General features: G+C 41.6%; 1 protein-coding gene across 2 annotated transcripts; it reads right to left on the reverse strand.

Moving 5' to 3' along the window:
• Positions 1–47,678: 47,678 nt before the first annotated feature.
• TMEM260 (transmembrane protein 260) lies at positions 47,679–120,976 on the reverse strand. Of its 2 annotated transcripts, XM_066275162.1 has the most exons (16): positions 120,689–120,976; positions 115,157–115,188; positions 114,284–114,435; positions 94,849–95,026; positions 93,348–93,461; positions 85,213–85,392; positions 83,277–83,317; positions 79,742–79,825; positions 78,164–78,278; positions 76,951–77,120; positions 74,099–74,270; positions 71,131–71,279; positions 58,062–58,238; positions 56,367–56,420; positions 54,155–54,245; positions 47,679–49,938 (listed from the first exon to the last, which is right to left on the reverse strand). In XM_066275162.1, the coding sequence occupies exons 1-16, from the start codon at positions 120,846–120,848 to the stop codon at positions 49,678–49,680; spliced, it is 2,130 nt and encodes a 709-aa protein (XP_066131259.1). In that variant the 5' UTR covers positions 120,849–120,976; the 3' UTR covers positions 47,679–49,677. The 2 variants fall into 2 exon arrangements, with proteins under 2 accessions (XP_066131259.1, XP_066131260.1); XM_066275163.1 differs by lacking the exon at positions 114,284–114,435 and having other exon boundaries at positions 120,689–120,805.
• Between the last annotated feature and the right edge of the window lie 23,203 nt (positions 120,977–144,179).

The raw sequence follows: 144,179 nt of genomic DNA on the forward strand, positions 1-144,179 counted from the left end.
CTCACAAAGCTACTGACTTATCCGAGTTTCCTAGAATCAAAGGTTTCTAGCTCACCAGACTATTCACCTCTGTTCCCCATCTTCTTCCTTCTCCAGCGTCAAACTGCACAAATTGGCCTCTCACTCAATACTCCGCCATCTTGGCTGCTTCTCCTGGCCACATGGCCTCTTTCTGCTCTCCTTTCTGCTCTCTCCTCTAATGATAATCTCAGGAACCAAGAGCAAACTCTCGTTCTGCCCCCATTTTATATTGTAGCTTCACAACCTCTAATCCAATATACAAAATAGGGAAGTCTCTAATACAAAGTCACTTCTCTGAGGCATGATTGGATTGTACCACCCCACATCAAAAAGGGTGGGAAAGGCTTAATCTCAAAACCAAGCCCCAGGCTACAAGGATTCTGCCTGCCCACAGAGACACACATTAATATCACCTGGGTGACGGCCTCCTCGTGGGCAGCGCCGTCTTTAACAAAGTGAGCATAATATATTTTATCTGCCCAACATTGGGCAGTGGTGGGGAGAGAAAGAAAAATTAAGCCAGGTGAGGGGATGGAGATTGGAAGCATGGAGGTGGCCGCCACTCTCAAAGTCAGGCATCGCTAGCAGGTGCACTGTGTTACCAATCTCTCGGGTGAGAAGACAATGTGTGGGAGTGTTCATGGACATGCGTCTGGGCACCTGCACTGCATGGAAGGCTGTGTGAAACCTGAGAAGAAACATTTAGTCAAAATAGACTTCTCGTGATTAAATGTGCCAAAATTCATAACAGAGTCCAGCAGCTGTTGCTGACAGAGGCCCCTTCATTTTGGAAAAAGCCTCAGACTAAGCTTCCAACCTCCTGTACTATGTGTGCTTCTACCATCACAGTCCACCACTCGAAGGGAGTTCCTGGTTTCATGTTTTGACCAATGGACTAAGACCGGCCCCTCCAATCAGAACTGCATAACTATGCCTTCAACTGCACCTCTACTGACTAATCAGAACCCACGATGCCGGCCAATGGGGACTGCATGACTTGGATCAATGGGAAACATTTGCGTTAAATGGACCTAATTGGGAACCTGGGCAGGAACTTCCTCTATAAAAGCCAGCGCCTGCCCCACCCCACCCGCAACCCCTTCTGGTGGCCTGTACTTTGTTTCTGCCAGAAGTGCTGCTTTCTCTGTTTTGCAATCTCTTTCATCTGAAAAAAGTCTCTCTGTTTTCTAATATTCTTTTTGGGAATTTTTGTTGACAACTGGGATGGAGGGCAGTGACGAGTAGGGAGGAACAAGGGGATTAAGCAAAGTTTGCAAAGGGTGGCTGTTCCTTGGCCTTTTCTGTTTTCTCTCAACTCTAAGAATCTCTCGCCCTGGTGGACAGCTCGGTTGGTTAGAGCATCGTCCCGATGCACAGAGGTTGCCAGTTTGATCCCCGGTCAGGGCACATACAGGAAGAGACTCTCTCTCTCTCTTTCTCTCTCTCTCAAAAATCAATAATAAAAAAAAATCTCTCAAGGCCACCCGGTCTTCCTCATCCATACCTATGCTATATCTTCTGCTTCCTGGGCACTTCTGCTCTGAAAATGACTGTCATCCACCTCCTCTCCCTTCCAACCCCTTAGATATCACCATTTCCTGGTGACCTTGCCTTATCTCCTTTACAATGTACACATCCTGTGTTTCAATGCTCCAGGGCCATTAAGTGACCAGATCGCTGATTTCTTTCCGTACCGGCTTAGCCGACTCTGCACTTGTGTTACATTTTGATGGGCAGCAGATAGTGCTCATGTTGCAGTGCCCCAGGACCTCTCCTTATCTTTGCACTCACATCCTTGGTGTTCTCATCTAGTCTCAAGGCGTTACATACATCTACAGATTGATGACTCCCGAATTTATATTCCATGCAGACCTCTGTCTCTGCCTGTCTGACTTTTCCTCTAGGAAGTCAACCATATATCTCAAAACGAACACCGTGTGTCCAAATCCTGGCTTCTGTCTCTAGCCTGCTCCATCTAAGTAAACGGCAACTCTTATTTTTCCAGCTGCTCCAGATAACACATTTGGGGACATCCTTTCCTCTTTCTCTATTCTCACACCCTGAAATGACTGGTTCACCTTCAAGTAAATCCTGAATTCAGGCTTTTCTTATACCTCCGTGTTGGGCAGATAAAATATATTATGCTCACTTTGTTAAAGATAGTGCTGAAGCCCACCGCCCAGGTGATATTAGTTGCCCTTCCTGCTTGGAATGGGCGTGATTATATTAATGTGTGTTGGGGGTAGCCTGGGGCTTGGTTTTAGGACTAAGGCTTTCCCACCCTTTTTGATGTAGGGTGGTGCACTCTCATGAGGAATCCCATTATGCCTCAGATAAGTGACTTTGTATCAGAGATTTCCTTGTTTGTATATTGGATTAAAAGTTTGGGTTTCTACACTATAAAGTGGTGCAGACCGGGAACTTGCTCTCTAGGTTCCTGAGATTAGCATTAGAGAGGAGAGCAGAGAAAGGCCACATGGAGGAGGCCAGGAGAAGCAGCCAAGATGATGGAGTGCTGAAAGAGAAGCCAGTTAGTGCAGAGTTTGTGCAGGGAGTAGGAAGGAGATGGGGAACAGAGGTGAATTAAGTCTGGTGAGCTAGAAACCTTTGATTCTAGGAAACTCGGATAAGTCAGTAGCTTTGTGAGCACTGAATGTGAGTGGGTTTTGGAGCCCAGTGTGTGTTTTTACTTGCCTGCCGGGTGCAAGGTAGGATTAAAGGTGATGGCCCACCAATTCTTGGCTCTGTTGTTTCATTACTGTTGGGCAGATAAAATGTATTATGCTCACTTTGTTAAAGTGGCACTGCCCACGTGGAGGCCGTTGCCCAGGTGATATTAATGTGTGTCTCTGTGGGCAGGCAGAATCCCTGTAGCCTGGGGTTTGGTTTTGGGATTAAGCCTTTCCCACCCGTTTTGATGTGGGGTGGTACAATCCAATCATGCCTCAGAGAAGTGACTTTGTATTAGAGACTTCCCTATTTTGTATATTGGATTAAGGGTTTGGATTTCTACACTATAAAATGGGGACGGAGCGGGAGCTTGCGCTCTTCGTTCCTGGGATGACTAGCATGAGAGAGCAGAGGGAGCAGAGCAGAGAGCAGAAAGAGGCCATGTGGCCAGGAGAAGCAGCCAAGATGGCGGAGTGCTGAGTGAGAGGCCAGTTTGTGCAGTTTGACGCTGGAGAAGGAAGGAGATGGGGAACTGAGGAGAATAAGTCTGGTGAGCTAGAAACCTTTGATTCTAGGAAACTTGGATAAATCAGTAGCTTTGTGAGCACTGAATGTGATTGGGTTTTGGAGCCCAGTGTGTGTTTTTACTTGCCCGCCGGGTGCAAGCTAGGATTAAAGATGAAGGCCCATCAGTTCTTGGCTCCGTTGTTTCTTTACGGACTGTCCGAATCCAATGCGAACCTGCATGGGCCAGGTGGCTGCTGTGATGGTGGCCCTGGCAGCCCTGGATACTGGCTTTACAATTACCGACTGTCCGAATCCAATGCGAACCTGCATGAACCAGGCGGCTGTGATGATGGCCATAGCTGCTGGCCATACAGTCAGCTACCACTTTGGTCTGAACCACCATCGTGTCTTGCTTTAGCTATTCCAGCAGCCTCCTGACCCTCTCTTCTTTTGGTCAGGCTTGGCTTTCAGCAGCCAGATTGATCTTGTTAAAAAGCAAATCAGGTCACCTGGTTCCTCACTGACACCTTCCAGTGGCTCTCACCTTACTGAGGAGTGAACTGAAAGCTCTGGTCTGTTTACCTCCTGCCAGCTCTAAGCCCTTTCTTTTATTCCCCCTCCTTCTCCAGCAGAGAGAGGGTCAGGGCTGCTGCTGTTTCCGGGGCCACGCCTTGGCTGCTGACTTATCCTCACGTGCTAATCAGTCATTTAAAATTTCCTCAAGGTTAGATTTGCTAAGAAATATCTTCCCCAGATCTGAAAACTCTCAAAATGGCCTTCAAGTGCCTTTATCTAAGAAGAGATTGTCCCTTTTGTCCCCACCCACCCTGGAATCACCATTCTGTCTCCAGCCGGCAACTCAGAGCCCCACACCTACGGGGAAACGCCTGTTTGTTCCAAGTAACATGTAACCCAGCAGCTTGCTTCGCCTTGGGCCTTCAACTTACGTTTTCTTTTTCTCCCCTTTAAGAAAACGAAGTCTGTTTTTAATTTTATGGGCTTGACAGAACTAGGACAATAGGACAATGTTTGCTCGGATCAATTTTATTTTGTGTGCGAATTTTTCTGGCAGAATCAGTGTTTGCAAGAAGCAGATAAAACTTGACTGTTGGAGAACCTCGCTGTAGCAAGCAGCTGCCTGCTAGCAAATCTCCAGTTAGCAACAGAGCTGGAGTCATTGTTAGCCAGGTAGGAGAGATGGGGGGTGGGGGGGGTGGGGAGAAAAAACCCTAGAGCTTCCTTGTTAGGCTCTAAATGAAACGAATCGTTGTTTAGCAATTACTGTAAGACAGCAGACCTGGGTACATGAGCTCTCTAAAGATAACATCTCAGCCTGGTTGGCCCTCCTCACACAACACAGGTGCATCTGCATCAGGGAAGCCCCACGGCCCCGAGATGTTTTATTCACCTCACACTCGAAGGAGTTCACTGACTGGAATTCAATAGAAACGGTTCTCTGTGTGAAAGTAATTTCAGAAAGTAATCTAGTTTATGGAAATGAAAGGCATCAAAACACAAAAAAACACTGTTTTCTCTACAAGTGCTTTGCCTCAAATATTTGACATGGAAATTTGTATAATCCCTCTGGGGGCACGTGGGTTTCACCAGTGTTAACATCTTTTGAAATGAATTTCACAAATGTTTATTTGCCGTGCCAGGCTGACAAATAATTTAGCATATCGAGGCGGCTTACTGGAATCAAAACTTAATGATAGGGATCTCAGAAGATTGTGGAGGTTAAAAGTGTGAATTTTAATTGGGGGTCAGGGTGACTTCATTTTCAAATACTTCCCCCCCGGGGAACAAAAGTGTCACTTAGCTGCTCTGGGCCCCCAAATCTCCTTGCTATGTAATACACTTCAGAGATGTCCATGGATGTCCACGGGCACATTCTACTTTCGCTTCTTACATTGGAAACAAGTCTAAGGCACCTGTCTGGAGGAGGCGGGGCAGGGGGAGGCAGTGAAGCCATAAGCACGCTCAGGTGTGATGTGGGCACCTAGTAAGATGGGGTGGCTGTCTCTCACCAGTCCTGAAGAAAAGAGTAGGCATGATAGAAGCCCCTAAGGCACGCTTGGCCCTGGCTGGTTAGCTGTGGGTTAAGAGTATCGTCCTGAAACAAGTTTGTTGGGTTAGATCCCGGTCAGGGCACACATGGGAAGCAGCCAGTAAGTGCATGACTGAGTGGAACAACAAATGACTGCTTCCCTTCCCTGTCCCCCTCTCCCTTCCTTTCTGTCTCTTTGGGGCGGGGTGGGGGGGAGGAGAAAGAAATTAAGCCCTGGCCAGATAGCTCTGTTGGTTGGCGCGTTGTACTGGAGCATGAAGGTTTGATTCTCCAGTCAAGGAATATACAGGAGCAGCTCAATGATTCAGTGTCTCTTTCCCTGCCTCTCTCTCTCTCTCTAAAACAAACAAACAAACAAACAAACAAAAAACAGGCTTTGGGTTAGGATAGAATCAAGGAAGAGCAAGAGTGGGAAGATGGTTTTCCATCATCTGAACCTGAGTGTCCATGAAACCACTCTTTTCTTTGGGATGAGTGCTTTGGAGGACCTCTGTGATGAGGGTCCATCCCTGGGGCCATGGTCCTCCATCAGTTAGGGTTGGCACAACCCTCACGGCTCAGGCAGTCATTCCAATGCCCCGTGTTACAAAGGTCCGCAGGTTGACTGGGTCTGCATGGGAAGTGAGGAGCAGAGTCATTTGCAGACCCGGGTTTGCTGCTTGTTGGTCCACACTTTCCCTCCCCTTCAATCACCCTTCCCAGCCTTGATAATCACTGAATGCCTCCTACCCAGGCCAGAAGGAGGTTTGCTGGAGCTGGGAGCCATGGATTTTAAATAAGACCTAATGTGAGGGTACTCGGGCCCTGCAGAGTTGAAACCACAAGTGGGATAGTGAGCTTCTCAAAACCTCCACCCCATGACCTGTCTTCTGAGTGTGTCCTGCCCTCCACCCTGATGTCTGTGAGACACCTCCATCTGGAAGCCTCATGAGCACCTCAAACTCTTCAGCTTCCACCCAAGCCTGTACCTCCAATTTCCATCTATTCATGGTACCAGTCACCAAATCTACAAATTGTATCTCCCTTTTTACTTTACCTCCCTTCAATCACTTGCTGAGTTCTTGGGGGTGGAGTGTTCTATCTACTAGGATTAGTCAATAGGGTGTAGTGTGTAGGATGATTCTTCACTGTGTGGGGCTGTCTTCCACATTGCAGGCTACTTGATGTTCCTGACCCCTGCCCACCAAATGCCAGCAATGCTGTCCGGTCACTGTGATGATAAATAGCGCTAGTCATTCCCAAGTGCTCCCAGGCTTAATGTCATTCCTGTTGAGAAACACGGGAACTTTTCCTCTGGTTTTCTGCCACTAGCCTGGGTTCTGACAATTTGCTTTTCATCTGAGATGTTGGATTTGGGGGTCATCAAATTGGCTTTCTCTTAATTTCTCCTTTTCCGATTCATTTTGCACAAAGCTGTTAAGTAATGTTTCTACAGCACAGCTCTGACTGCGTTGTTCTCTGTTCCAAAGTTAGTGGCTCTCTGCTGCTTTGGTAACAAAATCTCACTCCTTAGACTTAAACTCAAGATTCTTTACAAGTTGATTTTAAGATGCCTTACTATTGACTGCTTCCTTTTTTAAATTTTTATTTATTTTTTTATTTTTTACATTTTATTCATTTTTTTTTAGAGAGGAGACACAGAGAGAAGAAAGAGATAGAAAGAAGAGAGGGAGGAGCAGGAAGCATCAACTCCCATATGTGCCTTGACCAGGCAAGCCTGGGGTTTCGAACCAGCGACCTCAGTGTTCCGTGTCGATGCTTTTACCCACTGCGCCACCACAAGTCAGGCTTTTCTGCTTCCTTTTTTTATGACCCCAAAGGAATGAGTGATGGAATGAGTGACTATCTGGCCTGAGTGCCGGTGTCCCCCTGCAAATGGAGCCAACAGCAGATGATTTGTAGGTTGTCTGGTTAACTAACACTGTAGCATAAACCATTCAAAGCTTCGTGGATGAAAACATCCACCATTTTCATTTTTATTATGAATCCTTGGGTCAGGCATTTGGGCAGGGTTCTGCTGGGCGATTCTTTTGTTCCACATGGTGCCAAGTGGGGTGCTCGGTGGTATCGGCTGATGGCTGGAATGGTCTGGAGGACCAAGATGACTTTACCTGCATGTCCTGGCACTTTGGCACAAACAGTTTGGCAAGTCAGGCTCAACTGGCCTCCTCCCCTCCCTATGGTTTCTCAGCTTCCCCAGAAAGGGAGTAGAACTTTGTGGGGAAAACAGCTGTGTTAGGCTTGCTCGCTGGCTTACCAGCTGCAAGCAGTTTGCATAATTAGGGCATGAGCATGTACGTGTGGCAGAAAGCCAGTGTGTGTTTCTGAAAAGCTATGGGTGCTTGCCCTCGGTGGTGAATCTCCCAGATTGCTCTCCTGCCATTGCAAGGCGCTGTTCCCTGATTCCCTGAGCCGCCACTGTGAGGGGCGGTTTTCCTGATCCCTGGCCCTCCACTGTGAAAAGTGGTTTTCCTTTATTGCTCACCCATCTCTGCAAGCCTCCAATAAAGGGGTATGGCCTGACGCTTTTTGGCTGCACATTTCCTCTACTGTCTGCCCGCATTCAATGTGACCCTGCCTGGACTCAACTGCCAGCATTACAAACTTCTTTCATGGTGGTTTAAGGCTCTGGAGGGAGGAAGCAGAAACTGCCAGTCCTCCTAAAGTCCAGACCTGGAACTGGCAGGGTAGTCACAGCCTTCCCAGACTCAAGGGAGCGGGGGACACAGACCACTTCCTGATGGCAGGAGCCTCAAGGGCTTGCAGCTGACTCTAATCTCCACAACAGGTGAGATTAAACTGTGTGGGTGATACCACAGTGTGGACTGCTGCTTCTACCTTGGCAATTTTACAAGTTTCTTTCAGACACAGCCCTGAAGTGGAAACAAACCTTTACTTCTGCCCTTAGCTTGCCTCTGTCCTCTCTCTAGTCTCCCTCAGTCTGAGCTACTCTCACCTTCTGCTTTGGAAAAGGTTTATCAAAAAGCCATTATGGTCACCCCCCAGGACCACTGCTGGACAACGGGGTCTAGAGCTGCTCCGTCCAATAGAAACATAACGCTAAGCCACATGGGTTCCTCTAAAGTTCCTTGTTAGCGACATGAAAACGTAAAAAACAGGGGAAATTAATAACACACCTGTTGGTCAAATAAGTTTGCAAATATGATGTATATGTTTGCTCGTTTATAGTTTGCATTCGGTATGGGGGACAGGCTGTAAGCAGGCAGGGTGGTTATAGCCTGAGGCTTAGTTTTAAGGCTAAGCTTTTCCTCACACCCTTGACAGTTGCATGATGTGGGGTGGTGCACTCTCATGAGGAATCCCATTATGCCTCAGATAAGTGACTTTGTATCAGAAACTTCCCTGTTTGTATATTGGATTAAAGGTTTTGATTTCTACACTATAAAATGGGGCAGAGGAGCCCATGCTGGAGGAGAGCAGAGAAAGGCCATGTGGAGGAGAGGAGAAGCAGCCAAGATGGCGGAGTGCTGAAGGAGAAGCCAGTTTGTGCAGAGAGAAGGAGATGGGAACAGAGGTGAATAAGGCTGGTGAGTAGATAGCTTTGATTCTAGGAAACTCAGATAAGTCAGTGGCTTTGGGAGCCCTGAATGGAAAAGGAAGCTTTTTCCCATTGTGTGTATTTCTTGCCCACCAGGTACAAACTAGGATTAAAGCTAATGGCCCACCAGTTCTTGGCTCTGTTGTTTCATTACCGTCTGTCTGAATCAAATTTGAACCTGTACGGGCCAGGCGGCTGTGATGGAGGCCGTGGCTACTGGCCATACAACACCTTATTTAACCCAATGTATGAAATTACTTCACTATGTAATCAGTAAATAATATTGAGGTACTTTATACAGTTTTTTCACATGTCTTCCAAATCCAGTGTATAACTTACACATATAGCCTATCAATCATTCCAGTTCAGTCCAACCAGCTTTTTTGAGTGCTCAGCAACCACACGGGCCTAGTGGCTTCCACACTGGACGGTGCTAGTCTACAGCTGTTACTCTTATTGCCCCCTGCACCACCAGAATGAAAAACAGCTTTATAAGTGGACTAGTGTAGAATAACCACACAGGCATCCTTGAAGGGAACAAGCTACCCGGGGCTGTACAGAAGTCAGGAAACTCTCCCTTGTTATTTAGGTGGGAGTGGGATAGATTGAAGTCCCTGGTACATGTTGTAAAGCTGCAGACCCCTCACCTTCCAACTTGTAGCCCTGTCTCTTCATCTTAAGCAAAGCACTCTATATAAAAATTCAGATTTGCTAAAGGAGCTAAATAACTATTCAACTTCAATAAGGGTATGCTTCAAAACTGCTTAAGCCAGAGCATTCCTTTCATGTATTTCAAATACATCCACTTTTAAAAGATTTAATCACATTTCACCAACATCTATTGATAAGATGCTTGGAGAATGTTAGGATGGTAAGGAAACTTTGAGGTCACAGAATCCAGGGCAGGGATGGCACATGCAGGCACCTGAGCCATCGCTCCCCGGGGCAGGCAGCCTGGGGGCCTGCCGTCACCACAGTCCAGTGTGGCCCCAGACATGTCTACGTTTCCACACAGGTAGCTGCTGCCAACATACCTGCAGTAGCAGTGAGATGAAGTTTGCTGTCTCTGTTCTTACAACATGCAGGGCTTCTGGGGGATTACCTGCTGGGCAGTATTCTGAAACTCACCTTGGCTCCTCCAGCCAGGCTTGGTGGGTTTAGGGTCAGCCATTCAGCCAGGGAGACCCTTCCCAAGCTTTGGCACTTAGAAGACCAGGAGTATGTCCGACTGCCAGTCTCTCTGGAGGCTGAAGCTGTTAGACAGAAAACTCGGAGCTGCCCGGCCCAGTTCCACCATCAGGGCAGGGCTGGGCGAGGAGGGTGAAGCTGCACCGCTGAGGGGAGCGGAGATGAGAGGGCAGAGCCCGGAGGCGTCTCTCGGGCCCCTCAGTTTCTCAGCTCTCCCTTAGTTTCCACGATATGAGAGGACAGAGCCCGGAGGCGTCTCTCGGGCCCCTCAGTTTCTCAGCTCTCCCTTAGTTTCCACGATACCACAGTGGACGTCCACTAAGTGACCTTTCTGTGGAAGGAGTGTGACTTAGCCTCTCTCATTTGTAAACCTAGAGTCTTGAGTAATATACAGGGCAGGATTCACAGGCCTGAGACCTGGCCATTCACATGGACCCTGGGCTTAGGCATTGAGCTTGGGCTAAGGCTCTGCTCTTGTCATCTTGAAATTCTTAAATTCCAGTAAGGGGCCCTTTATGGTCATCTTGTTTTGGGTTCTAAAAACGATGTCATCAATCCTGCAAATATACCTTTACTGAGGAGGTAACTGAGACTGAGATAAAGTCAGTAATTGATTTAGAGTCTCTGAGCTGGGTGCAGAATCCATGTGCAGTTGAGTCCAGGTTGGGCTGGAGAAACTGACATAAACAGGTGTAAAGAAGGAGGGGTCATTTTGTTTCGCTTCCCACTACAAAGAGGCTCCCTAACCCTCAACATGAATGGCCATTGTTTTGCGTCTCAGTTTTTCTATAAATAGGAGAAAGGGCAAGTAGAAAAAGGCTGGCTGGTGTCACAGAGCAATTGTTCTGAGCGAAGGAAACATTTGCCATGCTGCCAAAGTCGACCTCATTTCCCAATTTCCCAAAGACCCAATTTCCCCAGCTGCTTTGTTGACATAGCAACAGTGCCTTCTGAAAGGGTTGTTATAATATTAATATGTATTTCATGGTGGGCTTTCCCTATGTTCTTGCCTAACCTTGTGATCCGAGCCTGAAAAAAAGGTGCTTTTGGCATCTGGCCACTAAAATCAGAAACCCAAGGCCCAGCTCTCTGAGTGGGATGAGAAGTGGGGAGCAGGTTCCTCCATCAGCACATTCAGACAGTTGGTGGGAAGGTGGAGCGCTCCAGCCCCAGGCTCCTCAGCCTTCCCCAGAGTGAAGGGGTTGACACTAAATATTTCAAGTACAAGCTGCACCTTGGGAAACATTTCCATCCTCCTCCTACTCAGGGTGTTAAACGTAGCACCTGTGAGCTATTGCGGAGAAAATCAATTATTCCTTGGGCCCAGTGATAAGAATTCATCCTCCCCTGAGCTCAATTTTCAAAAAAGCTTCAAAAGGCCTCCCACCTCTTTCCCTTTTTCCAATGCAAATGAGCAACACTCAATAAATTTGCATGCCAAATTCCAACAAGGGTTTCAAGTGAGTAAAATGGTCATATTTATTAGTAGTAGCGGTAGTAGATGAGTAAGAGGTATTTAATAAATATATGTTGAATGTGTAGCGTTTCTACAGCACTTAACAGTTTTTGAGGCTCTGTCACCATACATCATTTATTTAATTCTTTTTTTAAAGTGAATTTATTGGGGTGACATTGGGTAATAAAATTACATAGGTCATCAATATTAACTCATTTAATATTTTAATCAAATTTTTAGTTTGAGATAAATGTCTATTCACATGCAATTGCAGAAAATAGTGAGGAGAGAATCTGTATCCTTTACTCAGTTTCTTCCAGTGGCAACACCTTGCAGAAGTATAGAACAATGTCAGAACCAAGATATTGACAGGTTGCTGTCAAGAAACACAATATTTTTGGTTGACCAGTGGTGGCGCAGTGGATACAGCTTCGACCTGGGACACTGAGGACCCAGGTTTGAAACCCAGAGGTCGCTGGCTTGAGCGTGGGCTCACCAGCTTGAGTGCAGGGTTGCTGGCTTGAAGCCCAAGGTCGCTGGCTTGAGCAGGGGGTCACTGGTTTGGCTGGAGCCCCCACTAACTCCCCTGGTCAAGGCACATGTGAGAAGCAATCGATGAACAACTAAAGTGACACAACTACGAGTTGATGCTTCTCATCTCTCTCCCTTCCTGTCTGTCCCTCTCGCTAAAACAAAACAAAACAAAAAACAAAACAAAAACCACAACCTTCCTTCCCTGGATTGCTCATGTTGTCCTTTTATAGACACACCCTTGCCCCTCTTACCCCCACCCCTTCTTAACCTCTGACAACCACTAGTCTGTTTTCCATTTCTATAAACTTGTCATTTTAAGAATGTTATGTAAATGGATTCTAGAGCATGTAATTTGTTTTTTCCCCACTTAGGATAATTGTCTGGAGATTCATTCAGATTGTTTCACGCATCACTAGTTTGTCTTTACTGCTGAGTAGTATTCCGTGGTGTGGAATACCCTGTTGAACCATTCACCTGTTGAAGGACATTTGCTTTGTTTTCAGTTTCGGGCTATTATGACTAGAGCTTCTATAAACATTCATGCATAGGTTTCTGTGTGAACATAAGTTAATTTCTCTGAGGTGAATACCAGGAGTGTAATTATTACGTTGTATGATAGTTGCATGCTTAGTTTCCTAATTGCCAGACTGTTTTACATTGCCACCAGCAATGTAAAAGCAATTCAATTTCTCCATACTCAGCAGCATTTGGTGTCTTTAACTCTTATTTTAGTCTCCCTGATAGGCGTGTACTGATAATTCACCGTAGTTTGGTTTACATTTCCATAATGCTGTTGAACATCTTTCCGTGCTTATTTATCATTTGTATATCCTTTTTGATGTAATATCTCTTTGTGTCTTTTGCTCATTTTTTATTGAATTATTGTTCATTTTTTACTGATTTAATTTTTGGGTTTTGTATACTCTTGATACTAGTTCTTTATTGGATATGACTTGAAATAATTTCTCCTACTCCGTAGTTTTTTAAATATTATCATAGTAGAGTCTTTCGCAGAGCAAATCTTTTAGTTGTTTTTTTTTTTTTTTTTTGTATTTTTCTGAAGCTGGAAACGGGGAGAGACAGTCAGACAGACTCCCGCATGTGGTCGACCAGGATCCACCCGGCACGCCCACCAGGGGGCGACGCTCTGCCCACCAGGGGGAGATGCTCTGCCCCTCCGGGGCATCTCTCTGCCATGACCAGAGCCACTCTAGCGCCTGGGGCAGAGGCCAAGGAGCCATCCCCAGTGCCCGGGCCATCTTTGCTCCAATGGAGCCTTGGCTGTGGGAGGGGAAGAGAGAGACAGAGAGGAAGGAGGGAGTGGGGGAAGGAGAAGCAAATGGGCGCTTCTCCTATGTGCCCTGGCCAGGAATCGAACCCGGGTCCCCCGCATGCCAGGCCGACACTCTACTGCTGAGCCAACCGGCCAGGGCCGCAAATCTTTTAGTTTTGATGCAGCTAAGATTTATCAGTTTTTCTTTTATGGATCATGCTTGTGGTGTCAAGTAACAGAACTCCTTGCCTCACCTTACATCCTAAAAATTTTCTCTTATGGTTATTTCTAAACATTTTATGTTTTTCCATATTCCATTGAAGGCTGAGCCATGTAGAGTTAACTTTGGTATAAGATATGAGACTGAGGTCTTTCCTCCCCCTCAGCGTTCTCTCCACAGATAACCACCTGATCCGGCGCCAACAACCTGGGAAAGGTTATTTTCCTCTATTGAATTGTTTTACACCTTTCTCAGAATTCAGTTGGACATATGTATGGGTCTATTTCTAGGTTCTCTGATCTGTCTCGTTGAATTTTTAACAGCCCTTTGCAAAAGATGCTATTGCTCTCTCCACTTTACAGATGAGTAAACTGAGGTATGGAGGGCAGGCAAGGTTTCTATGATCCGATATTTGCTACTGTAAGAAACAAGCAATGAATGGTAGCAAAAAACTTCTACTTATAACGAGAGAATGATATATGCAAGATGGGTTCAATTACATTAAAATTCTATCGAGTCAAATCAGAAAGAAGTATCTATGCTTCCTTCAGAGACATCCTCATTTAGCTTATCAGAAAAGTATTTTAAAAGTAAAATAATCTTGGACACAATAAAGTGACTATAAAGTAGATTTGTTCTATTAGTCTCAATAAAGGTCACTTTGTTGCCCTAAAGACCTAATGGGAACCATCATTTGTTTAATCATCAGGTGAAGAAAAAAGTGTTAATAGGGGACCCTTTACTTGTTGGCAGAGAGCTGTGAGGTGGAACCTTAGCAGCTCATTCTGATTACCTTGAGAGGCTTTTTTAAAATGCAGATTCCTGAGCCACAGAATACCAAGCGGGATCTCCAGACTTAAGCTACTTCTGTTGATAGTTATTTATTTATCTTTTTTGTTTGTTTGTTTGTGCATGGTTTTAAAATTCTCTGGGGAACTTTGATGCAGTCGGGGGTCACTGGATGGGATAGAAGACTGAAGGAAGCTTGTAAAAATGTAGTAGAGGCCACCTTTCAGAGAAGAGTTTGAGTTCCATTTTGAGTAATTAGGAGGGCATGAAGAACCTTTCACAATATTCTGTGTTTGGTTTTCAGGGAAAGAGCTTCCAGAAGTTGCCCACCACCTTCATCCTCACATGCAGGACTGAGTGTGATTGCTAGAGATTTAATCAAGTTTTAATTTAATAAAGATTGCTCTGTAGGATCAAAAGTATTTTATGGGTCCTCAAATATTACATTGTGATGGTGCAAATGAACCCTGATGTTGTAAAATATATATATATCTCCGAGGTAAAACTCTTTAGGCAGAAGGGACTTTTCAGACAGAGGGTGGTGGGATGCTTACATAAGATTCTAACACAGGTAACTGACATTGTCATTCTCCTCTTTGCTCAGTTGATCAAATACAAGACTGGATAATCAATACATGAGCAATCCAAAGTGAACTGCTCTTTGATTTGTATCATCTTCCAAGAATTTTAAAGGTTTATATTTTTTTAAATTTTCAAACAACCTGGAGAGGTTTTATGGTTTACTCCCCAACATCCACCCCTCCTTAGATTAACCTAATCTATTCCACTGCTCTCCCCACACTGGCCTGGTCAGTGACTGGTCAGGATTGAGCACAGAGGTGGAGATCTACCAGAGGTGGAGATCTACCAGTGTTTTCTATGTCTGGTTCTACTATGCTTCCCTAGGACATAGAAAGATCACACTTCCCCATCCACTTGCAATTGGATAGAGACCGTATGTCTAACGGCCATAAATGAACAGCATCACTATGGGGTTCAGCATCACACTGCTGCACAAGACCCTTGACCACTCTCTTCCTCTGCCACAGTGATTGTGGAAGGATGTTTGGAGCTCCCGATGCCCACGAGAGTTCCCAGCCTACTCCCAAAGAACTCCATCCTAGGAAGTTTCTAGACTCCCTGCAGATTTTGCATAAAGCAAGAATTAGACCTTTGCTGTGTAAAACCACTGAAATTAGGGATTAGCTCTTACTAAAGCAAAATTTATTTTAAGCTATGACACTATTCTAGAATGTGAAGTGAGATAGAGTTTGATGGAAGGCCTTTGGGGAAATATGAATAGTTCTTCTCTAGGGAAACCACAGAAAAAGGTAATGTCTCCTTCTCCTCTAGATTTTGGGTCTGAGTGTGAGGCTGGGACTGGCTGCTACTCCAATCTTGCTCCCAGCCCAAGGGTGAGTGAGGCTAACACTTCATACGGCAGAGTCAAGAGAACTTGGGCCATCTTTGAGCTGCTGAGTCAACCAGCTCTGGAACTCACCGTACCTCTTCCTGTGATGTGAGATAATAAATTGCTCAAATTGGTTTGATTTGAAGTTTCTGTAACTTGCAACCAGAGAAGCATCCTAATGATAAGCCATGGCTAGTAGCAAGGCGAGATTAAACCTCAGTCCTTCTCTGAGCCTACCATGCATGTAGCAGAGACATTGCTAAAAGCTCAGTTTCTCACTTAATTAAATGGGAAACTAAACTTAAACTGATATACAGACTTGCAATTGTTCCAAATGCTTTACAGTAACTAAGTCTTTAAGACTCCGCTTAAGCCAGGAGAGAATCTGTCTTCCAGCTGCGGGGACGACACAGATGTGCTGAGCCTTCATGGTTACATGACGGCGGGGGGTTAGGGGGACTCGGTCACTGCAGCCACATTCTCCCATTGAGGTTCTGCCTCCCAGCCCATTGGGCTCACCATCCCCCCAAATGGAACATGAGGATTTCAGAGAGAAATCTTAGTGATTTTTTGTTTTGTTTGTTTTTAAGTGAGGGAGCAGATAGGAACAGACAGAAAGGGAGAGAGATGAGAAGCATCAGTTCTTTTTAGCAGCACCTTAGTTATTCATTGATTGCTTTCTCATATGTGCTTTGACCGGGGTGGGGGGTTGGCTCCAGCTGAACAAGTGACCCCTTGCTCAGGCCAGTGACCTTGGGCTTCAAGCCAGTGACCATGGGATCAAGCCAGTGACTCTGCACTCAAGCTGGTGAGCCCACACTCAAGTCAGCGATCTCTGGGTTTTGAACCTGGGTCCTCAGCATCCCAGGCCAATGCTCTATCCACTGCACCACCGCCTGGTCAGGCATACACGGTTTTTAGACTGAACATAGGGAATCTGAACAGAGCTTGTTGGCGCCCTGGGATACCTTTTAAAATGAGTTCCTCTTGTTGGTGCCAGTTTCCAAAGATGGCTTGATATCATATTATAGTAGTCCAGGTAAAATATATTACTCCACTCCTGAGTGGTTCTAAACACTATAGGAAGGGCCTGATCCTAGAGCCAACCCTGAAGGAATGTCTAGACAGATCCAAATGGTACCTAAAGGATCAGCCTGGGAAGGCAGAGGAAAGGGAAGCTATTCAGTAGCCAGAGCTAAACTAAAAGGGAGACTAAACGAGAAGGGAGGGGCGCCATTGCAAGGGTGTATGCAACGACAACAGAGGTTTTCGTGTGTGGGAGGCATTAGCCATTAGAGTTTTCTTCTTTATTCCCTTGAACTTAATTTTTAAAATTTCTATATTGTATTTTGGAGGCTGTAGGTGGGCTTCAGGTGGAGTAAATAGTGAACCTAGTATAGGTGATATGGAGCAGCCATGGTTTTCTTGTATGTATTCACTCATTCATTCACCCATCAATAATATACTTAGTCCCTACTGCATGCTAGACACTGGGCTAGGCACACAGACACAGAAAGAGATACTGTCCCCGAGTTTAGTATAAAGGGGAGATGAATAAATAGCAGGTCACGATGACCTAATATGACAAATGCATTGGAGATTATGCCTTGACAGCTATGAGGGCTCAGAGAAAAAGCTCCGCCCTAACACAGCCCACAGCACAGAAACCCCATCTTTGCGAAAGTACTGTCGTAGATTAGGGGAATTTTTTTAACTCCTGTTGGAAAGGATGTCTGTCTGACTTTGGCTTCTCCCCAACAGGGGAGTCTGAGATATGGGCCTATGCACCAGTAGTTTATTTTGAGATGTGAACTCAGGCATCTGGAGTGGAGAAACTGGGGAGAATGAAATGAGGAGGAAGGGAAAGCCAATCCCAGGGTACGTAAGGGAGTTGGTTACCCCATGGGCAAGTGGAATCAGTCCCCAGGGGCAGGTTTTGAGCACCTGTGTGAAAGCCAGGGGTGTGGGGAGTTTTGCCCATTGGCTCTTACCTCCACAGGTCAAAGTTTGCTCCGGGGAGCGCCGAGTCCCTCCCACCTCCAGGGTTGTGTGTGGGTTCGTGAGCGCGTGAGCAGGGCTGAGCTGGCTCCCACAGGTGGTAGAAGAAGAGGACCCCTGGGCAGAAAGCAGGAGAGAGGGTATACGGCCGAGGGAAGTGCTACAGTTCGGTACAGGTGTTGCCACGGTAAAAGCTAGAGCTCAGAGGTGACCTGAATCCATGTGAGAAAAGGCACCAAATGTTATGTTATCTGAGGGAGAATATCACTATTCCATTGGGCCAATGCCAATCACTGAATACATATATACTGAGTTCTAAACAAGCTTTTATTGAGTGCCAGGTTGGTTGCTCCCTCGGGGTCCTTCTGAGGAAACGGAGCAGAGGACAGGTAAATTTTGGTAAGTCAGCGGGAGATGAACGTTTTGGGGCCAGTGAATGGTGGTGGAGAGGCCAGTCCCATGAGGCCCACTCAAGTCACCAACTGTCTGAGGACAGTGTGGAAAGGAGGCTGGGGTCCCCCATGGAAAGGAGGAGAAAGGCACCCAGGCAAATCTCTCTTACCTTGACTCAGGAGGACTCCTTCTAGGAGTTCAAATGAAGGCTCTCAAAGACAGGAGGGCATTAGAAACTCCGGGAGAGGTAGGCTGACAGGTGTTAGAGCGGTCTGAAAAGTCTGCATCCTTAGCATAGTTTCTGAACTAAGTCCACATTGCAAACCCAGGCTATTACACATGCTTGAAACATAAGACATGTTTCCCCAGAGGCGAGGCCGGATCCTATAAAGATCGGTCATTATGAATAGCCTTCTCATTGCTTCACCAAACTTGGGTTTCATTGGAATTGGGTTACACATTGCTGCTTTGAGCATACAATACCCCTCAGCTGGGAGCTAACACGCCACCTTTGTGGCTGTAACTCTGCACAATAATAGAATAACTGTCAGAACCACTAGGCATCAGCTCTGACTCCCCTTTCCTTACTGGTGTTGGAAAATACCTTAGATGTGTTTAAAAATAAATGCCCTGGTGTTCTATTCCAGAAGGCCAAACACGGCCTGGAATTCCTCAAGCAACCTGGGCCCTCACAGACCCCTACTTGCTTTATATTTTGCACGTGCAACCCTAGAGTTACAGAGATCCGTAAGCATGAGCAGCATTTCCCAAACCAGGAGAGGATAATTATCCAGAGTTTCAAATCTCCAAAATCATTGATTTATTAACTAGAGCTGCCATTGCTTGTAGGCTCACCATGTGTGCCCGAGAGCTCACACCTCACACAGCGATCTCATTTGCTGCTTACAGCAACAGAAGTAGGTAGGCTTCAGTTTCCCCATTTTATAAACAAGGACATTTGATTAATTTGCCCAAGATCACATAGCTTAAAGGGTAAGAGCCAGGTCTGATTCTGAAGTTTTGGACACGGATTGGGGGTGAGGGGAGAACATAAACAAAAATAAAAACATTCCTCATGGAAACACCTCTCTAAAAAAAATAAGAGTTCATATGTTTCTGACAATAGGTCAGAACTGCTTCAGGTTCTTGGCTTCAGGAGCAGCGGAGTTCCCCTTTCTTCTCCTAGATTGTTCTTTTGCAAAACCAGGCCACCCCACTCTCCCTGACCCCAAGCACCACTGATCAGTCTTACACACCCTTATTACAATAATTACACCCGGTTGTTTTAGGCCCTGTTGGAGACAGAGGGAGTAGTGGGGCCAGGTGGCCATAAAAATACCTCTCTTGTACAAAGGTTCCTCTCTGAGTCTGAAGAACTCTTCTTGGTTGCCCAGAGCTGGGAACGCAGTAAGTAATGTCCCTGAGCTGGGTAGAGAGACGTTTTCTTCCTATCCAACTCAAAAGGATGTGTGATTGCATCCTGGGGAGCCGAACGGAGAACCGACTGGGTAGATTAGTTGTCAATTTTGACTTGTGTCTCCGGTTAGGCGGTGGAGTGATTGATTTGGCTCTCTGTGTTACGGAGACTTCCTCTTTCACACACATGGATGCCTTCTGAACCCTTCGGAGGCCACTTGTGAAGTAAAATGAGGCAATTTTACTTCAAATGAAAACAACCGAATGAACAAACTCTCCCTCTTTTAAAATTTTTAATCGATTCTTTCATTTTTGCCCTTGCTCTTGGTGAGTGATTTAGCATTTTAAATGCTCACCTTTTCTCCATTCTGCCCTCTTACCTGCTCGCGGTGCCTTTCACCTCCTTTCGCAGAGCCGAATCAATACTCTGTTATTCTCTGTCATTTGGATGTTACTTTGTGTAAACAGTAGTTTTTTTTGTGTGTGTGTGTTTTTTTAAAAAAATAATTTCATCAGGAGCTCTGCTGTCTATACAAATCAACAACAACGGGAAACAAGAAGTGGATTACTACCGAAATCCTTTTTGTTCTAAATTGTAATCAACTATATTGGATGCGCGGTTTGTCCATTTTAAAAATTTAATAATGGGTTTTGGTCCTCTTGGTTCTATAAAAAGGGCATTTATAAATATTAATATGGAATGCCAGGGAAAGAACAATACATAACAATAATGAGAATCACAAAATCCCATCACATTTGACACTGTCCTATCACCAGCTTAAGGATTAGCAGGTTAACCTTAGAGTTAAAAATATTGCTTCATGATTAAAAAAAAACAACTCAGAATAAAAAAAAAAAAGCTCCTTGTTGCATTATCTATTCCTTTTGGCTTTCTTATTTTTCTTCAGGTTATGGGATCACTGCTTCGATTAACATTTTTGGGAAGAAAGGACTGAGGGAAGGTGGTGGGGTTGACTCATCTGCATTCTCTCTTGCCCAGGTCGTGCTGAGCTTGGCTTTTGTCTAATTCTAACCCCTGACACTGCTTGAGTCAAAGGCCTGGCGACTAATACCCCTATTTTAGCTGAGTTTTTTTTTTATTATTCACCCGAAGCTCCATTTGAAATGATAAAGTTACCCAAGGTGTCAGTTTTCACCAGTATTTCTAAATACATCTAGTAAAAATGCAGCAATTTCATAGAAAAATCCAAGCTATTGAGATCTAATCACTGCGTAAGCTGTGGCTTTATTCAAATCTGGATCACCAATATGGCTTAAGATGTAAATGAAGTGCAGAGAGAAATAAAGCAAGAAAATCTCCGATGGCCTTTCTTTCTGCTATTTGATGCCTGGGCCCTTATCAGTCAATTAATGCCGCTAAACTTCAGTGGCAGCATCCGTGTAAAAGCCCCAATAGCTGCTGTCCTCCTCCAGCCTCAGCCAAACAAAACGCACTTTCAGTAGCCTTAATATGAAATGAAAAAAAAAAAAAAAAAAAAAAAAAGAGGCCAAAATAGACAGGCTTTGCCAAATAAATCCCGAAGATCCATTCTAATTTCCACCCATGTATCTTTTAAGTCCTCCTGGATGCTCTTTATGATACGTTGATCCACACTTAGTTTCATTAAAACTTTGTGACTTGGTATTTTTCAACCTGATAGCTTCACTAAACTAGTTCTCAGAGTATTCGCTAAGCCGCTATGCATAAAACTACTTTGCTGTCATGGTGGCTTCTAATATCACCTAAACGCAGGCAGTGGCTGCTCTGGAAATGAACCTGATCTACATGCATTCCATCTGAGCTTGGAATTACTTTGCCTTTGCTTTTACTGGATGTCTTATGAGGAAGAGGTGCTGTCCCTTGCAGCCCCCGTCCTAAGCCCTCCTGAAACTGAATGCTAAATTATCTACCACCTCTATTTGTTCTGGAAGCAATCTACACAGAACAACAAGACTTTTATCTGCTAAGGTTTCCAACTAGGATTAACAGATGCTTAAACTTTTGGGGACGGAGGGAGAGAAGGAGGGTCCCAGAGAAGAGAAAAGAATTAAAATTAAGGTCTCTTCCAACAATGGTACGGCAAATACACAAGAGATTCAAACTAAGCTAAAATAGCAAGAGGTTTCTCAGAGGGGCACACCAAAAACATGGCTTTACCAGCATGAATTTTTAAAATGGTAAAGGGTTTTAAAAAACAACAACAACAGTCTAGGCCCTTGGCTGTCCTGAATATCGCTTCCAGGCTGGCTGGGTCTCCCCTCACAGATAGAGCCCACATGCTTCCTTCTGCCCTGGATCTGACAAAAGCCTCTTTTCTTTATCAATTGCTGTGGTCAGTATACATTACTGCAGTCAACAGAGTGATTGGCAAAGGGTTTCAAAGGAGGTGGAGATCATTTTTCTAGGGGAAAAAGGGATTACACATAAATAAATCAGCAAGGCATAATAACCAATTTCTAGCCCCAGCTGAGTGGTCATGTGTTCAGGTAACATGGTATTCCCAAAAGGTCCACCAAACATGTCAGATGGATAGCCTTGGTCAGCATCCACTTGCTCGGGTGTAGGGCTGGAAACCAGTCCTCACTTAGTTGACCTGGCCTTTCTCCATTAGCTTGGTCTCGGTGTGTGGAAAGGATGGGTTAAGATCTGACACCAGGTCTGCATACACACTGATAAACTGTCAGGCTTTGCAATCAAATTGCCCTGCATTGGAAACCTGATTTTTAGCAACTAGCTGAGACCTTGGGTATCTTTTCTGAGTCTCAGTTCCTTTCTCTATAAATGGAGATGATAGTAATGCTCTCTGGAAGAGTAGATTAGATATACTGTGTGAAATGCCTAGCCTGGTGCCTGGCACATACTCAATGCTCATACATGTTAACATCATGAAACTTGTTATTGTATTAGGACTCTGCAAGTACAGAGAGCTGAACTGAGCATGACTGTTCACTGGGTCTACTGAACACAACAAAATGCATCCTGAAGCACAAACCTCTGCCTTGTTGAAAGCCCTTTGCTGTAGCCAAACTGCACCTGGCTGCCCCCATCAGTTGGGAGTCAAGGATATTTAATTCTACATTCTCCACTCCCTTCCCTCTCCAGATTGTATATTGTAGAAAGATGTGACAACCACAGGCAGGCTTGAGTTCCCAGGAATGTTGGGGAAAAGCACAAAGGGCTTTAGGAGGACTCGGAACAGCACAGTGGGCTCTGCTCAGGGACTGGAACTCCACCTGCTCACACTCCTTGCTCTGCTCTCCCCAGGACATCTGAGCCACCCAACAGCCATGGAGCATGCTCAGTTCTGCTTTCCTGGTTGAGAATTAGTGACCTCTGGGAACCTACTTCAGAAAAGTGAAGCCTTGTGATGAGAAATTGATGGGTGTAAAATAAAGGTCAGAAGGTTGGAGGAAGACTCAACCATAGGGGTGTTTCCTATAATCTGGATGAATCAGGTGTTGGGGTGTGGCTTTTGGCTTCCAAAAAAGTGTGCTGATCATCTTTACTAATGCATGAGAAATGAGTTAGTCACCTCCTTGTCGGTAGCATCAAAGTTTCTGACAATTGGGGTGCTAGGAATGGTCTCCTTCAGAATTGTGGGCGAAGAGGACATTGGGCAGAAAGGTGGGGACCCCCATCCCTGCTCTGCCACAGCAGCTTTGACTTCACTGTTCTGAACCCTAGGATCCTGATAGAGAGGTGGCTGACACCATTAACAGGGGTTACCTTTGAAGGGTGAGATTACAAGGGGAGCTTCCACTCCCCACTAACAACGCAGAGGACTTGTATTATTTTTACTGTATAAACTTGTCATTGAAAATGAAACTAAAGGGCTAGGAGAACATAGTCTATAATCTGAAAAAAAGGGTGAGTCTTGATTATAGAGGTAGCCAGGGAAAGACACAATTTGGGACAGTTGAGGCAATTTCTGAGCTCTTGTCATGACCAAAACAAGATAGGACCTGGAATATTATCAGCAATTATTGATGAAATTGGGCTTATAAAACCCAGATGCTACTGAAACCAGCTTCTCACAAATTGGATAGTTTTAAAACCCACTCATCTCCCTCCCCCAGCCCTGCTCATCCTTTCTAACCTTTCCTGGCACCATGAAACGGGATTCTTGGGGCAGCGGAGCTGCCCTGCAGTCAGTCTCTCTTGGCTTGGAGAACCACCCCTATCGCTCAGGTAAGGTTTAATGATGATGCTTCAAGGTGAAAGTTGGTTTGCACTTTGCAAAGAGTGACCCTGCCTCCTAGCAGCTTTAATCTAGACTTAGGGACCATGGGTCCACTACCTCAAGACCGGCCTTTTCTGGGCCAAGGTGACCCCTGGTGTGCCCAAACCCTTCTTCCTACTTCATGCCTATGTGCCTTCACCAAAAGGTCACCAAACCGCTTAGATCAATAGCTCGGTTTATCAAACCTGCTGCCTATCAGAAGCACCTGGATAGTGAGTTAACACAGATTCCCGAGTCTCATCCTAGGAAGTTCTGGTTCAACAGGTCTGGGTGAGACCCAGAATCCTCATTTATTATGAAGCTCTCCAGGTATTTCTGATGCCATCACGCCAATAGACTGATACCTACTGTGGCACATTACTTTGGGGCTTCCCAAGTACAGTGGTCTGGGCCTGAAACGGTCACCCATGTACAAACCATCCAGACAGGTGGACCTAAACACTAATCCCAACCTGCCCTTGCACCATGCACAGGTGGATCTTAGCATGGGAACTCCACGTGAGGCTGCGGGTGTTCTGACAAGACGGAGAGTACCTCCCATACCCCACCCACAATGCACTGCTCCCCCCCCTCCCTCCGTCCTCTCCCCTCCACCCAATGGCAAGTTAATGCTCAGATTGAACCAACCTCCAAACACAGAAAAGCCCTGCATGCGGCATTGTTGGCTTCCGGAGAACTCAGTCCAATTTGCCACCAATATCCAGGCTGGCTTTTGATTATGTTGATGATTAAGACTGTAAACAAAACAGCCTTTCTCTACTAATTAATTCCCTTCGAAGAACTCTAAAGGTGTTTAATTACCCAGTTTGAAAAGCAGCGGTTACCGATCAGGCTGGTGGGCCTGCGCGCCTCTCCCTGGCCACCTGAACGCAGTATTTTCTTGTTTTCTCTGCTTCGCGCACCTCGGATGGGCCGCAGTAAATCCTGTCAACTAAACGCCTGACAAAAGTGCTCTGATGTCAGGTATAAAGAATACCACCTACAGCTTAACGTCTGAAAAAAAATTCGGAGGGCCGAAAACAATGATGGCTTTTGTCTTCCTAATGCCCAGTATGCAATCGAGTGGAAATGCTACTTCCATCTGTAATCTACAAATGAAATTAAAGTTGTTGAAAGACACAGAGTGAACCAGAAGCCTTTGTTTCTTTGCAGAACAGGAAAAATTTAAACCACTAAATGTTTTAGCAGATTTACTAAATTTCCAATTAAATCATGAAATCTATTATTGCAGAGCTCTGAGAAGGCAGTGTCTTCTCTCTCTCTCTCTCTCTCTCTCCTGTCTCCTCTCTCCTCTCCCTCCTTTCCTCCCACAACACAAATATGAGATCTGCAAACCAAACTCTGCCCCCCCATCTTTAGCCTCGTCCTAGCGGGAAAATCAGGGTGCAGAGAGGGCCACAGCTCGAAGGGGAGTGAGGCCCGCTCAGCACTGGTTTTGCAGCATGACCTAGGCCAGCTTCATGTGTGTGTGTTGGGGGGGGGGGGGGACAGCAGCAGCAATCTGCCCCACGTGAAGAGTCAGGGTCCCCAGCGGGGGGAGGCAGCCTGGCTGCAGCAGGAAAGCTCGGGAGCTCCTGCGTGGGGAGGGAGTCAGATCTGCTATACAAGAGCACCCTCTGTCAGCTGGCACAGAGGGCTGGCTGGAGAGGCCTGTGGCCCTGACAGGGAGAAAGGACCTGGGAGCCTGTGTACGAAACCGGTGTGGCTGGGGGCCAGTCAGGAGAGAGATTCTGTCTTCCAAACTAGACAGAACACTCACCTCTGGAACAATAGCTGGTGCAGGCAGGGGCGATGCTGCTTTTCCAAGGGCTCTCCATGTTAATCCGCCCCACCAAATCCAGCCACTAGGATCCTGAATGGTCCTCCAGACACCCATTCAGTAGAAAATGACGGGTGATTTTTGCCCTTGTCTCCAGAGATCTCCGGTGAGCACCGCTACTCTGGCTGACATGTGTTTGTTAAGATAAAGCACCAGGCCACTTTGGGGGTCCTCCCAGGCTATTACAAAGAGCAAGTGGTGCCAACTTGGGCTCTGCATGGCTTTTTAGAATTGAGCTGTTAATTTTTTTTTTCCTATATATGCACCTCTTTCTGAAAAGGATTTGAAGCAACTTACTATAAAGGCAAACACAGTAAGTTCATTCAGCTAAAATTAGAAAAGCAAAGCCACGGAAAGAGGGAGGAAGCAAGCAGTTTGACTGTGAAGTGTAATGGTTGCTGTGATTTAACATCAGATTAGGTTCTGAGCTTCCTGGCAGCCATGGCAAAAAGGACACCCACTTAGATAATCCACATACCCTACTAGAAAGAAGCAGAATAATTCTCCAAGAGAAAACATTTTTTTTTTTCTTCTGGCATTAAAGTTTCTTTTTAGAGACTTTGTAGAGGAACTCTGAAAACATTATACAGTGTGTTTGACAATCATTTTATATAGCAAATGCAGAAGCTATTTTATATAGCAAATGATATAGCTATTTCTTGCTATAATCTTCAGTACTTGTCAAAAGCATACTTCAATCACAGCTCAGTGGTAAATTTTAATGAAAGAAAAACAGCAAGGGATGAGGAGTAGCTAGACAAATATAATTCAGATTTTAGCTCTTTGGTATTTTACTCATTCATTGGGACGTTAGATAAATGCCTACTAAATGTCAGGTTCTAGGTGTGGGTGTTAGAGCAGTGAACGAGCAGGCACAGTTCTACTCTCGAGGTCTTATCAGAATTTAGCACCTTCAGAGGGGTGGGTAGATAGCAGGCAAGTTTCCTTTAGCTTAGTTGCTGCATAAGAACAGGTGTAACAGATAGGATGCTTTCAGACGTACGTCTCAGAAATCCCACCTCATATTGTCTTAATGAGAAAATGTGGTCCCTTTGATTCAGCAGTTCAACAACACTTTCTCTGCCTACTGTTGCCCCATCCTCAGGCTTTAGCAATAAGCTGCAGTGGTTCTGGGACTCACAAAGACAAGACAACCTCCAGCACAAGGCAGGGGACCATTCCTTCCTGTGGCTTTCACTTGGGATGGAGGAAGTATTTTGCAGCATTCAGCAGACTTGCCCTTTTGTCTCATTGACCAGAATTGGCCCAGATGCCCATTCCTGATCCAGTCCTGGCAAGAAGGATGAGATATCCCTTAGAACATTCAGGCCAACCCTGGAGCTGAGGCTGGACTGTGGTACTTGGGCAAGTGGAGAAAGAGGATACTTGAGCAAAATTGGAGTTATGTGAGGCAGGAAAAAAAGGCTGGGGGGATAAAGGAATGCTGGAGTAGGCTGTTAACACTGCCAGTTAGTCTTTAAATGCCACCCCCTGGATGTCAAGGTTCATGGAGGTGAATAATCACTAAGGCTGTTGGAGCGTCTGTCTGCTTAGCTTCCTCAGAAAAAAAGATCATTCTTACCACTGCTTTATTTTTTAAGTTAGACTTACCATTTCTCATACCTTCTACCACTTCTTCAGTTTAGGTCTTTACTTCCCTTTGTACACATTAAAAATAAATTCTCCTAACTAGCCATACTACCTCTAGTTTTACTCAAATCTAATCCATCCTCTGCATTGTTAGCACGTGCTTCCTAAAAACAGTGACTCAGGATAGTTAAGAATGTCAGTGCTTCCCAACTTGACCTACAGATTCAATGTAATCCAATCAAAATCCCAGAAAGTTATTTTGTGAGTATAAACAAACTGATCAGGAAGTTTATACAGAAAGGCAAAAGACCCGAAAGAGCCAACACAATATTGAAGAAGAATGAAGTTGGAAGACTGACACTACCTGACTTGAAGACTTACCATAAAGCTACAGTACATTGAGATAGTGCAGTATTGGTGAAGAGCAAATAGATCAATGAAACAGAATAGACCACCCCCCCCACTGGAAAAAATCAGATTTATACAAATATAGTTAACTGATCTTTTTTTTTTATTTTTTTATTTTTATTTTTTTTAAAGATTTTATTTATTCATTATATAGAGGAGAGAGAGAGAAAGGGGGAGGAGCAGGAAGCATCAACTCCCATATGTGCCTTGACCAGGCAAGCCCGGAGTTTCGAACCGGCGACCTCAGTGTTCCAGGTCGACGCTTTATCCACTGCGCCACCACAGGTCAGGCAGTTAACTGATCTTTGACAAAGGAGTATAAGTAATTCAATGGAGAATGATCTTTTCAACAAATGGTACTGGAACAACTCGACATCCACCTTATGCCTTCATAAAAATTAACTCAAAATGGATCATTGACCTAAATATAAAATGCAAAACTGAAACTCTTTTAGAAGATACCATAGGAGAAAATCTAGGTGGGCTTGGGTTGGGTGATGAGTTTAGATACAACACCAAAAACACAATCCAGGAAAACATGGTTATGTTGAACTTTTATTAGGATTAAAAAAATTCTGCCCTGGGAAAGATACTATTAAGGAAATGAAGAGACAAGCCACTGAGTGGGAGAACATATTTGCAAAACACACATCTGATAAAGGACTTATTTCCAAAATATACCAAGAGCTCTTAAAATTCAATAAGAAAGAAAGCAGATTAAAAAATAGGTGAAAGATCTGAACAGATAACCCACCAAAGAAGACAGAGGGATGGAACATAAGCATATGAAAAGATGAACAAGTCTTATGTCATTAGGGAAATGCAAATTAAAAGGAGATGCCTCTCCATACCTATCAGGATGGCCCAAATTCAGAACACTGGTAATACCACATATTGGCAAGGATGTGCAGCAACAGGAAATATCATTCATCACTGATAAGAATGCAAAAATGGTACAGCTGCTTTGGAAGACAGTTTGGCAGTTTCTTACAAAGCTGAACAGTCCTATCATATGACCCAGCAATTGAGTGCTATGGTATTTTACTCAAATGATTTAAAACTTTATGTCCATGAAAAACCCTGCCTTAAGCATAATTGCTGAAAACTTGGAAACAATCAAAATATCCTTCAATAGGTGAATAGATAAACAGGGATACAGCCATACAATGGAATATTATTCTGCAATGAAGAAAAATAAGCCTTCAAGCCACTAGAAGGCATGGGGGGAGGGTTCTTAAATACACATTGCTAAGTGAAAGAAGGCAGTCTGAAAAGACTATATACCGTATGGTTCCAACTATGTGACATTCTGGAACAGGCCAAACTATAAAACAGTAAGAAGATCAATGATTGCCCGTGGCTTCAGGGGAGGTGGGGGAGGATGAATAGGCAGAGCAGAGGTGTTTAGGGAAAGTGAAGTTCTTCTTGCTATAATACAGTAATGGTGGGTAGATGACATTGTGCATTTGTCAAAACCCATGCAATGCACAACAGCAAGATGGAACCTAATGTAAACCATGGACTTTAGTTAATATTAATGTATCAATTGAGTTAAGATTAATGTTTCATCAGTTGTAACAAATGCACACATTAAGCAAGATGTTAATAGTAGGGGAACAGTGTGGGTTGGGGGAGAGTGAGGAAAGGAAGCAGTATGAGGAACTCTGTACTGTTTTATCCTGAAAACCTAGAATTGCTCTAAAAAAGTAGTCTATAGCATCACAGGAAAGACCCTGTCAGGGCAGTACCATTCTTTCCAGCTTTTGCTTCACAAACTTTCTTTAAACATCCTTTGCATTTTTGAACTTCTCATTGTTCTTGAATATGCTATGCCATTTTTTTTTTGAGACTACATGTACTATGCACTTTCTTAGAATGCTGTCTTCTCTTTTCATTGACTGGCAAACTCCTATTCTTTAAAGCAGGGGTTGGGCACCTTTTTAGCTGAGAGAGCCATGAATGCCACATATTTTAAAATGTAATTCTATGAGAGCCATACAATATACTTAACACTAAATACAAGTAAATATGTACATTTTATGTAAGACCATCACTTTTAAAGAACAGTAAGTTTCTGAATTCTTTTTAATAACGTTGTTATGTTATTGCTAACCAATGATGAATAAAGTACTTCTTACCATTAATGCAACTTCTGGTGCTGCATGGTTTTGCTGATGGCTTTGTAGTCTGGTTGATACATGGTGAGGTTAAGCTTCATGCAGGAGTTGAGACTTCATTCATTAAATGTGATCATAGGTTGGTCTTAATGTTCCTTAGATGTGAGAAAGACTGCTCACATGCATACGTAGAGCCAAACACTGTCAGTACAGCAATACTCACACACTGCAGTGTGTGGTATGTGATGGGACGTGTTCCAAGTTTTGACAATCAGCTGGTCTGTGGGTTGAAGTTTTTTCATTTCTCCCCATTTGTATTTGCTCACCAACTCTGCTTGCTGTAGTGCAAGTCTTTCAAAATCTTCATTCAGTGACTTGAACTTATTCACCCACATGTCTGAGGCCTTCACGTCAGCAGCTTGTAGCTCAAAATCTCTGACGGAGACACTGGGGATATAACTCAGGTTGGCGCTGTCCACTGCACACTCGTGTGGATGAGTGATGAACTTAAAAAGACGAGTGCACTCACGAAATTCTCCAAAGCGCGCTTTGAATGACTTCAGGAGATTAGATGTGAAGCCTGCTAGCTGCTGGAGATCAAGATGTTGAACAGGGTCACTTGCTGTGCATGCATCTTTAAACTCTCCCAGTTTTTCAAAGTATAGTAAATGACCTGTTTCAGTGTTGGCAATGAAGAGTTCCAGCTTGTTTTTAAATGCAAACAACGCCTTGCATTTTCACATTGAGCTGGTTCAGATGTTCAGTCATGTCCACGAGATAGTAAAACTTCAGGAGCCACTCAGTGTTAGCTAACTCAGGATGCTCGACATTTTTCATTTCAAGAAAAGTCTGAATTTCACTCAGACAAGCTGCGAAATGGCTGAGTACCTTCCCTCTTGACAACCAATGCACATTGCTGTGCAGAAGCAGACCAGGATAATTATTCCCAACTTCATCCAGCAGTGTTTTAAACTGGCAATCATTTAAAGCTCGGGCAACAATAAAGTTGACTACCCAAATGACCAGCGACATCACCTCACCAAGCTGCTCACCACACATCTTAGCGCAAAGCGCCTCCTGATGTAGGATGCAGTGAAAACTTAGGATGGGTCTCTTTTTATGTTCACGAAGAAGTGCTATGAATCCTCTGTTTTTCCCCACCATGCACAGAGCACCATCAGTACACACTAAAATAAGTTTATTCATCAGTAGATTTTTTTTCTTTAGCGAACTCAATAAAAGGCTTGAATAAATCTTCCCCTCTTGTGGTCTCTTTCATAGGCAAAACAGCAAGACTTTCCTCATGGAGTGTGTCACCAACAGCATACCTTGCAATCACGCTGAACTGGGATAAGTGGCTTACGTCTGTTGGCTCATCCAAAGCGAGAGAAAAGAATGGTGCTGCATTTATGTCCTTCACTTGTGTTGCATCAATTTGATTTGCCATCATGATGGTATGATCGTGAACAGTTCTTGCGGACAGAGGCATGTCTTTTATTCATTTGATTATCTTGTTTTTATCTGAAAAGTCATCAAAAAGTTCATTGGCAACATCACGCATGAATGTTTTGGCATACTCCCCATCTGTGAATGGCTTTCCGTTTCTCACAATTGCTAAAGCCCCAGCAAAGCTAGCCGAATTCCAGTCACCTTGTTGGGTCCAAACATGGAATTGCTGCTGACTAGCTTGCATTCTGCACAGTAGCTCTTGACATGCTTTCTTCCTGCTGTCCCCTGCTGAATATTTCCATGCAAATGTAGTATGGTGTGTGTCGAAGTGCCACTTTATATTTGACCATTTCATGATGCAATTTTATCATTGTGTATTAGACACTCTGCAGAACCTCCTCTCTCCACAAAGGTGAATTTCTCTGTCCATTCCTGCTGAAAAGTACTATACTCCTCATCTTTTTTTTCTTTTAGCCGTCTTCTTTGTCAAAAGGGTTTCTGCAATTAGCTAGCTGACTACTTGATTGAAAGGAAGGAAGTGTACTTCCTGACCTCACAACGACCCGTGTACATTATGCATTATCCAATAAAAATTTGGTGTTGTCCCGGAGGACAGCTGTGATCGGCTAGAGCCACCCGCAACCATGAACATGAGTGGTAGGAAGTGAATGTATTGTAATACATAAGAACGTTTTATATTTTTAACATTATTATTTTTTATTAAATATTTGTCTGAAAGCCAGATGCAGCCATCAAAAGAGCCACATCTGGCTTGCGAGCCATAGGTTCCCGACCCCTGCATTAAAGTAAACATTGCTTGCAGGCCTACTATGTGCCACCCCTGTCAGAGTTCCTATCTTAGAGAAGCCAAAAGTCTGTTGGAGAGACAGCAACTCAGAGAACCATTATAAATACATTACTAAAGTATTCAGGCTCACTTGGTATTACTGATTAGTTTTCAATGTCAGAATTATCCTCATAGTTATAAGATGGCTGCTAGAAGCTTCCATGTTTCTTCAGATGGTAATGTCACTACTCAATGGTAGAGAGATAAAATGGATGGTGGAGTATCAACTATCATGTGTGTTACTAATGTATATATTCCCATGTAAGTAGTGTGCCCATTTTTAAGGGTAGCAAGTGAGGCTCAGAGAAGTTCAGGAATTTGGGTAATTTTGCTCAATTAGAAGATGGCAGAGTTGGCATCCACTCAGGGCTTTGGAAGAACAGTGATCTGGTTCTATGACCCTGGGAACAGTTAAGCTGTCGCTAGGGCTCCCGGTGGCATACAACGGAGTCTGAATCAGACCTTGAGCCAGAGGGGAGATGGATCAGCTGAGAAGAAGGGAAGGAAAAAAAAGAAGAGTTAAGAGGAAGACACAGCCAAACCCTGGGATGTATAACAGCCATAGGCACTTAACGATGGGCTAGGTTGCACTTATTATATCATGTAATTCTTCAAACCTCTACGGAATAAATATCATCGCCCACATTTTACAGGTGAAGAAACCTCAGCTCAGAAAGGTGAGGTAACTGATCCAGACCCTCAAGAGGCAAATGAGAAGGGAGGATGGAGTCTCAAGCCCTCTGAGCTCGCAGCTCAGGCCTCTGACCATGTGCCAATGCCAGCTCCTCACCCAGGCTAGGGCTCCTCAGGAGGCTGCCTCAGGCCCCAGTCCATACGGCTGGGGTAGGCAGGCTCAGCTCCATCTGAAGAATCAGGGAAATACACCATCTCAAGAAAGCACCCAGGTGTAACAGTGCAGTGTAAAGGCAGGTTGGGTGACAGACTCAGGAAGCAATGTTTGAAGGCTCAATGTGGTGCACTGACCTCCCCGAGAAATATCTCAGTTTCCAATAAAATTACACATTTTATTCTAAATATATAAGTGGAAAGTTATGTGGGAAGCTTTCTACCAATCTCTGAAGGCAAAGAAATAGGACTGTGGCCAGAAAGCAGTGCTGAAGGAAGTGTTCCTAAGTGGGGACCCAAGGGACTTCGGGAGGCTGGCAGTGTCCCGCTCCTGACCAGCAGAGGAGAGGGAGGAAGGCTGTGTCAGGTGTAGCAAGCACCGGGCCAGGGGGTGAAGGATCTAGGAACAGCCAGGCAACACTGTGACCCTCCAGTTCCCCTGCATTGAGCCAAGAGAGGAAGGGCAACAACATGTGAGCAACGTAGCAAAGAAAACAGTATTGCCATGCCTGAGGTCTCCTTCTCTTTTCTGGTGTTTACTAAGCTCCATCCAGAGCACACACAGTGATGTTGATAGGTGACCCCGTGATGAGGACTGCTAATTGCCGCCAGCCTCAGAGAACACCAAAGTTTCCAGAGGGATCAAGTGGCTTTCTCTTCCAAGTTACCCAAGGCTACTACAGATGGTATCTGGAAATGCTTTGGAAAAGAGGCAGAAAGAGGAAATACCTTTCATGCTTCCAAATTAGGGATAAATTGAAGTTCAAGTTGAAGATCATGCCTAAGTGAACAGGGCCTAAAAGCATAGTTTGCTCCTTGGCTGTTGTGGGCAGGAGTGAAGAGGATCTTGAAGGTGGTGATCCGCTCTCCCCCAGCATGGGGTCACTGTTCAGTATCCTGGGGGTGGTCTGGACAGAGAATCCGGGATACTCTGGGAATGGGAAACTGCTAAGTTAGCTCAAAGACCACACTTCTGGGAAGGCAGGCTGTAGAGTGGCATGGGCCTCTCTCTTTAGGCTTAACAGCACCTGGCTGCCATTGGGAGGGCAAATGCCACTTTACCCCCCTGTGCTGATATCTTTCTGTGTCCTCTTATAAGGACTCCCATCATTGGATTTGGGGCCTGCCTTATTGCCTTATTTCAGTATGACTTTTTTTTTTTTTAATGGAGACAGAGAGAGAGAGTCAGAGAGAGGGATAGACAGGGACAGACAGACAGGAATGGAGAGATGAGAAGCATCAATCATTAGTTTTTCGTTGCGCATTGTTCATTGATTGCTTTCTCATATGTGCCTTGACCGTGGGCCTTCAGCAGACCAAGTAACCCCTTGCTTGAGCCAGCGACCTTGGGTCCAAGCTGGTGAGCTTTTGCTTAAACCAGATGAGCCCGTGCTCAAGCTGGTGACCTCGGGGTCTCAAACCTGGGTCCTCAGCATTCTAGTCCGACGCTCTATCCACTGTGCCACCACCTGGTCAGGCAGTATGACTTCATCTTTTTTTTTTTTTTAAAGATTTTATTTATTCATTATAGAGAGGAGAGAGAGAGAGAGAGAGAGAGAGAGAGAAGGGGGAGGAGCAGGAAGCATCAACTCCCATATGTGCCTTGACTAGGCAAGCCCAGGGTTTTGAACCGGCAACCTCAGTGTTTCCAGGTTGAGGCTTTATCCACTGCGCCACCACAGGTCAGGCCCAGTATGACTTCATCTTAATATTATAAATTATATACATCTACAGACTCTATTTTCAAACAGGGTCACATCTTGGGGTTCTGGGTGTACGTGAGTTTTTGGGAGACACTATTCAACCCAATACAAATGGTGAGTCTCTTTCAGGCTGATGGAGTAGTTTCTGCACAGGCCCTCCAGGTAGGAGAGCTCCGAGTGGGCGGGGCCAGTGTGCCAAGCATGTGGGTTTAAGGAATGGGATAGAACCAGGGGCTCTTGGAGAGAGAAGCTAAGCAGATCATGGAGGAGACAGGGAGAGGAGCGGGACACCAATGACATAGACCCGAAGGAGCAGAGTCCTTGAGAAGGAGGTTGGCACTGGATTTCAGGGTAGGCTTGTGATGGGGACTGGAAGGTTCAGGGGTTCAGGAGTGAGAAGGGGAACATTGGTACAGAAGCAGGTTGGTCTGATGGCAAGAGAGAGAAATCCTTGCTAATGGCTTCCATTTTCTCAACTAAATAGGAGATACCTAAGAGGTGGAGGACCAGGAGCTGGAGTTCGGGTTTGAGAAGAAAGCTGTAACAGCTGCCCTGGAGAGGAGGGATCACGCTTACTGGGACTGCCGGGCAGTGTGAAAGCCCTCTCAGGGTTGAGGTTCACGGGCACATGCCCACTCTTCTTCCTTTCCACTGCCATGTGCCTGACCCAGACCGCGTCATCACACCAACAGACACAGCACACTGACCTTTTCTGATTCCTCTCTTGCTGGGGTGGAGGAAATAAAATAATTCTCATCTCCCCCCTTTCTTGTGCCAACCTCAGGTCCTCTAATTTCTTGAGACAATCCTGCATTACTAATTTATCCATTTCTGAATGCACATTTATTTATTTATTGTATTTTTCTGAAGTGAGAAGCTGGGGGAGGCAGACAGACAGATTCCCTTATGCACCTGACCGGACCGGGATCCACCCGGCATGCCCACCAGGGGGCGATGCTCTGCCCATCTGGGGCGTTGCTCCACTGCAACTGGAGCCATTCCAGCACCTGAGGCAGAGGCCATAGAGCCATCCTCAGCACCCAGGCCAACCTTGCTCCAATGGAGCCTTGGCTGCGGGAGGGAAGAGAGAAATAGAGAGAAAAGAGAGGGAGGAGGGGGGAGAAGCAGATGAGCTCTTCTGTGTGCTCTGGCTGGGAATCAAATGCACATTTATTTTTGATTTAAAAGAAACTGTTGGCTCTTGTGTACAGTTTGTAAATAAGCTTTTTCAAGAAACAAACATGTTTTTAACTCTGTAATTTGAAGTGTAGCAGATAGCGTATTGATATTTAACATTTACTCCAACAGCCTTTGGTGCTGCAGAGCCTGGGAAAGACACTTGCGTTCCCCAGACTGGGGTTCCGGGCGTGAGTGTGGGTCAGCCATTCAAATGCACTCACAGGGCGTTTGGAAGGCGGCAGTGTTACACAGCCCTCATTTCTGTGGGTTTTGCTGGCAAGCACAGTCATGATGTACATTTAATTTTGCTCTGTCTGACCACTAGTTTTGTGTGTGTGGAAAGCAGCAATGGGCCAGCTGTTTGCTGGTATGGATTCTAGTGGGCACTTGGTGGTTCTGGCTGTAGCAGATGCAGGAACCTTGTGACCATAGTGGCTTCCTGGGGGTGCCAGTGGTGTCATGGTTCTGGATTTGGAAGCAGGAACAGTAGCTTTCCATTTTAGCACAGAGCTTCCTGGAGCTCTGCTGGTGACTGGGTTCTTGCAGGGCAGTATTGGGGTCAGCCTGGAAAGGTTCAACTCAGACCTTGTCTCTTCAGCCCTCCCAGCAATCCTGTGAGCTGCTGAAGGCCTTGTAATAAGTCCCTTACTGCTGAAACTAACTGGAATAAATTCTGCTAGTTGCAACAAGACCCTGACTGATATACCATGAGTTGTTATTTGCATTATTAAATATATCTTCTGATTACAAAGATTTTAAGGCAAAAGAATCAGCTATGTAAGACGAGAGGCAAGAATTGTACTTTTTTTTTTTTGTATTTTTCTGAAGCCAGAAACGGGGAGGCAGTCAGACAGACTCCCACATGCGCCCGACCCGGATCCACCCGGCACACCCACCAGGGGGCGATGCTCTGCCCATCCAGGCGTCGCTCTGTTGCGACCAGAGCCACTCTAGCGCCTGAGACAGAGGCCACAGAGCCATCCTCAGTGCCCGGGCCAACTTTGCTCCAATGGAGCCTTGGCTATGGGAGGGGAAGAGAGAGACAGAGAGGAAGGAGAGGGGGAGGGGTGGAGAAGCAGATGGGCGCTTCTCCTGTGTGCCCTGGCCGGGAATCAAACCCAGGACTCCTGCATGCCAGGGTGACACTCTACCACTGAGCCAACCGGCCAGGGCCTAAGAATTGTACTTTTTATTGGCACCTGCCACTCTGTAGGAGCTAAATGACAACTCTCGCCATTTTGGGTGCACATACAACCTTCTGGGACAATCCCACCAATAGGGTTTTTGAAGATTGGGTGGGAGGCTGAGCTTTGGAGCCATTAAATTTCACATGAAAACTTGAACTCATCCTTAAAGTTTATCCCCCAAAATGGAACTCAAATTTACAAGGCCTGTAGGTTGAATTCTTCTGCACCACCCTTCTGATGATGAACTGTCTCTCCCCGCTCTGTTTTCTCTCTCCTTCCCGCCCCCTACTCATCCACCACACACACAAGGGAGGTGCCCATTTGTAAAAAAAAACTCTGCGATATAAACTAAAGTTTCAAAGGAGAAGTGACGACAAGGTCCCCAGGGAGGACCCTGGGAGAAAGGCTCACTATTCCTGTGTGGAAAGCAGCAGAGCGAGAAAGGGTTGCCCGTGATGTGGAGAGAGGCCGACAAGAGCCGGTCTAGGAATGGGCAAACCACTCTTTATCAACTGGCCCAGGTTCCATTTCTCTACGACTTTAAGATTAGGTAATAATGGCTCATGATACAAAATTCAAAGCTGAAAAATGACACAGGGAGTCTCCGGCACCCCTGAGCCCACGTGTCCGGCTCCCCACCCAGAGGCCGGCTCGTTTTCCCAGCGGGTGTTTCTGATCTGGGGATTGTGGGGGAGAGTCTGTGGTGGAGTGCGGGAGGGAACGCCAGGATTTCAGACCCACCTGTCTGCTGCCTGGCTGAGGGTCTGACCACACGGCGTGGACAGGACAGCCCACGGCTGCCCGCTCCTGGCCACTTGGTACTCAGGAAATAGCCGGTTCCCTGGCAGGAGGCAGCCTCTGACTTTCTCTCTAGCACTGTTGTCTGCTAGGCTTTGTTACAGCTTACTCACACAGCCTTCCCTTTGGCGGCCAGTGAGTGCTTATGGATGAGTGTTTGTTTATAGGTCATGTTTCTGTCCTTTAGGATCCGAATATGTGCATCTGAGGCAGGAGGCTGTGTTTGTTTTTAAACTAGGTGAGACTGCCAAACACCCTTCACCTATTGTGCAAAGCTGCCCTATTAGGAGTTTACACAAGAGAAATCTGTGCCAGTTAGAGAGAGAGAGAGAGAGAGAGAGAGAGAGCCTGAATAATCTTTTAGGCAATTCCGAATGTGACACAAGATTCTCTCTTTCTTAGCCTTTCTGTGCCGTGTCCCTGATAATTTTAGGGACTGCTATGTCTCTCGCTAGGAGAATTAACATCAGCAGCTTTCAAAATGACTTACCAGTTAACCCCTCCAGAAATCTTAAGACATTATTCTTTTTCTTCTCCAAATTTCCCATCTCTAAGCCTTCTAATTCTCCTTCAAATTTCCATCTGTAAAGTTAATACAATCCAATAAGAAAATAATGTGCTCTTGAGACGTTGATGTGCTAGAGCCATTTTTATCCTGCCCTAAAGCCTGGAAAGTTTGAATTTTCCTTAGGATAAAAAAAAAAAAAAAGTAAGAAATAATAGAATAATTCACTGTACTGTAACAATTAAATCCAGCAATTTAACATCGTGCATTGGTAAATATAATGCTCACAACCACCAAAAGTCTACCCCGGTATTGACAGACAAAACCAAAGTTATAAATCTAAACCTCCTATTCTGAACCACATTCCTAAATGTAAATAAAGCATCCAAGCATGTTGCTACATATCTTTACAGAAGCAATTACAAACAAGCCTTATCAGTCGCTAAGTCACCAACGCACACAACGCTTATCTGCTGTGCCCTCTACTGGATAGAGTACACAAGGCAAGCCGCATTATTTCCAATTAATTTTTGGCATCTTCACTCTGCATCTGCTTTAGGAATGCGAGGCGTGAAATTTATAGTAGCAGGTTTAATATTCCGTCCGGCCAAAATTATTTTGCTACAAGGACTTACCTTTGGTGGAATATTTCAGATTGGCAGAATTTTTTTTGTTTGTTTTTTGTTTGTTTGTTTTTAATACATAGATTGCTTTTCTCCTCGCAACCCACTGTCCAAACTCTCAAGCTGTCACCAAACTCAGTACGTGGCAGGAATAATTTCACGCTGAGTAAAATGTGTTTAATTTCACATCCTGTAAGAATAATTACTTAGCATAATGCCACTTATAATGTATTTCTATCTGCAAATGCTAATGAAGCTACAAAAAAACATGAATCATCTCTGGAAAGAATTAGGGTATTATGGGTGCTTTGCCTTCACTCCCTCTTCCCCTGTAGCGACTGTCTGAAGAGAAAGACCTGGACCACAAGAAAAGCCCTGATGGAGCGGCTGCCTTCCAGCTGGGGGTGAGTCCAGTGGCTTTGTGGGGAGTTTAATCCCACAGACCTCTCCTGAGCCTTCCCAAGATGCTGGACGGAGAGCTCTGGGCTCCCTGCAGATGCCCGTCCTCACCCAGGTCCCACTGGACAGCCACTAGGAGGGGGCTCGGGCCCACGACCAACAAAGACCACCTCCCCTAACAGCAGCAGCGCTGGAGGTAGGCCTGTGGCCTTTGGCCTTAAGGAACTTGTCTCTTTGATCACTGGTGCGCCCACGTCATAGAGACCACTGTTCTGTCTACTGCTCGTCTTGAGGCTTAAAGCAGTCAACAAGGAATGACAAAGCGTAAGATGGAAAAGGAGTGCTTTGCCCTTAAAAATGTTTTAAGGATGAAACGTTTTCATTTTGAAATAATTTTAGAATCGCAGAGAAGTCTGTAATACTACAGGAGTATTGAGTCCTCATTGCTCTGTGGAAGTGGACCTGCTCTTCCAGCAATGAAGTGAAGCAAGGGTGTGCGCCGAGGGCCGGAATGAATCCGTGCGCCTCCCTCCAGGAACCTGGGTGGCGGGTCTCCGAGAGTGAGGCCCCAAGCCTAAAAGCACTTGACTGCTTCTCTTATGTGTGTCCTCCTTTCTCTGTTACTACGGCTGGCAATGGAAGGAGTGAGAACATTTCTTTGCTACAGGTTGACAGCGCAAAGTGTTTCGTTCTGTTCTGATCAGGGTTACTGAGAGCAGCAGCAGGTCGGGCAGAGGGTTATGGATATTGGTGCGGAGAGGAGGACCAAGGTGGAAGTGTGGGTAAAGTGACCCTTCTGTGGCCAAGCGCTGCCCTTTGTGGATTCGGGGGACTCCAGATAACCTGACAATGAGATGCAGACATCTCCATGGGGGGTGGGGAAGCCAGTTAATTTCTAGAACAGTGAGAAAGCAGGTTGATTTTCTCCACAGGGTGAACCATAGTGGCACTGACAAAGAATAGTTGGGATGATTTTTGAAGACTTGCATTTTGGTTTCCTCCCTGTCTAGAATCTGGAGGCCCCTCCCCTTTCCCTTAGAAAATCTAGCACCCAGAGCGGGCACATTGTAGGAGCTCAAAAAATGGTTGCTGATTAAATGGATAAAAGAAATAAGTGAGCGAATGGGATACTCATTTGTAAAACATATTATTGGGTGCTCCACTCATCCCCACTTGGAGATCTGTGACCCTGTCCCCCAGCAGGGTTTTGAAAGCCCAGCAGTGGCCCTGAGGTCAAGACTCCAAGCTTTCTGTCCTAGGTCCAGCCTTGAAGGGCATAGAGGAGCTTTGTTGGGAGGAGACTATTATTTTTAACAGGTCTCTGGGACCAACAGAATCTATACTGCTTAAGAGAAGATAGAATCAGATCAAATGTATAAACGGCAAAACATCAGTTTGGGGAGAGGTGGCAAATGGTAACAATGAAGCCTCCTCCCAGGTGGGCCATGGTGTGGGGAAGCCAGCAGAAGGGAAGGGGGGTCTTGCTAACAGGTTCCACGGCACGGACTTCCTTGTGTGCGCACGCGCCTGCAGACTGACGCGGTTACCCGATTATTGGGACTGGTTTTTCATCTGCTCAGTGCTTCTTGTTGCTTTCTTATAATTGCCAGTTTTTCCTGTAATTTAAATAACATAATCATAATTACCACTGTAATTTAAATTGAATTATGTAAGTTTTCCAAATGCATATTTAGTGAGGATCTTTTTAAACATACGAGAGAGAACCAACGCAGCAGGAGGCTCTGAAGACTTCTGTTACTCGGTTCACAAAGCAGATGAGAGCTGGCTCTACTGCACGTTAATGAAAACAGCCAGCAGTATGAGCAGCTGGTGTGCACCCAGCACTGTTCAATGCACTTGGTATGGATCAACTCATTTCCTCCTTCCAGAAACGCCATGACCTAAAGTCCATTCGTTAGGTCCACATTCTACAGAAAAGAAAATTAAGGCTCCCAGATGTGTGCTTAAAGTCATCCAGCTAGTAAGTGGTGGAGCTGGGAGTCTAGCACTAACCACTATACCCTACAGTGCCCCTCGTGCAATCTAGAAGAGGAAGGCCCGTGCTTTCTAAAATGGCCTGTAACCGGCCTGACCTGTGGTGGCGCAGTGGGATAAAGCGTTGACCTGGAACACTGAGGTCGCCGGTTCGAAACCTTGGGCTTGCCTGGTCAAGGCACATATGGGAGTTGATGCTTCCCGCTCCTCCCCCTTCTCTCTCTCTCTGTCTCTCTCTCTCACTCCTCTCTCTCTAAAAAATCAATAAATAAAATAAAATAAAAAATAAAAATAAAATAAAATGGCCTGTAACCTGGGGCTGGCGATGGGAGCAGTGGGAAGGACTAGGTTTCCGTTCTTGGCTCTTCTAGGGACAAAGTGAGCACACGGGGCACACATTTTCGAGTGTGCTTCTTCATGCAGGCATAAGAACGACAGTGGTCCCTCCCTCGCAGGCGGGTCCTAGTGGGTCCTGCAGGAGCCTGCACACTGTTATGGGAGCTTGCAGGATGAGTCACTATAATAAAAAAAGGCACACAGAATCTATAGCTCCTCAAAATTTCAAGCAGCCACGTGTTTCACATGACAGGGTGAGCACAGTTATTATGGAATCTCATGGCATTGCTTTAAAACAGTCCTAGTTTTGATTTTCGTATAGGTTCACACATTTAAGCTCATAGCATTCAACAGGTTTGAGCTCTGTAGATCAACGACGTCATTGTTCACGAGGGGATGTGTAAAAGGAGAAAAGTATCGTCACATAAATGCTAACCCTGTGACACAGGTCATCTTCAACAAATGCACAGATGCGTGCAGCATGGTTTGTGCGGTCACATCAGAAGGAGTTGTTGTCTCATGAGTGACACCAAATTTACTTCCCAAAGATGAAGGGCCAAATTACTTCCAACTCTGACAGTAAACACAGGAAATTTAGGTGATTTCAGACCACTGAAGCTACTCAGTAAATACTGAGTGGGATTATAATACTTGTTATTGTTATGTATTTTAACAAACCATACATATATGACTCGAGCCAAATTTAGAAGAAAGTATCACCTAAACACTGACTTGGTAAGGTTCATAATGAGGAAACCAGACAGTTAGGTCTTCAGAGGCCTCTGGCCTTCCGGACACTTAAACTTTTTTAATTGAATGGCTGACTCAAACAACCATCATGGCGGTCTTGGATTCTGGAAGGAAAAGTCGAATTTCCAGTGGAGCTAGAACATATTCTCTCCTGCAAAACAGAAATACTGTTATGGTTTGAACTGTACTCAGGAGGGGGGAAGGAATACAGAAATGAGTACAACATTCATTTATTTTTTGAATTACAGTTGACACATAATATTAATTTCAGAAAGTACATTTTCCAAATGAAGCTTTTGCTAGCTGATTCAGCTGGAATGTAATTTATGCTACTTAAGTACCTAGATTTCAAAGTGACATTTTCTTATCATACTAAGATCTTTTCAATTTGGATATATATTCCTAAGTCCAGAATGGGGAGAAAATTCTGTCAAAAGCTAGAGATACTAGCCCTGGCTTGGTAGCTTATGGTTAGAACATTTCTGGTTATGCCAAGGTTGCTGGTTCAATCCCCAGTTAGGGCACATACAAGAATCAACCAATAAATGCATAAAAAAGTGGAATAACAAATTGATGTCTCTCTCTCTCTCCCTCCTTCCCTCCCTTTTCATATCTCTCTAAAAAACAAACAAACAAAAGCCCTAGACACAACTGGCCCTGTTGAAAACAGAGAAAAAAGAAATTTCACTCTAGAGGTTTGGAGGAAGAAAAAAGAGGTTCAGCATATAGCTTTTAAACAAGTTCCTATGACAGGGTTTCTGATTTCACACAACATTTACTTCTAGAAAAGGTCATCATAATTTTAATATGGCTGAATTATTTGGGGACTTTAATGTGACAAGAGTTGATAGTAGTATAATGTAGATGCTTTCATTTAACTGTGATGGAAGAGGAAAAAGTATACAGATTGAGCCAAGAACCTGGCATTCTAGGACCATCTCTTCCAGTGCCTAGCGACATTAATCAAATGGCTTACTTAGTGTGGGCTCAGTTTCTTCATTCATTAAACTAGATTAGTCATGCTAGTTATACTAGATGATCCCTTACTAACTTTTTTGGCATTAACATTCAATAACGTTGGATTAAGTTCTGCTAGGCCAACATATGTTAGACAAGTATGCATAACATATTGTACTATGTGTACATATGCACAACCACACATATATATGAAATGAGTTTCATGAAACAATACTTCCCCTTGTAACCTCAGATGCATTATGACATTTTTTTTATTTCATTAAGGAAATCCATTCAATTTCCACTAAATTAATGTTATGACCCCCTTTGATAATTACCTAGCCAGGCACAGTTCTGGACTTTGAGAACCCGTCACCAAATGAGTGCAGGTGACTGCATGCTAATGGTAAAAACTCTGATCACTGAAAAGAAATTTTTTAAACTGTGTAGAGACCAGTCCACATACTGAAGGAATGTTCTATAATTTTAGTGAACAATTATGACACACTACATAAAAACAACCGCTAAGTATAAGTACTCTCCATCAGTGAACTTACCTGTTTTAAGCTCTCCGCATAAGTAAACTTTGCTTTTTCATTCTTCTATGAGCAAATCTTAATTTTTTTTTAACTTCCTCTCACCTGCTAGTCTGGCTTTTAACTCTTCCATCAAAGGTACTCTAGTGTTTTGATAAATGGATCATCTTCTGTTTATAAACAACCTCCTTTAAAGTTTCTATAGTTTTTGTTAAGAGTATTTTAAAAGAGCCATTGACCTTTTAAAAACAGTAATACAACAATTATATAATGTTTCCTTCCATTTTCAAAACCTATTTTGAGAAAAGATACTGTAAGAGGATCATAGTTCTTGCATCCTTTACCCTGTCCTCAGATCCTCAGCGGGCCCTCAGCTGCAGGTTTTGAGTTCGGTCCTGGTATGCCAGGGTGTCCCAGGGATTTCTTGTGTCTTAGTGATACTCAAGGGTCTAAGGTAACAGGTACTTCATTTAAGTCCCATCACACCATAATCTGAGGAGGAGAAAACTGGGTCTGAGTCCCCACGCAGTGCTCCCTTTCTTACTTTAATTACACACACTTTCTCATGTAATCCCACAAGGATTAGAGATATTTCCGATGGTTCAACCATTGGGAATATTTCATTTAGATGAGAGAAATCTTGAAATACCTTCTTTAAAAGGTTGCATTACAAAATAATGTACCCCCTTTCAGGTACCATTTTTAAGTAGAAGATAATTATGGTCTGTGTGTATACTATTTTAAAAATCAGGACAGCCTGACCAGGCGGTGGCACAGTGGATAGAGTGTCGGACTGGGACGCAGAGGACCCAGGTTTGAAACCCCAAGGTTTCTAGCTTGAGTGCGGGCTCATCTGGTTTGAGCAAGGCTCACCAGCTTGAGCCCAAGGTCGCTGGCTCGAGCAAGGGGTCACTCAGTCTGCTGTAGCCCCCCAGTCAAGGCTCATATGAGAAAGCAATCAATGAACAACTAAGGTGCCGCAATGAAGAATCGATGCTTCTCATCTCTCTCCTTCCTGTCTGTCTGTCCCTGTCTCTGTCTCTGTCACACACACACACACACACACACACACAAAATTAAAAAACAGGACATAATCTCTACTTACTAATTTATAATATAATATTTAATAAACTTAAAATATAAAGATTGTTCTCTATCATTCTTACCTCCCCAGTACATTTATATACATTTATAAAAAATTCTAGCCCTGGCCAGATGGTTCAGTTGGTTGGAGCGTCGTCCCAAAGTGCAGAGTTTGTTGGTTCAGTCCTTGGTCAGGGCACGTACAGGAACAGATTGATGTCTCTGTCTCTCTCTCCCTTCCTCTATCACCAAGAAAAAAAAATTCTAAACAAAATTATAAGAGTTAAATCTTAGAATCTTCTATTTGGCTTTAGTTCTATTCATCTCTCATTAGACCTTTACTTAACACTGTTCTCATCTAATGGCAACTATGAACAAAGACTTGAGATCACTGGGATCCTCTGGGAAGTTGGATCACTGGGATGGGGACACAGTCCATTATTTATTTGCCTGTGTGGTTTTGATCTATATCTTGAAATTTTCTTAACCTTATCAATTTGACTTCTCTAAAATCATCAGAGTATTTATACTACTAAAAATTAAGCCTCACCAATAACATCTGGGATTTGCAGAAAAGACCCACATAACCCCACATATAAAGGTCGGTAATTGTGGGTCTCGTGGTTATAGTCTTGGAACCTCTACTAGGCCACCCCAACCCTAACTTTCTTTTCTTTTTCTTTTTTTTCAATATGACATAAGCTAATCTTTCCAGCACATACAATTTCTACCAAATATGTTACATTATTGAAAAGCAGTCAGAATTTTTTTCCCAGAAAAATCCCTTTCTTGAGATCTATTCCTATTAGTTTATTTTTCCTATATCCAGGTAAGCACATTGTGCTCTTCCTGAGGCTTTTTTAATACCATCCATGCTGATCTAAATCAAACAGACCTTTAGAAGGTACTGACAATGACGTCTTCATCGAATATGATTGCTGCTTCAAGTGTTAGCTCCCTGTTTGCTCTGTAATTCTGTGCCAAGCTCCTGGCCTTTCGATTTCCCAGAATCCCTGGAAATGTTACTTATTTGTTTGTGAGTACGAGCCTTAGAATGGATTTGCATCCACAACAAAATATGAGGATGAGCAAAATAGGAAAGCAGTGTGAATCTCTTATTGGGTTGGAAACATTTTCTTTACCCACCATAGGACTTGGACCAGTTAGAAGAACACAATTTTAGATAATACCCTACCCTGGTGCATTTATAAAATAAACCAGAATTAAAACAGAATAGAAGGATTTGCTGTAACAAGATCCATTTTTTTCAACCTTTGCTATATTTTCCTTAATATTAAAACTACTAACATTTTTGCCTGACCTGTGGTGGCGCAGTGGGATAAAGCGTCGACCTGGAACACTGAGGTTGCTGGTTCGAAACCTTGGGCTTGCCCGGTCAAGGCACATATGGGAGTTGATGCTTCCTGCTCCTCCCTCCCCTTCTCTCTCTCTCTCTCCTCTCTCTCTAAAAATTAATAAATAAAATATAAAAAAAAAAATTTTAAAACTACTAACATTTTTAAATTCTGAGGGATATTGATATGAGCTATGATTAAGGACTCATATTATTTAACTTTTAAAATATAAATTAAAGAAGTCATTAGGGTATTAAAAAAATAACCCTGACACTTAAAATGGGCTTTATTTAAATATCATGAAGGCTAAATAATCATGTTTCTATCACCAGAAAATACTAAGAATATAGACAGAAATAACACCTCAAAAAAGTACTCTAGTAATGGACTCCCTTCTATTTTGGCTACATTTTAAGTACTAGAACTAAAGTATTTTTAAAAATGGATACTTTAAAAAACACAGACGGGAGGAAAATCAATAGGAAGAATGGAACATCCCTCCCATCAGCAGGAGCAGGGCTGGGAGGAGGCTTGCTAGAGCACAGAGCCACACAGCTCTCCCCACTTGTCCTCGGAGTGTGCCAGCCTCGGGGCCGGGCAGCGGGGCTCAGCAGCATATGGACAGACAGACAATTCTGCTGGCTCCTACTTGCTCCTCAGGCCAAAGTCCAGGCAGAAGTTGGCCTTGCGGGGTTCCTGTCATCCTGCCAACCCCAGGCACTCCAGGGACACTGCTAGGAAAATGCTGGCCAAATCCTGCATGAGAAGTCACCTCCTTCACATTCTCTTCCATGTCGGGGGCTGGACTAAAGGAAACCCCTTCTGTCAGATGTTATGGTGTTTGTGCACTAGCCAAGGAAGAGTAAGAAAGAGAAAAAGAAAGCAACTTATTTAACCTCACACAGTGGAAAGGAACGGAGTCTTCAAAGTAGGTGATCTGGGAATGAAGCCCGATGTCCCCAGATCTCAGCTGAGTTTGTTTTTTGTTTTTTTTTTCATTTACTGATGGTTTTCAGAAATTTAAATAATTATGATCCTATCTACTTTGGGACATCATATCACTGCTTTCTCAAAGAGAGTGGTCCAAAGCCATTGTCGGACAAACATAGAGTAATCTGTGCACCCACCATTTGACAACAGTCACTACAAAAAACACATTCAGATATATGTAATAGATAAAAAAATTAAAAATATATGTATATATAGCTCCACTGTACAGGTAAATTTAAAAAGCAGAGATTCTCCAAAAGATGTTTCCATTGGCCCTTCTTAAGGCTCTGAGTATAAAATACTACTTTTAACGAGGTCCCTCCAACACCGTGCGTATGTGCAGAAGCTCAGGGGAAGACTGACAACCACACGTCTTCCGATGTCCGGGAACACACATGACCGTCTCACGCACGCCACTGGCTCTTTTCTGAGCCAGTAAAGACAAAGCATTTCAGGCAAGGGAACGTTCATATGGTTTTTATTGTACCTTTCTTTTTAGGAAAGTGGAAATCAAAACCTTACATAATTTCTTTCAAGTGACAATAAACTTAGACAATTTATCAGTGCTCCCTTAAGTTTTTACAACACGCTGAACTCCAACAGGTTTTTGTTTTAAGGTAAACCAGGTTTTTGGTTCCTCCCTGTGGAGAAGTTACTTTCAAGTCAGTGAAAGTTCTTGGCCCATGATTAAAAGTCTTTGCCAATTAGTACTCAACAACTTCAATTCATTTTTTTCTGGTTCAAGATGAGTAGGAGCCTAATAAGGCTGTGATAAAAGGGCAAAAGGCACCGAGAGCCAAAAGCGGATTAATGAGCTCCTCCATTTATTTGTCTTCCTAACAGCTGAACTGTTACAACTATTGACACTCTTCAAAAGGTTCCGCTCTGAACCCTGTCCAGGCACTGCAGGCTCCAATGGACATCTTCAAATCCAGAGAATGGAGGGGCAAGAGCTTCCCCTGTGTGGTGCCAAAACCAACAAAGCCCATGGATCAGGTAATGAAACCTCAGCTTTTCCCCCTTTGAGATTTATTTACTGGCAGCTGACAAGGGGCAAATTCAGCTCGGATTGTGCAGTCAAGGCCCTGTCAAGCTTTTAGAGGCACCCTTGTCTTGAAGCACCTTCATGACTGGCATTTTACTCAAAAGCCCTCGGCACTGGTCCTTAACAGCTTATGACATCACAAAGGACACTCCAGACAGATGCCTACATGGCATCCTGCAGCATTTTAAAAGAGAATTAGTGGTTTTAATTATGGTCGTAGTATGAAAGGGAACCATGCAAGCTCCGCAGGAGACCTTTGATCAGACCCTTTTGCTAGTACAATGCCACGGAACTGTGACTATTCCTGGTAAGGGGCCTTTTCTTGCTGAATGACTCACCAGTGATCTTTGAATGCAGACAAGCTTCTAGCCCTCCCTCTTCATTAGTGAGCATTTCTATACAGGAGCCTATATAGTGCCTGGAGTCTAGGAGCTATACAATTGGGGGGGAAAGAATCCCTACAGATTCGGGCCTCTACTTAGGAAGTACTGAAGGACTCTGAGTGACTTTATTCATTAAAACAGGTTGCTATTAATTAACTGTCATAATAAAATAAAGAACTATTATTTGCATTTCTTACTATGTTCTCTTTAGTAATATGTATAAAAGATGCTTGTAACAGAATGAATTTATTGAACCACTTCCCCATCCTCCACCTCAATCCCTGTGTTTTTTTTGTTTGTTGTTTGTTTGGGTTTTTTGCATTATGGCAGCTGGAGCCTACTAATTATTGGGCCCAGATTTATTGGGCCCAAATAGAAGAAAAATATAAATATAAAATTAATTAAGGAGCTACAAAATCCTTTTTACTTGCCCATCAGTTTATGCAACTGAAAAACAAACAACGAATTAGCTTCATTTTGTAGTGCTTACACAGAATTCCCTAAGACAATAATACCCCAACTTTTCTCAAAATATCATCCAGTTGGTGTTTAGCTTGAAGCATGAGATTATGAAACAACAGATAATTAAAAAAAAAAAAGTTCTGACTTACAGCATTACAAGAGTCACTCTTTTAAAAAATCCCTTTCACTTTTGGGAAACAGAAAATGTCTTTGGTCTGGTATTAAGGTTTGAAGAATTTAACCTTCAAAACTAATCCCAATAAGCAGGGCCCTCAAAAGATTCACAGTTGATATTTATGTGTATGAATAGAGACTGTGACAGTAGAAGAGTGCTCTGCTCCGAAGATTCCCACTGAAACGCTAATGTGGGGACACGGGATAGCCAGGTTGCATGAACAGCACGGCACAGGCACAGTCCCAACCGCCCGTGAAAACCTGCTGCACCGTGTTACTTCTATGCAGGAAGTCAGTCTTCAATTTTTCCTTACAGTTTCTTTCCTTGGAGGAAAAAGTTTTGGACCTCGATATTCTGAAAGCAGGATAACAGGCAGATTTCCCACATCTTGCCGTCTCAGACATTTTTCATACTTCTCACACTCTGCAGTTCTTTCCTGAGGTGCTTTAGAGCAACTGAAATGTCAGCCAGCTGCGGGTCGGCGCGCGCCTTCCGCGCGTAGAGCCGGAAGTGCCTGATGGTTTCAGACAGCAGGACCTCGGGCTCCGCGCCTCTTCCCCGCAGCTGCAGCCGCAGCATCCGCTCGCATGCGATGGCGTAGTTCTTGTGCCAGTTCGCTGGGTGTTCCTTTTGTAAATAGACAATCTCCTTATAAAGCTGGAAGACAGCAAACATGTTGATATTTTATTGTTATCCCTTGATTTCTTTCCCCCCAGGAATCAGAAACACAGAGGAATTAATAACACAAGGAAAAAAAGTCCAAGCAGCCCACAGTAAAAATCTAATCGTTGCTAGGCCATGCAGAAAATGCAAGGATGTTACTGTAATTATTACAGTAGCAGGAGGCAAATGTGCTTCATCTAAAACGGCTTCGGGGCTGTTTCGGATGTTGCAGAAGGAACCTGAGACACACTGTGTCAGGACAAATGCCCTTCCTCGAGAAAGATGTTCGTTCTGGGAAAGGGATTTAGTTCTAATTCATGGAAAGCTATTTACTCAATAGGCAGAAAGGTTGAAACTCTAAATTTAGCTGTTAGAGGAAAAAAATAGCTTTCTTCTGAAAACCGCATGGAAGAACTTGAAGGAATTTAAATTTTGTCCCTCATTTTAACAAAAATTTCTCTCTACATTATAAACAACAGTGATCACAATAGCAACTTTAAAACAACTCAAACAAATCCAGCATCAAACAGGTTGGGCATAATGGAATTTAAGAAATATCCTTAAAGCGAGATATCAAAAATCTTCATAGTATCCTATAATTACAAGTTTGATAAAGTGAAAACTTTGCCCACAGGAATTAGGAACTTTGTTTCTCGACATCAGAGACAGTATTAATTGGACAGGGCTAGAATTTTTGAGACCGAGTTTTCTGGTGGAAAAACATGAAGACTGAACAAAACTAGATACATATCTGCAAAATGGCGATTACACTTGGTTACCGGGGAATTCCAGAGGCTTCTTGGGGACTGTCGGCTGGAGTTGGACCCACAGCAGCTCGAGTCTCCCAGCAGACTCTGTGGGAGCCCAGAACAAGCAGTGCTGCTTTCTCCGGGGACAAGTGCTTTTGGAATTAGAACTATGTTTGTCACATCATTGACTTGAAAGGGACCCCATGTATCACCGGCTCCCCCAGCGCTTACTCCAGAGCAGGCAGATGCACATCGAACTTATTTTTAAATAGCATCCACACAGCAAGTTCCACAATCCATGTTTGATATGCCATTTTGATATTTAATAATCTTCAGTTTTTAGGTGCCTGTTAGAACAATCTCCCCCTAAGTTTCCTTCACAGAACAGGAAAGCCATCTGGCACTTTCATGGATACACTTTCAAATACATCAACATTATGAAGTCAGCACCTTCCCTTTCACTCGCTCGGTGAAACACTGTTTTAACACGGTGTTTCCACCCTTCCTCACAGTCTTCTTTTCTCTGCCTGTCACCTGTTTCCCTGAGGCTCCCTCCCACGAGGGTGACAGGGAAGCCCATGGCCCGCTGCCCAGCACAGAGCTGGCGCTCAGGAACTGTTCTGGCTCTCTCCCAAGTTTTCTAAATCCTACTAAGGTTCTGGAGTCCAAAGCCAAGGCCAGCACCGCACTGAGCATTTGCTCAGTGGCTCAGGAGAATGAGGGCTCACTCATGACCGCCCTGCTGTCGTCTTCAGACATCAGAGTAACCATACCAACTTTTCTAGAACATTTTACTACTGACACATCAACTTGTTCTGGATGGCCTACCAACGCCACATGTGCTGTGTCTGAACAAGACAGTCATTTCTCAGCACCTGGAATTCTATTTCCCTCTGTGTGTGTCACTGTGACATCCAGCTTGGTGGACGGTATTCTGTTTACTGGGGAGCACTTCAATTTCTCCAGTGTATCCCTAAAGATAGCTGAGATTCTCTGTGCTCCCCCACTACACCTGAACCTGATGTCCCCTGAGCTTAATGTTCTGTATATGCTATTCAACAGGATAATACTCGGGTGGATTTCTGTTGACCCATAAATTATCTGGCTTTATTTGTCTTTCAAACAATGTCTTATACCTGGAGACATAAGCTCAGGAGAATGAACAGAAGTCTATAGCACAGTCTATAGACTTCTGTTCCTTGAAAAGAGTAAAGATTACAGGCCCCCCAAACAATAAATGAATTAGCTTCAGTGCCTAGCAACTGACCATGGAACAGACTGGATGAGAACATAAAATGTTAGTAAGTCTCAGATTTTTCTCAACTAAATACTGTTTTTCACAGAATCACAGAGTATTATAGACTAACAGGATATGATATGACCACAATATGAGAATCTATAAAGTTTAAAGCCCACTTTTTTTTTTTTTTTGTGACAGAGACAGAGGGAGGGACAGATAGGAACAGACAGGAAGAAAGAGATGAGAAACATCAGTTCTTCGTCATGGCACCTTAATTGTTCATTGATTGCTTTCTCATATGTGCCTTGACCAGGGGGCTACAGCAGATTGAGTTACCCCTTGCTCAAGCCAGCGACATTGGGCTCAAGCTGGTGAACCTTGCTTAAACCAGATGAGCCCATGCTCAAGCTGGTGACCTCAGGGTTTCGAACCTGGGTCCTCCGCGTCCCAGTCTGATGCCCTACCCACTGTGCCACCGCCTGATCAGGCTTTTAAGGAAACGACTGAAGGCTGGAAAGGCTGACTCACAGCTGACAATCAATGGCGGAGCGAGACTTGAACCTGGACCTCCCGACTGTGGGACAGAACTGCAGCACGTTGCCTCCTGTCATCCACCCTGCTGTTGCTGAGTGGGCACCTCCAGGACTGTGCCTCGTCCCTGTGGTCCCTCCTTATGGCATGTCCTCCCGCCTCCACCCTCTCATTACTCTGCTCCACCATCTGTCTCTCTAGCTCCTGATCCTCCGAGGTGAAACTCCAGCGGTGTCTCCCCTAGAAGCCGTCCTTCCCCTCCCTCCTGCCGTCCTGCTTGAGGGTGAGCTCATGTACAGCTCTCTGTTCCCACAGTCCCTCTGCAAACATCTCGTATCACTTACAAGAGTGAACTTAACTAAGGGCTTTATCTTCTGCCTCCCTCTCTAGCCTGCTACCTCTTTGAGCAGGGACAGCGCTTGATCGTCCCCACCACGATATTTGGTACAGACTAGCTGCTCCACAAATAGTATGTGAGTGCATGAATGAATGAACAAACAGTGAACCAGTGATCACAGAATGTAGAAGTAAAATCAGTCATATGGTTGGACACTGCTATTCTGACTCCACAGCAAATGAATGCCGTGGCTGGGCAGACCCACAGCAGCCCAGAGCCAGCAGAAATGCCTCCGCTGCTCAGATGCAAACCCCTGGTGTGGTTCTTTCTCCTCGGCCCAAGCCAGGACGTCTCTCTCCTCCAAAGCAGGCTCCCAGACTCTGCAGGTGTCTGACGAGCCTAGTGATACAGATCACAGTCAAGCAGGGACTTGTTAAGACAGTGCAAACGCAGCCTCTGCTCGGCACCCTCACTTCTCATCAGAAAGAACTGACTGCGCAAGCGCCGCAGTGCTGTTGGGCTCTAAGATCTGTTTGGCCTCCTGGGACCAGTTAGAAGACAAAGCTACTCTTTATCTTTCTCATAAAATCTCCACCAGCCGTGGCCGTATCGTTTCAAGTGTAACAAAGGCCGTGACTTCTGCAATAGAGGGCAACCTGTCAGAACTTCTTTTTTAAATGAAGCCATTATATTAGTGACTGTTGTAACAAATCACCACAAATAGTGACATAAAACAATACAAATTTATTATTTTATACTTCTGGAGGTCAAAAACCATAAAATCATGGTTTCTGTAAAACTAGTAGGGCCGCGCTCCTTCTGCAGGCTCTGGAACCCGCTGCTCCGCCCTTTCCCGCCGGCAGAGGCTGCCCGCGCGCCCGAACTCGCGGTCCCTTCCGCCACGGCCCGGCCACCGCACAGCGTCTTCAGCTCTTCCTCCCTGACCTCTGCTTACACTGTCACGTCTCCTCCTCCAACCCTGACCCTCCCGCTTCCTTCTTCATAAGGGTGATTGTGATTACACGGGGCCCACCTGGATATGACCCAGAATAACCCCCCTTCAAGATCCTTAATCACATCTGCAGTCCCGGGCGCCACGTAAGGGCGTATATTCACAGGTCCTGGAGATTAGAACATGGACCTCTTCAGGGGGACCATTACTTTGCCAACTACAACCATTTACTGTAGACATTATTTGTGATATTTACGAGTGTTTTTCCGTGTACACTGCTTTATAATGCTAAATGAAGCTGGAAACAAAGAAAGTAAAGTAACAACTCTACTGTGATACACCCGCTCTCCATCCCAATCACCCCGCCCTCCCACCAATACGTATGTGAAGGTATAACCTACGTCATATGCATGCGTGTAGAGTTGAGCTTTCACATTTGAAGGCATATTCGCAGTCTCGGCCAGGTTAAAGATGAAGAAGGGTGTTTTCATCCTGGGGTGGAACGGCAGGGGGAGGAGGGACTTCATTAAAATCACTTTGTCCATTTCCAATTCAAAGCTAAATCTGCCAGACTTTTCCACTGATAAGGAACGCGCAAAACCCTTCACTGCATTGTTTTTACTTCTCTCACATTCACAGACACTTACTCTGAATGAACAGTAACCCCTACTTCCCCCTACTGCCAAGGCACTGCTTTCAGGATAACTGCCAAACCTTTTAGAAAACAAGCTTCTGTTCATCATCACTATTACAACATCATTCTCCCTTTAGATGTACGTTATTGTCTTTTTGTTTTGTTTTTTAGATTTATTGATTTTACAGAGAGAGAAGGGGGGATGTGAGAAGTATCGACTCATAGTTGTTCACTTTAGTTATTCATTGCTTGCTTGTTGTATGTGCCTTGACCAGGTTTCGAACCAGTGACCTCAGCATTCTAGGTCAACGCTCTATCCAGTGTGCCACCACAGGCCAGGCTAGATGTATGTTATTGTTATGCAAGAACAGCTGGGAACGGGGAGACTTGCTGAGTTTGTCAGCACATCCCTGAAGGTGCCTCCTGCCATGGCTCATGCCGTGTGTGACCAACTCCTTGAAACTGCACTCTTTTGACCACGTGAACTCATCCGAATTGTATTCAGCACGCCAATTAAATAAATACTTGCCTGAATAATAACCTGCTTTCTTCTTTATGTGACTGACCCCCAGCTTCCCTGCATTCAGTCATGGTGAGGAGTATGCAAACATACAGCATATCTCTGTTCAGTTCTTCAGAGCAAGTATTTGTCTCTATGACTAGGCTGATAACTTGAAATATGCCATTTTCTGACATTTTCAAAAATACTGCTGCATAAACTGTAGTATGTCTATTTTTATAATTGCTGTTTTGGGGCTATATTTCTTGACAGTTTTTAAAAAAACCTTTTTAAACTTATAAGTAAGCCCTTTATACACCAGAAGTCCAGTCTCAGTGCAAAGCGTAGTGCCCGAGAGAGTGGGCTTCCTGCCTTTGCTGCGCAAACTGCGTCCTGTGTATGGGGTTCCCCCATCTGCATCAGCTAGAACTTTTACATTAATATTTAAGCCAGAGTCTGTTAGCATTAGGTGTTTTGAATATTTTTAAATGACAGAACCTCGAGAGTCAGTAGCATCACCAGGAAGTACGCCATCAGGCACAATGGAAAAGTACAGTATCTAGCACGTTAATATTCAAATCTCTTTTAACCTGTCTGATTGCTCCATTAGTCTGTGAACAGCTCAGGGTTAGGAACTGTGTCATATTTTATGTGTGGTCTCCATGCCTGGCCTCTAGGAAGTATTCAATACGTGCTTAAGTAATGAACTAGCTCGTTACACGTGGAGGCAGGGAATCATCAACTCCTCCATTACACTCACTTGGGTTTAGTTGAGGCAGGAGAGGTTAGGACGTAACGAATATTCCCGAGTTAGACTCCATCACTAGTAGCTTTGTGGCCTTGGACAAGTGACCTCTCCACTTCAGTTTTTTGTAGTGGTCTTTTGTAAAGTGGAGATAACAATAACTTCTTGATAGGTTGTTGTGAGGATGAAATGAGATTATTCATTGTAATGATTAGTACACTGCCTCAAACAAAATGCCCCCAAAATGTCATTTTTGTTATCACCACCCACCCCTACTCCCTAAATGAAAAGTGCCACAGGCTATTTCTCTGTCCTATTAGAAATGGATCCCAGGCCCTGGCTGGTTGGCTCAGTAGTAGAGCGTCGGCCTGGCGTGTGGAAGTCCCGGGTTCGATTCCTGGCCAGGGCACAAAGGAGAGGCACCCATCTGCTTCTCCACCCCTCCCCCTCTCCTTCCTCTCTGTCTCTCTCTTCCGCTCCCGCAGCCAAGGCTCCATTGGAGCAAAAGATGGCCTGGGCGCTGGGGATGGCACCTTGGTCTCTGCCCCAGGTGCTAGAGTGGCTCTGGTTGCGACAGAGTGACGTCCTGGATGGGCAGAGCATCGCCCTCTGGTGGGCGTGCCGGGTGGATCCCGGTCGGGTGCATGCGGGAGTCTGACTGCCTCCCCATTTCCAGCTTCAGAAAAAAAAAAAAAAAAGAAATGGATCCCAAACACAAAAGTGCAGATTAGTCACCTTGCTTGCCACATCTCCTCATTGGCCACAGACTCCCAGGAAGATAGATCAAACCTGTAGTTACAAGAAAACAGTAACATTTTTCTGGTAGCTACATTTATTGCGATGGATGTGTAATCTTTGTTTTATAATCTGACAAGATAAATAAAAGAGACTGGGATCTTGAAGTACCGATAGAGACCGAAATAAAAAACTTACTCTCCCTGAAAAGCTGATTGTTAGCAATTTGAAATTTGGGTAACTGTGTTCTTAATCTGCATAATGAGCCCTAGTGCCTCATGGGAACAAACAAAGGATTGGTGGGAAGAGGCTGGAGACATTAGAGAAGCCAGCTGTTCTAAGAACTGTCAGGCAAAGGGGAGGGGCTGAGGCAGCGTTCACTCTGGACACAGCTGAGAGCCGACAGGCTGGGAAGCAGGGGGACAGGCCTGCAGAGAGGGCATGCCTTGCTTTGCTAAGTCACTGCTGGGCCTCGATGCTGCTCAAAGAATGCTGGCTAAACCACTGACTGATTTTTTCCTTTCTTTTATTTCAAACTTATGTATCTGTTTTGACTGAATGCAGTAAATGAGTTATGTTGTGTATATGTATTGTTATCAGCTGTTTACAGGATAGGTTATTTTCTAATTTCTCCTGACGATGGTCACAGAGTGCTTATCCATCTCTGATTGGTGCATAGCAATGTGGTTTGTTTGCTTGATTTAAGTAAAAAACCTTTATAGCATTTTTTCATATGATCTTGTCTGTTGTCCTTGAATTATAAACAATAATTATCTAATCTTTAAATAATCCATAGTTTTATTTTTTTATAGAGGAAAAGAGAGATGGGGTAGGAAGGGATGGAAGGAGGAAGGGAGGGAGGGAGAGAGAGAGAGAAGCATAAATTCATTGTTACACGTAGTTGTGTATTCACTGATTGCTTCTCATATGTGCCTGGGCTAGGGATTAAATTGGCGATGTTGAGCTCAAGTCAGTGAGTTTGGGATCGAGCCATTGACCCTGGGCTCAAGCTGGTGACCTCAGGTCTCAAACCTGCGACTTCAGCACTCCAGGTCAATGCTCTATTCACTGTACCACCACCAGTTAGACTAAATAATTATATATTAAACATAGGCAATGAAAGCACATTTCTTTATATGGTGACTCATTTGCCATATAGGAGAAAGCTGCTTCAAGGAGGGCTAATCATGCCCAAAACAACACTAGTAGGCTGATGACAAACAATCGTGAAGAAAAAGTTACTCAAGTCCTGGTCCTCCCTACAGAGAAGTTATCTGCTACGCTTAAAGAAAGAAAAGTATGACGAGTGTATGCTGTGAAAACTATAACAGATAACAGAGTGACTTTTAAAGCTTGGTCACAGTTAATGAAGCTCTTCCACTTTTTGGGTATGAGAGATAGGCTGGTTGACAATGTGCTTTACAAGACTAGGAAGTGGAAGTTCCATGCGTATGACTATTGTGTCCACTCAATCACAGCCTCCCTTTCCCTTCCATCACCTCACTGTTCTTCAAACACTACGGGAAGTACATGTTCTCTTTCTCTATTACGGTACACAGTGGGCAGCAAATGACAATGTTAATAATTAATAAAAAAACAAAAATATCCAATAATTAAAAAGGCATCTTAAAATATAGTGTTTTACAGGCACACAAGTTGCTATAATTTGATAAAAAATATAACTGCTGTTCATACCGTCCATATTCTTCAGTCCAGTTATAGATATTTCTTGTCAGTTTAATCCACTCCTCAGGGTTGAACACAATCTCTGAAGGAACTAATTTGTCACAAGAACCCCATGGCCAAAGTGAATAGTTCTTTTTCCAGGTTGGGTCACCTTCATGAATTCCTATGCAAACAAATGTTTCTTTTCTATTAAAAACAGAAAAACAGATATATTTTTACCTTAATGTTTTAAAGATTAAATATATATAACTCTCAAACGTCATTTTTGACTCTTTAAACCTTAGTTACCAATAAGCCATTTGTGAACATTTTTTTTCCTTTTTTTTCTTTATTAAGTGAGAGGTGAGGAGGCAGAGACAGATTCCCGCATGCACCCTGACCAGAATCCACCCGACAAGCCCCCTATGGAGCAAAGCTCTGCCCTACTGGGGCCACTGATCTGTTGCTCAGCAACCGAGCTATTTCAGTGCCTGAGGTGAGACCATCGAGTCATCATCATCTCCCAGAGCCAAGTTGCTCAAACCATTTGAGCCATGGTTGCAGGAGGAAAGAGGGGAGAGAGGGGAAGAGAGATAGAGAAGAGGGGGAAGGGGCAGAGTGGAGAAGCAGATGGGCACTTCTCCTGTGTGCCCTGACGGGAAATTGAACCTAGGACTTCCACATACAGGCCACGCTCTACCGCTGAGTGAACCAGCCAGGGCCAGGAACATTTCTATTTATTTAAATCTTTCCCAAATAGACTAAACTTTACATTAGTGTGAAAAAGCTGTTTGGGGGGCTGGAGAGTAGTCAACAGACATACACGATAAAACCCATCTGTTTGTAACACTATAATAACTTACCTATGGGGCAGTAATATTCATAAGAGAAAAAATGTAAAGCAGAAAAAATGTTTAACCCTCTGAATAGTAGGAATGTTTGTATACATCCTCGTGCCTCCTGACCATCCAGAGTACAATCATGTGTAAGGAAACATTTAAAAAAGGCAAATATATGTTCTTCTTCTTTCCATAAATTGGTTATGAAACAAACATGATTTTAAGTTAATAAAACTATAACCGGAACTTATTTTTGGAAAAAACCTAACTCCCGGGGATCAGCAAGCATAAAAAAACTCACTACTCAAAGCGATAAAAAAACAATGTCTGAAAAGCCCCCAGTTTTGGAAAAGAAACATCTGACAGATTCAAAAAACTCAGTGAACCCCAAACAAGTTAAACTCAATACCTACCAAAAATGAAAGTAAAATAAAGACATTTTCAGATAAAGAAAAACTAAGAAAATTCACTGCTAGTAGCCTTGCTCTAGAAGAAATGCTATATGAATATCTTTGATGGAAGGGTAAGGACATAAGAGAGAAACTTGGAATATCAGGATTGGAGGGAGAAGAACAGATCTGGTAAATGTCTGGAGTAATATTTTAGACCAGTGGTCCCCAACCTTTTTTGGGCCACGGACCGGTTTAATGTCAGAAAACATTTTCACAAACCAGCCTTTAGGGTGGGACGGATAAATGTATCACGTGACCGAGACAAGTGTCAAGAGTGAGTCTTAGATGGATGTAACAGAGGGAGTCTTGTTGTGGACCGGTAATGGCAAAAAGCCATTATAGATTCAAGGCTTGGCAGGGGGCTTAAGTTCTACCCCCTCCATCTCCATATTTGGCTTTGATGCTCTGTGTTTGCACCCACTCCCCTTCCTTCCTTGGGTTGCAGGAAGCAATATACATACCCTTCCTCTGACTCTTTGTTTTCAGATGTTTGTAAAATTCACTAATGTATACTGTTTTTGCCTTGGGAGAGTTCCTGTCTTAGCCTTTGATGTGCAACTTTGTATCAGGGTCCTTGATTTGCATAGGTCCATATAATAAAGCGAACTGAGGCTGTGAGGCACTCAGATGCTGCCAGGCAGTTTGAGGAGTCCTCCCGGTCCCATCAGTTTTGTTCTGACAAAGTGTGTTTCCTTAATTCCGCACCGTTATTTGGAAGCTGCGCTGGTCCGCGGCAAGTGGCGCCCGAACAGACGACTTGAGTACGAGGAAACTAAAACTGAAGGAAGGTGACGGAACTCCCCAAAGTGAAGTGCGCACAGTGAGTAAAGAAAGTTTTTGGGGAAAGTGTAGTTGGGAGTAAAAGAATATGGGACAGATAGGGTCAAAAGTAAGGGACCTTTTTGTAAAAATGTTTCCATATGAAGACAAATCATTGTCTGAAGAGTATCAGGGTAAGCCGGAAACAGAGGGATGTGAATATGAGGATAACTTGAAGTCTGAGGATGACAGGGGGGATGAAAAATCCGTGGCTATGGCTGCCTTAGCCGCGGGGCCTCCGCTGCCCTCAGCTCCTTCCTACATTCAACCCTCTGCTCCTCCGTTCCCTTATCGGGCTGATTCCATAGTCTATAGCTCAAAATCTGGGAAATCTCCTCTCCAACAATCTATAGACCAGGCTCGAAATATAGGGGAAACAATAGATGGCTTTGCCTGTTTTCCTATTGTGGAAAGACAGGATGATACAGGGAGACTAGTGCGAGAACATGAACCTGTACCTTTTAAAACTCTGAAAGAGCTTAAACTTGCTTGTGCTCAGTATGGGCCTACTGCCCCTTTTACACTTGGTTTATTAGATACCATTAGTGCAAAGGCTCTTCCCCCAAATGACTGGAAGGCGATTGCTCGTGCTTGTCTCTCTGGGGGTGATTATTTGTTGTGGAAGTCAAACTTTCATGAAAAGGCTATAGAGCTGGATGAGAAAAATCAGCAAGAGGAGGTTGCTGTTACTGTAGATATGTTAACTGGAGAAGGACAGTATGCCCATATGGCAACTCAATTAGAATATCGACCAGCTATTTATGATATAATTAATCAGCTAGCCACACAGGCATGGAAATGCCTGCCTATTCCAGGGACCAAACCAGAAGAATTTGGTAAAATTAGGCAGGGTGCAGAAGAGCGATTTCAAGACTTTGTCTCACGGCTAATTCAAGCAGTTGAAAGAATAGTAGGGGATAAAAATGTGGGAAAGGTTTTAATAAAACAACTAGCCTATGAAAATGCTAATTCTGCTTGTCAGGCTGCACTTCGGCCTCACCGCAAGAAGGGAGATATAGAGGATTATATTAGAATTTGCGCTGATGTTGGGCCTTCATACATGCAAGGTCTTGCCTTTACCACAGGTAATAAGGCAAGATTTCCAGGACAAAATTTTGATAAAGGACAGAACAAGCGAAGGAAGGAAGGTCAGGGAAGTACTTTTGCCCGTGGAAACTGTTTTCAATGCGGGGGTTCGGGGCATTTTGCTAAAAACTGCCCTGCTTTCCCCGGATATTGGTCTCGGCCTCTCCCTCAAGGACAGCCAGCCCTTAAGGCTCCGGACCTCTGCCCACTCTGTAGACATGGGAAACATTGGAAGAATAAGGGGAGGCCTAAATGTACTACCGCAGGACAGGGAAACGGACAATGGGGCCCTCCCCGGCCCCATCAAACAATAGGGGCAATGTCAGTGTTTCCTCAGCAAATTCAGATTCCAGTAGGCCAAACATTGCCCAACTATCCCAGGCAACAACAGGCAGTACAGGACTGTACCTCAGTCCCACCTCCCAATTCGTATTGACTCCAGAGATGGGACCTCAAGCCATACCCACTGGAATTTTTGGGCCACTTCCCAGTAACACAGTAGGAATCTTGTTAGGCAAAAGTAGTTTAACTATGAGGGAATTCTTTGTTCTTCCTGGAGTGATAGACTCTGATTATACAGGGGAAATTAAAGTAATGGCTCACACTTTGAGGAATATAGTCACTATCTCCCCTGATATGAAAATTGCTCAATTAATCCTTTTACCTCTTTTAAGACAAGGACAAACCCTGCTAAAGGGACCCCAAGAGAATCAAAGATTTGGCTCCACTGATACTGCCTATTGGATTCAAAAAATAGGTCAGGAACGCCCTGAAATGGAACTAACAATACAAGGGCGTAAATTTAAAGGGCTTTTAGATACTGGGGCTGATGTATCTGTTATTGCAAAGCTACATTGGCCTCCTTCCTGGCCCACTCATGCAGCAGCCACAGAATTACAAGGTATAGGGCAGAGTAAATCCCCTCAACAAAGTTCTAGTTTTTTACAATGGGAAGATAAAGAAGGTCATTCTGGATTTTTTCAGCCTTATGTGCTCCCTGGATTGCCAGTTAATTTATGGGGTAGAGATGTTTTGAAAAATATGGGGGCATTGCTTGTCAGTCCTAATAGTTTAGTTAGCACTCAAATGCTTGATCAGGGATTTTTGCCCACTAAGGGTCTAGGGAAAGAACAGCGAGGAATTCTCACCCCCATAGAAGTGGCACCCAATACCAGAAGGCATGGATTAGGATATCAAAATTTTGCATGGGGGCCTTGGTAGCTCCTGCTACCCCAATAATGCACTGTGCAGACCCAATTACTTGGAAATCAGATAATCCTGTATGGGTAGACCAATGGCCCCTTTCTCAGGAGAAACTTAGGGCAGCTGCTCAATTGGTACAGGAACAGCTACAGCTTGGGCACATTGAACCATCTAATAGTCCATGGAATACGCCTATATTTGTCATTAAAAAGAAATCAGGAAACTGGAGGCTATTACAAGATTTGAGAGCAATAAATAAGACTATGGAAATTATGGGTCCTCTCCAGCTAGGACTTCCTTCTCCTACTGCCATTCCATGGAACTATCACCTTATAGTTGTTGATTTGAAGGATTGCTTTTTTACTATTCCTTTAAGCCCTCATGATTGCAAGCGTTTTGCATTCAGTGTTCCTTCACTTAATTTTCAGGCTCCCATGGAGCGATACCAGTGGAGAGTTTTGCCTCAAGGTATGGCTAATAGTCCTACCTTGTGCCAAAAATATGTTGCTCAAGCCATCTCTCCAGTACGAAGGCAACACCCTAAGGCATACATAATTCATTATATGGATGATATTCTTATTGCTCATCCAGATAAAGACACTGTGTTGACCATTTTGCAACAACTAGAATATTCTCTGAAAAAAATCAGGACTTTATATAGCTCCTGAAAAGGTACAGCAATCTTTACCTTTTTCTTATTTAGGACAAATTATTGAGGGACAACAAATTCGCCCACAGAAAATAGAAATCAGGACAGATCATTTGCAAACTTTAAACGATTTCCAGAAACTGTTAGGAGACATTAATTGGCTTAGACCTTCCTTGAAATTAACTACTGGAGAACTGAAGCCACTTTTTGATATTCTTAGAGGCTCAGCTGAACCAGCTTCTCCTCGGCTACTTACACCTGCGGGACAACAAGCTTTAAAGCTTGTAGAAAAGGCCTTGCAGCAAGCACAACTAAAACGCATAAATCCTGAGGAATCAATTGCCCTACTAATATGTCCCTCAAGTTACACTCCAACAGGACTATTGTGGCAAGCTTCAGGTCCTATTGAATGGATTCATTTAGCTGTTACTCCTAAGAAAGTTTTATCTCCATATTTTGATCTTGTTGCCTCCTTGATTATCAAGGGGCGTAGGCGACTCTTGCAGCTTATAGGTTTTGAGCCACAGACTATTGTTGTTCCTTTTTCAAAGGATCAACAACAATGGCTCTGGGAAACTTCCACAAAATGGCAAATCGCTTTTGCAAATTTTACAGGCCAAATTGATTCTCACTACCCAGCTGATAAAATAGTTCAATTTTCATTAATTACTACCTTTATATTTCCTAAGACAATTGTTAATGAGCCCATTCCTGAAGCACCTACAATCTTTACTGACGGATCCAGCTCAGGAATAGCAGGCTTAATAATCAATGGACAGCTTTATACTGAAACAGTACAATGCTCCTGCATATGTAGGAAAAGCATTTACTACATTTTGTCAGACTTTTGGACTTGACCTAAGGACGGGAATTCCTTACAATCCCCAGGGTCAAGGCATTGTAGAGCGTGCACATCAAACACTTAAAAACCAATTGGAAAAAATTAAAAAAGGGGAATTATACCCTCAAACTCCTGCAAATCTTCTTTGTCATGCTCTTTTCACTTTAAATTTTTTGAATGCTGATGTACAAGAGATGCCCAAATTTTTGTCCTGCAAACTACTACCTTTTTTTTTTACTTTTATTTGATTCCAGCTAATGACACTGTTTTGTTCTATTCTGAATAGCTCCAGATATATAGGCAGATAGGGACCCTCAAGCTCCTCAGCGAGATCTTCTGAGCATGGCTTTTAAGGTACCAAGAGGCCGAAAAAGCCCAAAGGAGATCAGGTAAAATACTAGCTCTTGGCATACGCCCTCAGAGGCTCCAACGCTCCAACTGGAACTTCATCAGGGCCCTGCTTCAATAGTGGAAAGGATGGTCATTTAAGCCAAAGCCTGCCAGGCTTACATGCCTTTGCTGTGAGGAAGAAGGGACACTGGAAGGTAGGCTTCCCCCTCACTCCTCTAAGGGAGGGTTCAGTCTCTTCCAGCCCTGCTCCATCCACCTGTGACCTAACCTTGCCCAGAATACTGGGATTTGCCACTGAAGGCTAAAAGGTGCCCAGGGCCGTCAGCCCCATCTACGACACTGTGGACAAGCCTGGGGTATTTCTTCCAAGTAGCTGGTAGACTGGTCTCATTTAACAAGGGTCATTTAACCAGGTCTTGCCTGAATATTCAGGTTTTTTATTCTTCCCTCGAAGATCTCTGTTGTGGGTATTGATAGTCCTGTTTTCTGCTGCTTTGATTAATATACAGTCTTTCTTTTATTCCTCCTGCCTCAATGCCCCACTCATAGTTTAGGCTAGGACCTACTCCTAATTCAGAGCTCCTTTTTTCCTTTTTTGCCAATTTACAAAATTACCTCTGCCACCCAGCTTGGTGTATCCTAAGGTTCTCCTCACCACTCCATGGCTGTAAAGCTCCAGTATAGGACCCCTGGGTTCATCTTTCCAGTTTAAAGAAAACGGAAGCTCCGTCTTCATGCGTGCTGCAGATGGCTTTTCCAGTCTACCTGGGTCATTGCCAGCTGGGAAGCAGCGGTCATTGGGACTTTGATGCTAGCTGCAGAGTGTGGAAGTGTGACAGCAATTCCAGTGCCATGTGGACTTCTCCTGAAAGTGGACTTTTCCTGGACTCCTGCTCCTGTGACAGTTTTTGATGGACTGAACTGGGTTTGGGTTGCATTTGCAGAGATTTGGAATGGTGTTGGTGCCAACTTGGACTTGGTGAACACTTTAAGGACATTACTCTTTTATAGATTCTTATTGTATTATTAGCTTAAAGAGTTTGCTTAAAGGCTTTAATTACTGTGATGTATTAGTATACTTATTTTGGGTATCTGTTAGCATTGGCTATACTAATTTTGTGTTTATTCTGTATTTTCTCCGTCTGCCTCCAAATTAGAAAATCAGATGAGTGCAAATCTCCGCACACAAATTAAAAAGAAAAGGGGGATATGTTGTGGACCGGTAATGGCAAAAAGCCATTATAGATTCAAGGCTTGGCAGGGGGCTTAAGTTCTACCCCCTCCATCTCCATATTTGGCTTTGATGCTCTGTGTTTGCACTCACTCCCCTTCCTTCCTTGGGTTGCAGGAAGCAATATACATACCCTTCCTCTGACTCTTTGTTTTCAGATGTTTGTAAAATTCACTAATGTATACTGTTTTTGCCTTGGGAGAGTTCCTGTCTTAGCCTTTGATGTGCAACTTTGTATCAGGGTCCTTGATTTGCATAGGTCCATATAATAAAGCGAACTGAGGCTGTGAGGCACTCAGATGCTGCCAGGCAGTTTGAGGAGTCCTCCCGGTCCCATCGGTTTTGTTCTGACAAAGTGTGTTTCCTTAATTCCGCACCGTTATTTGGAAGCTGCGCTGGTCCGCGGCAGAGTCTGGTCATTTTTTAAAAATAAAACATTGTTCAGACTTAAATGTAAATAAAACGGAAATAATGTAAGTTATTTATTCTTTCTCTGCAGACCGGCCCCAAATGGCCCACGGACCGGTACTGGTCCGCAGCCCGGGGCTTGGGGACCACTGTTTTAGACTACTTTTTATCTTAAGTTTTAAAATATATGTAGACAGTTGAAAATAAAAATGGTCATGTCTGATATAGTACAGATGACAATACAATCAAAAGTGGTACAGTTAAAAAGGACTTATTTGGCAGTAAGTTTTCTACATTGCACTTGAAGTACTAAACTATCAATCCTAAATAGACTGTGAAAAGTTAAGTATGTGTACGGTAATCCCAAGAGCAACCACTAAAAATAATTTACCAAGAGACAGTAAAAATCACAATAAATAATTTAAAATAGAATACTAAAAAAGTCAGATTATCTAAAACAAGGCAGGAAAGGGGGAACATTAAAATAAAAAACAGAGAGAACAGCCTGACTGGTGGTGGCGCAGTAGATAGAGCATCAACCGGGGATGCTGAGGACCCAGTTTTAAAACCCTGAGGTCTCCAGCTTGAATGGCATGATCCCATGGTGACTGGCTTGCACTAAAGGTTGCTGACTTGAGCAAGGGGTCACTGGCTCAACTTGAGCCCCCCAGCCAAGGCACATATGAGAAGCAATCAATGAACTAAAGTGATGCAACTATAAGTTAATACTTCTCATCTCTCTCCCTTTCCTCCTCTCTCACACAAAAAATAAAAAGGTGAACAGATAAAAAAGCAAATAATAGCCTGACCAGGCAGTGGTGCAGTGGACTGGGATGCAGTGGACCCAGGTTCAAGACCCCGAGGTCGCCAGCTTGAGCGCGGGCTCATCTGGTTTGAGCAAAAGCCCACCAGCTTGAACCCAAGGTCGCTGGCTCCAGCAAGGGGCTACTCAGTCTGCTGAAGGCCCACGGTCAAGGCATATATGAGAAAGCAATCAATGAACAACTAAGGTGTTGCAACGCGCAATGAAAAACTAATGATTGATGCTTCTCATCTCTCTCCGTTCCTGTCTGTCCCTGTCTATCCCTCTCTCTGACTCACTCTCTGTCTCTGTAAAAAAAAAAAAAAAAGCAAATAATAAATGGAAGGCATAATCTAAACCTGTCAACATTTACATTAAATGTAAATGGTTTAAATACACAAATGAAAAATAGACATTATTAGAATGGATAATAAAACAAGACCCCAAGTATAAAGCCTTGGTAAGTACAGAGAATGGTACTAATAAATTCAATTCAATGAAGAAAGGATAATGTTTTCAACAAATAATACTAGGACAGTTTGACATTCATATGCAAGAAAACCCCCTGTATTAACACCTCCCCCATTATAAAAATTAACTCAGGATGGATCATTGATCTACATCTAAAACATGAAACTATAAAATTCTTAGACAAAAACGGAAGAAAATCTTCGTAATCTGGCATTAGGCAAAGAGTACCTTAGATATACGATACCAAAAAGTATGACCCATAAAAGGAAAAAAAAATTGATTTCATCTAAATATAAAAAAAATTTTATCTGCAAAATATAGTTAGAAAGGAACAAAAAGTTAAGCTACAAACTGGGAGAAAATATTTATGAATTACATATTTGACAAAGGATTTGTATCTAGAATATTTAAAGAACTCTTGAAACTCAATGGTAAGAAAACAAACAATCCACTAATCCCACTCTGAGGTATAAAAACATATTCACACACAAACCTGTACATTTATTTATATAAATGTTTATAGCAGCTCTACTCACAAATGCCCCAAATTGGAAACAGCCCAAGTGTCCTCCAACAGATGAATGGATAAATAAATGGTATTACAGCCATACAATGGAGTACTTCAACAATGAAAAGGAATAAAAAATTGACACATACAACAACGTAGATGGATCTCAAGGTAATAGGGTAAGTGAAATATGCTAGTATCAAAAGGTTACATACTTTAAGTTCATTTATATGACATTTTAGAAAAAAGGTAAAACCCTAGTAATGGAGAACAAATAGATCAGTGGTTGCAAGGATTAGGGCTTTGGGGACAGCATGACTACATAGGAACAGCACATGGGAATTTTGAAGGTCATTGACCTGTTCTGTGTCCTCATTGTTGGCAGGGTTACACAAACGTATACATGTGTTAAAATTCATAGGCCTATACAGCAAAAAGAGATAAGTTTTTGCACATTAAAAACAAAATAATAAATGTTCAATAAGTATTAGCTCTCTTCCTTTTAAAAAGTAGCTATTTAGAGAGCTTTCATTTATTGCTGATGGTCCAGTACCTGGGAGAAAGCTTCTCTATCAGGTGTCTTTCAATGGTTCATGTCTTCTGACTGAATAATTTCACTTCTGAGAATCCACCTTAGTAATTTGAATTTCTACCTCTTCCACAAGAAAACTACATACACAAAGGTATTTGTTGTAGCCTGTAATTTTATAATAGTTTAAAAAAATTAAGATATCATATTAAGTTTCTACTAATAGTCCAACTCCACTATTATTAAATTATAGTACATGTAGCTACTAAATAATATTTTCACAGGAATTATAAAAAGATTAAAAAAATGTTTTTTATGAAACAATAGGAAAAAATAGGATTCTTCCATATTGTGATTTCAACTTTGTAAAAAATACACATTTTTTATGTATTTGTTATTTCTGAGTAATAGGATCACATTTTTTCTAGTTTTTAAAAAAACAAACTGATGCCAATAAACAATATTTATCCTGTGGCCGTGGCCTTGGCCTTGGTTAGTCAAAAATATTAACAAAGTTATGGCCCAGAATGTTCATCACCATGCTATCATGATAGCAAAAGTCAACAACACTGTCCAACAGTAAAATATTTGTTAAGTTATCATGAATCTATGGGAGAATATTATACTGGCCAAAAACTGATGTTAATGATGTTTTTATTGAGTGCACAGGGAAATGCTCATAATGAGATATTAGGTGAAAAAAGAATGGACAGGAAACTCAATATTATCCCAGTTATGTAAAATACCTTTTGCAAGTATTATATATATACATATATGTGTGTATATAAAGAAATAATTTGTTAAAAAATAAATAGAGGCCCTGGCCGGTTGGCTCAGTGGTACAGCATCAGCCTGGCGTGCAGAAGTCCCGGGTTCAATTCCCGGCCAGGGCACACAGGAGAAGCGCCCATCGGCTTCTCCACCCCTCCCCCTCTCCTTCCTCTCTGTCTCTCTCTTCCCCTCCCGCAGCCAAGGCTCCATTGGAGCAAAGATGGCCCGGGCACTGGGGATGGCTCCTTGGCCTCTGCCCCAGGCGCTAGAGTGGCTCTGGTTGCAACAGAGCGACGCCCTGGAGGGGCAGAGCATCGCCCCCTGGTGGGCATGCCGGGTGGATCCCGGTCGGGCGCATGCAGGAGTCTGTCTGACTGTCTCTCCCGTTTCCAGCTTCAGAAAAATACAAAAAAAAAAAAATAGAATCTCACAAAGTTTCCTAAAGTGTTTACAGTGGTTGCCCTTGAAAGGCAGATGATACTGATCTCCATACTTGTCTGTCTGTCTGCAGTTTTCACAAGGAACATGCATATTTCCATAACGAGGAAATGCCTCATCCATGCCTAAGGATAAATCCCTTTGTGGCCTGGGCCCCATCATCCCTCCACACTCATCACCTCACCTAGCCCTCTAAGCCCTGAGCTCTAAGCACACGTGGCCGACTCCAGTTTCTCTGGAGCTCCACAAGTCCTTTCCGTACTTTGCACATGCAGTTCCCTTTAATCAGTCTTCTCTCACCTACTTGACAAATTCCTACTTAGCCTCTAAGTCTCCAACACTTTCTGCATACTAGGGTATCACCCTTACCAGATGATACAATCATTTATCTGTTTCATAGTTAAAATGCCACCTGAACCCCTACAGAAGACTGTAACAGCAGTCTTCATGTCCATGCAGCTTTGCTTAGCATAGTTGTTTGGACACTCTCGATACCCAATATTTATTAAATAAATGTTGAATAAATGCTCCAAGGCAGAATTAATTGCTTCCTCAACCATGCTTCCAGAATACTTGGCTTATACTGTCAGTTAAATCATCCATTCAGTAGACAAACACTGAACAGTTACTATGTCTCACACTCTACAAAGCTTTGCTGGTCCAGCGCTTATCCCATCTTATTATGGCCAGTTGTATTCGTATCTATGTAGCTATACAACTGGATTGTAGTTAACTTAAATTTGGACATGAGTCTCATATTGCCAGGGCCTAATATAAATTGGAACATGGCACATTCAATAAATGTTTGTGAGGTTGAATTAAATACAATTCACACACACAAAAAAATGTCTATTTGGGGATGCTAATGGTTCTTAGCATTTTATTCCAAAATAGAACAATTAAATGTTACTCTCACAGCATGTTTATTCCCATTACCTTCATATTACTTCATGAGCCACAGTAAACTTCAGGCTCTGAACACCAAAAGTATATTATTATGTTCTTAGTAAGGGATAATTTAACTTTGCAATTTACAAAGATTTTCTAAAGTCCCCATTATAAGAGAATAGAAATTATGAAATAAGTTTTCTTCTTCATACTCTGGATACTCCCAAGTATTTCACAGACAGGAGAAATATTCAGCACTATACTATTGGAGGAGTTATTTGTTCTTGACCTTAGTTATGAATAATTTTATGTTCTCAAGTGCAGAATTCACAATTCTTATATGTTATCTCAGTCAATATAACTGTAGGTGTTTTTCTTATTTATAAAAATGCCTTATCCTTTATAAAAAAATCCTTAAGCTATTTTTATGTAGTGATTATTCCTGGAAAACATTTTCTTTACACTTAAAAGGGGGCCATGGTGTTTTTCAGGGGGAAACTATAATTGCTTGCGATCCACCTGCAATGAATTCAAGTAGGCAGGCACATCTCTAATTTCTCTGAATGGTACTAAGATCTTATTTGCTATTCTTGCTAATCTGTCTTTATTTTTCCTTTACCCAGAACAATAACATTTATTTCTGCCTGGCCTCATATATGCTCAGATATTCAATTTAATTACAAAGATAATCTCACCAGTGACAGGAAAATAGGTGTAGAAAATTGGTCTTTTGGATGAAGCACAGCTGCTACATAAACAATTTTAGAACAGCTTAAGATTTTAGAAAAGCTATTATATGAAAAGAATGCTTACTGTTTATTTATTTCAAGAAAACGATAAAGATTAAACGTGACCATTCCACTAGGTAATATTCCCTCCACAGGATTCCACCGGTTCCCAGGAAAGTTGACACCTGGTAAATGCTTTGCCATCTTGGGTAAATACCACTCATAAGTCATCATCTGCCAGAAAAAGAACATGTGATGTCATGCTTTAAATATATTTCTTTAAGAAAAATCAAATTTAGCAAATACAACAAAAAAGTTCTAAAATGTGGATATGCTCATCCGATATAAACATAATTAAAAAATACATACAAGCACAACTGAGGTGTGTGGCACTGACCACTCTTAGAATGACTTAAACCTTGGATTTCATGTCTTAAGTTATGACTGCCATTGGCAAGGTCAGGGTCTGGTTTCATTCTGCCTCCATGCATTTGACAAACTATTCAGAATGATCCTCCCCCATTCTTATACTTAGAGAATGTGTACTCAGCTTTCAAAACCAGCTTAGACATCACTTCCCCTAGGATGCCCTCCCCAGTCTCCACAGCAGAATATGCTCTTGTAGCACTGGTACCTACCTCTGTTAAAGCTCTTAGCCTATTCCTCGCTAGACTATGACGTCCTAGAGGGAAGGGACTGTATCTTCTCATTTTTGTGCCTCTGCACCTAGCACATTGCCTGGCATAGAATAGTTCTCTAATTATGTTTGCTGAAGTTGAAATGTCTTTGATGGCCAGACTAGACAATCTAGGCAAAATAAAGATGTGTCAAAAAAATAAAAATAAAAGATGCATCATCACTCCATTCTTTCCTTCACTCAAAAGAGTATATAATCCCTGCCCTGGAGAAGCTCGATCATCTGATAATCCAGGTTTCAAAGATAAAAACTCTTCTGGCTAAATTAAATTAATTACATATCCTGACATTTAAAATAAATCATTAATAGCAGATAAAGACATTTTTCTTGATTTTATACTTTTATATGTATAATTTTTTTTAAAGATTTCTATTTATATTTTCAAAGCTTTGTTAAAGTTCGGATATCATGTTTTGGCAATTTTTCATATGTTTTACTTGCTTTAAACGTCATTTAATTAGAAGTCACTGAGGGCATACTGCAAATGTCCACAAAATACTTACTGAATTTTATTTTATTAGCCAACAATTTCACTTCTTGGGGATATTAACATTAATTAAATACCCACAGTATGCTATGACATGGTTTGTTATTTAATTCTCATAAACCTTATTATGTGAGAATAATTATATCCGATACTGTCGACTGCCCACTCACCAGTTAATACCTTCTTTTTTCTTATTAACACAATCATGATTTTGATCAGGTAACCAGGGTAGCATTATGCTTGGGTCTAGTCATTCCGCTTTGCTAGTGAATAGGTTAGGAGTGGGCGTATAACCCAATACTGGTTAGTGGGGCCCAAGTGGAGGTCTGTGAGGGGATTCTGGGGTACATGTTATTCCCAACAGAGGGAGGAGCTGGGGCAGGCTCCAGGAGAAGTACTTGGCTTGGTTTCATGATATGATGCTTGAAAGGGGGCATACATGACACTAAGATACCTGCAGAAAAGCTGCCCCGAACACTGACCCCGGAACTGCTTGTGGTTTTCTAAAACCAGCTCTCTCCATACCACTTGCTATTAAGCTACTCTTAATCAGGTATTTTGTTTCCTGCACTCAAAAGCATTCTATGTTTATATGATGATCATTTCCATTTTATAAATAAGGAAACAGGTTCTGAGAGAAAAAATCATTAGCTCCATGTCATGTATTCAGGAAGTGACAGGATGAGGACTTGAATTTAGATCTAATTAACATTGAAATCCACACTTCTCAACAATAGTAGCTGCCATCCCAAACAGTATTTAAAATCATACTCTGATACCATATTATCAACAAATAATCTAGCTTTTGTCCGAAGCTGGACTGAAGATCAAATTAATCAATCAGTATACTAGATATAAAGGCAAACTGCTTATAAAAATGTGTCATTTGTAAATGTCCCTATATTTGCAAGTCTGTTTATAAAGTTTTCTCTAAAAAAGTTTCATTAATTCAACAAAATGTATTAAATTATTGTGCCTAATAGTTTATTCACTCAAACTAATCATAGTTTATCTTTTTTTTTTTTAAGATTAAAAATTTCTCTTTTCCTGCCTGACTTGTGGTGGTGCAGTGGATAAAGCATCAACCTGGAACGCTGAGGTTGCCGGTTCGAAACCCTGGGCTTGCCTTGTCAAGGCACATATGGGAGTTGATGCTTCTTGCTCCTCCCTCTCTCCCCTCTCACTCTCACTTTCTCTCTCTCTCTCTGGTCTCTAAAATAAATAAATAAAATCTTTTTTAAAATTTCTTTTTTCCTGATGATGGTTCTAAAAACACAAGAGATAGACTTATTCCCTTTTAAGTATTTATGGTTTAAATAATAAATCTTACAGTTTTAATATATTTCTTCAGTTTCATAAAATTGTTTCAAAAGACCTCAAAACTTTCACAAGTTCTCTCCAACAGTATTTCTTTTCATAAGATCAACAAAGTTCACACAAAAATTCTATAACAGAATTGTGATTAATAATTTCTATTTTGAGTGAAATGTCTATGCAGTATGACTTATTTCATATTCAACCTAATTTATTTTAATCCCTGGACCAGTGTGCAGAGTTAATTTGAATGTAAAAGAACAATTTAAAAATAAATTTATATTTTCATGGTTTATCATGTGAACTAGAGACCTAGGATATTATTTGAATCTAACATAAAACACATTCTTAAAACATTCAATTTAAATAATGAAGAGACAATTCATAGGATTTATATCATTAGTTAAAATAAACAAAAGAATGTGATATATATTCTACCTAAGAGTGATCATAATTGTACCTGTACACTGTTAAAAAATACATTTTAAAATGAAAAAAAACATGGTTTTAAATTATTATAATTACTATATTCTAGATATATTTTCATATACTTACTTCCTGATCCACTAATGAAATGTCTGGCCTCAGTCCCTCACAGTAATGCATGTAACGGAGAGAATTTCCTGGCAAATCTCCTCTGAGTAAGATAATTGCATCATGAGGCATAGAGGCTAGAAGGTTCTTTGCAAATTTATCAATCACATAGTTGTTCTTTTGGTCACAAATGCTAAATAAAAGGATAAAAAACACATTAAACTAGCAACATATTGCTTTAGTTTTAATCAGGCTGGGTTTTTTCTTCCCCATGCCTTTCTCATTGCACAATCTAACTTTAGTTTTTCAAAGTAATCAAATTTATATTTTCTAAGAGTATGCCTACAATATCTGAAAAGTAAACACTATCATCTGAAAAAAAGGTGCAAATAAAAAAACAACAACAATACATTATTTCACTTCTGGAATTTATAATCATGTTTATCAAAAGAGAATCAGGTAGTACACAAGAATAAGACATTTTTTCCCCCTAAAAGCATATCCAATTTTACTAAAAAAAAAAAGTCAAGCTTCTGATTCCACTCAGAATTGAAGGTAATTTCATGTTAATTCAGTCAAAGGCATGTTCAGAAACCCAAAAAAGAAATCTGCCAGTTTCTGGCATAAACTGGGATGACATCTGTCTAACTCCCACATGCAAGACAGATGCTGTGCACCACTTCCTGGACCACGAGCTCCCTGGGCTCCTCCCTCCCTTCCAGATCAAGCGATCATTAGGGAATGAGACCAATGAGAGGGGAGGGAAGTACTAGATGGTTGAGTCTTACTTCTCCCCAGGTATTATAACAAAAGCAGAACAACGCCCTTCAATGATAAGGTAGATGTTCTAACTTCAAAGAAAAACTGGCATAAATGCTGAATGCTTCCCAAAAAAACAAAACAAATGTCCTGGCTGGTTGGCTCAGTGGTAGAATGTCGCCTGACATGTAGAAGCCCTGGGTTCGATTCCCAGCCAGGGCACACAGGCAAAGAGCCCATCTGCTTCTCCATCCCTCCCTCTCTCCTTCCTCTCTGTCTCTCTCTTCCCTTTCCACAGCCAAGGTTCCACTGGAGCAAAGTTGGCCTGGGTCCTGAGGATGGCTCCATGGCCTCCACCTCAGGCACTAGAATGGCTCCAGTAGCAACGGAGCAACACCCCAGATGTGCAGAGCATCACCCTCTAGTGGGCATGCCGGGTGGATCCCTTTGGTCGGGTGCATGTGGGAGTCTGTCTGACTGCCTCCCCGCTTCTAACTTCAGAAAAATATAAAAACAAACACACAAACAAACAAAAAACTACAAGAGTAAAAGCATCAAAAAGCTGAACAAGTAATGTCTTTCCTGTTCTCATCAGGTCCATCGCCTTTAATGGTACTGAGAAACGGAGCCTATACTTGAATCACTGGGTTAGCATCACAAAGCAAATAAACTCTTCCAGGAACAAAATATTACCCTTGCCTTTGTAACAGATGCAACTTTCCTCACGTGATCCCCTACTTTGCAGGGTGATGCCTGACATTTCATCACCCAGCAATGTTGCTTCTATTGCATTTACCTGGGGAAAATAAAAGAATCAAAACAAAATAAAACCACCCAGCCTGTGCTGACATCCTTGGTGTTGAACCTGGACTGCCCTAAAGAGCAGAGCCGGAGGACAGGATTAAAGGTTGCACACACTGTGGGCTTGGCAAGCCCTTGGAAGAGTCCGGTCTGGAGATCCCAGCAGGCCTCCTGGTCAGGCAGACTTCCTAACACTGGCTTGACCCGGGTATAACAAAGGACATCTGTTTTTAAAGTTAAGTTGAAAGAGGGCATTTAACCTTGTAAAAGACCAATCAAATCTTTCTATTACAAAACACCAACACTCTTCCACTTCTGCAATGTTTACTCAATACTGCTAGAAATATATACATGAACTACCATCTAACACTTGGGTATCTTTTATATTAGAGTGAGATTTTCATTAGAATGGTTATTTAAAAGATTTTGAATAATATATATAATACTAATAATGCCTAAAGGTTAAGAAACTTTTAGAACTTTATTTCAAAATACTGAATATTCATGACTAGAATGAAGTAGATAAGAGCTAGATACTACTCAAAAGAAGGAATCTTTAAGGCATAGCGTGAATCACTGGCCCAAATATCTTTCCTCTCCATCTAAGTGGTGTTTTACATCATGGGACTTTACATATGCTACAGATTCTACAAAGTATTTCTCAGGATACTTGGAGGAAAATATGCAAGTAGTTCACATGCACCAACAGAACCCTTGTTTGCAATGCCCTGAATTACACATCAGTCACACTGAGATTCGGGTTCAAAAATTTAGAGCCGCAGCATTCAGACCAAGCTGTCTCAACATGAAAATCAGTCAAGTCAAAGATGAAATAAAGGCCCTGGCCGGTTGGCTCAGCGGTAGAGCGTCAGCCTGGCGTGCGGGGGACCCAGGTTCGATTCCCGGCCAGGGCACATAGGAGAAGTGCCCATTTGCTTCTCCACCCCCACCCCCTCCTTCCTCTCTGTCTCTTCCCCTCCCGCAGCCAAGGCTCCACTGGAGCAAGGATGGCCCGGGCGCTGGGGATGGCTCCTTGGCCTCTGCCCCAGGCGCTAGAGTGGCTCTGGTCTCGGCAGAGCAACACCCCGGAGGGGCAGAGCATCGCCCCCTGGTGGGCAGAGCGTCGCCCCTGGCGGGCGTGCCGGGTGGATCCTGGTCAGGCGCATGCGGGAGTCTGTCTGACTGTCTCTCCCCGTTTCAAGCTACAGAAAAATACAAAAAAAAAAAAAAAAAATGAAATAAAGTCCTAAAATCTAAGTACCCAAACATTGCTTGCTTGAGTACTACTTTTCATAAAAATAACCACTTCTTACCTGTAATTAGAATATATTTGGTAAATTACAAAAAGAGTCGCTGAAAGCCACTCCAGACACTGTAGCCCGTTGGTGTTCAGCACCCGGTGGCTCTCAGAGACCAGCGTGGCCAGCCCGACACCAGCGAGCACGGCCACCACTGCATTGCTCTGCATCCAGAACCGCTCCACCTGTCAAAGAGGAGCGCAGTCAGTACGTCCAGTCAGTCAACCAGATTGGTTGACTTGCAACCAATCTGGTAATTACGTATTCTAAAAATTTATGGCATGCTCCTAGTTGCTTATGCCTGCAGCCATTCAGGTCTTGTTAACTGACTTCTCCAGCCCAACTCCATGCTACTTTAGTTTTCGATTTTCAAACATTCCTTCTTCCCAGTTTGGCATGTGAATCTCCCCCTCCGGATTCACACATTCTTTTCAATACTATGGACTTTAGGTTGAACTCCTGCAATATGTAAAGTGGAAGAGGGGGAGAAATGCATTTGCTTTACTCCTGACGTTCCCTTCCACATGCAGAAGTTCCTTACTTTAACACTCCTGGCCTCTCTCTGCCCTCCTCCTCCTTTCTCCCTGTAGAACTGTAGCAACTGAGCCGACTGGGCAGTTTGGGAGCTGGGACTGGGCTTGCATAGCCCTCCCGTCCCCGTTTCTCTCGGAAATGAGCTGCCCACAGGAAGGTCTGGTCCAGTGGCAGACTGTCACCAGTGGGGCGGGGTGGGTGCAGCACTACCTGTGACTGGTGGGTAGGTCTGCCTATTCTGGATGCAGGGCGAGGAAGCCCCCTTGCTCACAGCATCATCAGTAACACAAGTGACTCTGCCACTCATTGTACTGGTTTATTTTGTTTCTCAACTGATTCAGAACTCAGTGATTAAGTAGGGTGTTATTTACAAGGCCACATGAACACACAAAAGATTGTTTGTTTCAGCTGTTAAAAAAGAGCTGTCTACATTTACAGAGTTTCTGCTGTAAGGAGAATTTCAGAAATGGCGACAAGGAAAAAACAGACATGTCGTTGCTCTTTTACATAGGCCTGAACTAGTGAGATAAAATGTAATAAAATGTGTTCAATAACTTAACTTTTGCTTTATAATAATATATATACAATTTTAACTATTTCTGAGATAATCTGCTTTCTACAAGATTCATTAGACAAATTGGCACATTCTTCACAAACTTTCTAGTCAAAGGATATATATCTAAATGAAACTTACCACACCCATGAAAAGTGGTTTTGAAATATCTAAATTTGCTCTCCAAGCAAAGAACAATGAATAAATGCAAAACATTCCAGTAAAAAGCCATACTAATGCTGGATTCTGTCTGTCCCTATAAAAAATCAAAATATGTGCAAAAGTATTTATATACATGAATATCAATAATATTACATAGTTTTAAACTATAAGAAAATATTTGGAACTATAAAACTTTCCATTTTTAAGTAGAAATTCTCAAATCTGAATTGGGATAACCAAAGCATAGTAATAAACTATACCATACTACATATTATAGATAACTAGGAATGTGAAGCAAGGAATAAAAAGTTAAAATTTGCAGAATACAAATTATTAATCTTGTTAAAATTTAAGATGTAATTGAATAATTCAAAACAAAAGAATAATATCATGCATCAAAATAATAAAATGACCAATCTCATTGGTGAGAATGCAGTTGTATGAGAATGTATGTTGGTACAATCTTTAAGAAAAGTTAATTTGATAATATACATCAAGAGCCATAAAAATATTCACATTCATTGATTTAGTCATTTGATATGTATGCATAAATCTTTAAGCAATAACCAGAAAGTGTGGAAAAATGTGGAAGCTATCCAAAGGTCCTCAAACAGGAAAACATTTTATTTTTTTGTATTTTTCTGAAGTGAGAAGCTAGGGGGAGGCAGACAGATAGACTCCTGTAAGCGCCCGACCGGGATCCACCCAGCAAGTCCACTAGGGGGTGATGCTCTGCCCATCTGGGGCATTGCTCCGCTGCAACCAGAGCCATTCTAGCACCTGAGGTGGAGGCCACGGAGCCATCCTCAGCACCTTGGCCAACTTTGCTCCAATGGAGCCTTGGCTGTGGGAGGGGAAGAAAGTGATAGAGAGAAAGGAGAAGGGGAAGGGTGGAGAAGCAGATGAGTGCTTCTCCTGCCTGGGAGTCGAACCCGGGACTTGCACACGCCAGGCCGATGCTCTATCACTGAGCCAACTGGCCAGGGCAGGAAAACATTTAAATTAACTTTCCTAGGTTATAGGATGAAATATTATATAGACATTTAAATGATTTTAAATGTTTTTCATGGTATAAAAAAATGCTCACAATATAATGTTAAGTATTAAGGAAACAAAACTGTCAATGTATACACATATATACATATACATAAAAATACATTTGACAGGCTAGAAAGTAAATGAACAAGAAATTAATGTTAATAGTGCTATTTTTTTCAGTTTTCTTTATTATCAGAGGCTATTTTTATCTTCAGAGGAATTTAAATAATTGTTTGCTTCTTTTGCAAAGAAATTATAATAATTGGCTATGGGCTAAGTAAGCAAAGTTTAAGACTCACCTAGTTAGATTGTAATACACTGCTCAATCTTCTAAAAACTCTAATATATAATCAGAAAAAAACCTAGCAACAAAGTAATATACATTTATCTTCATAGAAGTGGTTAGAGTCATATTTGGAATATAAAATACTAGTGGTAATGCTCTACAATGACATACTGAAAATAAAAATTTAATTAATAAACATGGAAAAATAACAGAAAAAAAATTATATTACTCACTTTCTTACTAAACATATATTAGCCCAAACTGCAAGGGCTTGAATGTTGAATGAGAGTTCGGTTCTCATATTTGTCACCTGAGAACTGGAAAAGACAATTTAACTTATTGTTGACAGAAAACAAATTTATTCCAAATAAACCATTCTTTGTAAATTCCAAATAAAATATTCTTTGTAAAATACATCAGATCATGCACAGAATAATTTTAAGGACTGAAGTCAGATTTGAAAATTATTTTATCTTCTTTCAAATTCAGGAGAAAAAGTGCCACAAGAAAGAGTTAAAACAGCTCTAAGATGTTCTCTAATCATAACATTTGGTTACCAACTTATATAATTTGGGATAGCATCAGAACAAATAATTCTCCAGTATTTGTGATACAGGCATACTGTATTGACAGTGTAAACCAATTTGTATTCCTGATTGGTTTGATAAGAAGTCATGTGAAATGGGTTTTTGAACTTCTCCATGGCTTCCAGTGATTAGCAACTGAAAACAAAATTAATTCAAACCATTTTTTGGAGATCTAATCATGAATTTAAAAATAAACAAGAGAAGGGATCTTCAACCATTCTTTTCTGGGTTACCTTCTTCCTTAAAAGATTTCCTTGCTTTCTATATTATTTGGTTCAAAAAATGTTCAAGGAATCTCTGAGAAATGCATCCCTTTTTCCTTACAATTAACCTAAATTCTTCCATTAGTTCCATTAACTAATTAACGAATAAGCATTTTCTGAGTGGTATCTGACTTCTAAAATAGCTCTAGCAGTCTCCATTTTTTAAAAAAGAAGTGATTCTAAACATCAGCTCAAAAAACTTTCTTCTCCCTACTGGCAATTTTACTGGAGAAAAGATGATGCCATGATTATAGGAACCACACAATGTGTGTTTTACTAATGGAGGCTCATCTACTATGAGAAGCTATCTTTATTCATTTTCAAACACACTTGAAAAATTGATTCCAGCATGAGGCCCATTTCCAGCCATTCTTCAAAAGGAATGAAGTCAGACTCAAAATTAATTCTTAGAGATCTGTTGCTTAAACGTAAGCTCTAAAACATGGTCACTGCCTAGGGTTAGATTCAATAATTTCCTTGTCAGGGATTGCAATTTAGAGATACGCATGGGGAAAGAATTTAATTTGCTTGACTGGCAAGGAGCAGATGATTAGGTTCCATCATTTTGAAGGATTTTTTAGTAGGTTAATTATGAGTTCTCTTTCTCAACACTCTTGTCTACCTGAAACAATTAAACACTAGAAATTCCCTCACTCAATCAGAGAGTGCAAGAACGATGCTTCCATTTTTACATTATAATTTGCATCGAACAAATAGTGTGAGTGGTCATCACTCTTGTCAAGATCTTTTTCTGGGTGTATAACCAAATTGCTGTTACTTTAAGGTAAAGGAGCCCTTTAACTACCCAGTATATGGCATTCATGCGCAACTTATAAAAGTTAGATGTCTAGTCCAAGGATTGCTCTTGAGAGTTCTCTGGAGTTCATGTGGGGTTGGTTAAAGCAAAATACACCAGCATTCCTGCGTGTGAGGACCCTGAAAGGTGGGCAGGGAGTCTTTCAGCATGGAGCAGAGCGGGACAGAGTAAAAGCCTGGAGACACGGGCAAAGCTGTCTTTATCTTTAAAGGGAAAGTGAGCTTCTTGCTACCTACTCCCCAGCAAAATAGAAACAGGGGCCATAGAAGCCTCAGTCAGACATAAAAAGAAGTATGTGAAATCAATTGTGAGAACCATCAAAGGTGATAAAGAATAATTTGGAGGCAGAAAAATATTTTCAAGATACAGTATGAAATAAAAAACAGGAGGCTAGCCAGTATGGACAGGGGTGAGCAAAAGTATGTTTACAGTGTAAGTGAAAGGGTTTATTCTTGTATTATTATTTATTTATTATTTTTCCATACAAAAAACTATAAACCTACATTTTTGAACCCCTGTATATTATAATCCTATTTTTAAAAAGAAATAAAAACATTAAAAATACTAGAACATATAAAAACATTAATAGATTAATAATAGTGGTTATCTCTGCACATTGGAATTATACTTTTCATCTACTTATTTTTACTTAACTATATTTCTAAACTTTTCATGATTGTGTATCCTTTTTATGAAAAGCAAGGGAAAAGATAATTTAAAAAGATAAGAAGGAAGGATAGAAGGAAGAAAGCAAGCTAGCCAAGTAAACAAGATAGAAATTATGAGGACCTATGAACTGGCTCATACGTAGAGTTGAAACATTCTCCCCATATTTCAAAAATGTTTTTTAAATAGTCCTGAGAATCCCAAATTAATAAGTAGAGATTGCTTTAGTGTTGTAGAAAACTACTGTATTCCCCCATGTATAAGACACACCCTAATTTGGGGGCCTGAAATTTGAAAAAAAAAAGTATTACATAAAGTTATTGAACTCAAATTTTATTCATCATAAAATTCATACAACTCATCACTGTCAAAACTCCTATCCATTAGTTTATCCTCAACTGTCTGATGACGAATCACTGGCTTCATATATTGCCTCATCCTCAGTTCCATCTATGGCATTTGAAATGCCACAACCACTGTTTAAGATGCACCCAGTTTTTAGACCCCAAATTTTTTGAAAAAGAGTGTGTCTTATACATGGGGAAATACAGTATTCTTTCCAAATTTTATATTAAAAATATTATAAAAATATTATAGGATTGATATGGATATTTTTCAAGTTGTCTTAATCTATATAAGTTTTAAAGCAAATATTAACTAATTTTTAAAAAAATGCTAGTAGATAATATAGATGAAATATTTTTGCTTGAGCTAGCTTTAATAAGGTTGAATGTTAAAAATACGTCAAAAAAAGAGCTTAGGATAGCTTAAAGGAAAAGTCTTAAGAGACATTAAATTAAGCTCTGAAGAATTAAAAAAGCATAGCATAATCCAAGATAATAAGAAAATAATTGTTCAGCTTGATATAGACTATGTGATAAAATGTCTGTGGAAGAAAGAAGATATATAAAACCAGAACAAAGAATAAACTTTTTATAAAGCAACACTACATTGGGTAATTTTGTATTAAGTGAAAGTTGAAACATTTTAGTTTTATAGGGTCTATGTAGTCTCCTAATAATCTCATTACTGTTGGATTTATTACTAATTTTAAGTTTTCTTTTATAGAAGGAAATGGTAGAATATTGGACAGTCTGCAAAACAACTGTTAACTATGTGGGTGAAAACTACTCACAGACATATTTCACAAAGAAACTCAGACATCCCCAAAACCATTTAACAGGAAATTTTTTTTAAATTTTTTTTTTATTTATTCATTTTTAGAGAGGAGAAAGAGAGAGAGAGAAGGGGGAGGAGCTGGAAGCATCAACTCCCATATGTGCCTTGACCAGGCAAGCCCAGGGTTTCGAACCGGCGACCTCAGCATTTCCAGGTTGATGCTTTATCCACTGTGCCAACACAGGTCAGGCCCCAAAACCATTTAAAGGAACAAAAAGAATTCATTTAAAAATAGTTTCAAATATTTCATACTCACAGTAAAATTTGATACATACTGGACCCTACTTCAGATTTGGCCTAGACATAAATGAGAAAAGTTTACTTGTACAACCAGTAAACTAAAGTTCTGTTAGGCTATTGTATTTAACTATCTTGATTTAAAAGATACATACTTTAAATATACAAGGCAATATCTTCTACATTCAAAGTCTTTACTTCAGAGCATACTGAATTTTCTTTATCAATAAATCATCGATAAATCAGGGTACATATATTCAAAGAAAACATGTCCAGGTTATCTTGTCATTCCCATACTGAATTTTTAAAGCAAAGTCAGTAAAAACTGAATATGGACTCCCTTTAGGAAGAATTTCAGAAATAATAATTGGCTAAAAATCTGTTAAACTATTCCAGCAGAAATGATTAACACATTAATGAATTAATAGACCTTATACTTTTGTTAGAATCTCTTTAATCTGTTTTTTGGGCACTTTGATTAGAGCTCATTATTATCTGTTAGTCTATAATTTCAAATTTTTGTGTGAATTACACAAATTTCAAATCTGGAATGGTCCTCAAGCAATATTTTAATGGACTGGCCAAGATAAGGAAACCAGAATATAGATTTAAAGTGTCAAATTCTTAAGTAAAAAAAATAATAACTATCCTTTTAATAACCTATTTTATTACAAAATATCTCTGACTTACAAATAATATACACAATATATATTCAAGTGATAGTTTCAAAAAACGCTATTAACTCACCATTCTTTTAAGAAACAGAACTGTCTGAATACTAGGTATCTCACACAGCCTTGCCTTTCTCATACACCAGTGGTAATGATTATAAATTTTGTATTAATTATTCCCCTACTTTCTAAAAATATATCATTCTATTCTTTTGTATATATCCTTAAACAACAGATTGTTTAATTTTTGCATGGCTTACAATTTTGTATAAAATGTGAGATTTGCCTTCTTAAGTAAGACACAAAAAGCACAAACCATCAAAGAAAAAATCGAATACAACTGTTTGTATTAAAATACTCATCTATTTATTCTTTTATTTTTCAGATAATGTTTACTGTAACCACTTTAGTGTTTTCCCCTAATTTTGCCCTTTTTTTTTTTTTTTTCATTTTTCTGAAGCTGGAAACAGGGAGAGACAGTCAGACAGACTCCCGCATGCGCCCCACCGGGATCCACCCGGCACGCCCACCAGGGGAGATGCTCTGCCCATCCTGGGCGTCGCCATGTTGCGACCAGAGCCACTCTAGCGCCTGAGGCAGAGGCCACAGAGCCATCCCCAGCGCCCGGGCCATCTTTGCTCCAATGGAGCCTTGGCTGCGGGAGGGGAAGGGAGAGACAGAGAGGAAAGCGCGGCGGAGGGGTGGAGAAGCAAATGAGCGCTTCTCCTGTGTGCCCTGGCCGGGAATCGAACCCGGGTCCTCCGCACGCGAGGCCGACGTGCCCTTTTGACTTCTTTAGACAATATGAAATTTCACACATTTAGCAAAATATTTTATAAACATTTATACAAAGGTATTATACTAAATACTAACATGAACACTTCATCAAGTCTGTAAAACAAAAGTTTAGTCAACGTAAATTAAACATTTTGAGTTTTCTTTTCTTTAATATTTTCCAAATATTTTAAGTCACAGACCAAGGGCTCAAAGTGATACCTTACACTACAGAAATGCTTCAAGTATTGGCAGCTGTCTTTTCAACACTTGTTATCCTAAAAAGTATATTCAGGATGATGTCAAGTAAAGTGATTCAATTTTTTTTCTTACATATGTTAAAGGCCACATTTCATTGAGCATAAATAACTGAAATGTTACATAATAACTGAAATGAAAATTCTACATACTGTCATTGATAAATATTGTTTGTTTTTTGCAATTGCGATTAAGGTAGAACTTGGCAGTTTTGCCACTTATTCCTTAAAAGAGCTTTAAATATAAATTTACCAGGCTAAATGTTCCATATTCTTCTCTGAGAAAGTGAGTCAAAAATCCTGGCAACGTTGTCTGGTCTCCCCAGGTCCAGCGGGCTTGATTGAGGTAGGATGAGATAGGGAGATAGATATAGGGCAGCAAACCAGCAGAGAAGTACAGACTCAACTTCAACAAAGAGCCCAGGGAGAGTTCCTGCATCAGAGCACATTGTGTTGTGAAACAGTGTTTATTCTAGTTGATTCATCCTGGAACTTCAAGAACATATCAAAGGAAAACATCAAATATGTTTACTCAGAGCTGATCTCTCAATTTATATTAAGTCACCACAGAAGACCATGTTAAACCTTCCGATTACCGCGGATTACTAGAAAATTGCATCAGCCTCCACTTCTTTGCATGGCAGGTGAAATCCGAGTGAAGCAAATAATATTAGCAAAGACTCAGGAATATCATGTATAGTGCATCTTTTACATTTAAAACCATGTCATGACATGCAGCATTGCACAAGTGAGATAACCCACTTGGACATGATGACATTGTTCGATGATTTTGAATATATCCAAAATATTGCCCTAATACCAATTCATTTCATCACTCTCATCAGGAATTGAGTTTTAACTATATACTCTGTTATGATTATACATTGACAATATGATTCTTTCTACAAGAGTTTTGGACATTTCAAGGAAATATTTGGTACAAATAAAAAAGCTAGCTTTTAAATAACCCCACAGCTTACGCAAATGCTCTTTATTTTCAATTTACAGAATAGCATGGCATACGAAAGAATTTTTTTGTGTGTGTGACAGAGACAGAGAGAGGGACAGACAGACAAAAAGGGAGAGAGATGAGAAGCATCAATTCTTCACTGCGGCACTTTAGTTGTTCATTGATTGCTTTCTTGTATGTGCATTGACCAGGGGGCTAGAGCAGACCAAGTGACCCCTTGCTCAAGCCAGTAGCCTTGGGCTCAAGCTGATGAGCCTTGCTCAAACCAGATGAGCCTGTGCTCAAGCTGGTGAGCTCGGGGTTTTGAACCTGGGTCCTCTGTGTCCCTGTCTGATGCTCTACCCACTGCGCTACCGCTCGGTCAGGCTACTAAAGGAAATTTGTTGTTCTATGTAACAATGTTGCCTGTATGAGAATATATTTCTCATCTGTGTGTTTCTAAAACAAAGGATAATATTGAGAAAGTCTTATTTATAAGTCCAAAAGAGTTCTGGCATACTACTAGAAAGATTCAAATAGCTCTAGGCCTGACTGGTGGTGGCACAGTGGATCAAGCATCGACCTGGGACGCTGAGGTCGCTGGTTCAAAACCTTGGGCTTGCCTGATCAAAGCACATATAGGAGTTGATGCTTCCTGCTCCTCCCCCTCTTCTCTCTCTCTCTCTCATCTCTAAAATGAATAAATAAATAATTTCAAATAGCTCTAGTAATTGGGAAAGTAGATCTCTGACAAATATCATCATTGGAAGTTGCCAATTTTTCCTTTATAAAAAAGGAATATTCACATGTGACAATGAGTACAAGAACCAGAATTTACATTCACCAGACGGAGAACAAGCAGTTGCCTTATTTTAGCATTTTCAAACACATATTCTTAATTAGTTATAGATTGTTTTTATTACAGTACTGATTTCATTTGATAGTTCTAAAGTGGTAATGAGAAGCATAAAAAATGATGACATGAAGAGTGTAAGACTTAACTAACTGAACCACATGCCTTTGCTATTCTTTTTTTTGTGACAGAGAATGAGAGAGACAGAGAGAGGAATAGATAGGGACAGAGAGAAAGGAAGGGAGAGAGATGAGAAGCATCAGTTCTTCGTTGTGACACCTTAGTTGTTCACTGATTGCTTTCTCATATGTGCCTTGACTGGGGTGGGGCTACAGCAGACCAAGTGATCCCTTGCCCAAGCCAGCAACCTTGGACTCAAGCTGGTGAGCCTTACTCAAACCAAATGAGCCTGTGTTCAAGCTGGCGACCTCGGGGTTTCGAACCTGGGTCCTCTGCATCCCAGTCGGATGCTCTATCCTCTGTGCCACTGCCTGGTCAGGTGCCTTTGCAATTCTTTTTTTTTTTTAATTTTTTTAAAAAATTTATTTATTCATTTTAGAGAGGAGAGAGAGACAGAGAGAGAGAAGGGGGGGAGGAGCTGGGAGCATCAACTCCCATATGTGCCTTGACCAGGCAAGCCCAGGGTTTCAAACCGGCGACCTCAGCATTTCCAGGTCAACACTTTATCCACTGTGCCACCAAAGGTCAGCTGCCTTTGCGGTTCTTAAAAGTAGTCTTAAAGAAAATAAATGTTTGCCTGACTGATGGTGAATAGAGTGTCGGCCTGGAATGTTGAGGTCGTTGGTTTCAACCTGGTCAAGGCATGTATGAGAAGCAATCAATGCAAAACTAAGTGGAGCAATGAGTTGATGCTTCTCTCTCTCTCTCTCTCTCTCTTCCCTCTCCCTCTCAAAAAAAAAGAGATAGAGAGAGAAGGAATGAAATAAAGAAAGAAAAAGAAAATAAGAAAAAGAGGAAAAATGCTTGTATTTGGAAGCTTCTGTATTTTATATAGTTCAAGTTAGAATGGTAAGATGCAGTTTGTGCAGAATTTTCTTTTTGTGTCGGAAATAAACAGGGAGACCATTACATGAGAGCTATTTCACAGAGTCTAAGAGAGTGGTCCCAAGTCCTAACTGTACATATACTACAATAACTTGGAGAGCTTTTCAAAAATATCAATGTCTGGACCTCACCCCACATCAAATAAGTCAGAATTATTTTAGAGTGACATCACACACACGCATATATACACGTACACATAAAAACACACACACACATATACATACATTAATATATGTACACATATATGCACCCACGCTTAGTTTTTTAAAGCTTCCCAGATAATTTGAATGAGCAGCCAGAATGGCAACCAAGTGATTCAGAACTTCTTCCTCTGCCTCAAATCCAACTACCTTGTCTCTTCATTAGTAGACCTCACTTTCTAGCCTCTGTCATTTAAATAGTGGAAATGAAAGGTCCTTTGGAGTCACACTTCCCAACAATTCGTCTTTCATCAGTAGCTGACCTTAGTATAGGGCCAATAGGCTCTCAAGCCAACCTCCTAACTTGTCAATTCCGAGTCCTACGTGCTTTACACAAAGCATATAGGCTCTCCTCTCAAACAACTAACACAAAATATTCGGTCGTTAGGTTCTTGCCAGAGAGCACACCTCTCTGACATCTGAATCTACGTTCTTTGATGTCATAAGCCTGGCTAAGAGTGACACCAATAAGTTGGCAACATACACAGATCATTCCTAACTTCAGTCCTCCTCACAAAAAGACCAACTGACAACTATCCATAGACAACACACCATTGTGAAAACAGCAGAATCCAGGGAGAGGCTGAAGCATGCCCCTGGAACACAGCCCGACAAGGAACGACTGCATTAGAGTGACTGCATTCCTCCTCCCCCAGGCCAGCACAGTGCTGCATGGGGAGGGCAGCCCCGGGCTACGGGTTTTCCAGTGGGAGAGAGTCCACGTGGAAATCCAGTTCCTCCAGCATCGCAGGACACTTTCCAGGAAGCCCACTCTAGTCTCACCTCATGGGGACCACTAGGGGGCATTTGCAGGGCTCAAGGACCGAGGATCAGATAGCGATGGAGAAGGGAAGCCGGGCTTACAAAGCAACCAGAGCTCAGGTCTTGGGAAATTGCATTTCTGCTTGCCTGAGCAGAGATCCAGCCAGCAGTTCTGCCCTTCTACAGAGCCACTCTAAAAACATTCCGATTTAACTGACCTAGAGCATACCTAACATAATAAAAGCCACATATGACAAGTCCAAAGCTACACCATACTCAATAATGAAAGATCAAAAGCTTTTCCTCTAAGATCAGGAAAAACACAAGGGTGCCCACTCTCATCATTCCTAGTCAACATAGTACTAGAAGTCCTTGCCAGATCAATTAGGCAAGAAAGAGAAATAAAAGGCATCCAAATCAGAAAGGAAGAAGTAAAATGATCTCTGTTCACAGATAAAATGATCTTATACATAGAAAATCCTAAAGATGCCACCCAAAACCTGTTAGAACTAATACACAAATTCAGTAAAGTTGCAGTATACAAAATCAGCATGTAAAAATTAGTTGTGTTTCTACATACTAACAATGAACTACTTGAAAAAAAAAAAAAGAAAAGAAAATGATTCCATTTATAATAGCATCAAAAACAATAAAACACTTAGAAATAAATTTAACCAAGGAGGTGAAAGATCTGTACACTGAACACCGATGAAAGAAACTGAAGATGCAAACACATGGAAAGATACCCTATACTCATGGCTTGGAGGAATTAATATTGCTAAAATGTGCATACTACCCAAAGCCATCTACAGATTCAATGCAATCCCTATCAATATACCAAAGGCACTTTTTACAGAAATAGTAAAAATAATCCTAAAATTTGTATGAAACCATAAAAGATCCTGAACAGCCAAAGCAATACTGAGAAAGAAGAACAAAGCTGGAGGCATCACACTTCTTAATTTCAAACTATATTATAAATCAGGATGGTACTGGCATAAAAACAGATACATAGACCAATGCAACAGAATTAGGAGCCCAGAAATAAACTCAAGACTATCCAGCCAACCAATATTTTACAAGGGAGTCAAGAATATTCAATGGGGCAAGGACAGTCTCTTTAATAAATGTTGCTGGGAAAATTGGATATTCACCTGCAAAAAAATGAAACTGTACCCCTACCTTATACCACTCAGAAGAATTACCTCAAAATGGATGAAAGACTTTATGTAAGATCTAAAACCATTAAACTCCCATAAAAAAATACAGGAAAAAAGCTCCTTGATTTTGGTCTTGGAACTGATTTGTTGGATATGACACCAGAAACACAACTATAAAATCAAAAATAAATAAGTGGGACTATATCAAAGTAAAAAGCTTGTCACAGAAAAAAAAAAGTATCAACAAAATAAAAAAACAACCTGTGGAATAAGAGAAAATACTTGCAAACCACATATGTAATGAGGGGTTAATATCCTAAATATATAAGGAACTCATCCAACTCAATAGCAAAAAACAAAAACAAACAAACAAAAAACAACCACAACAAATAATCTGACTAAAAAATGGGTAAGGGGCATGAATAGACATTTTTTCCAAAGAAGATGTTAATCTTACTAACAGATATATGAAAAGGTGCTCAACATCAATGATCCTGACCAGTGGTGTCACAGTGGATTGAGCATTGGCCCGTAATGCTGAGGGCCCTGGTTAGAAACCCGGAGGCTGCCAGCTAGAGCATAGGCTCGTTGGCTTGAACATGTGCTTGCCAGCATGAGCGTGGGGTCACGGAGTTGAGCACGGGCTTGCCAGCCTGGACATGGGATTGCTGGCTTGAGTGCGGGATTATCAGCATGATCCCAAGATCACTGGCTTCAGCCGAAGGTCGCTGGCTTGAACAAGAGGTCATTGGCTCAGTTTGAGCACCCAGTAAAGGAACATATAAGAAGCAATCAATAAAACAACTAAAGTAAAGCAACTATGAGTTGATACTTCTCTATCTCTCTCCTATCCACACCCCCTCCATTCCTGGCTCTCTCTTAAAAAAAAAAAAAAGTTAATAAAAACACAATGAGATGTTATCTCACATCTGTTATGATGGCTATCATTAAAAAGACAAGAAATAATGAGTCGATGAGGATGTGAAGAAAAGGAATGCTTGGGCACTATTGGTAGGAATGTAAATCGGTGCAGCCACTTTGAAAATAAATAAATACATAACTACCATATGATCCACCAATTCCACTTCTGGGTATATATCCAAAGGCATGAATCACTACCTCTGCATGCTCATGTTCCTTGCATCATTTATAACAGCCAAGACATGGAAACAACCTCAGTGTCCATCAATGAATAAATGAATAAAGAAAATGTAACATCTGCATCTATATCTCTATGTACATTACATTGGAATATTTTTTGCCATAAAAAGGAGGAAATCCTGCCATTTGTGACAACATGGATGGACCTTGAGGGCATTATGCTGAGTGGAATAAGTCATAGAGAGAAAGACAAATACTGTATGATCTCACTTACATGTGGAGTCTAACAAACTAAACTCTTAGAAACAAAGAGTAGTAGGTGGTGGCCACGGAGGGGGGTTATGGGCTGAGAGAAATGCATAAAAGTAGTCAAAGGGTACAAATTTTAGTTATAAAATAAATAAGTTCCCGGATGTAATATACAGCATGGTGACTACTGTTAACAGTACTGTATTGCATATTTGAGATGTGCTGAGAAAGTAGATTTTAAAAGTTCTCAACACGCATAACTGTAACTATGTGAGGTAATGAAGCTGTTAGCTGTTGACTAACCTATTGTAACCCTTTTGCAATACATACATTCATTAAATAATCACACTGTGCAGTTTAAACTTACATAATGTTATATGTCAATTATATCTTAATAAAGCTGGAAAAATAAAAAGAAGTCTGGCTAAGATAACTAATACCAGGATGTCAATGCATCCTTATCTGTGGATCCACCAATTCACAAGAAAAATATTTGGGCCTCCTGAAGTCTTTGTTGAGTTACATTTTTTGTCATATATTCATTTGTTTTATTAAGAATTTATATAATAGAAGGCCAAATAAAGCACTTTCTGTGTATGCTATAAGAACACTATTAAAGAGAGTGCCTATTATGCTGTTTACTATCCATTACATGAGGTCTTATATGATTGACTTAAAAAAATCGAGTTCCAAGAAAAAGTTGATCTTTTCTGTCAATTATGTTTCCTTTTTAATTATTTTTATGGCATAGTAAGAATTTTAGAACTCCACTATTCTTTTGGCTTTGTTACCAAAAAGCTAAGAAAGAAAATGTATTAAAATACAGTAAATACAACTATCTGAAGCTTTGATATAATTATTTCCCTATTTCTATATAATAATTTTATTATACGTGTTTCACTAATATAATTCTGATGAAAGCTGGAACAATGAAATAATAAATGTGCCCGAGGTGTCATTAACAAACAACAAGTAAATCTGCTGCAGCACTGGCTTTGTACATAGCCTGTTGGAACTCCTGGGAGTTAGACGGACAGAGCTTGTCTCTCCAAGGACCTGTGTCTAACTCAGCTCCCTACCTTGTCTTCACCTACATCTCCTCCTGCCTAACCAGGCAGTTTTCTTGTATTACTTTATACCACCATTTACACTCATCATTTTTTTCCCTTTCAGAGAAAAAAACTAAAATAATCATTTAAATTCTAGGGAAATCTGAGAAAAGAGAGCTGTCATTTGCCAGCTATTTTATTATTTACTTCACAATAGCAGCGATGGGGTCTGTTTTGTTGAGAGCTGACTCTAGCACCTAGAGCAGCATCTGGTACAGAGCAGGCACTTGATAAACAGCTGGATGAATGAATGAACTATTATGAATACATTGCCTTTGTCGCCTGACCAGGTGGTGGCGCAGTGGATACAGTGTCAAACTGGGACGCGAGGACCCATGTTCAAAACCCCGAGGTCGCCAGCTTGAGCACGGGCTCATCTGGTTTGAGCAAGGCTCACCCAAGATCACTGGCTTGAGCAAGGGGTTGCTCGGTCTGCTGTAGCCCTCCCCCCTCCCAACCCCCCGTCAAGGCACAAATGAGAAAACAATCAATGAACAACAAAGGTGCCGCAACGAGGAACTGATGCTTCTCATCTCTCTCCCTTCTTGTCTGCCTGTCCCTATCTGTCCCTCTCTCTGTCTCTGTCACAAAAATAAATAAATAAAGTGCAAAATACATTGCCTTTGTCTTAGAATGTGTAATAAAACAACTAAGAAATTTTGCTATTGTTGTTTTCAGTTCTCTTAGCCTGTTCTCATCAAGATGCTGCTATTCAGCATCTATAAGACAGTATGAAATAGGCCAGATGCCACTGCGACCAATATGGCACAATTTTTGTAAATCTTGTTTTTTCAATATTGTTAGGGCCTAAGGTAATTTATTTAATATATAAAACTAAAAAAACAAACAAACAAATTAAAGCCCTATGATACCACATATGTTATACTGGACCTAAATAAAATATTATGAATTTTCATTTTTACAAAATTCAAAAACCTACCTTCTCTTTTAAAAGTCGAAAGAGAATCCATGGTATTATGCACAAAATATAGATTACTATTGTGTGCTGATTACATAAGCTAAGGCCACAGCAGAAAGCACCGATTTTAGCTATCTGAAAAGAAATAGAACAAAAAAAGTTAAATATTCACCTAAACCCCTAAGTAAGCATAATAGTAAAAAAGCTATTCTTTCTATTAAAACCAAGCATATCATAGGTCAGGTTAAAAATCAGTTGCTTAGGTGCAAGCAGTCATGCTTTACCAGTCACTAATACTTACCATTATTTTTTATTAACACTTTTCATTTTTATCAGATCATTGCAGTTTGCCCATAAATGACTGTCTTAAAACTAATTTTAGAAAGTTTTGTGTGATAACTAGATAAGTCTTAACAGTAATTGGATATCGTTTAATCCTTATTTGAGTAAAATCTGTAACTAAAATTCAGCAAGTCTTTGCTTTACTTTTTCTATTGAATTAAATACATGAAATATAACAACACTATTTATTTAGAACCTGGTTATCTATGGGTGGTATTTTTACTTATTTTGAACATGTTATTTTCATAATCTGAAAAAAACATTTATTTTAAACAAACAGCAAAAAACCCTCTAATAGCATCACAGATCTGTTTACGGAAATCACAAATAAACCACAATGGTTTTTGTTTCTATATTCTCTAACAACACAATGCTGCCTACACTAAGATGATTTGGTACTTTCCAATGTGTATGTAGACTGTAAGCTCTTAGAAGACAGGCTTCCTTCGCATTTCAAATTATCTGATTATAGTGTCTGTCTTAGAATTCACTGTAATCTCTTCTGAACTACTCTATTTTTACATGAGACTTTCCTTTAAAAATATACAAATTTGATCTTTTCATTGCAATTAGGGAATAAGTCAGTATACTGTAATGATATCTAATTTAAAGTGGTCTATCTAGAGTTTAACATCTTATGATCACACACATGCACACACACATGAATGATGGCGGTAGAATTAACCAACAAGCCTATCACACAGGACTCAGTGGGGATTTCAGAATCCCCTCATTCTCCAAAAAACTTTTGAACTTCAAGGAGAAAAAAAAAATCCCATGTTTCTTTTTTGTTTTTAAAATATTTTATTTATTGATATTTTAGAGAGAGAGGAGTGAGAGGGACAGAGAGAGAGAGAGAAAGGGGAGGAGCAGGAAGCATCAACTTCCATATGTGCCTTGACCAGGCAAGCCCAAGGTTTCGAACCGGCGATCTCAGTGTTCCAGGTCGACGCTTTATCCCACTGCGCCACCACAGGTCAGGCCAAAAATCCCATGTTTCATAAAGGTTCTCATGGTTCACAGAAAAAGACCTGAGACTATTTTCTCTCTCAACATACCTAGATTACCTTGACAGTAATCAGAACAGATAAACACTATCTAAACCAAAGTTAAAAAGAAATATAGCATCTATCTAAATATTAAAACAAAGAGTGATTTCACTTTGATCAAAATACGTTACCTTTGATCTTTCTTTTGCAGTTGCTGCCTCCTCGAAATGCACAGTAAGAGCCATAAGCAGCCCCACAAACAGATTGTTTAAGCTAAAAACCTCTGCTGCAATGGACCACTGCCATGTTAGATGAGAAAATGAAAACACCCCCGCAGCAAGGATTCCTCCAGCATATGAGCCAGAAAGCCTGCAAATACAGATAACATGAAATCTTCTTTCCCAACAAAAAGAACCGACTTTATTTTCCTTTTTATAAACTGTAGCAGCAGAAATTATGACAGTCACCCAGCACTATCCCAACACATTACATGGTTAATACATCCCTTCATGTAATAATATTTTCCAACAGATTTTAATTAGAAAGTCCATACATTAACCTATTAACAAACAAACCTACTTGGTGTCCTGTGGATGAAATGGGGTTTAGTTCTCAGATGTAACCTCTAGGATTCAAGCCAGTTCAGAAAGCCTGAAGAGATAGTAGCTAGAGAGATAACAAACCCATGTCATTTTTCTTGCTATAGCCACAAAGAATGACAGGCTAGTTAAGACTGAGATGTTTAATTGTAAAAAATAAATGAAACAGCAAAATATCTATTCAGGACATTCTCATTCTCACTTCCTGGGAATGTCTGCATCTAGGTACTGTCTACTCTCGTCTCCCAACATATGGCAGAGTATGTCTTGGTCACACTATTTGGTGATTTGAAGATCTTATTAGCTAAGTTCTTAGTTTCTGATTTCTTCTTTACATAGAGTTGAAGTTTAAAATGGTGTATTTTTTAAAGAGAGGATTGGGGATGGGAATTTTAATAACATAAGAAAAAAACAAATGCTACACTTGGAAACAAATTTCTCACCCCCCAAATGCCAGCAAAAGCCATATATTTCAAGTCAGACAGGAATCCAGATCTCAATTCGGAGATCAGATTTGAGGCTGGTAATATGGTTGAATATACTAGAGCATATCAAACCAAAACAACTTTCTCTATAAATCTACAGCTATGAAAATTAGAGCTATTACAAATATCTGTGTCTAACAGGTGTTATGAAATTCAGCAAGCATTACTGTACCTAGTAACTATGATAGTATATGGCTTCACATCATTACTTTTTAACTGTATTGTTTTATATAAAAAGTTATGTAGTGGCCCTGGCTGGTTGGCTCAGTGGTAGAGCGTCGGCCTGGCGTGCGGGGGACCCGGGTTCGATTCCCGGCCAGGGCACATAGGAGAAGCGCCCATTTGCTTCTCCACCCCCACCCCCTCCTTCCTCTCTGTCTCTCTCTTCCCCTCCCGCAGCGAGGCTCCATTGGAGCAAAGATGGCCCGGGCGCTGGGGATGGCTCCTTGGCTTCTACCCCAGGCGCTAGAGTGGCTCTGGTCGTGGCAGAGCGACGCCCCGGAGGGGCAGAGCATCGCCCCCTGGTGGGCAGAGCGTTGCCGTTGCCCCTGGTGGGCGTGCCGGGTGGATCCCGGTCGGGCGCATGCGGGAGTCTGTCTGACTGTCTCTCCCTGTTTCCAGTTCCAGAAAAATACAAAAAAAAAAAAAAAAAAGTTATGTAGTAATTCTACTGTTCTTAATCTAATTTCATAGAAAAAAGTTAAAATACAAATTTTAATATCACTAAAATCGGTTTTTCTGAGTGTCTCTTTGCAATTAGTTTGTTTTCTTCCTTTTATAAAAATCCTCAGTTTCGTATTTCATCCGAGTCGCACATTCTCCCAGTTATCCTGATTCCCCACACTACAGTCATTTCTCCCTTCCAAATTCCTTTCAATTTGTATTCCTATGGCTTTTGACTTATTTTAATAACTTTCTAACTTGTCTTGTTTTCCAATCTATTCTGTAATATCATATCAGATTACACTTCCTAAACATACTTTTCATGACAACCTAGCCCCAAACTAAGGGACTCTTCATTGCCTATAGGATAAATTTGAAATGAGTCAGCCTGGAGTCCAGGCTCCCAATAAATTGAACCCCACCCAGCTAGCCAATAATTACCAACATTATTTTCTCCACCAATTAGTCAGACCTCTCAAAATTACCTAATAAAACATGCCTATTCCCAGCGTCATATCTTTGCTCATATTGTAGCCCTGACGTAAATGTCCTCCCTGCACCTTTCTATTTATTCAAACTCCACCCTTCTCCTCAAATTTCTCTTCAATTCTCAGGTTTCAAGCCATCTCTGAACATCTATAGCATGTAATTGTCTGTAACCACTATTCTGACATTGTTTTTGAAATGTGGAGTTAAACTTCACTTATACAGAGTGGGGCAAAACTAGGTTTATAGTTGTTCATACAGAAAAAATAATACAATAAATGAGGAAAAAGGCCCTGGCTGGGGGCTCAGTGGTAGAGCGATGGCCCAGAGTGTGAATGTCCCAGGGTTGATTCCCAGTCAGGGCACACAGGAGAAGTAACCATCTGCTTCTCCACTCCTCCGTCTTTCCCTCCCCCCACCCTCCACAGCCATGGCTTGATTAATTTCAAAGAGTTGGCCCCAGGCACTGTGGATGGCTCTCTGGCCTCTAGCCTTAGGTGCTAAAAATAGCTCAGTTGCTGAGCAATGGAGCAATGCTCAAGATGGGCAGAGTATGCCCCATAGGGAGCTTGTGCTGTGGATCCGGTCTGGGCACATGCAGGAGTCTGACTCTCTGCCTCCCCTGCTCTCAATTTTCTTTTTAAAAAAGGAGTAATACAAGAATAAATTGTTTCATATACTTACAAACATATGCCTACTTTTGTCCCATCCTGCACTGAAAGCATCTAGCCCCAAGCACAGAAAAGAAATTTAGTAAAAGAATGAATTAATCTTAAGGTATTAGTAACATTTTAAAAGGAAACTCTAAGATTCATATTACTTTGGTCAATATTACTTTGGAAATTCAGTATAAGATACAAGATTCCTTCCTCTATTTAAAAGTCAATTAGCATCTTTGGACAGAGAAATGGCTGATTTCAGGGCAGGGGTATCTCAAGTACAGAATAAATTTGAAACACCTTATGACAGAAAGTAAGAAGGCGCTCATTGGCGAAATGGTGATAATCTGAACATCAAAATAGTTATATTATTAGGTTGTAACCCAATGAATAAATAAGAATCTATGAATATAGTGATATAAATAAATGGGGGAGAAGGGAAAGTCTATGGAATACCAGTAACTCTAAAAAATGATAGAATTAGAAGTCACTATTTGATATAACAGTAATAATCAGTGGACACAAAAATAGTGGGTAAAGTTTTACAGTAACCGAAATACGTGCATAGTCTAAAGGTATCTCCCTATAAACAGATTAATTGCAAAGGAAAAAATGGTAACTTTACAGTGGCAGACACAGTCTTAACCACATGATCAAAAGTGACAGCCCAGTAAGGGGACAAACATCATATGGTTTCTGATCTTTTCAAAGGAAAGAATAGTATAGCTATGATATTCCTGCCAAAAAATGTGTTACCTGAGTCTAAACATGAGGGCACAAACTCAAATTGGAGAACATTCTACAAAATAACTGGCCTGTACATATAAAAAAATTTCAAGGTCTTATAAGACCAAAAACCCCATGAGGAACTGCTCCAGATTAAGGAGAATATACGGATATGACAACAGAATTAAAGGCATGATCTGGAATTTTCTTCTGCTATAAAGTATGTGATGGAACAATCAGCACATCTGAATCAAGGCTATAGATCAGATAATAATGTTGAATCAATGATAATTTCTTGATTTTGAGAACTGCACTGTGGATATGTAAAAAAGTGATCTTGTTTTTAAGACACATAACCTGAAGTAGTTAAGGGTAAAAGGGTACCATGATTGCAGCTCACTCCTTACTGGTTGAAACAATACCCATAGAGTCAAGGACAAAGCAAATGTGGTAAAATATTAACATCTGGGAAACCTGGGTGAAGGTTAGACAAAGACGGGACTATTTCTGCCACTTCTCTATAAATCTAAAATTATGTCAAAATAAAAAGTTAAAAAAAGAAATCAACAAATTCCTGAAATTTGCTAACATTTATTGAGATTTTTTGCCTGCCATGTGCCAGGCATTGTTCTAAGTGCTTACCTTACATAAACTCATTTAATTTTTAACCACAATATCACAAGTAGATGTTATTTATCTCTTTTCAAATGAAGAAACTATGGCCCAGAGAGATAAAGTGATTTTTGCAAGGTCCTATGGTAATTAAGTAGCAGAACTGGGATTCAAATTGTTTATCTAGCTATTAATGCCATTATATTATGAGGTAAAAGATGGTTATTTTTGGTTGAATGTCAAATAACTTATTCTATTAATGCAATATTATATTTTTATTTGGTTAAATATATACCCCCTGGAGTAAAGAATAGAATAAGTTTTGCCACTTATTAGAATTGTATTTATTTCTCTTTGATCAAACAACACACTATCAGCTTGTATTGTATTCAGCATGTCTCAAGACTAGTTTAAACCTTTTTTATTTTCCCTGAAAGGGCAATTAGTCAGTTTAAAGCCATCAGTTAATTAAAGAGAGATGAAAAGACAGTCTTCATAAGTATGAATCCTCAGGAAGAAAACTTAAGACTCATTGATTTTTAACACATTATTATGCTCAGGAAGACATCCTAAAGTGCTTGAATTGTTGACATTAATTATTGGAATTACTGCCTTTTCAAATACTTCATAAGGTTTTAAAAATTGAAGAGAGTAAGGTAAAAAGATCAACTTCATGATAAAATTTATCCAGTGACCTTAGACTATTTTCAGTTAGTTACATACATTAGCATTTTATTGAAGACTAATCCTACATCAGCAAGGTTTATAGTCTGAATCTCCACCTACCCCCCATGCCAAGCTCAGGATGGTTTTACAAAGAATAATCTATGTATTCTTACACTCAATTTTCCTTGGTATCAGAGAAATGATTTGTTAGACTGCTGAGCAAGGTTATAGAATTGAGGTAACTAATTATAAAACCAGTAATGAAAATCAAAACCTATAAACTTGATCTTTTTTTTTTTTTTCCGTATTTTTCTGAAGCTGGAAACGGGGAGGCAATCAGACAGACTCCTGATCCACCCGGCACGCCACCCGGCCTGATCCACCTGGCACACCCACCAGGGGGCAATGCTCTGCCCATCTGGGGCATCGCTCTGCTGCAACCAGAGCCATTCTAGCACCTGAGGCAGAGGCCATAGAGCCATCCCCAGCACCCGGGCCATCTCTGCTCCAATGGAGCCTCGCTGCAGGAGGGGAAGAGAGAGACAGAGAGGAAGGAGAGGGGGAGGGGTGGAGAAGCAGATGGGCGCTTCTCCTGTGTGCCCTGGCGGGGAATCGAACACAGGACTTCCGCATGCCAGGCCGATGCTCTACCACTGAGCCAACCGGCCAGGGCCCTAAACTTGATCTTTTTAGGATCTCAAATGCGCTTGCTTAGAAATCAAACTAAGTCTTACAGAAATTTGGGTTGTAGTCCAATATAAAACGAAGACAAAAGGGTAATATTTTGTTTTGTTTTTAAATTTTCTGCTCAACATCTAAAATCCTTTTCTATGCTTGAGGGATAACCAGTTTATGAAGCACATCCCCCTAATATGCAGCCTCAAAATACAAAAACTTTGCCAGCTTCCCTTGCAGCTAGAGCAGGGGTCAGGAACCTTTTTGGTTAGAGAGCCATGAATACCACATATTTTAAAATGTAATTCTGTGAGAGCCAGACAATGACCCGTGTACGTTATGCATTATCCAATAAAAATTTGGTGTTATCCCAGAGGACAACTGTGATTGGCTCCAGCCACCCGCAACCATGAACATGAGCGGTAGGAAATGAATGGATTGCAATACATGAGAATGTTTTATATTTTTAACATTATTTTTTTTTATTAAAGATTTGTCTGCAAGCCAGATGCAGCCATCAAAAGAGCCACATCTGCCTCGTGAGCTATAGGTTCCTGACCTCTGAGCTAGAGCATGGGTGTATGACCTGGCTCTATTAGAAGCACTCACTCTGTTCTTTGAATTGGAAACTAGTGAGGCAAAGAAGCAGGGATGGGGACAGAATACATTCAAACATGGCTGGCGGCATTTCTACATCATTTCCACAGAAAATGATGGTAGCACTTTCAGAGTCAACATTCAGAATCAAAGTCAGCTGGTAGTGCAATCTGGGATGTCCCGTGCCCAGAGAGGACCGCTAGTGGTGATTTCACTAGAACACACCTGCCTAGGACTCTGGATGTTTCAGGCTCAGAGTGTGGTAATCCAGCCCTTCTAGAAATTCCCTGGGCTCTCCAACTTCCTTTTCTTTCTTTCTTTTTCAATTCCAGATTTGAAAGTTTCCTTATGTAAAAAAAACAGCTTTATTAATTCATATGCTATATAATTCATCCATTTAAAGTGTACAAAGGTGTTTAGTATATTTTATAAATCAAACTGTGAATGTCTCTAAAAATGCACATATTTGACTGCACTGCCTTTAAAAGTTTGCTTTATGCTAAGATTTAGAATCTATCAAGATTTACTAACCATGGAACATGTACAGACTAGTGGATTAGGAGAAGTGGAGCTACTGCGAGACATCTGTTGTGGGGACTCTCCACAAACTGCGGAGGGATACATTACCAGGGACTTGTCGGTAGCACGCTATGCTCAGCAGGGGTAGGGCTGCAGAGACTGTGGTTGGGAAGTAGCAGCATCAGTCTGAATGGCTGTGAAGTCAGCAGCAGCCTGAGTCAGGTTAGGGACTTCACTGAGTAGGCAAGTCAGACTGACAAGAGGGAAAGGGAGTTAAAGTAATGAGCCACGGGGTGTGCATTGGGTGGCCACAGGAGTGTGGAGGGAGGAGACAAAAAGGATGAGCAAAGGGTTCTAGGTTTCACTTGAGTGAAAGACAAGTGTTGGGGCATCGAGGAAATGAGTGGATTGAAAGCTGAGGTCATAGTGAAAAGTGGGTTGGGGAAGGGTGCGTCAAACTGTGTTAAGGATGAAACGTCCCTGTTAAACAAGAATGAACTCTGCTACTAAAGGAGCCCATGATGGAAAAGAGTTTAATAAAGCTGTTCTCAAATTCTTAAAATTTTCATTAAAACTGTTTGTGCTGACAGACAAGCAGTGAACCACACACGAATAACTCTGCAGAGTGAGTGCAATGTGGAAAGACAGGTGTGAGGCCCAGTGCTGCGATATCACAGGCATGCTAACACGGAGAGGTGACACCCCACTTCAGTGAACCGCACGCTGAATTTGGGCCTTGCTGACAAGTCAAGGAATGATGTCAGCAATGGCAAGGATGAGGACTTTCTGACTCTACTTCACTGACTCTGTTGTTAGGCAGTCTCATTCTATTGCTCAAGGTATATTGCATTATCTGAGCATGATTCCTTTCACTTTAGAGAAAAAGATACATGACTAAAGAGCAAGCTGATGTCAGGATGCTTCATAAAGGGAAGTTTCGGGGTCATGGCTAGGCACAGTGTTATCCTCACATGGTCCACGTCTGCAGCCTCTACCCTCTGTTCTCACTCTAGCACTCCATTGATACTGCTCTGGCTGAGGTCCCCAATGGCCATCTAACTACCGCATACAATAGGCTTTGGGGACGTCTCCCCCAGCCACACTTCACTGAGTTGACATCTGGGGCCTCACATCCCTCTGCTTTTCCTTCTATAGCTCTGGATCTGCCTTCTGTGTTTTCTCCAAATGACTCCTCTTCTTGCATAAACTCCTTTAAAGCCACTGTTTCCCAAGATTTCATTCTCAGGAAATTGTACTCATTCTACTTCCTCTGCCTGGATGGCTTTATCTACTCTCTGGATGGCATCTGACAGCAACAAACTGAAGAAACCATATCTGACTCCAGCAGTGCCTCCCCCTGTATTTAGGACTTACACATCTCTGATTGTTTTACACCTTTCACAAAGCCACTCCAACTCTGGATGTCCCAGAGAACTTCAATGTCAACACGTGCAAACTTAATTTCTCATAGTCCTTCCGGAAACGGCTCTGCTCTTACATTCTCTTTTCACTATCTACCTAGTTGTCTAAGATAAGAGACCTGGGAGTCACCAAAGCTCCCCCCCTCTCTCCCTGTTGAACATATCATATCCTGCCAAATTTACTTCGTAAACATTTAAAAAATGCATCCTCTTTTCTCCATCCAAACCACAACGGCCGTTTCAGCTATTATCACCGCAGGCTCACACCAATGCAACAGCTGTTTGTGTTGTGTGCCTCCACCCCGAGGCCCACCATTGCCACCAGAGTGAGGGATCTAAAACTCACTTTATCTTGTCCCTTTCTGCCTCCAGTCCTTTAATGACTTCTCTTTACAAGATCCTCATCACAACAGACAAGGCCTTTTATGATCTGATCTCCGCTTCATTTTTTTATATAATCCTCAAACTTTGGGTTTCAGCAACATGAAACAACTTGTAAGTCCCTGTACTTACAAGCTGTCTCTCTCCATCCCTGGGTTTCTTTGCAAGTGAGGTTCTGTTCTCTATAGACAGAACTGTTTTGCCTTCACTTGGGCAGTTCTCACTGATTATTTACAACTCAGCGTGAGCATCATCTTTCCAGAAAATGTTTCCTACTTCTACGAAGACCAGGGTAGTTGCCCTTTTCCAGATTCTCATTAAATATATTTAAAAAGTACTGAATACAGATGTTTTTCTTTTTCTAAATAAATACAATTCTGAGGGATAGAAATATTTAACTGTAACCCAGTCAAAACATAGTAAGGAAACCAGATTTGAGGAACTTAAAACTCGAATGTATTACAAAGCCAATAGATTTCATTTTTGGACCACTGATACCACTGGATAGCTATGTTAGTATATTGGTGCATTTTTTAAATTAAAAGACTATCTCACTTCACATGTGTGCATGTCCCTAGGAAAGCTATTTGATTTTTGAAAACTAGATGTTTTTCCACCTTTGTATACATTTATTTGTCATAATTTATCTTTAGTTTTCAATGTTCTCTAAATAGCAATGGTTTCTAAGTACTTCAACCAAAGTCCAACCATTTCCAAATAATGGTTTATAAAATTATTTCTGCCATTATTTATAAATAATCTTTTTTTAATTTCAAAAAAATTAAAAGATGTTTTGGTACTACGATAAATTTTGTTTCTTTTAAGAACCATGTCCTTTATCATTGTTATCCTTTACTATTATAAAAGAGGTGTCTTAGCAACAAATAAACTTAGCAGAAAAATTCAATGATTCATTTTGAATTTTTACATTAATTTTTTAAAAATATAAAGTGATGTCCAAGAGAATATATCTTACAGATACTAAGTAATAATCATTTCAGCATTCTGTACTTTAACTCAAGTATTTAAATATTCTTACAGCAAGACTATAGAAAAGATAATTTACTTTAAAAATCACTTTTTCATGTGTGATTTATTGCGTTTATAACATAAATATGTCAAAGAGAATAATAAGTAAAATACAAAAGGCTCACAGTTACTCATAGTGCCTTTCACATACTGAAAAGGAAGTCCTTATATTTTCTCAAATTTTTATAATATTTTAAACAAAATACTTTAGAATTTCCATCTTACATCTTATTGAATCAAATATCAGTGAACCTTCCCTATCTGTTAATCACTGTAAATTTGAAATTAAAAAGACATTAAATGTGTAGAAGACTAAGTGATGAGAATGTCTGAGACAAATCTAGTCTTAAACTTTTTGAGCAAACAAGGTGATAGAGTAAACAACTTTTTTTCTATTTATTTATGCATTTTAAAAAAGGTATAAATCAGGGGTCCCCAAACTTTTTAGACAGGGGGCCAGTTCACTGTCCCTCAGACCATTGGAGGGCCAGACTATAAAAAAAACTATGAACAAATCCCTATGCACACTGTACATATCTTATTTTAAAGTAAAAAAACAAAACAGGAACAAATACAATATTTAAAATAAAGAACAAGTAAATTTAAATCAACAAACTGACCAGTATTTCAATGGGAACTATGCTCCTCTCACAGACCACCAATGAAAGAGGTGCCCCTTCCGGAAGTGCAGCGGGGGGCCAGATAAATGGCCTCAGGGGGCCGCATGTGGCCCGCGGGCCGTAGTTTGGGGACCCCTGGTATAAATCCTATCCATCTACAGAATTCCTAGAGCCTCCAATTAATCCACTGTCTGTTTTGATTGCTAGGGTGTTTGTTATGAGCCAATTATAATCCCTCTCAATGAAGGGTGCCCTGGAGTGGGTGGTCAGACAGATTAGCTGGAATCAATTTAGGGAATAATTCTAACTAAAACACACGCACTACAGAATTTTTATTTTCCTGAAAAGGCTAAAACATACATTTATAACGTTTTTTGGAAGAGTTAAATTGTCTTAAGTAGAGTGCAACACACACTATTTATAAATCTGACTGTATATTAGACCAGTGGTCCCCAACCCCCGGGCCATGGACTGGTACCAGTCCGTGAGCCATTTGGTACTGGTCCGCAGAGAAAGAATAAGTAACTTACATTATTTCTGTTTTATTTATATTTAAGTCTGAACAATGTTTTATTTTTAAATAATGACTAGATTCCCTCTGTTACATCCGTCTAAGACTCACTCTTGACGCTTGTCTCGGTCACGTGATACATTTATCCGTCCCACCCTAAAGGCCAGTCCGTGAAAATATTTTCTGACATTAAACGGGTCCGTGGCCCCAAAAAGGCTGGGGACCACTGTATTAGACTGTTAAATGAATTGGTAGTACAATTTTCTGGCTAAGTAACCTTCCTTTTAGAAATAAAGGAAAGAAATGTCCAATCTCACATTATTATTTAAACATGGGTTCTAAATGAAATTTTGTTCTGATCCCACAAAATGAGCCATTTGGTATCACCCATAAAATGAATTGTACAGACAAACTCTACCTATGTGTCTCCCAAATAAGACAAACCTTTGTCACCTACCCAGAGACTAAGTCTGATTTTTTTTTCAATTAAAAATGACATAATCAGAAACACCATCGTGTTTTCACTTGGCAATCCAGGAGCCCTACTTCCAATTTTCATTTTATTGTTTATTTTTAATTTATTGTGTTGACATGGTTTCAAGTGCCCCAATCCCATGCAAAGTCTCTTTCATTTTATTGTTTTAATTAATGTCTTAATTATTTTTTTTAAAAAACAACCATGGAATAAGTTTTTTTTATTTACACTTAATGTGCTAGAGTGACATCTTAAAATTTAAAAACACATTTTTCAACTGAAATTGGTGAAACTACTTCAACAGTCAACTGAAGAAAAAGAAGAAAAATTCAAATGAGATTGAGTAAAATGAAGTCTCTTCACCAAAAGTCACTACTAAATTGCCAAATAGTCTATTTTCCATGTTAACTTAGAATACCCTATGATAAATCAGATGAGAAAAATGCTTTCTATTCTCAATCTAATTCTCATAGAGCCTCATAGAAGACGTCAAAGGCAACATTTCTTCAAATGAAATACATATTTTTAGAATCTACTCTGACTCATAGAGGTAACATCTAAGGAGGCTATAGGATGCTCACACGTCAAACACCATTCTATGGTTATTTTAATAACACAACTATTGTATTGTAAAAGAGTCACACGTCAATACTAACAATTAAAATCAAATTTTTACATTGTTTGACAGGTATGCTCAGTTTTCAAGGTTTCATACTAACTGAGTAAATCAATAATATGGATGATTCAGAATATCAAAATATTTCAAGTTATTAAAGTATCTTTTATATAAATAAATATAGTTTATCTTACATATTTTATTTATTACACATTTATTTTTAAAATATAAAATACATTTTGCAGTATATCTGCAATAATACACCTACCAAATTGCTCGTTATCTGAGTTGATACTAAAATCATGTAGTTCGCATTCTAGGACAAGCCAAGTCATTAGTCAATGAGGAAAGATACACCAAGAGTATGATAGCCAGTAGGGGAAGGGTGATCAGGAACTTCAAGTTTTACCAAGATAATGCAAATGACAGAGACTTTTCCACTGGAGGGGGAGGGGGGGTGGGAATGGGGTAAGGAGTACATGAAGCTATTGAATATTAAGAGCATCTTAACAAGTGTGAAGCTCAGAATTCTATGGTTAAAACACAACTGCCTTCTCTTTGGTCCACAAAATCCATGAGACCTAGTTAAGATTCCTAAGAAAGGTACTGATTGTGCAGTAGTTTTCTCACTGATGGAATGCTATTCACCTGTTGACACAACGGATAAATCCGGAGGTTACAATTTAAACCATCGACACAGGTTTGCTATTGATGATAAGGTATAGTTTTCTTTCCACTACATGGTATTTGATTTTCATGTGTAGTCACATGTTTGTCTAACCCTCCATCAAAAGGCAAAAAACAGAAACCCTGAAATTCCTTCAGAACACACATTTGACGTGTCTCATAAAATCCATGAATGTATTTGCCTTTGGTGTTACCTGCATGCAAATAACCCAACATGAAGAATGCATACCTTTCTTCTACATGGAAAACTCTTTGAAGTAAGTGGAGTTGAGTAGGAAGGCCACAATGCAACATCTGGGCACAATTGTTAAATTACTCTTAGTGTCAACTCATATTGACAACTAAAAAAAATGCAATGGATTACAGTGTGGTAAAGCAAGAAGATATCATTAACAGTAAGTCTACCATCTCCATCCTCCCAAGTTCTTATTTTTCTGGGTCTTGTTCATGAAAATTATATAAATGTTACCTTCTGGCTCACTCCCATACTCAATACCCATACATTTCTCTCTTCAGTGTGCCTAGAGAATGGTCACACTGGGAAGCTGAACTATGGAGAAGAAAGGTGTCCAGCTGAACCTGTCTCTCTCGGTGGCAGTAAACTCAACACTCAATAAATATGTACTGAGCATCTAATACATGCCAGGTACTCCATAGGCAAGTTATAGTCGGCCATTTAGAGAGCTGTAGAATCTAAATTTTTTCTTTTCATTTTCAAGTTTAGATCTAATGAACGTTAATCAATAATTTAGGACACGGTATATTATTAAAGTTATATCTATCTCTGAAGCCACCACCACACCTAAAAAATATACGTAAAACATTTCTATCTTTAATAAATTTGCGAATGAGTCTTTTTTCCCGCATTTTATAAAAATTTACTTTCACTCCAGATAAAAATCCTACCAAGGTTTGTTCTAGTTCAAGAGATTCAATCAAAAGGAAAGGAACTGTTCTACCCTGAATTTTCAGCTATATAAATAAGTGTCAACTACCAGTACACTAAAAGGAAAAGTAGAGAGTATTATTGCTGACTTTAAACCACTAAATAAAATAGGGTTGGGGTGGGGATTTAAAAGCTTTCAAAAAGGGAAAAGGCAAAACTGAAATGGAGGGAATAAGATTATGAATAGCTTCCATAAATAAAATGTAATCACACGATTTCCATTACAAGTAAGATTTATGCATTAACCTATAAATGAGAAAGCTATTCACGGTTTAGAACAATTCATTTTATTATGTCCCATCAACTTAGAGCTGATATCTAAAAGAAAAACACTGAACTGGGCTTTATAAGAAATCACCATCATTTACTTTACATTTTACTAAATTTTCATGGTAAGAGAAATAACTTGCACAACGGGAGGCATTATCTTCTTAAGGCACAGCCTAGTTTAAAATAACTCCCAAATTACAGATTTTCATCAACATTGTTCGAAATGTTTAAAAACACACAAGACCTCAATGTTAGCTTGTTACTCAATTTTGATAGCGTATTTCGTATTCAGTTGCAAAACTGAAACTGGTTGAAAGAATATTCCAGCATATTATTCTCAAAGGCGCTGGCCAAGGCAACACACTAAGTCCTTTTCAACTCAAAATGCAGAAAATGCTGCAAGATTTTTTAAATGTTCAGATCCTAAAGGTATAAGAAGTAAACTTAAAAGATTGAAATAGCAAAAATCAACAAAATGAGGGTATTGAACTACTTTCATTAGCAACCTTAACCAATTTAATAATAATAGAACATTAGAACTAAGTAGTCTTCCTATGCAGTTATGAAGTATAACTTAATATATCAAATCATTAAGCCTGTTTTCTATTCCTATAGCTTTGAAAAGCAGCAAATCTATAGGCGTTATGATCTATAATTTTATTTATAGTTTTTTAAAATATATGCATTTGTTATAGCCATAATGACCAATGACTAGTTCCGGTGGCAAAATCTCGGCAGGAAACAGATTTAGCAATTTAAATGTTTTATAAGTTTTTGTAATTGAGGAAACTTTTCATAATCTGACATTTGTTAAAACCACTTATTAGAAATTATGCAGCACAGTAGCTGTGGAAATATGAGCTAGCTTCACAATTATAAAGTCAGCCTATGTAGCCCTTCCCTATTGTATATAGTGGCATAAACCCCACGGCGGCCTATCAGCTAACTGGCAGGCAGGGGGCTGCTCTATTCAAAGTGAGAGATACAAGCTGCAGGGCAAAAACCTGGCAGCTCCCATCTGACCCCACAATCCCCTACTGGTGACAGCTCCAAGCTCCATGGCAAATTAGGCCTTCTCATATTACAATTGGAGAAGACAGATTCCATTAGCAGTATCTGAAATTGAGTGGAGAGCTGCACTGTTATCAGACTTGACTCATAAGCACTGCTATTAATCAGAGCTATGATAGCATTTATATATTTCAAGCTATCTGCTGCCGCTGTGATATTCTGCTACAAAGGGTTGATGGGACTTAGGAAAGTGAACAATAGAGCTTTCTGGGAAAAGCAGAGTAAATCAAGAAAGTCTATGACTTCCGCACATTCTGAAGGGATTGTGGTTTACATAAATTTTCTCCCAATTGGAGATTGAGCTCTTCCTCATCTTACACATGGGATTTAGTTGTCACTCAATGGTAACAGCTGTGAAAAGGTGAAGCGGCCCACCGCTCAGAATATTGCCTTCGCTTTTAAAGCAATTAACCCATGAACAGGAGGATACCTGGTGATATCAAAGGGATTAGGCCAGGCAGTGCATTATTAACATTTCCTTGAACTAATTCTAACTCTGACTAGCTGTCAGAAAAGACTCTACAGTCTTAAAAAAGAGTTTTTGCCCTGCTTTTTTCCCTTCAAAATGAAGTGCTGCTATTTGAGCCTAATATGGCCCTCTACTTATAAGAAAATGCAAATGAACCAAGCTCTTAATATGCTTAACCAGTCTGAGTCAATGCAATTTTAATACAAGTATGAGAGAAATATATGATCAATTAGCCAGGGATCAAGACAGATATTCTCCTGAATGGAAATTAATGCTCCAGTACTTTCCATTCTTCTTCAACTACAAAAACTTGGTGACTATTTGTTACTTATGCATAGTTACCTCTGAAATTAGGCAGAGCCTCACATTATTCTCAATGGCAATAATCTAAAATTCTCTTTAAGTTGGAAAATCCAAATGTCCCTTAAGCAGGAGATTCTACATTCTCTAAGGTATGGCATTTTCCTCTTCTTTATTGAGTGAAATCTTAGCGGAAGCTGCAAGAACAGCAGACTCAAGAGTTCAGAATCAACCGTTCCTTTTCCCAAAGTTTAATCAAATTAACTTTTAGCAGCAGCATAATGTTTAGAAATATAAAACTTATAAAAAATAAAATACCCCATAAATAAAATATGAGCACAAAACAACCCTCCAGAAGATATTTAAATTTTACTAAAATTGGATGTAGGGTCTTTGCAGTAAACAAACAGTTTCAATATACCTTTAATTAGTATTAATATTCATATATTCTAGATACCTGCTTGACGACAAGAGAGCTGACTTCTTACTGTACAATGTTAATGGTGTTAGAAAGCTCTTCTATGCAAGTTTCCCGAAACAGTGCCTTTTAGAAAAAATATTTGAAAAGCTGCTATTCAATGATTACTGACTTTGTCTTTCTTTAAAATATGCAGAATTTTTATCATAAAACTAAAACAGATTTACTTTCAATTCACAAAGGTGCTCAACAAATATTGCTGAATGAATCCTTCTGTGGTCCCCCATTTGGCCCCTAATAGTTTTTAAAGGACATGCTGGCTCTCAAGCCTGTTGAGACTATATTCCTTGCAATGTAACAACCAAAATAAATGATACAAGATAGGCCCTCATCTGAGATCATAAACCCTGTGAGTCTTTCCCGAGGTAAAGAATTTTTATACAATGCTATCAACTCCATCCTTTTTTAATAATACCAGAACATCTGAAATGTAAGCACACTGATGTTTAATGATGTGATTTTAGTGTTCCTTCCTGACTCAGTAGATAGGACCTAGTTCAATGTTCCATAGAAAATAAGTCTGAAATTCAAGCATGAGGTAATGCTGAGTGGTATTCATATTAATGACTTACATTAGCTGTAACTTTTTTTATTTGGTATTAATGGGATTTATAAATTTCAAGTCTGATACTTTAAAGAAATACAATATCAAACTCAAAACTCATTTACTTTAATGGCCTATAAAACTGTATTACATAGTCTTATATGCACAGATGTACACATTAAGAAAATGAATACTATTTCATATAAATGAAATGTATTAGATTAAATTCCCTTAATGTAACGCATGTTTAAAAATACCCCTGAAGGGGACAATACATAAATACATACAGAAAGAACTGGCACAATCTTACTATTTTAATTCAATCAACTACAGTGACACAGATAGCTTTCCATGTGCTGTTTTACTCATATGCTTTTCTGCATCAGGGCAAAGCAAATATATGTGAGTTCTTGCCAACCATTAGAAAATACTGACAAAAAGTGCAGTGTTAATGACATCTTACTGCTTTTAAAAGCAAGAGAAAGATGTAAGAAAAGGAAAAATTACACAGCGATTGGAAACAACGAATAAAGTGTTCTTTCTACCTAAGTCATGTTTACCGAAAAACTGGAGCTTTTTACATCAACACATTTCAACAGAAATTTGCTTTTGAAACACAATCTTTGTTTAAAAGGTACAGGTCTTTATGTCCACCCCAAGAGCTAAATACAGTGAATGCTATGTGAACAATTACCTGAAAAAAACCCTAAACCTGTTAAAAGAATTAATTTACTGCACACCAGTCAGCATTAATCCCACATGTGCAGTAATGTTCTCTTAAGTGATGAGGGAAAGAAAGAATAAAACGGTTTCCTGGATCAAAACCCTTCAATATTCAACAACAAAATGGAATGATGATTTGGTGTGTAAGTGAATAAAGTAGTGAAATGTCTCCTCCACTAATTCTGATAAAGGAGTCAACCTGGAAAGGAATACATTTACTGCACGTTGGGACTGGGAAAAAGCCGTCACTGTAATGGCTGTACAGAAACTGTGTCCTGCTGTTGGGTTTATATTCACAGAAGAAAGGTTTTAAAGGTTAAGTTCAGGTCATACAACAAATGAAATTGTAACAAGCCAGCTGACATTGTATAATGTCTTCTTCCACTCAATCAATAGGCTACTGTTAGTCCTATTACCATAGAGATGACTTGCTCTTTCCTGAAGGGTGTCTATTGTTTGACAAAACAGATTTGCCACTTGAACTAGGTTATTCCCAAAGGACATGTACCTTGTCAATTATTTGTATTCAAAATAATGAAGTATTTTCATATTAAAATGTATGTGAGATAATATTGTTGGAACCCTTTCTTAAAAGAAAGCAACTCTCACAAAGTACTTTATTACTAAAATTAACTCAAATATCCAGTTTTGTCATATTAAAAGTTTTTGATTTAAAACATGTATCAGTAAGTATATAAATTTATCCCTAAAACTATATATTAAAAGAAAAGGACTACAGGCGAGTCAAGCATAATAATTAATAAAAGATATTTAAAAATATGGAAAACCCAAAGGAATATTACTATCCAAAAGTGTTTGGATTCTATAAAGATAAAAAATTTTATATATGATTTTTATAGTAGTTTTCATGCAGAACAGCACCAAAAATTAATATACTGAAAAACAGAAAAGTTTTAGAAAGCAAATCCCTTTATTTGCATAAAAGCTTTTTATAGCCACACAGGATTTAAATATATATATATAAGTTATAGAGATGATTTTTTTAAATACAGATTTTAAACTATCTAAATACAAGTATTAATTTTCTTTAAATGTCTTTTTCTTAAATGTCTTGTGAAAATGAATAATTCACACATTCAATACGAAACAGGTTATTCTAAATTTCAGCCTAAATATTTAAAAATAAAAAATCAGTTTTCTTATCAATAGAAATGATAGATTCTTAATTATAAAAGACTCAGAAGAAATAATTCTAATAAATATTATTCTAATAATTTATAAAAAGAAAATATTTATAACATAACACAAATAAATCCAAGCAGAGATGCTACTTTAAACATTTCATACTTAAAAATTTGGCTATCACGGAAAACCTGTAAGACTAAACTAGAAACAAATGAAATAATATAGATAAAAATTTAGTCAATGATCAACAATTATAATATCTGAATCTGAAAGCTTTCTACGAATAGATTTAAAAGTATGAAGTCATAATTATGTTAACTTTCACCTTACTATAAATAATTAAAAGAGAATTCAGAAAAGAATTTAGCTTAAGGGCACTATTATGACTAATGCAAATAAAAACATTTGCCTCCAAAATGACATTTGAAATTGTCTATTCAAATTATACTATATTTACACACAAAAGTTATTTGTTTTATAACCACACCTGCGATCATTTTTTTAAAAAGTGTTTTAATTGGGTTTTCCTTTTGTAGGAAGTATAATTTGTATTTTTCACTATAGTCCTTTTAGGCATAAGTTAGACTGAGGTAAGAATGAAGGCAACAGAAACACCAAAGACAAATGAGTTTACTAACATCCTAAACTAATGACCCGTTTTTAAAAAGCAGGGTAGTCTTTCAAAATGAGAAAACCTTCCATCAGTAAAATAAGTGGGGTCTAATTTGCCTAATTTCCCTATAGCTATAATAGAACAAAGTGAAACCTTACTGAAACCACATCCCAAATTGATTTCCTTAGTTAATAGCCTCATTTCAAAAAGTATACAACATGTGCGTGTTTAAGGACAATATAATTAGCTCTGAACCTGACAGGCAGCTGCCCATCAGGAATACTGTGAGTAATTAAAGGATAGTTACCATTTATTCAAAGACAAACTTCATATTGTTGAATTAAACTGGCCCATCTGCATCTTCATAAAATGACAAACCTTATTAGTTCTGCCTAACCAGAGAACTGTGATAATGATCAGGTGACACCTTCACTCCATTGTATGAAGCAGAACTGGGTAATCATTTAAGGGGACAAATGCATATGAAAGTACTATAAATTAAGAAAGTGACACCGTATGAGTAATATTGGAAAACCATTGAAACAACAACAACAAAAAATTTTAATTCATGTATTTGGGCTATAAGAAAACTACATCTCCAATTAGTCAGACTGAATTTTAACTAATCAACTACTTTACCTGAAAACGGTGAAAAAAAGTAATGATGCAGCTACTGCTCCAAATAAGCCACACAGAAGATTGACTCGGTAGGCAACTGAACCAAAAGGAAACAGTACAATTGCCAGTTTGGCCACCAGAGTGAACAAAGGATAGCCAGGAGGATGGGCAACCTACGGAAAAATTCCCAACAGTTAGGTTTTCCTCTGGGAAAGGAAGGGTGGCTTTAATTGAGAAGTAGCCCTCTCCTCGGGCAAGTATCAAGATTAAGAGCCAATGACGAACTGTTTGAATAGTGGTTTTCTATTGTAATCCTTTTGTGCCGATCCAAATAAATATTTTCCTTAGTGGATTTGGCAGCGTCTATCACATGGTGTGTCACCTACAGAAGGGGTGACATATTTCATTGTCAATTCTTAAGCAGTTTGTTCTCTGGGTTCACAGTACATTAGGGTCATTTAAAAGGCTATTGAAAATAAAAAAGCAGGTTCTGAAATATCGAATTGGTGAGAGTTGAAAGACCACACTGCTGTGGGATTACCACCACGCTGACAGTCCTCAGGTCTTGCCTAAAGGGATCATGCACCATAATAAAGTTTATTAAATAATAAACTTATTAGAACTGTTAACCCGATTTATTTTATTCTCCACAGCTTATACAAAATTTGGGGTGATAATAAGCCAGCTACTGTATATATAGTAAAGGCTTTGCTTTATAATTTAGTTTAATTGGATTTAAAACTTAAAGTAAATTGTCACGTACTGTACTTATAAGTTACTAAAAACTGGGGTTTAAAAATAAATTAATCTACTTTATTCCATGCTTAATTAAACTTTCTTAATTCCTAAAACTGTTAATGAGAGCATTGATTAAACAATAAAACTAATACTTACTCCAAGCTCATGTGCGGCTGTGATCAGTTCCCCTGTGAAAAAATAATGTAAAACCAATAATTACTATTAGAAAATGACACTCCTCCAAAGTTTTCAAAATCCAAATGCTTGCATTGGGGTTTTGCATTAATTTGACTGGATAAACTGTAAATCTGCAGAGATTTAACAGCATGAATAGTCTAAGAATATTTTCTACCTTAGGTCTTATTCAACAAACTATCTTTGGTAGCTTTTAATAACTGGTCAGTAAAAATGCAGGTGAATTCTATTTTTACAAAAATGATTATTTTCCCTCCTGAATGTTGTATATACTTGCATATATGTTTTTAAAAACTCTTACAGAGCATTAGTATAATATGCTCTATTATCTTTCATGAATTTAGTACAAAACTGTCTGTAAAGATGTAACCTTACGAAATGTAGAACGTGCGGACATGACGATTCAACACTCCCAAAAGTGCGCCCTACTCCCCCCTCAATCTGACATTTGGATACCTTCTCTGCATTAATTAGGCTGAATACCATAAACAATTTCCAAGTGTTGACTTGCTCCAGGTTATTTTGGTAAGCTCCAACTACCATGACATATTTTTCAAACCATGTACATAGCCATTTATACTTCCTTGCCATTAGTAATAATTTCTAAAATTATAATGCATTAATTTAATGTTTGTTAATATTTGAAGTATCCAGAGCACAGGAACTATTTTTTACTCATTCCTGAACACTGTTGTACAGTACAATGTAAGAAATCAATATTAATTGATGATTTATGAAAGCTATTATTAGGAAATGTATTAATGTCCATTTTCTAGTCTTCAGAGAATGTCAATATTACTAATTTTTACTGACTGCCTAGCCACAATGTAGATAGATCTCTATGCTCTCTGGCCTGGACTAGAGCAATAGCAATGATCAATCTTCCACTTACATTCATATTGAAATAACTTATTAATGCTACCCCATAACCAATCCCCCAAACCCCCAAAAAGGCCTGATCATATCCCTCGTCTAAAATGTCTCAATGGCTGCTCCCTGTTTAATCAATGAGGTTTAGATTCCTCAGCATGACATGCAAGCCCTCTATGGCTTCAAGCTCCCTTTACAAGGATGATAGCCATGAAACCTACACTTACCTCCCTACAATCAGTACCCACTGTCCTCTGGAATGGTCCTCTTTTGTGCCTATCACTCATTTTCTTACCCAGTATTCTCTCCTAAATCATTCAAGGCCTAATTCAACTGCCCCCTTCCCAGCTAATTCCCCCATTGGAATTGATCACTTCCTCCTTCAGGGAACCTGTCTGAACCTATTTAGCACTTCGATTGCCTTATAGTCTAGTTAGTAATTTCATTTCTGTCTTTCCACTAAGTTAAAAATATTATCCTATTCATTTCAGGATCCTGTCAAGACATCACCACCTCTCCCTCCTCTGGCCACACACAGACTCTAATTCAAGCTCCAAACATAGAGGTTGACAGAACGGTGTATCACAATGTCATCCCTGCTACTCAGACACCCCTCTTAAGTGAATGACTGCCCACAACATGGAACCCCCATAAAGGTTCCCAAAGATAGATATTGCTCACTTAAGTCAATTACTTAAGGGCATCTTTTAAGTTATCTGGAGATATTCAAGAAAACCATAGAAACCAAAGGTACTTTTTGTATCTTACATACTTTTTAAAGGAATTGTTTATGGTCTAAAAATATTTAAAATGACTCTTCCCTTTGTAACTACTTGTCAAGTATATAGTTTTATTCTAGAATAAGATAGCACTTACGTCTTCAGTCCAAAACCATTTTAATTATTTTTTTCTTAAGTTTCTGTAGGTGCGAGAAAGGAAGTACAGTGAAGTTCAAATTTTCCAGGTTACTAGTCATTCTCCTCCATTTAAAATCTATCCAGAATTAACTTTTTTTTTCCCATTTCTCTGAAGCTAGAAACGGGGAGGCAGTCAGACTCCCACATGTGCCCCACCGGTATCCACCCGGCATGCCCACCAGGGGGCGATGCTCTGCCCATCTGGGGTGTGGCTCTGTTGCAACCAGAGCCATTCTAGCGCCTGAGGCAGAGGCCATGGAACCATCCTCAGCGTCCGGGCCAACTTTGCTCCAATGGAGCCTTGGCTGCGGGAGGGGAACAGAGAGACAGAGAGGAAGGAGAGGGGGAGGGGTGGAGAAGCAGATGGGCACTTCTCCTGTGTGCCCTGGCCTGGCCTGGAATCGAACCCAGGACTCCTGCACGCCAGGTCGATGCTCTACCACTGAGCCAACCGGCCAGGGCCTCTAACTTCTTTTTATCATTAAGAAGTCTGTATGCTGTTCTTTGCTGCAGTTGTTAGTACAATATAAGGATAAATCTGGAATGTGACAAACTCCTATCATCAACTCTTATCAAATGTTGAACTAAAAGCTATAGAGAAGATGCTACTATTCACAGCCTGCAACTGTATCTTTGATAAACAGCTAATGGGAAATATTACTCTTAAAGTTGAATATGATCAAGAGAAGAAGGGGAAGTGAATAGTGAAAAACAAAAATAAAAGAGCCTCCCCCAGTCCTTGCTTTCTCCCAACCTCGTATGCCAGGACTTCCTGAAATTTAAGTCCTTCTACCACCTGCAATCAGAATGATCTGCGTGCTTGATAATAATGAAAATTTCCTGACCATACCCCAAATTTACCTACATTTAAAAAAAAAAAACAAAAAGAAAAAAGACCATCTGGCATAGGGGCCCAAGTTTCTCAGGTGATTGGGAAGTACATTCAAGTTTGAGTACTATAGCTTGTTGTAAAACTGGGACACAAATGGGTGGCAAGCTCAGTTGTTAGCAGATGCTTTACCTTTTAAAAAACAATGTTCCGCCTGACCAGGAGGAGGCGCAGTGGACAGAGCGTTGGGCTGGGATGCGGAAGACCCAGGTTTGATTGAGACCCCAAGGTCGCCAGCTTGAGCACGGGCTCATCTGGTTTGAGCAAAAGCTCACCAGCTTGGACCCAAGGTTGCTGGCTCGAGCAAGGGGTTACTCGGTCTGCTGAAGGCCCACGGTCAAGGCACATGTGAGAAAGCAATCAATGAACTAAGGTGTCGCAACGAAAAACTAATGATTGATGCTTCTCATCTCTCTCCGTTCACATCTCTCTGTCCCTTTCTATCCCTCTCTCTGACTCTGTAAAAAAAAAAAAACAATGTACCTTCATATTATACTTTTTATAGTAATTATATTGTCATATATAAAGTCTGTTAAAGACAGCATCCTAATACAAATTCATTTTCCCCAAGAATAACAAATTGAAGGTTTGATTTCCGCCCTCTCCTCCAAGGGACTGGGAGTGCTCCTGTCCATTAATCAACTATGTGTATCAAGTAGCACAGAACACCAGAAGGCTACACAATGTAATGGATTTATGCAGTATAGTCTAAGACTTATCAGGAAGAATGATACATGCTTTATATTGGTTTTGAGATGGGTCTGTTTATTGACAGAAAATATATTTCATAAACACAAAGTTTCAAGACCAGATTATTCAACATAAAATTATCAATGATATGATTATATACAAATTTTACCAGCAATACTTGGAAGAGTTTATTTATCACTCCCCCAAAATGAACAAAAATATAGAAGCAACCACTACTGAGAGTCAAACTAAACAAATTAGAGCACCTCAAAAAGTTTGGTAACTCCAAGTGAATAGATAAGTTTATTCTTTTGAGAAAAACCAAAAACAGTATTAATAATGACAAGGCAACAATCATAGATTTTAAATAGTTTACACATTGCTCTATATGTGAGGACAGACTTAACAATTTTGTGAAATTCTTTGACAGCAGAGGTGAAGAGAGCATGTTTTAAAGTCAATCTTTCTGGATTCTTCCCTTGACTGCCACTACTTTCTAGCTGGGTGATTCTGGACACAACTTAGCTGTAGTTGTGTCATCTATATAAGGAACATACTGATAGTTATTATCTTACCAGGCAGTAGCTGGGAGGACTAAAATAACAACCCATGTACAGCACTTAGAACTGTGCCTAGCACATAGTTACGTGCTCAGTAAATGTTAGTTATTATTATTCATTGCACCACCATACTTCAGGCTCAAACAACCATGGTAAGTAACTGTCAGGGGTTGTCTTTTTTGAAAGGTCAGAACCAGCCTCTGACTAATGCTCTCAACTATGAAGTTATTTCTCTCATTTAATATAAACTTTTGAAGCATGGTAACTCCATTCCCCACCACACTAATGAAACAATCCTCCTACGTGTTCAATAGTATCTGAAAGAGTACAGGCCATGGAACATCAAGGACCCTCAGATGTGGGAGGCAGCCTCGAAGAGGACTCCTAATGATCCCCAACCGCCGGCTGTCTCACTGTATAATCCTTCCCCCCACGAGTGTGGCCTGGATCTACTAACTTCCAGGACTAAAATAGGGCAGTGGTATATCACTTCCAAGATTAGGTTACCAGCTGACCAAGGGGCCACCTCTCCTGACAGAAGTTAGCTCACCCAAACCCACTTGGCAAAGAACTGGAGTGGGCTGAGAAGTGCATCCTCCCCAAAGGGGGAGGTCTGCAGCCCCAGCCTCCACCACACAGCAGTCCTGTCCTGAGAAAGAGCACCCAGCTAACCTGCACCTTGGTTCCCGATCCACAGAAAACTGAACAAACGTCCCTTGTTTTAAGCAACCTAAGTTGGGAGTTATCTTGTTACACAGCAAGAAATAACTAGGGCCCGCAGCCTCTTCAATCTATAGACTCACTTTCTAAAGTGAGGGCACCGACAAAATGGCCATTCTTAATTATTATTGGATGGTCACTCAAATTGGCAGCAAAACAGAGGCTGGACCTTGTTTCTCAGACCAAATATAGAGAAAGAATTCGTGTGATTTAAATGGCCCACGGGTCATGATTTTCTTTTTAATAGAAGTAACTTGTTTCAAGGCGCAGCCTGGCTTCCACTATTTTAAGGATTCCCCCCCTCCTCCCCCAAATATTCTGCAAAGCTGGTTCCTTCTCAATATTCACGAGAACACCACCTCTTCAGAGGCGTTTCTGACTAGCCATTCAGAAGGAGCCACTGGCCGGCCCGGCTCAACCACATCTCCCTCCTGCTGTCCGCGCTGACCACCCCTGAATGCGCAGCTGCTGACCCGGCAGTTCCTGCATCTGCTCGTGCGGCACTGGAATCCTCTCCGGGACACCCGCTCACCCCTACTGTTAATTCCTTTGTCTGGAACACAGCAAGAACTCACTAAATAATCGACTTGGGACTGAGAAGGAATGGAAAGCAAAACTCAGGCCCAGAAAAGTGATCTGGGGAAGTATGTACCGAGGTCTGTGCGTCCTGTCAGGCGAAACGAACAGCCCCGTCTCAAAAGCCTGACAACTGGAGATCAGAGTTGGTTCTGGGACGCAAAACCCTCGGCACCGGCGCGTGGCCGGGGGGCGCGAGCCGCCCCGCCCCAGGGAGCAGAGTGTGGACCCGCGGAGAGAGGCAGGAGGGCCGGCCCTGAGAGTACTTTACCCGAGTCTCCCCCCGGCACCGAGGGGGGCAGCGTGAGGGTGAACACGGCGGCCACAGCGGCGAACACGGCGACACCGCCGCACAGGCCCCCAGGGCTCCGCGGCCCTACCCGGGCTGCCCGCCCCGGGGTCGGACCCCTGCCGTCGCTATGCAGACCCATGGACCAGTGGGGACCCAGGAAGGAGGACCCCCACGAGCCCCAGGAGTCCAGGCACCACGGAGCTTCGCGGGCAGCGTGAAAAGCGTGCAGTCTGCGGGACGGGCGTGACTTCCGGGTTGGTGCTCCGCAGGCCGGACTGCACCTCTCTGCACCGGGACGGGGGGCGTGCAGAAAAATGTCAGGCCTCGCAAGAACCGGGCCCTGGAAGTGTTTTTCACGTGTTGGGGTTTAAAGAATTATAATGTTCTTCTAAAATGTTCATTCTGGAAAACGTTTTCGCTTAAGAAGGCAAGCATGGGCATGTGGCTGTCATCTCCGTGGCCGGTTCCCCCCATTCTCACTGATTTGGTAAAGTCTAACAGAGACTGACGCTGGGTGGGAAACCGTGAGTGAGAAATAGCTCCTTCTGCCCCCTGTGGTGTGGGGTGAAATGACACGTGAGGACCAAGATCAGCCTCCTGGAGCCTAAACTACATATACCTGTACATATATGTTAAAAACAAGTGGATGTGTGCGCGTATGTGCCAAGGTGATAGCTACTTCTATCTCACGTGTTAAGTACGATTAATTGTAAGCCCGTGTGCTATTTTAAATCGCTGAGTAATTTTCAGAGATTAAAATACGCCAATTGGTCTATTTTATTTTTTCTGATGGCATGATGAGCTGAGAAACTTGAGTTTCTGTATTAGTAGAAATAATTCATACCCTGATGATGTTGTCTCTTATTTTAATGAAGAGGGATATTTTGATGAAGATATGACCAGAAAGTAGGAAATGAAACAACCTACTGCAGGACCATGTAGTGCACTCCTAGTAACATTTTTAAGCTTGCATTTTACATTATTATAGCATTTTTTTTCTGGAGTGGGAGGGGAGAAGAGCAACCTTTGTAAAATGCATCTCGAAGTACACTGAAGATCAGTGACCATCTAAAACTTGTTATCTGACAGGAACACTGTGTCTCAACTGTAGAGGAAGACACATCTACATTGACCGGCAGTCATTGTGCTAGCATAATTTAGTGTTTCTCAGGTATTTAGATAGTGCTTTCTCACCTAGATCGTGAGTCCCTAGAGGGCAGGACCTGTGTGATAGGCGGCTCCTAAAATGGCTTCCAGTGATCCCTGACTCCTAGTATTCACTCCTTTGTGTAATCCTCTCCCGTTGTATGTGGGGTGGATCTAGTGACTCCCTTCTATCAGGAGAATAAGGCAACAGTGACAGCTGTCACTTGGACTGACTTTGATCTTGCTTGCATACCCTTTGTGATCACTACCTCTCTTGCCCTCTCACTTGCTCACTCTGATGAAGACATCTATCATGTTGTGAGACGCTTTATGGGAAGGTCCACGTGGCAAGGACCTGAGGGTCACCTCCTATCCACAGCCAGCGAGGAACTGAGGCCCTCAGTCCACCAACCTGCAGGGAACTAAACCAGGACAACGCCATTTGAAGGAGGTAGAGAGTGGATCCTTTCCTACATGAGCCTTGAGATAATGATAGCTCCTCCCAAGACCTTGATCACGGCCTGTGAGAATCTCAGAGGCAGAGGGCCCAGCTGTGCCTCACACAAATTGCTGTCTTACAGAAACTGGGAGAGAATCACTGTGGTTGTTTTCGTCCACTAAATTCTGGGGTTAATTGGTTACTTAGCAATAGATTACAAAGACAGGCTGCATTCTATTTATAGAGTATAAAAATAGGCCAATGAATAATACTATTTCTTTCCTTTTTTATCCATTTCATCTTCTTCTTGCTCATGAGTTTTATAAAAGATAAAAGGTTTATCATGGCAAATTACTTTCAAAAGGGCATAATTATTTGCCCACGTTTGGGAGGTAGAGATCATTGCCGGAAGTATGAATTTGGGAATTGTACATGTAAGGATGATATGAACGAATAAGTTTAAAGAGGCTTAGTGGAGAGAGCACAACGTGGAGGCTAAATGTTAGCCTGTATCTTTCTTTAGGGAATGGCGGGAGAAGAAAGCAGTGGAAGAGAGGATGTGTCACAGGAAGCTAAGGAAGAAATAATGTCAATGAAATATATATGGTCAGGTTGTCATGGAGAGGCGAAGGATGATGAAGAGGGGCATGGCTAGGTTTTATGAGGTTTGCATTTACACAATTTGGAGAGTCATCTAATCAAAAGAGTATAAAACTGCAGACAAAAATTAGGTACAGACATTCAAAGGAGCCTGTGCTAAGTGACCGTCTGCGGAACTTAAGCTTCATTAGTTTCACAGTTAATTTCCTTTGAGGATGAAGAGTGGCCAGTTCTCTGTGTCTACCTCTCTCTACCTCTCAGTTAGTATGCTGACTCTTTGCTGAAGCACTTACTCCTCCAGCTTCAATGACAGCATGCTCCTTTGGCTTTCCTTTACCCCTGGCCTCTCTGCTTCTGCCAGACCTCCAATTAGACAGTGCAGGGACTGACTTGTAGACTTTGTATCTTTTTGCCTTCGTTCCCACAATTATTTTACTGAAACTTTAAATAGTAACTACAGGCTGATAAAGCTCAAAAACTACATACCACCACCATCTCCTTTAAGCTACAAATTTTTTTAAGCTAACTGCTTTGTGATTTTCCCATTGCTATTTCTAAAGGGTATTTCAAACCTGGAAGACTATGTCCATCTTATTTCCACTGTATACTTATGTCTCAAGTGGTACCTGGAACAAAATAGTACTTAACAAATGTTTGTGTAATGAATGAATAAGAGAACAATAATAGATCATTGATATATCCATTAGGGATCTCATTTAGCTACTAGGAATCGAGACCGTGCTATAGTGGTTTAAACATGTGAGCATTTACCTGTATTCTCTTATATAAAAGAGTCTGGAGGAAGTCAGTCCAACACTGGTTTGGCAATTTCTTTATGCCATTAAGGATAAAACTGATGATAAACACCTTTATCTTTCTGTACCGTCCCACTGAGCTTGTATCCTCAAGGTCATGTCCTGATCCAAGATGGTTGCTAACATTCTAGACATTCCCTCTTTATCTGAGGAAGAAAAGAAAAAAGATGGAAGAGAAGGGCATTCCCTATCCTTTCTCACAAGTGCTCTGGAAATGCCATTCAACAATTCTGCTACACCTCACTGACCACGAATAAGGAAAGGGGGGCAAAGGCAGCTAAGAAATGTACCTTTTCAGCTAGACAGATTTGCAGATTCTATTACAAAGGAAGAGTTAGAGTGTAGACACTGGGAGGGAACCACTAGGCCCTAGTATAGTTCTATTTGGTGACCTGGAGGTATCTTAACCTTGAAAGTTCAAGACGTCAGCTGCAGTAGAGTAATAGATATGGAAACCAGGTAATAGCAGGCTAAGAAGTGAGGAAATGAAAAGAGAGAAAATAAAACACACTTAAAAGAAGTTTTGGGCTTGACCAGGTAGTGGCTCAGTGGATGGAGTGTCGAACTGGGACACAGAGGACCCAGGTTCAAAACCCCAAGGTTGCCAGCTTGAGAGCAGGCTCATCAGGTTTGAGTGCAGGCTGGCCAGCTAGAACACGGGTTTTCTGGCTCAACCATGGGATCATAGACATGACCCCATGGTCACTGGCTTGAGTCCAAGGTTGTTGGCTTGAACAAGGGGTCACTTACTCTGTTGTAGCCCTTGGGTCAAGGCACATAGGAGAAAGCAATCAATGAACAACTAAGAAGACTAAGGAGCTGCCACAAAAAATTGATGCTTCTCATCTCTCTTTCCTTCCTGCCTGTCTCTATCTGTCCCTCTCTCTGTCTCTGTCACACACACACACACACACACACACACACACACACACACAATGTTTTAGCAGTGAAGGGAAGAAAAGAGGTAGTATGGGAATTCACAGGTATTGTATATCAAATGAGGGTTTTGTAGTTGTTCTGTATCTTTTGCTTTGTTTTGTAATTCAAGGAGGTGTCTGGAGAGAGAGTGATTAAATAAATAAGTACAGGAGAGTGGAGGGTATAGATCCACGGAGGAAAGAAGAGAAGGGATGAAGACAGAAGATACTAGAGTTAGAAAGGAGGAAATTTGAGGTGACACACGACAGTTGATCTGTGTATACTCTGCTTTATTCCACAGGGGCTTAGAAACAGCTACTATAATGCATAGTATGAGATGGGAAAATATGTATATCACTGAAAATTCAACCAGAGACAGACCTAGTAGGAGATGTTTATTACAAGGAATTCTCTCATGTCATCGTGGGGCTGGCTGGGCGAGTCTGAAATCCTAGCACTGGCCATCAGGAAGGGCAGGCTGCCAAGAAGGGCATCCTGGGTTGCCAGCTTCTCTAGCACTTCATCTGGGATATGTATTTAAAAAGAGGCGCTTTTTTCAGGCAGTACTTGGAAAAAATAAAGAACATGTTGGAACATCTAAGTATTGCCTGGAGAGGCCATTACCTCTTTCATTTCCTTCTGGGCTTACTCCCCAAAATAGAGCCTTTAGTAGTTTCTGAACCTTTGTATGTCTGAACCTATCTTTTCTTTCACCCTTTTCCTGAAGAATGATTTAACCGGGTAGAATTTTATTTATTTATTATTATTATTATTATTATTATTTATAGAGACAGAAAGAGTCAGAGAGAGAGACAGATAGGGACAAACAGGCAAGAAGGGAGAGATGAGAAGTATCAGTTCTTCATTACGGCATCTTAGTTATTCATTGATTGCTCTCTCACATGTGCCTTGACCCGGGGACTACAGCAGAGCGAAGGACCCCTTGCTCAAGCCAGTGATCTTAGGCTTCAAGCCAGCGACCCAGTGCTCAAACAGAAGGAGCCCACGCTCAAGCTTGCAGCCTTGGGGTTTTGAACCTGGGTTCTTTGTGTCCCAGTCCGATGCTCTATCCACTGTGCCACCACCTGGTCAGGCTAACCAGGTAGAATTTTACATTCATCCTTTTCCCCCTCAACACTTTTATAATTTTTCCCCCCTGGCATCTTCGGCTGAAAAATCTGTTCTCAATCATTGGCAGCTTTTAGACTTTTTTTTCTTCTTCATCTTCATTGTTTTAAAATTTTCTATGACGGATCTGGTCGTAGATATTTCTAACTTTTATTCTGTTAGGCATTTGTTTGTTCTTTTTAATGTCAAGATTCAGGTCTTTTAGTTTAGGCAAAAATACCAGCCATTATCTTTTCCAAGATTGCACCTCTATCGTGTTATCTTCACTTTACTTCCAGAACTCTGGTTGACTTACACCTTGTTTCTACACGTATTACTTCTTTTCCACTTATCTCTCTGAACTATATTTTGAGATATTTCCTTAGTTCTTTCTTCCAATTTACTAGTTTATCTCTCCAGTTATAAAAAGGCTATGACTTAGCCTAGCTGATGAATTTTTAACCATGGATAAAATCAATTATATTTTTCACTTCTATATCTAATTGCTTCTTATTCTTCACTGTTCCATTGTTACTTAATAATTACAAAGGTCTTACTTCGTAACTCCCAGTTTCTCTTTCACAGCTGCTATTTTCTTCTTAATATCTTGAAGCTTGCTCTATTTGTTTCCTGAGCTGCAGATTTTCCTGTTTGTTAGAACTGTTGATTTTTATTTCATGCCATTGGACCTTTACTGATCTTGAGATTGTTTGCATGCTTATTTGCTGGTGTTGTATCTTCCCCATTATATTCTGAGACTATGTCGTGGTGGCTTCCACCTTCACACTAAAGGATGCATAGCTTCAAATTAGGTCTTAACTTACTAGCCCACGCTGTGTGGCAAGACTCTAGTCTGATCTCATTTTGTGACTCATCATTTGTCCCTGGAATTTTGTTCATTTTCCCTCCTTCCCTTTCATTGTGGAAATTTTCAACCCTACACGGAACTAGGGAAAATAGTATAATAACCCTTTGGAACTCATCCCTCAGCTCTGAAACCTACCACTCTATGGCTAATCTGGTTTCGGTGACCCCTTCCCCTGCTTTTTGATTTACTGGATTATTTTTAAAAGAAAATCTCAGACATCACTTCATCCATAAATGTTTCAGAATGTGTCTCAGAGATATGGAGTGTTTTTTAAAAACATAAGTATATTGCCATTATAATACCTGAAAAAATTAGCGATAATTTCTTTAAAACATCAACTATTCTGGTAGTGTTAAGTATCCCTGGTCGTCTCATAATTTTTTTAAATAGCAGCTTTGTTTGAATTAAGGTTCATAGAGGATCCAGACATTGTCCTTGGCTCATCTGCTTCCGAAGTCTCCTTTAACCCTTTGAGTAGTACGAACGTTCATATGTCCTTGTGCCTCCTGACCATCCAAGAGTACGATCGATTTATTTAAAAAATGTGTAAGGCAACATTAAAAAAAAAAGGCAAATGTATATTTTTCTTGTTTCCTTAAATTGGTTATCAAACAAACATGATTTTAATAAAACTGTAACTGGAACTAATTTTATTTTTTGAAAAAAACAAAACAAAAACAAAACTCACTCCTGTGGGTCAACGAGCATGAAAAATACTCACTACTTAGCCCTGGCCTGTTGGCTCAGTGGTAGAGCGTCGGCCTGGCGTGTGGGGGACCCGGGTTCGATTCCCGGCCAGGGCACACAGGAGAAGCGCCCATTTGCTTCTCCACCCCCCCCTCCTTCCTCTCTGTCTCTCTCTTCCCCTCCCGCAGCCAAGGCTCCATTGGAGCAAAGATGGTCCGGGCACTGGGGACGGCTCCTTAGCCTCTGCCCCAGGCGCTAGAGTGGCTCTGGTCACGGCAGAGCGACACCCCGGAGGGGCAGAGCATCGCCCCCTGGTGGGCAGAGCGTCGCCCCCTGGTGAGCGTGCCGGGTGGATCCCGGTCGGGGGCATGCGGGAGTCTGTCTGACTGTCTCTCCCCGTTTCCAGCTTCAGAAAAATACAAAAAAACAAAACAAAAAACAACTCACTACTCAAAGGGAACATTTCTCCCTCCAGAATGTGGGAGTTCCACAGGACAAGAAACTGGATTAATTATTCTCTAGGATTTTCCAAATCCTGGCTTTTGTTATTAACATTAATGCACCAGTCACCTTTCGCTTTACCAATGCCTCGTGGTGTTAAAGACCCAGGGGTTTGGAAGGACGGCCTCAAGAGAGGGAGCTCTTAGGAGTGGCTGGGCCCTGGGGGAGCGTCGTGGACATGGTGGTCAGAGAGCAATGCAGAGTCCAACTGCAGCCGGGCAGTAAGAGGAAGGAGTGGTGCCAATGTATCAAGCCAGAACCCCATTGTTTTTATCCTGAATAAAAACTGAGTCAGAATTGAGATAAATGCACAGATTTTCTTTAAATGAATATTTAAGGAACACCTACTCTGTGCCAGACACTTTGTCAAGGAAGTTACATAAGTTACAAAGCAGTGGCTAAGACTGTGGATTCCCAGCTGACCTGCTGGGGCTGGAGGCCTGCCTCCAGCTGTGAAACGTGTTGATTCCTGTAAGATGCTTAAAAACACTGCCTGCGGCGGGAGGGTGGGAGTAAACACTCCAAACTGTGTTACACATTGTGGGGCAGCTGTGTTAGGCTTGCTTGCCGGTTTACCGGCTGCCAGCACTCTGCCTGATTGGTGCACGAGCCCGTGGCAGCACCACCTGTGTACGGCATTCGGCTATGGGTGCTTGCGCTCACGGGCATTGAGGATGGCAGATTGCCTGACCGCCGCTGTGAGGGGCCAGTCTTGCTGCTTGTTTGCCTGAGAGGCGGCTTACTCCTCCCTGCCTGTGTGCTTGTCCGCTGTTGTGAGACTTCGTTAAACAGAACGGCCCAACGCCTTCTGGCTCTGCAGTTTCTCCACCATCTGCCCGAATCCAATGTGGACCTGCCTGGTCTCAGCCACCAGCATTACCCACATGATCGCATTCCACATCCCCAGCCACCTGTGAGCTAGGAAACATCTTTATTCCTATTTTACAGATGAGGAAAGGGAGCTCTGGAGAAGTTGGGTCACTTGCCCAAGTTGCACAGCAGTGAGTGGTGTGCAGGAGTTCAGACGCACACATGTCATCTCAACGCCCATCCATTAAGCACCATGGGTGACCAGCTCCTCTGTAGCCCTTGATTTTTCACTGAGTCCTTGAGTTCATTTTGAAAGTGCCCCGGTCTTGGGCTCGGGTTGGCCCCAGAGCCTGAGTGTGTGGATGTGTGAGTGACAGTGGAGTGGGTAGCAGGGACTGGGGTCATGCTGAGAAGTGGCTTTACTTGTGGGAATTAGTGAGGTTTGGAGGCAGGAACCCAAGCTGTCAGAATAGTATGGGACTCCCAGTGGGGAGGGGACCAGAGGACATGGAGGAGCAGAGGTATGTTTGTAAGGCCACAGACGCAAAGGAGCATTTGTGAATCCCTCGGCAAGGAGCAGAAAGGCGATACAGGAGACCAGGGGTGGATTTGAGAGGTATTTCTTTAAGTAGGGTGAGAAAAGAGGTGCCTTAAAGAATGACCACGTGTGGCCAGTTTTCTAACGTGGCATTTCCGAAACCTGGCTGACCATCAGAAACATTTGGCAGGGCTTTTTAAAAATTGTGGATTCCGGCTGGTCCAATGGTAGTGGGTTATCAGAACTTATTAACTTAGTGTCACTAAAATTGTGGATTCCTGGGCCCACCCTTAGAGAATCTAATTAGTAGTTCTAAGTAGATTCTGGATATCTGCACACTTTCAAAGCTTCCCACGTGATCCTGTTGATTAGCTTGGTCTGGGACTCACTGAGCTAAAGTTACAGCTGTTCATTTCACAGATAAGGAGCAGACACCAGGGAGGCTGAGCATCTCTCTCTGATGACAGACCTGGAAGTGGGCATTTGTCCAGGACCCTTCCCAGAGTATTCGATACTCCTGTCCCTGTATTGGGTGGGCAAAATACTTTCAGGGAAATACTCCCAAACAGAAATACTCCCAAATTTATCAAGTAGGATTCGTCCCTATAAATTCGATGTAACCATGAGTTCTGTGCAGCAATCTCCCTCTACAATGCCTAAGTATGGACTCCATTCCCAGGCGGGATGTGAATGTCTCAGAAGTAGGAAACCACATATATACATTTTTTATTTTTATATCTCTAACTTCTCCCACGGTACACTTAATAAATATCAATTAAATAGCTGCGATGACTTGAAAAAGCCAACATATTATATAACATGAGTAGTGGTTAAAAACTCAATATCGTGGTAGGAAAACATTTACTTTGGTGTCAATCTCAGAATTCTTTTTCTTTTCAAGTCTGTCAGACCTCTGCCGCTTTGAAATTACAGCTTATTTGGTCAACAAGATAAACCCGAGAAGGAACAATACACTAGTTCCTTTCTGAAGGCAGTTCTGCTCAATGGGACCGAGTCAGCCCTGTGTAAGTGAAGGGCCGGCAAACACACCTCGCCTGGCGAATTTTCTGCCCAGGTGGAGAGCAGCGATTTTCCCTTTGGGGATAGCAGGATGCCACGTGATGGAGCCTAGGGCTCGTATCACCTCTCTCTTACAAAGAAGAAAATTGAGGTCCAGAAAGTTTGAGTGAAACTCCTTGATGTCACCACTGACAGGCTGAGGAATTTGGAACATGTCCTCTTTTCCTACAGGATCACACTGCCGTCCAAGTGAGAGGCAGAGAGCCGGGTTCGCATTGTTCTTGTATATTTCCTGCTCAGGGAGCGTCTGTAAATCACACAAGCACAGAGGCTGAAGGAACCTCAAGAGAACCAAAGGAGAGTTGGGGTCCCCTCGGGGGCTTTGCTATCATACACCGTCTTCCTGAATGTTCTCAAAACCTGGGACCTCAAAACCTGGCATTCCGGGGGCTCCTCGTCTGGATAGTCTTGGAATCAGGAGCCGGACAGATGGCACTCACGGCCCCAGGAGGCGGACAGTCCAGCAAGGGCTGGCTCCCCTGAGCTCCTGCAAGGGGAGCGGCAGGTGAACCATGGCTCACAGATGTCCGTGCGGGCGGGGCTCTGTTTGGAAGCTGGAGGGGCCGCTCATCACATCACTTAGCTTAAAGCTGTGCTGACATAGCAAATGTACCGCTGCCATCTAGATTCTGCTTTTGTATGAGGTGGCTTCGACAGGCGCTAGGTGAAGATCATTTTGTTTGTGGGGAGGAGGTCCTGAAATCTAAGCTACCTTTTCATGTCTCCACTGTGCAAGAAAAACCTTCAACAGAAGACCATTCACCATCACTGCCCAGCTGAAATGGGGGCTGGAAGGCCGTGTACTCTGAATCTAACTGAATTCATGAAAACAGAGGAGCACTGAGCCCCACACAGGTGCTTGGGCACCTCCAGGGACCCGTCCAGGCCCATGCAGGGCAAAGAAAGCCCTGTGCACTGGGCCACCTGAGATGGCTCTTGGGGCCGTGGTCCCTTCTAGGGTCGATCTGCTCAGGGTGGCCCCCAGAGCTGGGCCCCCAGACCACCTCTAGGCAGCTACATTCTTCTGTAAAAGTGGTCCTAGGCTACCTTCTGATCAGAAGTATATCGTGCGCCTCAGAGTTTGTGGGCTCCGCACCCTGAGCAGAGAGAGGTTTAGACATCTAGGGAGACAGGTGGTTCCAGTTACAAGGACCTTGCTTCGGGCTTTGTCGGAGCAACCATGGCTCATTCCTGGAGAAGGAAATTACATCCCATCAGAAGCTGTTTAAAGGCCCAGGAGCAAAAGGACCCTGGGTCACTGGGGTCACCAGGGCACTGAGGGTCCAGAGTGCCTGGAGAGAGTCTCAGTGACCCTCTTACTTCCTTCTGGAGAGGAGTCAAGATGGAAGACAGTGCTCTGACTCCGCAGAGGGCTGAGGGCGGGGGAGGTGCTGCGAAATGTGCTGGGGTCACACGGATGAGCCTGGTGCCACCCTCCCGCTCGCTCGGCCTCCAGTGCAGGCACAGGGGCTGAGCTCTTGTCACTACCCCACGCCTCCAAGACTGGAACAGGGCTCTGCTGCCAGGGACTTGGGACAAGGGCGATGGATGCTCAAGGAATGACTTCGCCCCATGTCACCTACCATACATTCATGCATTGGCACCACAGCGACACTAATTTTTATAAATAAAGTCAGAGTTATTGCCTAACAAAGATAACTCATGGATGAAGGGAAAGTTATATTTGTTAGCATCCCATTAGAACTAAGTGGAGCTAATTCAACTACAAAAATGAAACTCATCCAAAATACTGTCAAGTGTTAATACTGAAGGTAAAGCCTTCAGTTATACCTTCATCAAATCCATGAACAAAATCCAGTCTTACCAAGACACTTACAGGGGCACAATATTAGATGGAAAGGTGCTTTTCTAGGTGTTTTCATCAATCTAATTACATATACCTTGCCAACAACCATCTAAAGAAATTCTGAATCTTATGGCACTAGAGCACCCTCTAGTGGTGGTGAAGCAAAGCAAACAGTTGGAACTGCTACAATTATCCGCTGCCAGGGAGCACTGATAAATATCCCCTGTTTGGGTAAAAGGTTAGGTAGACTTGCCTCAAAACAGCAAAAGAAATTAATAGACTGTTATATGACGACTCCAAGATTTATAATTCTTTAAGAATAAGACAAGTTCTGTTTTATTCGATGCTTAACACCAAGGACAAACAAGACTTATTAAAAATCTCAAAACAACCTAAAATAACATCCAATCCAGTGAGATTTTTAGGAAAGCTTTTATTTTATTTTTTTGTTTTTGTTTTTTTTTTTTAATCCAAGCTACATTGGAGATTCGGTTTAAAGAAGGGAGAGGAAGCAGATACTAGATATAATACCTAAAACAAACTCCCTTCAGCCATGACAGTGTTATTACAAACTTGAGTGAGTACCATTATTGCAGATAAATAAAAACAATGGACCAGAACCAATTTTTCATAAGGAAATATCATTCAGTTTGTTGCAAGCCTTGGTGAAGACTTTTCTCTGGTCTATCAAGTGATGGCTAATATAAATAAGAAATCCATCTTTGGTTAGAGACAGCACTCTTATAAAAGCACAGGTATATTCTTAACCAAGTAACAATGTCACCACTGCCTTTCGTGTGCGTCTGTGTGTGTATGTCTAAACAGAAGGAAACATATTCACTTGGTTTGAAATGTAAATTATTCTCTTAAAATCAAACTAACACAAACTGGAAGGAAAAAAATCCAACAACACACCTAAAAAAATAACTTTTTTTTTTTTAAAAAAGCCAGGAGCTTTGTTTTCTATAGTGTTTAGACTTAAAATATAGAACTATTTAGAAAGAATTAAAGAGATTATATTTATTTGATTTCAAGTTATCTCAGCAAGAAACACATTTTTCATACCTCTTTGGAAGAACAGCAGGTCAAATGACACATTTGTGAGTGACTGTTTGAAATATTTCAGACACGCTGCAGGGTCCACCTGACCTGGGCACCACAGATTGAGGGAACAAAGGCTTGTGTTTTAAATGTTCCTTTAAGAGCCTTTCTAGGGAGTGGAGGGGACGCGGGAAGCTGTCACAGGCCTTCCCTTTTATTTTTTATCCTATGACACTAATCAGTTTAATTATATTTCTAACCCATGACTTAGGCTCATAATTAACTTTCCCAAATGCAAACATTATATAGCATAATTCTGCAACTTTGCAAGAATAATACAGTTTGTTTCAAAGTCACCCACATCGTTCAACTCCAAAGAGTTTCCCAATATGTGCAAATATTATTTCTCTCTTTGAGTAGGTTTTGTTCTAGAATCTGCTCACTAACAAAGGTAGGGCTCTTATTTTTAATGCTAAAACAAGGAGAACAGGTTTGTTACTCAGGAGATCTGGGATCTAAAAAGGGGTTCACTTTATTAGTTGACTAAATGAAAATCATATATTCATGTAAGCTTAAATGAGGCTGCAGTTCCCTTATTAAACAGAACAATTAATATTACAAGTGTCTGAAGATCATTCTTGAGAGGACTCCACTGAATGTTTTCGAGAGTAATTATTCTAAACAGAGTAGAACACAACCCTTGTTTAGGGTGTAACTCAATCTAAGGACTTGTGAGTCAAATGCTGAGCCCTTTAAAACTACAAACCTTTGTCTGTGGCCTTATTAAAGAAATTCTCCCAACTCCATTTAAAGGGATAGATTGCCAAGTCCTAAATAAAACACCAGATCCTAAAATGAAAATGGTCTGACCTCACTGCTACACCTGATACTTCCAATACTGATTTCCTCCAAGCTCCCCTTTCTTCACCTCCTTTGCCCCAGGCTTTCATAAGCCAGAGAGATAAAAATGAAATTCACTTCCCAAATGCTAGGATTGCTGGTGCAGAACGTAACTAAATATCAGCAGCTGTGCCAGGGCACCTGGGGCCATATAAGAAAACTGACAAAAGACTTTGTTATGAACAAGATCCAGGTTCTCTGCTCATCTTGGCTTCCCGCGCTTTAAGAACGGCAGGGAGAATTGCAACCACGGTATAAAAAAAAAGGGCGGGGGTGGAGAGAAATTGTGTGTATGGGAGAAATTCTTAGGAAAAAGAGGATAAAACAGATGTTCCTAAAGCCACAAAATGGGAGAGAAGTAATGCCAATAATATTGCTCATGACCACTGCTTCCACACTCTACTGTATAAATGTGTCACGTGGGGATCAGTTAAGACGCAGATTATGAATCGGCTGGTCTGGGGCGGAGCCTGAGACTGTGCATTTCTAACCTACAGGACGTTGCTGCAGTTGAGCTGAGGACCATCTTTTAAATAATTAAGGCCAGCGCCTGTTCACTGCCTTTCAAATAATTTGCCCTCGCCCTGTATTATTACTGTTCCAAAGTAGTTTCACTTAATAGTTTTTACTCAAGAGATTTCGGGAAGACAAGCACTGAGTACTCCGTTTCTCTGCTCGATCCCTTAGCACCTAGCGTGGCACCATTGTGAGAACGAGAGAGAGAAAGTTCTAACAGCAACCGGGGCAAACCTTCTCAGAGATGATGGAAGTAACTTGTGAGGAAGAAAGCGTGAGTCCAAGGACAATTACAGGATACTGGCAGGAAAGATGCCGAGGAGCCTTTATAGTCTGTCATGAAGGGTGTTTGGGAAAATAATCCCTGGTCTCTTTCTAGCCGTCAGCTCAGTGTGTACATGATGGCGCTGTCCTCTCAGAGAGAGGCCGCTTACAGCAGGAAAGAACTGGGTTCAGGGGCAGGCAGACAGGGTGGACTCTGTGACCCTGATTTAGCTTTAAAGCTTACGTTACTCACTTCTTAAACTATACTGCTCACAAAAATTAGGGGATATTTCAAAATGAATATGAAGTGATAAAAAAAGAGAAGCATTTGATTTTTTTTTATTAAACAAAGAACATCAAAAAGCAAACGACAAGTTAAAGAAAGTTGTTATATTATGCAAATGAGATGCAAAACCAGTTTTTATTTCATTGGTGAAAATGCAGTATACAAAAGGCTACAAGCACTGGATTATCTGCACGTTCCCTGATCCCCTAATTTTTGTGAGCAGTGTAGGATGAACACATTTACATGTAAGTTGATTTTAAGGATTTGGAAAGATTCGTATAAAATACCCAGCACAGTGCCTGGGGACAGTAGTTGCTCACGAAATATTAACGGCAATCAATTCTCCTTCTGGGCTTGCTCTAACCCAGTGGTCCCCAACCCCCGGGCCGCGGACCGGTACCGGTCCATGGGCCATTTGGTACCGGTCCACAGAGAAAGAAAAAATAACTTACATTATTTCCGTGTTATTTATATTTAAGTCTGAACGATGTTTTATTTTTAAAAAATGACCAGATTCCCTGTTACATCCGTAAGACTCACTTCTTGATGCTTTGTCTCGGTCACGTGATTCATTTATCCGTCCCACCCTAAAGGCCTGTCTGTGAAAATATTTTCTGACATTAAATCGGTCCGTGGCCCAAAAAAGGTTGGGGACCACTGCTCTAACCCGTGTTTTTAGCCTTGGCAGCTGTGCTTTAGACTCACCTAGGGAGTAGGGGGGGAAGGAAAGCTTTTAAAAATCGTGATTCCCCCACCCCCGGGCCACACCCCAGATCAATTAAATGATAATCTAAGGAGGTGAGGGGGGCATTTTTAAAGTCCCCAGGTGGTTCCAAGTTCAGCCTCTGTTGAGAACCACTAGTCTAAATGTAGCTAATAGGCACCAGCTAATTAGCCTCCCCAAGGGGTGGTGGGGAGGAAAGGAGGAGGGTGAGAGGCTTCCCACCCCCATGCACACCCCCAAGGCTTGTCTTCCCTTTTTTCACCCCTGCTGGGACAGCAATCTGCCAGCTCTCAGTGCTAATCAATTTCTTCCTAGTTACTGATCTGCCCCAGGGGGACATCCACACAAGCACCACCCCCGCCAGATATTTGAGCTTGGAATACTTTGTTTATTTGTAGTTTGTGGTTATTTACCTTCTCTTTAAGTGATGGAATTACTTTAATTATTGTCCCCTGCATTTTCTGCAGTTTCACCAACAGTGAAATCAAAATGGGGTCACATGAATAAACTAGTCACCAGAAAAACTTACCAGGATATTTGGCCCCTGGACAGCTCACCCCACCGTGTGTCTGAAGTTTCCTGGGGAACTGTGTGGGGTGTCTCACACGTGTGCTTAAACAAATGCAGTCCGCTACCATCCTGGTTCTGTCCCATTATATCTGTTAGTTCAAACTACCTCCAAGGACTGTGACTAGTAAATAAATAACACACACTGTTGGGCAGATAAAATATATTATGCTCACTTTGTTAAAGATGGCGCTGCCCACATGGAAACCTGTCGCCCAGGTGATATTAATGTGTGTTGGGGGCGGGCTGTGGGCAGGCAGGATCCTTGTAGCCTGGGGCTTGGTTTTGGGATTAAGCCTTTCCCACCCTTTTTGATGTGGGGTGGTGCAATCCCATGTGCCTCAGAGAAGAAGTGACTTTGTATTAGAGACTTCCCCTATTTTGTATATTGGATTAAAGGTTATGAATCTACACTATAAAGTGGGGGCAGAACGGGAGCTTGCTCTTGGTTCCTGAGATTATCATTAGAGAAGAGAGCAGAGAAAGGCCACATGGAGGAGGCCAGAAGAAGCAGCCGAGATGGCGGAGTGTTGAGTGAGAGGCCAGTTTGTGCAGAGTTTGTGCAGGGAGAAGGAAGGAGATGGGGAACAGAGGTGAGTAAGTCTGGTGAGCTAGAAACCTTTGATTCTAGGAAACTCGGATAAGTCAGTAGCTTTGTGAGCACTGGATGTGAGTGGGTTTTGGAGCCCAGTGTGTATTTTTACTTGCCCACCGGGTGCAAGCTAGGATTAAAGATGATGGCCCACCAGTTTTTGGCTCCATTGTTTCTTTACTGACTGTCCGAATCCAATCGAACCTGCCTGGGCCCGGCAGCTGTGATGGTGGCCTTGGCTACTGGCTTTACACACACGAAGTCCATTAGCTTAGTGCTTGGAAAGAGGTGTGTTTTTAATAATGTTAGGGTTTTTACAATTAACAGATGGCACCTGCCAGGCTTGGCCGCCCCTGCCAGGCACCACTCCCTTTGGTGGGCACCACTGCTCCTTCCCAATGCTGACCGCCCCCCCCCCCCATTCCTGGCAGATTGTCAGATTGCCCTCTCGTTTAGAGACTGCACAGGGATTTGTGGCAAAGTAGGGCAGAGCCCCGCCCTTTGGGGAGACACATTCTGTTACACGGTACTATGAGGCACCATTCGGGCCCCAAGTCTCACTAAGCTTTTACTTCCTCTTCTCCCTCTGATCCAGGCATAAGTTCCCACCTTGTACTTCACCAGCATTTTGCCCTTTATTCCTGTAGTGTTGCTACCAGATCAGTTCCCCCTTCCCTCCTCCTGGTGGACCAGCTGCATTGGGTCATTAGACATAGCTGAGTCTCTGCAAGGGGCACCACTTGGGCCCAAGCTGGGACACTGATGTGTTTGCCCACCAGGAGAGGAACAGGACCCTTGTGGGTACCGGTTGGTACACAGCCATCCACACCCTCCTCTGCTACCAACTGATGAACAATTATTGTGCACCTATTAGGTCATATGGGAGCTAATAGAGTCCAGACCCAGTCATGCACTCATTAGATTCTTTTTGAGGTGATATAAGATATGAACTCCAAGGAGGAAGGTTCATGTGAACTCAAGGAATTTATCTGCTGAGGTGGACTCCCCATCGTTAACAGTGGACCCAAGTTTTATAAATAAGAGTGTAGCAGTCAATTGCTGACAGAGACTCCTCGTGGCACTCTGTGTCCTGGGAAGAACCTCAGACTGAAACCTGGCTCCCACACTGTGCCTGGCTTCCTTACACCAACAGAGTCACCACTGCAGAGGAGCCCTGGTTTTTTGCCTGACCTGTGGGGACGCACTGGGTAAGCACTGACCTGGAATGCTGAGGTCAAGGCACATATGAGAAGAAACTGCTGCGAGCTGATGCTTCCTGCTCCTATCCCCTTTTCTCTCCCTCTCTCTAAAATCAATAAATAAAATCTTAAAAAAAAAAAAAAAAGACTCTCATTTAAAAAAGAAAAAGAAAACCCCTTGGTTCTGGTTTTGTTCTCAACCAGTGGACTGAGACCTCTCCTGTCCAATTAGGACTTCACAATTATATCCTCATTTGCATCTATACCCACCAATCAGAATTGCTCTATAATGGCCGATCAGAACACACAATACTGACCAATCAGAACTTCATGATCCAGATCAATTAAAACTGTAAAAATCAGAAAGCCTGATTTGCATAGAATTGTAGCCAACCGGGAACCTGGGCAGGGATTTTCCTTATAAAAGGCAGCCTCCCCTGGTCTCCTAATGCCCTTCTCAGTTTCTGCAAGAGGCTGATGGTTCCTGGGTTCACCTGAAGCTCTCTTGTTCTGTCCTGCCTGTCCACCTAAAGAAGCTCTCTTTCCACTTTTCTCCAGGGCCTTTTGATTTCATTTAAATAGGTCTGATTAAGAGTGCATTTAATAACCATAGGAAGTCATTGAAGAAACAGATACTGGGAGTCAGCCTGACATGTATGAGCTGGTCAGAAAAACTGTCAAATCTAAGAAAATGTCTGAAAGCAGAGTATTGGTGAACAAGGAAGGGAATTCAATGGGAGTGGTCAGCCTGGCGCACGGACAATATGGAGGTGCATTTTCAGGAGAGGGTCTAAAAACAAAATCATCTGAAAGTGGTCCACTTCTTATCACCAGCAATTTTAGACAAGTGGCTATCCTGGTAGAGGTCCTTCTTTGCCAGAGTAATTCTTATATAATGCTATCAGCTGGGTGCTTTAGATTTACCCTCAGAAAGCAGTCGTCTTTTTGTCTCAACTGTTTGACCTTCTCCATCCGTCAACTAAATTAAGTTTTGTATCTTTAATCTCCCACTTGATACCATTTGAAGAGTCTAGTATTTTTGGGGGTCCTTTCTGGAAAGTACAAGTCAGTTTATTCTAATTTAGGATGAAAATAGGACATCGGAGAGGGGATTATGGACATAAGTAAATGGGAAATGGGCAGTGGGTTTAAACTCCTCGAATTCTGTCTTCAATCTTTATTTTTATGACTCCCTCATATAAACCTGTGTTCCACCAGAAAGCAGTCTGCCCATGGTTTCATGGACAGCTGGAACGTAGACGTTGGGAAGGCTGGGGTCTTGTCTTCATACTGTTGACTGATGTGCCCAAAGCCCCAAGATTCGTGCTGGGTCAGAGAAGGTGCTCAACAAGTATTTGTTGTGTCTGGGGAAAAGAAATAATTCAGGTGTCTTCTGATAAAACTGATGCGAATCCGTACCTTCTCCAAGACGATGCAATATTGGGATCTTTTAGAATGAGAAGAGGGGCATGTGACCTTGTAGTCTGGTCCAGGTTGCAATTCTCTGTCTCTGCAAAACGTGAATTGCCAACAACCAGTTGGAGATGGCTCTGGGTTCTTATGACTCTTGCTGGAAACAGGGGAGTAATCTCATTCCAGAAACAGAACAGTTCTTTCTTCAAGAGCCGTTTTTGTAAGGTTGGCAGTTGCCTGCTAATTAAGGTTCATGGAACAGGGGCGGTAGCAAAAAAACAACAACAACAACAACAAACAAAAAGAGGAGATGGGTAGAGAAAACAAAGGGGGAAAAGAAACTGAAAAGAGGCAAAGATGGAAACAAAGAAGATGAGCTTTACTTTAAATCTTTTTATAGTCGAATGACTGAATAGGCAGATTGCCTTTTCTCCCCCTCAGCTATGCATCTGCACTTGTGAAATTGCTAGAAAAATTTAAGTCGTGTTAATTTTGTTTGGATACACCCGTCTATCTAAAGCAGCTGCAGTCGGATGTCCCCCTAAGAGCTCTGATCTCACACAGGAGATTTGTTACTGCTTTAGTTTCCAAAGCCTCTGTTTTAGCAGTCATGGTGAATTAAAGATAGATTCACCAGAGGCATTTTAACATTTCTTAAGCGAAGAGATCAGGACTCGGGTCCCCCCTGAATGCTTCAAACAGATAGCTAAGAGAGCAATCAGCCAAGTTCTACCAAGTTCTAAATCCACTGTAATACTGTGCTTGTATGTAACTTTGATCTGTTCTGGGGACATAGCCTGCACTTCTATTCTGGTACCATCATCTTGGAAATGTGTGTCTTGTTCATAAGAGACCCAAGGCCCTGGCCGGTTAGCTCAGTCGGTTAAGAGTGTTGTCCTGAAACAACACGGTTGTGGGTTCGATCCCCGGTCAGGGCACACACTGGAAGCAACCAAAAAATACACGACTGAGTGAAAGAACAAATGCTTCTATTTGCTTTCCCCTCTCTCTCCCTTCCTCTGTCTTTCTTAAATCGATAGATATTAAAGCCCTGCCAGCCGGATAGCTCGGTTTGTTGGAGCATAATCCCAAAGCGTGAAGATTGAAGGTTCAATTCCCTGGTGAGGGCACATACAGGAACATATCGATGTTCCTGTCTCTCTCCATGCCTCTCTCTCTCTCCAAAAGAACAAACAAAAACCCTTAGAAAGAAGGGATAGATCAGGGTGAGGCAATCACCCCTCCTGGGGAAGTGTCTCTGAGGTACTGCAGGGGCTGTATTAGCATTGTCACCTCAGGATGTAGTTTCAAAGGTATTTGATGTATAATTAGCACTGTGTTTGAATTTGGGATTGAGGAGGGCAAAGGAGGCAAAGTGCTATTTTTACTTCTTGCGAGGACCCCAGAGCGCACCGTCCTTTCTTTTTTTCAAAACGCTCTTGAACAAAAGGAATCTTCACCACCTGTAAGTCTCCCATTCCATGGTGTCAGAGTCGCTGACTCATGAGAGTCCATTGTGGGCATCTGTTTCCCACCTTCAGTGATGTCAGGTTGGTAGCTTTAAACTGGCCAAGAGTGGGAGAAATAATGAAAATTGCATAATCAGGCTCTCCCCAGCCCAAGAGCTGGTTTGCACCAGCGTACCACTGCCCAGCCATCTTCCACAAACCAGCGTAATCCTCATTTCCTCAGAAATCTTCAACTGTACTCCAACCCAACAATGATCTCCTGCCTGCCACAGCTGCAGGTACTCACACAATCTATTCCTCATGTAGATTGTAAGCTCCATGAGAGGAAAATCAATGTACTACATACACATCTATATATCTTGTGTGATTTGTCAGAATGAAAACAAGTATCAGGAGCCAACATAATGTTAAAGAAATAAGTTCCTGACAGATGGTCACGCAGTCATCAGAGTGTAGACCTGGGACACTGAGGTCCTAGGTTTGAAACCCCGAGGTTGCCGCCTGACCACGGGCTCATTCGGCTTGAGTGCAGGCTCACCAGCGTTAAGTGTAGGATCATCAAAATGATGCCATGGTGGCTGGCTTGAAGCCCAAGGTTGATGGCTTGAGCAAGGGGTCACTGACTGGGCTGGAGCAGCCCCCTGCCACGGCCTCGGCCCCATTCAAGGCACATGTGAGAAGCAATCAATGAACAACTAAAGTGCTGCCACTATGAGTTAATGATTCTCATCTCTCTCTGTTCCTGTCTTTCTCGCTTGCTTAAACAAAAAAGTTACTAATATTTAGGTGCTGGAAAATGTAGGCAAGTTGAAGAAAAGTAAAGTACATTTTGAAATATGTAAAAAACCGTATTGTTGGAAAATAATTTAAATTAACCACATATAGCTATAGGTAATGCCATTTCCAAATTGTTGATAACTAACAGGTTTGTGATTTTTGGAGACTCTGACATGCCTTTCCTGCGAGTGCAGTTGTGGAAACTGAGCGCCAATGCCCTGTTGGCTCATGACTGACGTGCTTCAGCACTGCGGTCAGGCGTTCAAGGGCAGGGGAGCAAAGTATGTCACAAGGCACCCTCTTTTTAACCTGCTGTCTCGCTAATCACTTCTTAAATGGCCATTAATCTTTCCTCTGCTACTAATTGAAAAAGTGATGTAAGTCATAATCTGTGTTCCCTACCCAACTTCCTAGTCCTGATTTCTACTAAATGTGTTTTGGGTCAGGTTATATCTTAATACCAAGCACTAAAGCTCCATACATAATGTACCAGTAATGGATACACATGTTTATAAATATTTGTTTTAATACTAATGTCAGATTATTTAGAGCCTAATCCATTCTGTTGATTGCAACTAGTGGAAGTGGAAGTATAAAGATTTCTATCCCTACATTAACACATTTTATGGGTCGCAAAGCCACTTTTTCTCTGCTAAAACAGAAGGTCACGAACTAATAAAACCCTCACTTTCTGAGGGTTTCATTTGACTTAAAAAAACAGTTTTAGAAAAGATTAGTCTGCAAAATTGGCTTGTAGGAGTACTGGTAACTAAAACATCAGAGTTTATAAAATGTTGCTCTCAAACCGAAGTCTGTTCCTCAAAACACTTGTTAAATGGAGTAGAAGTAAATGCTAAGAAGTACTCTGCTTAAAGCTATTTGTATAAATGTGCTGTCACAGATGAAAACTACGTGACTCAAAGCCATCTCCCAAACAACAAACAAAAGACTAAGAGGAAAGACTTGGATTTCTACATATCCTGTCCCCCCTGAAATGGCTAAAGTTCCTGCTTTATGGCCATTAATAGTTGTAATTCTCTGGCTTATTATTACTGAGTTTGTTCGCTTCGCTTTCCCCTCTATCCCATGACCGCTCTATGCATCTGTTCAGTAAGTGACGCTTTTGTGGATTAAAAAAAGCAGGACAACCATCTCCTCAGCATTTTGCTTCTAAAAAACAAGGTAATCTTCTCCTTCATGCTCAGTTACTGACAGTCTTCTGCCTGATGCTAAAGACAGTGTTGTCCTTTTCTTTCTAATTTCCGGGTTTCTACTATAGTCTACTCATTTCTTGTTTCTCTGGAATGGTCTGTTTACTCTTTTAACTGGGGCACAATGAGGTAAAAGTGCTGGAAACTAGGTCTGAGCCAGGTAACCTGACCCCGTTTCACCCATCTGGCCTTCCTATCTGCTGCTCTGGCTCCTGGTAGCTGCTGCAAGACGCAGGGCCTCAGGCCAGCAGATGGAGGCCATCTCCCAAGAAGGTCTGGAATCACCTGTCTCTTTGCTTGGGATGTTTGCTTTGAATTGTACCAGGATGAATATATAGCAGTGGGTAAAAGTAGGTTTACAGGTGGTATGGAAAAAGACATACAGGTTAAGATTATAATACAAGAATGAACTCTGTGTTTCGTGGACTCACAACTGTAAAACCACCTTCACCCACCCTTGTATTGCAAACTTTCCCCACCTTAAGTGACAAAACACTACTGTAGGGGCCTTACCAGAGCTGAAACACGTGTTGAGTGCTTAAGAAATTAAATTTAGCACAGGCCGGATAGCTCAGTTGGTCGGAGCCTGGTCCCGGAGCACCTAGATTGCTGGTTTGATTCCTCAGTCAAGCTGGATGTTCCTGTCTCTCTCTTTCTCCCTGCCTCTCTCTCTCTCAAAAAAAAAAGGGGGGAGGGGGAATTAAATTTGCCCAGCAGGAACTTAGTGAACACTGGATTTTAATTTTTAAGAAAATGGGAACTCCTTGAAATTTTATAGTTTCTTCCCCCCAGTGAGACATTGGAGATAAAGAGACTTGTCCAAGTCACTTTGTACTGCTTCTCTCCGAATGGTTATGCAGCACCAGTGTTTTCTCTCTGCCCAGAGGGCATCATTTAGCAGTCCTCCTCTACCCCACTCCCAGCGCATTTCCTTTCCTCTGCTCCTGGGGGACCCTCTGTATCTGCTCTCGCCACATTCAAAACCATCATCCACATCGCCATTCAAGGGATAGTTTCAAACAGAAATCGTATTATGTTATTCTACTTTTGAAAACTCTTTACATGCAAGTCTTACTTAGCTCCTTAAAATGGCCATTGAGAGCCTGGTCCCCTTGAGAAAGTAAAAAGCACCCCAGGCAGCTAGACTGGGATGTCACCAACTGAACATAAACTGTGCTCACAGAACAGCGACGAG

Source organism: Saccopteryx bilineata, chromosome 4 (genome assembly GCF_036850765.1).
Source record: "Saccopteryx bilineata isolate mSacBil1 chromosome 4, mSacBil1_pri_phased_curated, whole genome shotgun sequence".
NCBI classification, from domain to species: Eukaryota; Metazoa; Chordata; class Mammalia; order Chiroptera; family Emballonuridae; genus Saccopteryx; species Saccopteryx bilineata.

What these genes read in the sequence shown, in the direction of transcription:
- TMEM260 (XM_066275162.1), bottom strand. Translation starts at nt 120,848, where the DNA reads ATGGGTCTGCATAGCGACGGCAGGGGTCCGACCCCGGGGCGGGCAGCC. An exon ending in GGTGCCGGGGGGAGACTCGG is followed by an intron (nt 115,189 to 120,688) that starts GTAAAGTACTCT and finishes ATTTTTTCACAG; the next exon opens with GGGAACTGATCACAGCCGCA. An exon ending in CAGCCGCACATGAGCTTGGA is followed by an intron (nt 114,436 to 115,156) that starts GTAAGTATTAGT and finishes ATTTTTCCGTAG; the next exon opens with GTTGCCCATCCTCCTGGCTA.